At 42.3% G+C, this 144,179-nt stretch overlaps 1 protein-coding gene across 1 annotated transcript; it reads right to left on the bottom strand.

Moving 5' to 3' along the window:
- Positions 1-33,312: 33,312 nt before the first annotated feature.
- On the bottom strand, positions 33,313-131,843 carry LOC124805663 (juvenile hormone esterase-like). The gene is made up of 8 exons (XM_047266231.1): positions 131,699-131,843; positions 126,833-126,999; positions 87,610-87,744; positions 68,964-69,228; positions 57,262-57,447; positions 53,687-53,907; positions 37,104-37,269; positions 33,313-33,527 (listed from the first exon to the last, which is right to left on the bottom strand). The coding sequence occupies exons 1-8, from the start codon at positions 131,841-131,843 to the stop codon at positions 33,313-33,315; spliced, it is 1,500 nt and encodes a 499-aa protein (XP_047122187.1).
- Between the last annotated feature and the right edge of the window lie 12,336 nt (positions 131,844-144,179).

Genomic DNA, 144,179 nt, shown 5'->3' with positions numbered 1-144,179 from the left:
AAAAGGAGTTTGTGATTACTAAGCCCACTTGCTCTTCTTTCTCACCCCTTACCCGAATGTCACTAACAGCTAAAACGCCCACCCCCACTTACTTGCAGCCTCTGCCAGCTCTACCTTCTTCCCAGAGTAGCCCCCATTGATATTAATAGCTCCCCATCTCATTACCATTTGTTTGCCGAGTCGTATCTTAGGAGTCTCTGATTTGTCAGTTAGAGGTGGGACTCCGTCACCTCCAAAGGTCCGAGGCATTTTGCTCTGATTGTTGCCAGCATCATATTTAAAGTACCAGGGAAGCAGGCTGCTAGCCTTACTTGCCCCGAGTCCCATTGGGTTTTACCCCTAACGGCTGAGGGACTAACCGGTGGATTTGGTAGTCTTTGCCGTATGAGCACAAAGGTGACCACGACTCAGAATATGTCCGAGATGCCCAGCCTTATTCCAAAGTAACTGGTATCCCGACTGTCGGGACCACTTACTTGGCCACTCATACGTTGCCCGTGGTTCATGAACTAGGACATGACTACAGGAACCCACACCTTGAACCTTCCTTATAGCTGACTGAACTAAATCGTACCGCGCAAACACTACTGTTAACAGGATCCGTTGCTGATGTACAGAGCGGTAATTTTCTTATTTTGCAATAGGCTTACAGCCTTTAAAGGAATTAATAAACAAAAGGACCACAAAATCATTACATGTGCGAATCCTCCCAACCAGCTAAGCACAATCCAATCTCGGTCGGGCACACAGTTTTAATCTGCCAGGAAGTTCATATCAGCGCACACACCGCTGCAGAATGAAAATCTCATTCTGGAAACATCCCCCAGGCTGTGGCTAAGCCATGTCTACGCAATATCCATTCTTTCAGGAGTGCTAGTTCTGCTAGGTTCGCAGGAGAGCTTCTGTAAATTTTGGAAGGTAGGAGACGAGGTACTGGCAGAAGTAAAGCTGTGATACCGGGCGTCAGTCGTGCTTCGGTAGCTCAGATGGTTAGAGCACTTGCCCGCGAAAGGCAAAGGTCCCGAGTTCGAGTCTCGGTCGGGCACACAGTTTTAATCTGCCAGGAAGTTTCATATCAGCGCACGCTCCGCTGCAGAGTGAAAATCTCATTCTGGAAACATCCCCCAGGCTGTGGCTAAGCCATGTCTCCGCAATATCCATTCTTTCAGGAGTGCTAGTTCTACTAGGTTCGCAGGAGAGCTTCTGTAAAGTTTGGAAGGTAGGAGACGAGGTACTGGCAGAAGTAAAGCTGTGATACCGGGCGTGAGTCGTGCTTCGGTAGCTCAGTTGGTTAGAGCACTTGCCCGCGAAAGGCAAAGGTCTCGAATTCGAGTCTCGGTCGGGCACACAGTTTTAATCTGCCAGGAAGTTTCATATCAGCGCACACTCCACTGCAGAGTGAAAATCTCATTCTGGAAACATCCCCCAGGCTGTGGCTATGCCATGTCTTCGCAATATCCTTTCTTTCAGGAGTGCTAGTTCTGCTAGGTTCGCAGGAGAGCTTCTGTAAAGTTTGGAAGGTAGGAGACGAGGTACTGGTAGAAGTAAAGCTGTGATACCGGGCGTGAGTCGTGCTTCGGTAGCTCAGATGGTAGAACACTTACCCGCGAAAGGCAAAGGTCCCGAGTTCGAGTCTCGGTCGGGCACACAGTTTTAATCTGCCAGGAAGTTTCATATCAGCGCACGCTCCGCTGCAGAGTGAAAATCTCATTCTGTAAGCACAATCCAATTGAAGAATACAAAGAGGCGATGAAAATAATGGGATACCACTCAAACTCACGTCGAACCTCCTTTTAGCCAGCGTACTGCAGCATCTTGGCGTGATACGGACTCAACAACTCGTTGAAAGTCCCTTGCAGAAATACTGAGCCAAGCTGCCTCTGTAGTCACTCATAATTGTGAAAGTGTTGCCGGTGTAGGATTTAATGCACGAAATCACCTCTTAGTTATGTCCCATAATGTCGGGAGATCTGGGAGCCCAAACCATTCTCTCGAATTGCCCACAGTATTCTTCAAACCAATCGCGAACAACCATAGCCTGGTGACATGGCTCAATGTCACCCATAAAAATTTCATCGTTGTTTGGGAACATGAAGTCCATGAATGGCTGCAAAAGGTCTCCAAATATCAGAACATAACCATTTCCCGGCCATCTCGGTTGAGTTGGACCAGAGCACTCAGTCCATTCCATGTAAACACAAACCACACCATTATGTAGTCACCACAATCTTGCACAGTGTCTCTTTGACAACTTGGCTCCATGACTTCGTGGAGTGTGCGCAACACCCGAACACTACTATCAGCTCTTACCAACTGAAATCGGGACTCATCTGACCACGCCACGTTCTCCAGTCGCTTGGTGTCCAACCGATATGGTCACGAGCCCACGAGAGGCACTGCAGGCGATGCCGTGCTGTTAACAAAGGCACTCGCATCAGCCGTCTGCTGACATAGTCCATTAACGACAAATTTCGCCGCTCTGTCCTTACGGATACGTTCGTCGTATGTCTCACACTGATTTCACTCAGTGTAGCTTGTCTGTTAGCTCTGACTGTTTTATGCAAACGCCGCTGCTGTCGGTAGTTAAGTGAAGGCCGTCGGTCACTGAGTTATCCGTGGTGAGAGGTAATGCCTGAAATTTGGTATTCTCGCCTCACTCTTGGCGCTGTGGATCGCGGAAGTTTGAATTCCCTATTTTCGAAGTGAAAGGTCCCAAGGGTTTAGCTACAACTACCATTCCGCGTTTCAAAGTCTATTGCCGTCGTTCGTTCATAATCACCTCGGAAATCTTTCCACACGACTCACCTGAGAACAAATGACAGCTCCGCTAATGCACTGACATTTTATACCTTCAGTACGCGATACTACCGCCATCTGCACGTGTGAAAATCGCTATTCAATAACTTTGTCACCTCATTGTAATACTGACATATTCTAAATTCCATGAGAATAGTCTGAGCTAAAAAGTGAGTAGGAACGTTAGTATACACGATCAACACTACGCTGTCGAGAAATGGGACGCCTTTTACTGTTTATCCATGATTTATGGTTAGTGCAGTTACCCGTGATACTCAATGCTGTCTGCGTTTGAAGTGAAACTTCAAGTTGTGCCCTCAGTGCGAGTTTGATTACAGCCACATTTTCCATGTTGCTGGGTGGTGGGGGTCACGAAGAAAAGACTGCAGGTCTTTGAACGAATGTGTTTTGGAATACTAATGAATAATTCATAGATAGACAAATGAACAACTTTTTAATAAGACTGAAGAATAAACTAATGCTGGGCTGTAAGGTTGTGGACAGGATAAATTTATAGACATTTCTCTTTTATAATAAATAATATAGAAAAGTAATTGATAGAAGAGTGTGAGAGAAACTCTAACACTTCAGTGCACATGTAAAATTGGTAAAATGTTCCGCATTGAAGAGATTTGTGGAAGCTGTGATAAATAGAGGACTAAAACTGTTATCGACCAATCTGCGGTTCGAGAAATGAAGAAAACCCAAAAGAAGAAACCTAGGCAGCCACAGTGTATGGAGATCTTCACCGATTAAAAGCAGTAAGTAATGACAACTGTCAAACCTATACTGCATGACATTTGGGAACTGTATAAACTTCAAACCCACTTTCGCACACATTACGCAATATCCTATAAAAGTAATTAAGAAAGTGCCTTTATAAACTAGTTTCAGCAGTTGCGTTTAATTTAGTTATTTGAAGATTCTGTTAATCATATTTATAATGTATCATAATGAGGTGGAACGTTTTAGTTAGCTGACAAATACACAAAATATTTTCTTTAGGATCTGGCCACACATGATTGGGTTACATATTTCTCTCGGAATTCACTTAAATTGATTAACAGCGTCTATCCAGGAACAGATCTGTAGACTAGAAGGAGAGTAAAAAGAATATTTGACCTGTTTTGGCGAACTTTGCTGCCTTCTCTGTAAAACAGACAGAGAGAAATAGCCTAATAGTGAGCGCACAGGGGACGACGGTTCGAATCCGTGTACAGCGATCAAGATTTAGGATTTCCACAATTTTCCTAAATCGCTCCAGGCAAATGTCAGGATGGTTCCTTTGAAAGGACACGACCGATCATCATCCTTAAAAATCTTCCCCCCTTTCTTCTTTTCTTTAAGAAGATGATAACGGAGGAAATCTTTGTCGCAATTATTATGTTTGTAGCTGGTACTATTACTTTTAAATTATCGTCAATGATTTTCCTCACAACGTATATTTGTTCAAAGTGCTGATACAGAATTACTTGTTTCTGAATTATTGACTGCCCCAAAATATTGTTCAATATGCCATTAATGATTTGTGGCACTTAATTTACAAAAACCTTCTGTTTCTTCTGTAGTAAAATCGACACTCACTCACAGATTAAATGTTGTTGAACTACCGTAATTCTGTGTCACATCTGTAATATGGGACTTCTGATTCCGGTTCTTATCAATTTAATATCACTTTTTTCCTTTCTGTCATACTCTGTTATGATTCATGATGTTACATCATGTTTTTCTTCAAAATTAAGGGACATCTGGTGTCTACAATAAATTCAAACAACCGTTGCCCCAGCTTAAAAAAACTCTCTATTAGAGTCGAAACTTCTCCAGTTAGCTCATAAAAGAAAGAGCTTTACTGTTTGAATCAACAATCTTCTGACTGGTTTGTTGCAGCCCACCACCAGTTCATCTCCTGTGTCAATCTCTTCATCTCTCAGAATAACACTTGCAACCTATGTATCCAAATATTTGCTGGATGTGTTCAAATCTCTGCCTTCGTCTACAGTTTTTACCCTCTGCAGTCTGTTACTGCGGAGATTATTCCCTGATCTCTTCACACATGTCCCATCATCCTCTCCTTTTTCTTCGTCAGTGTTTTCCATAATGAGTTGGAATCCAAAATTTTTCGGACTGGTGCTGCCATCTGGAAAGTAGGAATAGTAGATTTTTGCACTGCTAGGTAGCGAAAGCTGCTTATCTGATAAGTCAGTGTGCGGAGTGGCATTCAGCTGGGAGGACGTGCTGCATGTTCACAGTGATTTCCGTAATACTCTGTGTTTAGTGTGTGGCGATTTTACGATGGATCCGTGAACAGAACAGCGCATCTGTATCAAATTCTGTGCGAATCTCGGGAAAAGTGCTACAGAGACCCTTGAAATGATTCAACAAGTGTTTGGGGGACAGGACATGAGCGGTATGCATGTGTTTGAGTGCGTGCTCGGTTCAGGGCCGGCTGCACACACGTCGAAGGTGAAGCTGACACTGGAAGGCCCGTTAGCCTCACAACGCCAGACATTGTTGCCAGACTTCAACAATTGGTTCGTGTGGATCGACGTCGAACAGCTCAAGACCTTGCGGATGAAGTGGGTGTTGGTTATGGGACACGTCAACGAATGCTGACTGATGAATTGGGCATGCATCACGTCGCCGCAAAATTTGTGCCAAGGATCTTGACTGCCGATCAGAAGGCAAAGCGTGTTGAAGTGTGCACGGACCTTCATCACACCGCATCTGATGATCCAACCTTCTTGTCACGGCTTAGCACTGGCGACGATAGCTGGATTTAAGGTTATGATCCAGAGACAAACTAACAACCATCCCAGTGGAAGAGCTTGGGGCTTCCAAGACTCAAAAAAGCGAGACAGGTGAAGATCAAAGTGAAGAGCATGATCATCGTTTTCTTTGATACCAAGCGGCCGGCCAGTGTAGCCAAGCGGTCCTAGGCGCTTCAGTCTGGATCGCGCCTTGGGCATGGATGTATGTGATGTTCTTAGGTTAGATAGGTTTAAGTAGTTCTAAGTTCTAGGGGACTGATGAACACAGATGTTAACTCCCATAGTGCTCAGAGCCATTTGAACCATTTTGTGGCGTTTTGCGACGGCTCCGCTAAAACGTACGGTGACGATGGCATTAACTTTGGCGTCAAGGAACTGGCTGCCGCATCACGACAACGCGCCCTGTCAAACGTCCTCGCTCACCAGGACCTTTTTGGCAAAAAACAACATGGCGATTGTACCCCACGCACTGTATTCGCCAGATTTGGCACCTTGCGACTTCGCGCTATTCTCAAAACTGAAACTCAAGTTGAAAGGTCATCGATTCGACACTCTAGAGAGGATTCAAGAAGCATCGCTGGCGGTGATAAACACCCTCAAATAATAGGACTTCCAGAAAACGTTTGACCAGTGGCAGAAGCGCTGGGACCGGCGTGTACGTGCGGATGGGAACTACTTAGAGGGTGATGGTGACCATTAGTCCAAAGGTAAGGTTTTCAACAGTTGGCAGCACCAGTCCCGAAAATTTTGGATAGCACCTCGTATGTCTTTCCTCACTGATTTTGTGGAGAACCTCCTCATTCCTTACCTTATTAGTCTAGCGAACATTCAACATTCTTCTATAGCACTGCATCTCAAATGTTTAGTTTCTTTTCTGTGCCAGTTTTACTACAGTCCAATGCTGTGCTCCAAACATACAGCCTCAGAAATTTCTTCCTCAAATTAGATAGATTCTATCACAACAAAAAGACTGCTTGTTAGGCATCAGTATCAGGAAGAACTCACAATGGTAAGTAAAGCTGGATTCCATATATTATAACAATCCTGCATTAAAACATTCACTCAAGTCACTGTACTTGTGCAGAGATACAGAAATCCAACGTATTAAATTATGCTCATACGTAAAGTAAGCTACTATCATAAGGCTTCATTAAAGGGTGGAGGGTCAAGTTTATATATATTAGAAAAGGAACACAGGTTAAAACCAGGCGTGACCTTACAACACTTTTTGACGTGAGACAACTTGAAATATCAGGTATTGAAGTAAGAGATATTAGTATTTACAAATAATAATAATAATAATAATAATAATAATCGTTATTTGTGTGCACAGATAGTCGTACCATAGACAACTTTATCAATAAATTAAATGAAGTTCTGTACAAAGTTTTAATGTACAAGAAATAGATAATTTATCTGGAGACATACACAAATACCGTGGATGAAACTAGTAGCAATCTTATAAACATTCTTCACATTTCTGGCACGCTGTAGTTGGTTAACAGTGCAACAAGAGTAACAAAAACATCCGTATCAGTAATCTATTGTATTATTACAAATGTAGACAGGAAACACTGCATTGTGCATGTAAGAGGTCTTCGGCTCTCTTATCAGATCTGACAATCAAAGTAAAAGCTGTGGTGGATAAGGTCACCAGCTAGCAGGACTACCAAAGACCTATGCGAAACAAAAATTCAAGATTTAGAGGGTGTAGTTAAACCAAAGCCAGGAGTGTATACAGAAAACAGTGTACATACAGAATTCTCTTAGTTGTGTAGAATTTTTTAACTAAAGTTAAGTATTCTTTCCCTAAATTGTTCACGTCAGTAGCAATGCCAAGTGAAAACAAATAAATAACAGCATGTGTAAGAAAGTTCTCCCAGACCACTGATTATCTCAGGTCCATAAGAAAATCGAGTAGTTAGTGACACAGTTCCTAAGCTGTTATTGAAAATATAAAAAATATTTACTGGAAGATGTTTCCCTCAAAAAAGTCAGCAAGTAACAAAACAATAATTAATGGTGAAAGTAAAAGCAAAGGATTCCTGGTAAGTTGTAAAACAAAAAACAGGTGACAGGAAAAGAATCGCAAAAAATTACAGATAAAAGAAGGGGCAAGACGTTAAACGATGCATAGAATGTAGAAAATTTTGTGAATGTTTGTTTTCAGATATAACAGAGAAAGAACAACAAAAATTACCTCTATAAAATATTGTTCCATTAAAAAACTGTGCTGCAAGTATACTGTTGTTTTTCCCACCGCAGAGTACAAAGTGAGGAAAAGTGTACAAGGATGTTAGAAATAAGAAGGCAGCAGGCATATATAAAGTGCCAGTGCACATAAAGAATGTGTGGTCAGAATACAGGCTTCAGTAACTGATGTAACAAATGAAATTTTCAGCCCTGATAACTCTAGTATATGAGTAGTGACTCAATTAAAGAAAGATGATGTAGAATATATGGAAAGAACATTCCAATTACTTTTTGTCACCGCTCTAAAAATAGCGGAATCCGTTATGAATGACACTCTAGAGGATTACTTGAATAAATTTAACATCCTCAATGAAGCACAGGTCGGTTTCTAGAGTAGTAGAAGTACTGAATCAGTCATAGTACAGTTTACAATGAGGTAGACAAAGATGAATGTGTTGCAGATATATTTTTAAATCTTTGAAGAGCCCTTAATAATTTTGACCATAAGATTCTGCTATAAACTAGAATAAACTGGGAATAAGAGGAATTTCCAAGGACTGATTTCGATCACATGTGAAAAACAGTGTGTAAATGGTGGAGGTAAAACTGCTTCAAATGAAACCAACTTTTTAGTGAAACGTTTATCAGCTTCCATCGATACTAATATACGAGTCCCTCAGAACAGCACCGTTAGACCAACATTGTTTTTAATATATGCACTCCTGGAAATGGAAAAAAGAACACATTGACACCGGTGCGTCAGACCCACCACACTTGCTCCGGACACTGCGAGAGGGCTGTACAAGCAATGATCACACGCACGGCACAGCGGACACACCAGGAACCGCGGTGTTGGCCGTCGAATGGCGCTAGCTGCGCAGCATTTGTGCACCGCCGCCGTCAGTGTCAGCCAGTTTGCCGTGGCATACGGAGCTCCATCGCAGTCTTTAACACTGGTAGCATGCCGCGACAGCGTGGACGTGAACCGTATGTGCAGTTAACGGACTTTGAGCGAGGGCATATAGTGGGCATGCGGGAGGCCGGGTGGACGTACCGCCGAATTGCTCAACACGTGGGGCGTGAGGTCTCCACAGTACATCGATGTTGTCGCCAGTGGTCGGCGGAAGGTGCACGTGCCCGTCGACCTGGGACCGGACCGCAGGTACGCACGGATGCACGCCAAGACCGTAGGATCCTACGCAGTGCCATAGGGGACCGCACCGCCACTTCCCAGCAAATTAGGGACACTGTTGCTGCTGGGGTATCGGCGAGGACCCTTCGCAACCGTCTCCATGAAGCTGGGCTACGGTCCCGCACACCGTTAGGCCGTCTTCCGCTCACGCCCCAACATCGTGCAGCCCGCCTCCAGTGGTGTCGCGACAGGCGTGAATGGAGGGACGAATGGAGACGTGTCGTCTTCAGCGATGAGAGTCGCTTCTGCCTTAGTGCCAATGATGGTCGTATGCGTGTTTGGCGCCGTGCAGGTGAGCGCCACAATCAGGACTGCATACGACCGAGGCACACAGGGCCAACACCCGGCATCATGGTGTGGGGAGCGATCTCCTACACTGGCCGTACACCACTGGTGATCGTCGAGGGGACACTGAATAGTGCACGGTACATCCAAACCGTCATCGAACCCATCGTTCTACCATTCCTAGACCGGCAAGGGAACTTGCTGTTCCAACAGGACAATGCACGTCCGCATGTATCCCGTGCCACCCAACGTGCTCTAGAAGGTGTAAGTCAACTACCCTGGCCAGCAAGATCTCCGGATCTGTCCCCCATTGAGCATGTTTGGGACTGGATGAAGCGTCGTCTCACGCGGTCTGCACGTCCAGCACGAACGCTGGTCCAACTGAGGCGCCAGGTGGAAATGGCATGGCAAGCCGTTCCACAGGACTACATCCAGCATCTCTACGATCGTCTCCATGGGAGAATAGCAGCCTGCATTGCTGCGAAAGGTGGATATACACTGTACTAGTGCCGACATTGTGCATGGTCTGTTGCCTGTGTCTATGTGCCTGTGGTTCTGTCAGTGTGATCATGTGATGTATCTGACCCCAGGAATGTGTCAATAAAGTTTCCCCTTCCTGGGACAATGAATTCACGGCGTTCTTATTTCAATTTCCAGGAGTGTATATCAATGACTTTCAAGACAGTGTTAGATAGGGGGAAAAATTCTCTTTGCTGCTGACAGCGACGTTGTAATCACAGAAAAAACACCAGAACTACAAATAGAGAAAGCAATAACTGTATCTTAAGAAGAACAGCATTAATTTCAGCTTAAAAAGCTGGGAATTGTAATTTCGCTAAGTGAGTAGGTGTATCAATTGGTTATGCTCATCAAAAAGCAGATAATTCTATTGTAAATAGCAACATTTACAGTCATGGTGCAAGAAGCAGACTCAACTTATATTTAGCGAAAGCAAATAAACAGAAAATACAAAACAGCATTTTTAATAGGGAATAAAACTGTAGAATGAACTGCCTAAGGACGTTAAGGAGACATGTAAATCTAAATATCTAAAGAATCATTTACATCACAGAACGAAGTCCAAGCTTATTTAGATAAGGCAGAGTAGAGAATGGTAAAAATTAACGTTGTTTAGTAGCAAAGAACTGTCATTCCACAGTTTTCAGTCATAGTTAAATGGATCTCGCTGTGAAATCCTGTGCCCAAGATCTGTGATAGATATTCTAACCTCTTTCCATTTTTTGAGCTCAACATCTCAGTAGTTGTGGTGATGAACCGACTCACCTTTTTCGGATGCATCAAGGAAACAACCCGAAGAAATCGATAAAATGGCAAAGGTATCGTAAAGATCTTATATATTTGTCCTCGTTGCAACATGGAATGTTTATATCTAGAAAGAATATCATCTGACTTGAACAATAGAATTCGATGACTCAAACGTCTTACGATTAATTAAGTCACTATGAAAGTTACTTACATGATGTGAGAGAAATATAGAACATTATTCTTTACTTCTGTCGACATGTAGCAAATTAATCTGGGAACATACATTTCTGAATGGGATAACGGAAGAAGAATTTCCTTACCTTTTTGGTTTACTATTGCTTCGAGCATATAAGTTAACAAAACTCCAAACACACACTATATATTACAGTTTGAAATATATTTGACTTTAGTAGCTTTTTCCCCAATAATATTAAAATGCTTCTGCCTCTTGCAATGACGGTTAATTTTATGTGGCGGAGGAGCTCATTACAAAAACATGTAATTAACCTGGCTAATGAATGCAAACTGAATGCAAACTGATCTTCGTCTCCGTAAGGAGGAAGACAGTTGAATATCTAAACAACAAGAACACACTGTTGCCTCACTGCAAGTTGTAGGAGATCATATCTCTACATTATATGGGAAAAGCTTGAAATTTACTGTGCTGGAGGCTTAAAAATGAAACTGGGATACCACATTGCTCCCAACATAGGTTGAAATTATACAGTTCGGATCATTTCAGCCTACTTTCAAATCATAGAAATAGAGCTATTCTCTTATCCTTTTTTCTCTGGCTCGATCGTAGTGCTCTCAGATATTGCCGTAATTTCATCTCTACATTTGATTGATGTCGACAGTGTCGAGTTTGTAGTTATTTGCATTTCTTTATCTTCAACATCCTTTTTTAATTAGGCCTATTTGCCTTAGGGAGCTGAATCTTTGTTTTAAACGAAATAGCTGTTTCTTTGCGTCCGGATTAATCTGTCACTGCGTGCAAAAAAGAAGACAGTACGGTGCCTGTCTTTAAGAACAATAATTTGAAATGAGGTAGACTCAAAATTAATTAATTTAGACTCACAAATGACCGACTTCTACACATCCATCACCGACTACGTAAACAGGCTAAAGTGTTGTGACACCGGAAGTACCCAGAGACAAGCGGTAATAAAGCAGCTGAAGCAACCGCAGCTTGCACTGTTCGGTATTAGGGAAAAAAAGAAAAACAATATATCTGCTGCCAACGCGACTTCTGAAATTAAGTACGAGGGACTCAAGCAAATTTCGGCGTTAGCATTTAGAAATTTTTAATATATTCACGTGTTACAAATCTGCAGTATCTTAATGTATTGTATTTGGTTGTATAAATTTTATTTTGAAAGAGTCATATCTATTTTGGCAGTTGTAAGAGCTAAGGCAGTAATGTCATCTTGCCTCAGGACTGGGGCAAGATGACTTGAACCACGGGGCATGATGACAGTACTGATAAAAGTAGAATAAACATTTAATCTTATAATGTATAAGGCAGAACACTGATTAACTCTACTCTGATGTGTTCCTTATTGAATAGAATTTAACGAAAAAATTACTGCGTTGAAAATTAGCTCTAGATGAAAGTTTTTATCATAAAAAAACTGGACAACTGGGAGTAGGAATCGCGATATGACTTTACGTACAAACTTAATTATGTTTGTAGATAATAATTATAGTCATAATTTCGTGCGCCTCAATGACCTGGTGCAAGACTTTCTATTGGACGCCACTTCACCGACTTTCGCGTTTCTAATCTAGCATAGTCATCCAACAGGGGAAAGGGGACCTACAGATTCACGTGGAATCCGAAACATGTATTGTTTTTGGCGGCTCATCACATTGTTGAGAGGCGAAGGCTACATTAAAATGAAGACTGAAAAATCCGTGGTCCGACCGAGATTCGAAACAGTGACGTTTCGGTTTCCAGGTACGGGCTTTATTGATATACTTCCCAGCCATCTATAAGTTTTTATAATGGGACTAAGTAGAATAAAATATTTATTGACAGTGAAACACATTGTCTGTTTAGCCGTCTATAATAAAAAACATTGTCTGTTTAGCCATCTATAATAAAAAATGATCAAATGTCTGACCAGTTTTTCCACAAGAGTTTGTTTGAAAGTCTTGAATATTAATAACACATCAAGCAGTGAACACATAAAGTGTATATGGCAGTTGTTTTACGCACACTGACGATAGTGGTTTCACTGTGCAAGTTTTTAGTGTCTCGCCGTTGACACGTTAGGGGCACCCGATTGAGTATGCTACTTGCATGTTAGAAGTATGAACTTTCACTACGTGGTTAGTCATCTTATCCCGCTCGTTACCTTATACCGCTCGTTACCTTCATTTGATCACGAGAAAAGCGAAATCTATTTGTGTCAGACGAATTTTATTTCGTTTAGAAAGAAAAAAAAATGCATCAGGTGTCCTAGTATTTTGTTAGATCGCAGTATTACAGTGTATTTCTTTCCAGTTTAATATGTCAGATGTCCTCAACAAATAACAACTACAATAAAACGAAAAAATTTGCTTTCCTGTGATTATTCTCACTATTTTGTATGAATGTATTTTTCTGTTACCTACACGTTGATGTCTTCAGGTATACGAGGTTTCTTCGACACTTTATTGATATTATATTTGCAATTTTAAATGGGAAACCTCTGTCGGAGATAAAGAGAAACTTATTTGGAATGAACTGCATTTAGACTTTCCGTCTCTTCTTTTGTATACTTCATTTCGGCTGATATTCTGAAGGTCTCTTCTGAAGCTGTTTATTGTGACATAATTGAATGTTTTGTGTTTCTAGTTTAGACTGCACTTTTGAACTATCACATCGCCTATTGTGTGTAGCTGACCTTCAGTATCTGAGACTGCTTTTTAAAGTAAACAAACGTAAACTTAGTACTCACATACAAAAATGTGACTTACAAGATTCATCTACCCTGCACGCTTCTTTCCCAGGTATACTGCCGACGTTACATTGAAAATATTAAGCAGTTTTCCTGTATGTTATTTCTGTCCAGACTCCTTAAACGTTGAAAACGAAAACGCCACTCTCTGTTGAACACTATCACATTAACTTTTAATCTCTTCAAAACTCCTGAAAATATTCCATAGGGAATGTGCGAAGTGTAATAACTGTAGGTGTGTTGCTAGCTAGTGTCCTTTCTCAATCGGATCGTGTGTATAAATTTGAATATGGTTATTTTGTACATAAAAAGTAATGAGTGTTCTTTCCTCAGCCAATATATCTTTATACAAATAGCCGATTTAGATATCTTTATGTTCCATTATGAAATGTTTCGCTGATTATTTCATCGATTGACAAAAATTAATACAAGCTCTTGTGCTTGCATCTCTTTCCTTTCGTGAAGTGTCTGACTGACCCATTGAAACGGTTACATTTTTTTCACAGACATAAAAATGGTTAAAATTGCCTTTAGGTTCTGATCAAAGAGATTTTTATGTATACGGAGACAGCCTGCTAAAGTATTTATTGTGCTGCTACCTGTTTTGACCGTAAGTCATCATCTTGCAGACTTTAGAAATTTAAGTCTCCGGATGAGACGTATGGTCGAAACAGCACCACAATACATATTTTAGCAGGTTGTCGTCTTATAGATGTAAGTGTCTTTGAAAGCTGTTTAATACCCCATTGTGCTTTTGCAGCAGTAAGATGCTAATTTATAGTTTTAAAAAGCTTACTTTCATATTAATTTTTTAATAACCTGCACTAGCCGTAGAATGTTGACAGTATTCAATTTCCTTATTAATCTAAACAAACAATAAAACTGATTTTCTGCACCATATATCTGGTGTACCTGGACTGGTGATCGAACTTCCATTTCTATGTAGGTACGAGAATTTAGAGACGATATGACATCATGAGTGTTTGCTCGAGTACCATAAAGTATGCGCTCTTATAGGCTAGCGATATTAGCATGCGTACCAAATGAAGGAACAAGTGTGGGAGTTTACAAATTAAATCAATCGAGCTCTGATACTTGAGAAGCGTGTTACGGAAAGAGAAGACATGGGCTAGCTGAATAAAGCCAATTTATACAAATTGAATGTGATATGTACAATTCCACTTGTTGTCAAAGTTTCATCAGAGAATATACCTGGTAAACGTGGCACTGAAATCGAAGCTCTTCTTTCATTTCACATATCAAAGACATTCAAGGTGTTTCTTAAAGATTTATCTGATTTCTAAGACTATATCCTATGCAATTTTCACTGACGAATTAGAATATAAAGTTTTGATTTTTCAATGGATTTCAGCTTTCATTTATATTTCACAGAAGTTTAATGTGTCATCCAGGTGACTTAAGGCACATATATAGATGACAGCCAACATCGTTGCATACATTACCAAGTATGTCCGAAATACTGCATTCACATTTGCTGCCACGCAACGTCGCAGTTGACATAAACTGAATTTCACGGCACTTTTTTCCCCCTCCCATCCTGTCTGTCGTGACAGTAATGCTATGGTGCTGTCAATTATCGGATATTTTATTACAGAGATTCGAGTTTAATTAGAAGGGAATGAATACGCCTATTGCAAAATGAGTTATACTTGTTGTAACAAGTGACAGTTGTAATGCACGTGCTGGATTCAGCGTATACGCACACATATCCTGTAAAAGAGAGTGGTGTGGTACCAGCTGTCCATCACAATGGAAGCAGACAGATGGATATTAACAACAAAAGTCACCCATACAATTGCAAACCAGCACCCAGCATTGTACTTTGAAATAGTTATGTAACTTCCTGTACATCGTCTGAAGCTGAGCCTGAAAAACGCTTCATGGAAGAAATAGCTGCTTCAGAAAATGGACTGGTTTGCAGTTTTTCTGTATTTTCTAATCTTGTTGTAATGCCAGGAGCGCTGAAAATACTGTTAGTGTCTCATTACTAACTAAAGAGACAATCATAAGCGCGAAATAATGAGCTGTGAATGTCAACAGGAAAACGGCCTACAATACTGAGGACTGACCGTTCTCGACACAAAATTTAAAATGGTACGTTTCTCAAGAAGCATTTTCTTTCCGAACACACATGTTTACAGGAGGTGTTTTTTAAACGCGTCGCCCTGTGTGTTCCAAAATTTCTCGAAATTTGTCTCAATTACTTGCTCTGGAACTTAAAGGTGCATCCTTCTCTGAAGTCTTCGAGTAGATTTAGGTGACTTCATATTTTTTGCAAGGAAACTATATTAATTACTACAAATAATTTTCATAAAAGTACTTGAATAGTTAGTGTATGATATTTGTATGAGAGAACGCAAATGTAGGACTGGGAATACGAAAAAAAAAAAAAACTGGGCACTTCATTTAGCACGGAAACGTACTTACTATATCTAAAAACTTTAAGTGAGAAACTGTGGGTCAGAACTTGAAATGAAACTCAGACTGACATTGTGGTTAAATGTTGTTTTCAAACTAAACGCATTAAAATTTATTTTGAAGTGTGCGGAACATAACAAAGAATATCACAGCATTCAGCTCTTTAAGAAGCTAGTATATCTCTCCAGAAATCCATCCGTTCCTTGAGGACGTCCTGACGTGTTGTAAACTCCAGTTGCATATCAAGATAGTTGGAAGTATTCGCCGTCAGCCTTTCCCACACCACTGGACTTCCGGATGGCGCCGGATCACTGGAATACGAAAAACAGCTTGGTCAGTTTATTGTACAGACTTTTGCACTTGGTGGCTGCTGGTTTGCGTGCAATACAATAGAAGCACGTATGTGGAACAGACTTTGACACCAAAGAACCTCCCTTAAAGGCGATGTAGGATTAAGCCATGACTTGCGGGTTTCTGCTTACCAGAGATTAGTTATTGGAAATAAGTACTCAGTACAGTAGCGCTTGCTGGTTACACGATGCCCTTCTTTAAACAGACTCAAGCTGTGCAAAACCGTCTTGAGAAAACGTTTGTGTATGTCGACAAAACTTCGACAACACTGCGTTCGTCTAGCAGATGAATATATTCAGCAACAAACACTTCAGCGCTAGAGATTATCAGCGTGATCCCCGACATTAATATCATAGGGCACTTTTGGAATGAACCCATGAGACATGTTGTTCTCACAGTCGTTCTCCAAACGCCCTTGCCGGAGAGCAGTTTTGTATGACGTTGCTCATTCACATCTCAAGGAAGTTGCTGGTACCATCATTGCTGTATTGGTACTCCCGTTAATCACACAACATATTAGAACTATTTGTGCTGTAGTAGACTGGTATGCTCTTTTTATACTTTTTAAAGCTTTTATGTATGAACACGTGGTCTTTGACTGAACTGGGCTCTGATACTGGATTCATAATGTGTCTTGACATAGTACATCTATATCGCATCGATAAATAAATCTTAGATTTGTCATTATTATTCAGAGTTGTTCCTTTTTTCATATAAAGCTGTACCGGTACCACATTGTTTGAAAGAAATCAACAAATACAGTCTCACTATGCATCAACTGGACGTATCTGGGGTTCCTATGAGGAAATCATTCCACTCTTCAGAGTATACTTGTAGGTTTCACTCAATCACAACGCTCTAAAGTTTACACTTTTAATTTATGAAGCAATTGGTAATGACCACTTACTGAAATCAGCTAATAGTGTAGGATAAAATATTGGTAATAGGAGTCATTGATTTTTAACGTTCTGAGTAGTCCAATATGGTGAAAAGGCTATAACCATAAAAAATGCAAAGCTTCATTGCTTGTAGAACTGCCTCTAGTTAAATGTCGACGTCTGATTGCCAAATCTTAATGCTTATAATACATCCAGATTGTAAGCTTTCCATTTTCAGATACAGTAAATCAGAATATTAGTTCCAAAAATGTAGATTATTCTACTGTGTGCATACGGGGCCATATCAACTCTTCCGATAATTTCTTTCTGCATCCATCGACTCGTTGTCTTCAGCTGCCCCAAGTAAAAAACATACAGCAACAATAGTACAGCTTCATCGTTCACCTGAAGTATTTTATTTTCCATGTTTTGGTCATAGATAATTTTAGTATTACTGAACATATTTTTAGGTCAACACTCAAAGATGCCCTTCTAGAGTTTCGCATTGGTTATGGAATTTTATTTGCACGAAAAGCAAACATCAAAATGTTATCACCTAAGCAAAGGTGGTATACATGTGTTTCAGTAGCACAGTTTTCGCAGTTCAAAGACCTGAAAACTTCCACTTGGACTGATAAGAATGATTTGGGTCATAAAATTATGTTATTCCCTATCCTGGTTCCTCATCTATTTCTGAGTTTTTCACTGCCATGACGATGGGAAATGGAAGCATTTTACTGACGCATAAATTCTTCAGTGTACAAATATTTCTCAAGGAGGGTACAAAAGTTTTTGCCTCGAGAAGTACCATAATTACACCATTTTCCCAGTTTTCTAGAACTGTATTCCATCAGTAATTCAACAAATTCTTCACGTATTATTTAACTTTCAGCATTTCTATTGCAACACCAGCATCTAATCATCACATCGTTATTTTCGTTATTGCACTTGTTTCAGATTCATCTCTTAAACAACACAATCTTGCTAGCTACGTCATCTTAAGAAATGGAGTGTGACGTTTAGCCAGCACTAGTTTCTGCTTGTTTTCTCCATACCATTTCACTATTTTCAATTGTTTCTTTTATGCAAATTGACGTGGTTTTCTCACATACTCTCGAATTTATTTACGCGTAATTTAGATTAGCCCAACACATTCTGTAACATTCGCTCTATCATTTCTTGCCTCTTTCACTGGTGCCTTGTTCCACTTGCGATTTTATTTTCTTTAACTTTCTTCATATCTGAAATATCTTTCCTGTTTGCATAAGAATCTTTGTTAAATAATATCCTCATTCAGCCATGTATACTACATTCACTTTGAAGCTTCATGTAATAAAACTCCCTTTTTATATAAATTATCATAGTATACATTTCTGATTTGCTGCTTGATGAGTGTTCGTTAGAAGATTTTTTATTCATTTTTGCTCAAGTTCTTATGTGACTAAGATCACTTAAAATTGTAAAATAGTTTAGGGTCATCACATACTATACAATTTTTTTGTTGTTTGCTACAATATAGTCAGTTTTATTTTAATGCCATTTGATTCTTATCATGGCCATTTACTACTTGTTTCCTTGTGGAAGAATGTATTAACGGGAAATACGCAGACTTTTGTAATACTTATGATCGTCATTTGTAACATATCCAAAGTTCCCCACTGAAGAGTCCTTATTTCGTGTCCTAATTTCTCATTAAAATCTCATTTTTATTCATAATGGAATTCACCGTTCTGTCTTCTACATCCTGATAAGAAATAGGTGAATTGCAGCGGTAATCAACGATACCATCTGAATGTGTCGAACATCCGCTTCGAGCAAATGTTATGCCACTTATACGATGTCATCTTGCAGCAAAACCGGTAAGTATACTTCCAGAATGCGAGAATCTCGGTAATGATTTCCATAAAATGATTTCTATAAAATCTCTATTGTTTACTTTAAAACGTATCTCGTTATTCTTCCCGAAATCCGTTCAATATCTGTAACTTTTTTTGTAGTTTGTGTTGTAAATCTAGCACGCACCGTTATTTCCTCCCTACTGTGTGCCTCTGTAATGAAACATGTTCTAATTTTAATTTTGGTCTGTATTTTTAGTAGGATTTTTGATCACTCCACTACATACCATTGCCATTCGATTTTAATTATTCCTCTTCCAACTCTATTAACACATGTTTAAATCTCGCAGCCATGCAAATTATTGTCCCTAAATAAAATGTGATTGCAAAACTGTTATTTCTAAGGTACACTTTTTAATAGTGTTGGCTGCAGACGTAACGGATTGTGCACATGATGACGACCCAGGAACTTACCATGGCCTCCGATGACCTAACCTAAACTCCACGAGCCTGCCAGGACGCGCAGTGTTTTGTACTGACTCATAATAGGCGTCGACAGAACTGTGCTCATTGCAGTTTCAACCCAGACTGCGTGCTTCTAAATTACAAACCCCTTGATCAAAGTGCCGAATTCGCATCGCAATCAGTTTTTATGTCATTAATGATATGTTTAGATCAGATATGAACATTTATCTGTAGTTTGATAAAGAATAAACTCTTATTCTTTTCCACCCCATTACTCAGCCGTCCTCACAGCTTCAATTCGAACCGTATCTCGTCTCCTATCTTCCAAACTTCACAGAAGCTCTTCTGCAGACCTTGAAGAACTAACACTCTTGGAAGAAAGGGTATTGCGGAGGCATGGCGTAGCCACAGCCTGGGGAATGTTTCCACAATCAAATTTTCGCTCTGCAGCGGAATGCTTTGCCATTCGTGGGCATGTGATGTACCATCTGAGCTACTCAGGGACGGCTCACGACCCTTCTCACAGCGTCAATTCCGCCAGTACTTCGTCTCCTACATTCAAAACTTCACAGAAGCCCTCCTGCAGACCTTGTTGAAATAGCCCTCCTGGAAAGAAGATATTGCGGAGACATGGCTTAGATGGTAGAGCACTAGTCCGCGAAAGACATAGATCCCGAGTTCGAGTCTCGGTCCGGCACATAGTTTTAATCTGCCAGGAAGTTTCACATTAGCGCACACTCCGCTGCAGTGTGAAAATTTCATTTTGGGTAGTAACTGTGGTCTACAAGTTTCGGTCAATTAGATTTGTTCGCAGATCGCACTCTAATAGTCTGCAATCTCTCACTTCCTGAAAAAGGGGAAATTTGGAAAACGTATCATTAGCGGAAGCTTCCTGTCCACATTCACTGATTGTTGTGTTACTACATGCCACTCGATCCAAATGTTTGGGATATGGATCGTGACCTGTCAATAGGTGCACCATACCTCGAGTAAGAGCAGTGTTGCGGAGTTTGGGGCTCTTCCCGATGATTGGAAATATGCCGTACTTCTAGTGTTCCAGTCAGACTGCCATTCATCTAACCTGCAGGCTTGTAAACGTCGTTTATCAGTAATATAAGTGATGTGACCTCGTACGCACGACCACATTGCCCACGCCCCAACCAATGCAGCACTGCCCTGTAACGTACAACGATATCCATCGGACATATCCCGCGAATCACCAGCAAGTCCTCGACCAGTATAGAGCGCAAGACGCCGGTGAGCCTCAGAAGTAAGCTCCACTGAATTGGGCTCAGTATTGTTTCACAGCTTCCTTGTCGAAGACGATGCCTCCAGACTCTGGAAGCCCGCAACGGTGTAGAAGATAGCTTCGTGATATAACCGCACCACAAGCAACGGCAATTTATAATCAGCAGTGTCAGTACGGGCAGTCGTATTCATAATATTAGCCGATTTCTGAGTACCAGCTTTTATATTTCCTAGGAAGTTTCTTTTCTCGTCTAGAAGAACACTTAAATACCTACAAATAGTGCTGCGTTTTGCAGAGTTTTCGTGAAGCCTCAAAAAAGGATTTCTGGCAAGAGAAAGTCTTCCCTTCAGACGTATGTGTGTGGTTTTATGAATACCAATAATCAGTTTGTTGTCCTTGCACCAATGCAGCAGCTGAGCAAGCACATAATTCGTCTTTGCATCAAGTCTCGCCAGGAGTCTGCAGACACAACTACGACAATGTCATCTGCGTGTGCAACAACACGTTCAGTAGCGTCTGCACGTCTAACAGATATAGTAAGGTTCAATACTAAGATCCCAAAACAACGGACCAATTATGGATCCTTGAGGACAACCCTTGGAAATCTTTCAGTTTATAGTGCTCTGCCCGCAAGTCACTGGATGTGACGTCCGCTAAAATAATCTACAAAGCTCTTATATAGACGTTAGTGTCACGGGTGAAGGGATTCCCATCGCCATTTTCTGTCGGATCGGGTGAAAAGTTATGGTGTACGTGTCTTCATCACCAAATTACACGTCGATGTTCTGGGTTAAGTTCCAAAATTCACTGGAGTATCTTATGGAGATAAGAAGGCATGAGGGACTTAATAGTGATCTGCTTTTGATAACCCCTCCAATGAAAGTGTTACTCTCGGCGACCCTTCTGGTGCTGTCCGAGACGATTAAGTTATGTGCCGACATGACTTTTCAATCTCTCCCTTCTTTTTCACGACAATCAACAACGCAAACATCATACCATACAGCCGACCGCTGTGGACGAGCGGTTATAGGCGTTTCAGTCTGGTACCGCCCTGCTGCTACGGTCGCAGGTTCGAATCCTGCCTCCGGCACGGACGTGTGTGATGTCCTTAGGTTAGTTAGGTATAAATAGCCCTTCTAGGGGACTGATGACCTCGGATGTTAAGTCGCCTAGTGCCTAGAGCCAGTAGAACATTACCATACACACACTCATACCAAACGCAAATCGGGACCATTACCTTCAAAATACCTTACACATAAGCCTTCCAAGTAGTCAAATTAGGAAAAAACATAGGCTTGGACTAGGCCCTGAGATACAAGGATAAATAAAATTACCTGTTTGTATGTCAGTTCATCTCTCTAGAATGTGTCATACATATAACTGAGATCAACAGATAGAACCAAAGATTTCAAATCAATAAAAGTTGTTAGTGAAGGCATTTGTTCAAAACATGGCTGCCAGAATGTCTTCTAAACTATCTGATCATTTCACTTGTTACTACAACATACGTTTCGTTTCCAGTGATTGTTGATTATTATGCGGTTACTGGTATACAATTTATGATATATTCGCAATAATATTTTAAATACCACTAGTTAACAAACTTTTCAAGTCATTATCGATTTAGGAAGCTATTGCTCAGCAAAATTAAATAACTAAAATTCTTATTGTCATGCCTTACCCATATTTGGGGTAATTGGTCCACAGAGTTGTCAACAGGTCTGCCACCTGCCCATCGTTGGTATTGGGATCCGTGTCTGGTCCCGATGAGTTGCTCGGAAACAGATACGGAGTTTCCCCTGCATGCTTCATACCTGCAAAACATTTGTACAACAAACATAATTGGGAATATAATACGCAGGTTTTCGCGGCCAGAGCCAGTTGACATGAAAGTTTTCTGGTGCTGCAGTAGGGAGCATGTGCATGACAGTGTGGAGAACGCTTGTGGTTTCACCGTACAAATATCAATTCTTCATTTGTATGTATTGTATTGTATGTTAACCGGAGACCTAGAAACGACGGAGAGGCTCCATCCCCGCCACAGCTGCAGTGGTCCACAACCCTACGACGACTACCGCAGTCCACTTCACCCCTCCGCGCCCCACACCGAACCCAGGGTTATTGTGCGGTTCGGCCCCTGTGGACCCCCCCCCCCCCCCCCAGGGAACGTCTCACACCAGACGAGTGTAACCCCTATGTTTGCGTGGTAGAGTAATGGTGGTGTACGCGTACGTGGAGAACTTGTTTGTGCAGCAATAGCCGACATAGTGTAACTGAGGCGGAATAAGGGGAACCAGCCCACATTCGCTGAGGCAGATGGAAAAGCGCCTAAAAACCATCCATAGACTAGCCGGTTCACCGGACCTCGACACAAATCCGCCGGGCGGATTCGTGCCAGGGCCCAGGAGCTCCTTCCTGCCCAGAAAGCTGTGTGTTAGACCGCACGGCCAACCGGGCGGGCACTCTTCTTTTACTAATGAACATTACACTTCATTGTAAGAGGAATATCACTACAGCTGGCCACAACACAGTTCAACCTCCAGGTATGTTTTGAGAGCAGATGATCTGGACGTGTGTCCATCGAAGACAGTAAATTTGAAAGACTGGGTGTCATGAACTGATATATATATACACTCCTGGAAATGGAAAAAAGAACACATTGACACCCGTGTGTCAGACCCACCATACTTGCTCCGGACACTGCGAGAGGGCTGTACAAGCAATGATCACACGCACGGCACAGCGGACACACCAGGAACCGCGGTGTTGGCCGTCGAATGGCGCTAGCTGCGCAGCATTTGTGCACCGCCGCCGTCAGTGTCAGCCAGTTTGCCGTGGCATACGGAGCTCCATCGCAGTCTTCAACACTGGTAGCATGCCGCGACAGCGTGGACGTGAACCGTATGTGCAGTTGACGGACTTTGAGCGAGGGCGTATAGTGGGCATGCGGGAGGCCGGGTGGACGTACCGCCGAATTGCTCAACACGTGGGGCGTGAGGTCTCCACAGTACATCGATGTTGTCGCCAGTGGTCGGCGGAAGGTGCACGTGCCCGTCGACCTGGGACCGGACCGTAGCGACGCATGGATGCAAGCCAAGACCGTAGGATCCTACGCAGTGCCGTAGGGGACCACACCGCCACTTCCCAGCAAATTAGGGACACCGTTGCTCCTGGGGTATCGGCGAGGACCATTCGCAACCGTCTCCATGAAGCTGGGCTACGGTCCCGCACACCGTTAGGCCGTCTTCCGCTCACGCCCCAACATCGTGCAGCCCTCCTCCAGTGGTGTCGCGACAGGCGTGAATGGAGGGACGAATGGAGACGTGTCGTCTTCAGCGATGAGAGTCGCTTCTGCCTTGGTGCCAATGATGGTCGTATGCGTGTTTGGCGCCGTGCAGGTGAGCGCCACAATCAGGACTGCATACGACTGAGGCACACAGGCCAACACCCGGCATCATGGTGTGGGGAGCGATCTCCTACACTGGCCGTACACCACTGGTGATCGTCGAGGGGACACTGAATAGTGCATGGTACATCCAAACCGTCATCGAACCCATCGTTCTACCATTCCTAGACCGGCAAGGGAACTTGCTGTTCCAACAGGACAATGCACGTCCGCATGTATCCCGTGCCACCCAACGTGCTCTAGAAGGTGTAAGTCAACTACCCTGGCCAGCAAGATCTCCGGATCTGTCCCCCATTGAGCATGTTTGGGACTGGATGAAGCGTCGTCTCACGCGGTCTGCACGTCCAGCACGAACGCTGGTCCAACTGAGGCGCCAGGTGGAAATGGCATGGCAAGCCGTTCCACAGGACTACATCCAGCATCTCTACGATCGTCTCCATGGGAGAATAGCAGCTTGCATTGCTGCGAAAGGTGGATATACACTGTACTAGTGCCGACATTGTGCATGCTTTGTTGCCTGTGTCTGTGTGCCTGTGGTTCTGTCAGTGTGATCATGTGATGTATCTGACCCCAGGAATGTGTCAATAAAGTTTCCCCTTCCTGGGGCAATGAATTCACGGTGTTCTTATTTCAATTTCCAGGAGTGTATATATATATATAAAAGGTAAATACATTGTTCTCTATCAAAATCTTTCATTTGCTAACTATGCCTAGCAGTAGTTAGTGCCTTCAGTAGTTAGAATCTTTTATTTAGCTGGCAGTATTGGCGCTCGCCATATTGCATAGTTTGTGCAACGAAGATTTTTGTGAGGTAAGTGATTCGTGAAAGGTATAGGTTAATGTTAGTCAGGTCCATTCTTTTGTAGGGATTATTGAAAGTCAGATTGCGTTGCGCTAAAAATATTGTGTGTCAGTTTAGTGATGATCAGAATAAGTAAAGAGAGAAATGTCTCAGTACATTCAGTTTTGCTCAGCTGTTTGAAAATCAAATAAAGTAAGGGGTTTATTAGCACAGTAATGCACTGATTTTTCTAAGGGGACGTTTCACAGACTGCACATGGCACAGTCAGTGATTTTCATACAGAGTGCTACATGATGTTACCAACATAAAAACCTAAACAACCTACTACATAGTCCCCATGCTCCCCACAAAAAATTTTTCGAATTGTTTTGGGCAGTGCCCAATACAGATTTGAGGAAATTTTTCATAATTACAATAACAAAGAAATCAAATGCACACACTTATTGACAAAATGTTGGTCAAAAGCTAAAATTTTCTCACAGTCAATAAAGACAGTCCTATCCTGGCAGGGTCGCCATATGTAACGTCCCCTTAGAAAAATTAGTGAATTACTGTGCTGATAAACCCCTTAAGTTGTTTGATTTTCAAACAGCTGAGCAAAACTGAACATATTCAGACATTTCTTTCTTTTCTTATTCTGATCATCACTAAACTGACACGCAATATTTTTAGCGCAACGCAATCTGACTTTCAATAATCCCTACAAAAGAATGGCCCTGACTAACATTAACCTATACCTTTCACGAATCACTTACCCCACAAAAATCTTTGTTACTCGAACTACCGCAATACAGCGAGCGCCAATACTGCCAGCTAAATAAAAGATTCTAACTACTGAAGGCACTAACTACTGATAAGCATAGTTAGCAAATGAAAGATTTTGACAGAGAACAAACAATGTATTTACCTTAATAGTGTTCAAAAGTCATTATATATCTATCAGTTCATGACATCCAGTCTTTCAAATTTACTGTCTTCGATGGACATACGTTCAGATCATCCGCTCTCAAAACTCCGGCATTTCTCTCCCCACATCCACCACTGCTGGAGGCTGACCTCCAACTGCGCAACACTACGCGCTGTTAACAGCCAACTGCCCAGCACTACAATAGCAAATTCCAACAATGCAAACCAGCCACAGACTGCACACAGCAGAGTCAGTTATTTTCATACGCAGCGTACATGACGTTACCAACATAAAAACCTAAACAGCCTACTTACATATTTTCATTGTGTTTTGGAAGGAATCGAAATCTTTATACGCTTACGTGCAGACCCTGATAAAATATTAAACGAACAAACGGACCTAAAACATAAAAATTTTCTAGATAACTTTACTGAAATCTTACAGCTCGATTCGGGTTAGTTGTAATAAACACACTACAAAAATGTAACAAAGGTTATAATACCACGCCATAGATAATTACAAATGAATAAACAAATTGTAATCATACAGCATCGCTGGATTAGTTGCAAATTATAGTATATACAAAAGGTAAAAGACCTAGCTTAGATCTGCGAACATCAGAAATTAACAGACATTAAGACAGATATTTTAAAACTTGGCTGTAGTTGGAAACGACTTACGCAACAGTAAGATTATAAGACAACGACTGCGCCACGTTGCAATATAGAAGCAATTCGGAGAATGCTCAGGAAGCAAAGGCAGTTGCACTCGCGGTACAAGAAAGATCGGGAGAATGAGGACAGGCAAAAGTTAGTAGAGATTCGTGCTGCTGTAAAAAGAGCGATGCGCAGCGCATACAACCACTACCACCGTCATACCTTAGCAAAAGATCTTGCTGAAAACCCAAGGAAATTCTAGTCTTACGTAAAATCGGTAGCGAGTCGAAGGCTTCCATCCAGTCACTCCCTGATCAGTCTGGCCTGGCAACGGAAGACAGCTACACGAAAGCTGAAATTTTAAATTTAGCATTTGAGAACTCTCTCACGCAGGAGGATAGTACAAATATACCGCCGTTCGAGTCTCGTACAGATTCCCGTATGGAGGACATTGTGATAGAGATCCCTGGGGTTTTGAAGCAGCTGAATGGGTTGAAAATAAATAAATCGCCAGGTCCTGATGCGATTCCAATTCGGTTTTACAGAGAGTACTCTACTGCATTGGCTCCTTACTTAGCCTGAATTTATCGCGAATCTCTTGCCCAAGGAAAAAAGCGCAGGTGACGCCCGTATATAAGAAGGGTAGAGGACGGATCCTCAAAATTACAGAGCAATATCCTTAACATCGTTTTGTTGCAGGATTCTCGAACATATTCTCAGTTCGAATATAATGAATTTCCTTGAGACAGACAAGTTGCTGTCCATGCATCAGCACGGCTTTAGAAAGCATCGCTCCTGCGAAACGCAACTCGCCCTTTTTTCACATGATATCTTGCGAACCACGGATGAAGGGTATCAGACGGATGCCATATTCCTTGACTTCCGGAAAGCGTTTGACTCGGTGCCCCGCTGCAGACTCCTAACTAAGGTACGAGCATATGGGATTAGTTCCCAATTATGTGAGTGGCTCGAAGACTTCTTAAGTAATAGAACCCAGTACGTTGTCCTCGATGGTGAGTGTTCATCGGAGGTGAGGGTATCATCTGGAGTGCCCCACGGAAGTGTGGCAGGTCCGCTGTTGGTTTTCTATCTACATAAATGATCTTTTGGATAGGGTGGATAGCAATGTGCGGCTGCTTGCTGGTGGTGTACGGGAAGGTGTCGTCGTTGAGTGACTGTAGGAGGATACAAGATGACTTGATTGGTGTAAAGAATGGCAGCTAACTCTAAATACAGATAAATGTAAAGTAATGCAGATGAATAGGAAAAAGAACCCTGTAATGTTTGAATACTCAATTAGTAGTGCAGCGCTTGACACAGTCACGTCGATTAAATATTTGGGCAAAACATTGCAGAGCGATATGAAGTGGGACAAGCATGCAATGGCAGTTGTGGGGAAGGCGTATAGTCGTCTTCGGTTCATTGATAGAATTTTGGGAAGATGTGGTTCATCTGTAAAGGAGACCGCTTATAAAACAGTAATACGACCTATTCTTGAGTACTGCTCGAGCGTTTGGGATCCCTATCAGGTCGGATTGAGAGAGGACATAGAAGCAATTCAGAGGTGGGCTGCTAGATTTGTTACTGGTAGGTTTGATGGTTTGATCATCACGCGAGTGTTACGGAAATGCTTCAGGAACTCGAGTGGAAGTCTCTAGAGGAAAGGAAGCGTTCTTTTCGTGAATCACTACTGAGGAAATTTAGAGAACCAGCATTTGAGGCTGACTGCAGTACAGTTTTACTGCCGCCAACTTACATTTCGCGGAAAGGCCACAAAGATAAGATAAGAGATATTAGGGCTCGTACAGAGGCATATAGGCAGTCATTTTTCCCTCGTTCTGTTTGGGAGTGGAACAGGGAGAGAAGATGCTAGTTGTGGTACGAGGTACCCTCCGCCACGGACCGTATGGTGGATTGCGGAGTATGTATGTAGATGTAGATACTAGCACACAGCAAAACAAAATTGTTATTAGTTATAATGTTACAATTTTAACAAAGCGTATTTAGTTGCAGATAACCTGAAGATGAAGATTTTGCCAAAATAGATCTATTGCTAATCTAAAACGTCTAGCAACAATTATAGCAATATTCTGGAACATTACCACCTTTTATTTTATTTATATTGAAATGTTTCAGCGTCATATTCGTTGCTTCGGAGGTTTTGAAACGACAGAAAGACTCATCCTTTATATGCTTGTGTGTAGCATAGGCTAAAATAACTGGCTGACAGTAGGTTCAGTCTCTGCTATATTGCTTTCTGAAATTCGAAGAAACAAAACTGACGACTATGTAGTGAGTAATACGCTACACTGAAAAGAAAATGCTATAGATTTAGACAACTAGCAGTATTACCCAATAATTAAAGTTATTCTGGATTAGGATTATTGTCACATGTTGTAAAACTAAGACTGCACACAAGTAAGCACACCTTGCAGTAAATGGTTTATTAGAACTACGAAATTTTCGCTAATACTTTGGACGTCATTAATACCACAAGAAATGTAGTCATTACGCTTCTCAGGAACATAATACATTTACTTGCAACAGTAACGTCTCAAGACAAACACATACCATAATCTGTAGAGCCAGTTCCATTGTACTCGAAGAAATAGAAGTGAACAGGTAGGCTGTTGGAGTTGGCTACGGTCCTAGCGAAGGAGTCCGCTGATTGTATGAAGTACAAGTCTGAAAATAGCTGCAAATAAACAGTTAAATTGTAGAAATACTTGGGAGACAGCAGATAATTGCATCAACACATACAAAGTAGCACTTGAGACGTCTGTCCTGATAGTGTTTCGCAACAAGCGTATAAAATTTTTGCCATTTGAACCGTCTTACAATACCACTATAGGGGAACACAGCTTATTCAGGGTGCTTAAGCCACTTAATTGGCATTAGGGAGAGGGAGCGCCTCGAATTTCCATTCTGTCTTCCATGCTTATGTTTTCCGTGGTATTCCAAAATGGTTGAAGATGAATACCGGTATGATTCCTTTGAAAAGAGCGCGATCGATTTCCTCACAGATCTCTGCAGAATTCTTCCATATGTCCACCTCCTGACGGACCGCAAAAGACTTATCTTCGTCTCTTCCAACGAGACATTTACAGCAACCCCAGATGAACGAAATGCAGAGCTTCCAGAATCACTCACTGGGAAAGCGATAGACAACATACTCTGACGTAAACATGAAAGACAAAAAAATAAGCGCATTTTCGGAATATGAAACACAGTCCACCCTAACAGTCCTTATAGTATGTTTTCTTTACTGGGAATCGGAAACATAAGGCTTTGTCTGTCTTTCGCGGTACCTCTCACTATTTTCATATGGCAAATATAAGTCGAGATTGATTCTGTGGTCGTCCGTCGCCATCTGAGCTCGCTGAGAATGTTGCGGATCTACAGCTGCCTTCACTTCCGGTTCCTAGATTTGTGTGTTAGCGTTGTTAATAAAGCCCTTGATAGTTATAAATTCACGCTCTTCCAGTAAGTGAAATGAAAATTTTATTACTGTAAAAGAAAACACGATTGTAAGGTGGGACGAATCGTGCTTTCGCCATGCCATTTTAACTTACTATTCTGTTTTGACGAAAAGAGTATTCGTAGCAGCCGTATCGAATTTTTTTGTAGCAAGTGTATCATTTCTAACTTTGTTAATAATTTGGCAACTCTGCAGGCATCTATCGCAATATACATTTACCACTACTGTTTACAACATATGTCCCACGACGACAAACTATCCCACTAACATTCTGGCACAAAAACATACACCAAAAATGTTTAATTTTGGTCTTTAATATGAAGGTAATCTTTTGGGTTGGACCCACCGTATTATCTTGACGCTCTCAGCAGTCTTTAAAAGGTATGGCCTACCGAGGACATAGTGACATTTGTAAATAGTATTCAGATGAAACAGCCACTGGTGTTTGACTGTGTTGCCGATCCGTACTTTTGATCTCGTTGTGTCCAAGGTAATCTGACGGTGCTCGCGGCAGAGAATCGAAACCAGTTATGGAAAATGAAACAGTTTGCGACCTGTGGCTGTTTTATCTGTATGTTAGACAGTAGTATGAAAATCCTGACTTCCGCAGTAGATAAAATCAAATCCCTAAAGGAGAAAATGTGAAGAGAGGTGGAACACTGCTGAAGAATCTATTCAGGTAGAGGAGGCAGTAAAGCAGTGAGGACAAAAATGTAGGAAATGTAAACTCGCCGTAATATGTTAGTGATGTCAAAGCCCTGGTTAGGAGGTAACTATACTTAAATGACTTTCCGTAATTTTATGGTTTCATGGGTTTTTAGTGGCACTGTTTTATTGCTCTCACTATCATATCTTCAACACATGCCGATGCTTAGGACAAGTATGCAATGATCCGTTTTGTTTTATTTTCTGTTGAGATGAGCAGCCTCTTCCTTTTCCATTACCAGGTCCCGATTTCTTTATCTGCTTGATGTGGAAGCATGGGTGTGTATTTTCGAATGTACGGAGTACATCAGAGAAGTTTCCTTCCCACAATAGTGTCCACACCAACCTTCCGGTTTATGCTCCTTTCCTCTCAGTTTGAGCTGCAATAAAATAACGTGTAGCGAATCTTGAGCGTTACTCGTCTTTCTGTTTTTCAAGTAAACAAAAAAAACCCACCGTGGATTTTGAGCTCTCCCGTTTTTCTAGTTTACTCGATTGACTAGCCTAGGGGCGCAATACCTTCCCTTTGAGAAAAAAGCGAGGCCGCTTTCTCAATGGACGAGAGGAACCTAGTTTTTTTTTTGTGGTCTCTCTTCCTGCAGACTCCGACGTGTGAGTGTAGTGATTCGTTTGGAAAATGGTCTTGGTACAAGCCGGATTGAGTTGTGTGAGTTAAGGTGTTGTTAGATTTGAAAGTATCAGCGCTTTCGTTTTCAGTTTCTGATCAATAGTATTCCGCTGAATACCAATAGATTCGTGTGCAAATTAAGGCCTTGTCTTCAAATTTTGTTCTTCGTCCTATCTGTCGATATCTTCCATGTCTTCCCTCAGTTAGCCAGCGCTCTTAGTTTAGCGGAGTAATGATTGAACGAAATGCTTAACGGCAACGAAATTCTAGTAGTGGAGTGGACTTTGTATCTTTTATGAATGAGCGCTCCACGTACGTCCATCCTTTGTGTGGTGCTGGAGAACACTTGGGGACAAAGCTGTGTTTTACGGTTAATAATTCCTTTTACCAGAGAGAACTCGATTCTAAGAGCATAGTGAATATCCATATCAATAAAATCAAGCTCTTCTAATGAATTTTACATGAGTTAACGAACTTTGCTGACGTGAGTTGGTCCGTTTCCATTATCCATTCGTAGCCTCTGAACTAACCGTGTGACACTAGTTATCCTGAATAGAACGAACCCACACACACATGGTGATACTTTCTTTGAACAGGTATTACCGGAATAATTAAATTCTTAAAGAGCATGTTCATCTTGGAGCTTTCTTCTCTCCAGTGCAAATGACATCCCACCTATTATCGAGAAGTGTTCTTGCTCATCAATGTAATTAATTTAATCAATGTCTTTTCATGTGTATAGAAGACCACAGTAATCTAATATTTATCCCTGATAAGGTCGTTCTTTATGTTAAACTGAAATTTTATGTAATAAATAACTTATTTCTATGGGAATTAATCTTCAGTTTGAGACACCCCTTGAAAGACTCCCCCACTGCCGAAGCATCTGAGAGATGCACGAAAATCCGAAGTGTGTGATGATTCCCAATAAAATTATTCGTCACCGTATGTAATCACGTGCGTTTCCATTGTGTGCTTTTATCATGAGGATCAAGTATATTAGGGATTAATCTCTTACCATACTACGATTCAGTCCGTCTCTAATGACCTCGTTGTCGACGGGACGTTAAACACTAACCACCACCACCAACTACGATTTAGTACGACCCTTTTACGTACGATACTTAAATGAGAATAGAGAGAAGTCAGACACATTGTTACTATTGTCAGTTCTGTCTCGGCAATCGATCCAAAATCCATTTTCTGTGGTGGAAGAGGGGATTCGTTAGAAGATGATTGACGAACGCTACAGTAAAGCCTAACATTGAATGATTTCGTGGTTAATCATAAAAGGCAATAGCAGATAAGGATAATTTTATTGCTTCACAATTGTTGATTGCAAGAACTTGGAATTTTCAACAAGATTGTACCTTTTTTAACCTAAGTCTATCAACGATTATTCGATATTTTAACAGTATCAGCCGTTAGCAATATGCTTTTCCAAGTCAAAAAGTGATATACGAGATTAAATATTATCCAAGAAAGATCATTCCTGTTTACAATAGTTTGTGTTGGATGTAGCAATGAGTTTGATGGTTATTGTCTACAAATAACACGGGACCAATAAACTTCGATGGATTATTGTCATTGTAATGACAAATGATGGTTGCCCCTTTTTAAAATACTAACTCGGATAATGTTTTACTCATTCTGTAATAAGAACTCTTGAAACGTTTTAAAAGTTGTGAGTTACACAGTAATTTTTGTCGTGGTTTCCCTACGGCGAGTCAGAATGATGAGGGTCCGTCATGTATTACTCGTATTATTGTATTACATACAAGATAGAAGAATTAAGGAAGCACAAGCTTTTTATTTTGTATTTTCTACGACACTATCAATAAACCCCATTTAATGATTATCGATTTAATGAGTACCTCTCATGTTAGAATCCAAACCATTCCAAATAAGTTGGTCCTCACGTAGAGATACGCACGCAACTCTTTTGAAACATTTCTTTTGTTTTTAGAAACATAGAACCTCAACTTGTTGTTGAGGATGTGGTTCTTCCAAGTGGGCAAACCAAGTTTGCCTCTCAAATCGACTCTGAGACTGACGTCATCTCAGCACTATCTTAGAAGATTTCTCTGCTACAGTAGAGTGGTGAATGGCATATACTTACATCAATAACGGCTTGCATGTCGTCCGTGGAGAAGCCCTCGTCCCCAAAGTAGAATTGCTCCAGCTGCTCCGCAGCACGAGTCCGCTGTTCCTCCGTGGGCAGTGGCAGCTGGGAGCCGATCAGCATCGTGAAGTTCTCCTTCAAGTCCGCGATCTTTGCTTCGGTCACTAGAACAAACAAACAGCTCTGCAGTAGCAACCGGATTCTGCGCGCTACAAGTCCATAAAATTTGAGTCCAGCAGCTTCTACAGGACTATGGGTGAACAGTTTCTGATTCCTGTGGCGTGCACTTACATGTTTCTTTAAATTTCCGAACTATCAATGTTAGATTGACACATTAGTCTGGTGGTCTATTGGGAGTTTGTTGAGATCTAGTCTGTACTGGCAGCTAATTATTTTCTTTCATCTTTTTCCTTGCCTTCTCAATACTACACGAAGATTCATCACAGACAACGTAAACAAACATCAACAAGATAATAAATGAAAAGTGTTATGATCTGCCCTACGAAGGTCATTAAAGGCTTTAGAACTTTCCATGCTCCACTCTTGATATTGGCAACTGAAGCAGCTGTGACGACCAATATCCACATGGATCAGAGTTTAGCTTTGTTCAGGAGTGTGCAGTAATCGAACTTTATTGTGAACCGAGTACTTTAACAACTACAGTTAGATACAAATTCCTCAAGCCACTGTGCGGTGGAGGGCGGAGGATACCACGACCATTACTAGTCATTTCCGTTCCTGTTCCACTCGCAAATAGAGCGAGAGAATAACGACAGTCTATGAGCCTCCTTATGACCCCTAATTTCTCTTGTCTTATCTTTGTGAACCTTACGAGAAACGCACGCTAATGGCGGTAGAATCGATATGCAGTCGGCCTCAAATGCTCGTTCCCTTACTTTCGCAGTAGTCCCTCTCGAAAAGAGCGCTGTTTCCGAAGCATCTCCATGATTCTCGAGTGCTGATCGAACCTGCCTGTCGGAGTTCTGACAGCACTCCTCTGAATTGCTTCGATATCTTCCTTTAATCCGACCTTGTGGAGATCTCACAAACTCGCTCAGTAGTGAAGGATGGGTTGCACTAGCATTCTACGCACCGTTTCCTTTATAGATGCGCTACACTTTCTCAAAATTCTCTCAATAAAACGAAGTCGAGCATTCGTCCTCCCTACTACCAACTTCATGTGCTCATTTCATTCCGCATCGCTTTGCAACGTTAGCTGGCCGAAGTGGCCGCGCGGTTCTGGCGTTGCAGTCTGGAACCGCGAGACCGCTACGGTCGCAGGTTCGAATCCTGCCTCGGGCATGGATGTGTGTGATGTCCTTAGGTTAGTTAGGTTTAACTAGTTCTAAGTTCTAGGGGACTAATGACCTCAGCAGTTGAGTCCCATAGTGCTCAGAGCCTTTTTTTTTTTTTTTGCAACGTTACGCCTAGATATTCAGTCAACATGATTGTTAAGCAGCACACTGCTAATGCTGTGTTAGAACATAACAGGATTGTTTTTCGTACTCATCGGTATTAGCTTACATTTTTCTGTATTTAGGGCAAATTGCCGTTCATCACAGCAACTGGAAATTCTGTGTAAGTCAGCTTATGCTCCCACAGTTACTCAACAACAAACCCTTCCCGTAGACTGCCGTGCCATCAGCAAACAACTGTAAATTGCTGTTCACCCTGTCCGTCAGCTCATTATGTATATAGAGGTTAAGAGCAGTCCTGTTACACTTCCGTGGGGCACTGATGAACACACGCCGTCGAGGACAACGCAGTTGGTTGTATGAGGGTAATCCCAAAAGTAAGGTCTCCTATTTTTTTATAAGTACAGAACTCTGTTTGTGTGGCAATTGGTCATGCAGCACTGAGGCGCTCAGTGTTGGCTTGGCAGCCGTTGAGAATGGAGCTCCCGTTGGATGTTACCGTCAAGTGCGAATTGCGCGTAGTTCTTCGGTTTTTGAACACAAAGGGCACTGTGCCAATTGATATCCATCGCCAGTTGACGGAAGTGTGTGGTGAGTCGTGCATGGATGTCAAAAATGTTCGTAAGTGGTGTAGAGAGTTTGCAGCTGGTCGGATCGAAATTCACGACGAACAAAGGAGCGGGAGACCGTCAATTTCTGAGGAGACAGTGTTGAAGGTTGAGCAAAGCATGCTTCAAGATCGGCGGATCACCCCGGATGATCTCTGCACTTTGGTTCCTGAGGTTTCCCGAAGCACCGCTGACAGAATTTCAACGAAAACATTGAACTACCGGAAAGTGTGCGCAAAATGGGTACCACGCATGCTGACTGAGGACCACATGCGGCAACAACATGCTTCCCGCGCATTTCTTCATCGCTTTGCAGCCGAACAGGACAACTTTCTGGACTCAATTGTCACGGGTGACGAAACCTGAGGGTACCACTTTACACATGAGACCAAGCAACAATCACGCCAGTGGCGGCATCCTTCTTCGCCAAAGCCGCGGAAATTCAAACAAACGCAGTATGCCGGTAAAGTCATGACAACCGTTTTTTGGGATCGGAGAGGGGTATTGTTGGTCGAAATTATGCCCACTGGGACCACAATTAACGCTGACAGGTACTGTGAGACACTGAAAAAACTCGAACGGTCAATTCAGAACCGGAGAAGAGGAATGTTGAGCAAGGGCGTACGCATTCTCCATGACAACACTCGGCCACACATCGCTCGGCAAACCGTTGCTCCCCTGCAACAGTTTCAGTGGAACATAATCACTCACCCACCCTACAGTCCTGTCTTGGCGCCCAGTGACTATTACCAGTTCCTTAGGTTCAAGGAACATTTGGCCAGAAAGCGATTCAGCTCCGACGACGAGGTGAAAGAAGAGTCTCATAACTTTCTGAACAGCATGGCGGCGAGCTGGTATGACATGGGGATACAAAAACTGCCACAGCGTCTACAAAAATGCATCGACAGAAATGGTGATTATGTCGAAAAATAGCTACATGTACAAGTTGTAAACTGATGTAAACCATTGTAGAAATTCGCAGGTCTATTTACTTATAAAAAATATGAGACCTTACTCTTTGGGATTACCCACGTATTACTTAAAGAGGCTTCGAGTCACTGACGTATCCAGGAACGTAGTCCAAATGCTCGGACTCTCGTCAGTGTCTACGTTGAGGCACCTTGTCAAACGCTTTCCGGAAATCTGGGAACATGGAATCTGCCTGTTGCTCTCCTTCCTTGGTTTGTAGGAAATCAAGTGAGAAAAGTGGCAAGCTGAGTTTCGCACTAGCGAAGCTTTTTGAATCAGTGCTTATTTCTGGACAGGAACTTTTATGTCTCAAGGAAATTTATTGTATTCTAACTCACAAAGCGTTCAAGAATTCTGCAGCAAACCAAAGGACATTGGTCCGTGATTATGCGAGAGCGTTGTTTTACCTTTGTTATACACAGGAGTCACCTACCTTTTTTCCAGTCGCTTGGGATTATTTTATGGGCGAGAGATTAACGATAAACGCAAGCTAAGTAAGGGGCTAATGCCACAGAATATTTTCTATGAAACCGAATTGGGGTTCCATCTGGACCTGAATCAAAACATGGTGACCTTCGCAGAAATCGTAATCAGAATAACGAAGAAGACAATAGAAACCCCCCCCTCCCCTCCCCTCCTCACTACAGTATAGTGTATAGATGCAACTATTACAAAAGCTGCATGTATATCATATTTGATTCAAGTAGACGAAGCATAGCAGGGAATGCGCACAGATCATGTTACTTACAGGTGGGTACGACGGTGCCTTCTGCGGAAGTGACGCCCACAATTATGGGCACCTGGTTGTAACTGCCGGTCCTGAGAATGTCTGCTGGAGGCTCGACGATGACTGCCGAGTCCGATGGTGGTTCCACGGCGGGTACGAACGCCAGCGATAGTGGACAGCGGTTTTCCTGTAAATTTTAGTGGTACCAAAGATATCAGTTACTCTGTTAATATAAATAAGAAATGATCGTCATAACTGTCACAAGATATCATCTAAAGTACAAACTTACTAAAATCAAGTGTATGGAAACAGTCCACCTAGGGTAATGTGTAACTACAAGACACTAGGTTACAGCTCTAACAATATCTCTTTCAGAATGACTAGTATTCATTGTATTGTATTTCCATGATTCTGCTCTCCGATATCAAAGGATTTTCCTGATTACATCAAGAGATCTGGACCACTTCTGATTCATCTGTTGCTTCTCATGTACATCAATGACCTTCCATTAGTATTGTTAAGAAATGATAATATTATACTTTTCACAGATGATAGAAGTGTATTACTATTTTTACTTTATATTGAAAAACAACGAGAGTTAATCAAGAAAGACAGTAAATACCTTTAAATTCTGAGAAAACATTTGACAATGTTGTAGTAAAAACTGTGAAAAGTTATAAAGTAGTAGTAGATAACAGGTCAGATAACTGCATTTCGGACGAAAAAATTATTTATGTTACATCTAGGTGTGGAACTGGCAGACTCATTCGTAGAAAAAAGTTATGAGAATGTAATTTATTCACTTGAATAATGATAGTTGTAATCCAACGTCGTTTACTCAAAATGCGATATCAGTTTCGACGCCAAAAAGCATAGAAACTGATACCATGTTTTGAAGAAATGATGTTGGATTACAATGTAAGTCTCGGTTTCAGTTATCAGTGTACAAGTACTTCATGTCCGGCAGTTGTCCCACTGTCCTCGATGGATTACCGGTGAATGTGATATACCCCCTGCCCTGTTTGATATTTACATCGATTACGCTGTTTGCAGATGAAGTTTTAAATTAAACACGGGGATACACCTAAACGATGCCATATTAGAAGACCTTCTTTGCACTGACTGCCTTACACTGCTTTCAGGAAAAGAAAATGTCCTCAAGATAAATTTTCATGAATTGAACAAAATGTATTACGAATATGATGGTTAAATTTCAGTACAGAAACCAAAACAATGGCTTTTATTGGAAAGCACTGTGAGGAGCCTGCACCCTCGCATAGGATATTATTTATAAGTGCAGTGTTTGCTTCCTATTTCAATAATGTCATGGCTAGTCGGTAGCAGCCTGAAATCCACAGGAAGAATAGATAACTGTCACTGGCACACGATTATAGATACGTTGTTGCAGCTTTTAAATTGCGAGTAATTGTGCAGTTGGTGTGTAAGAGTCGTCATTGGCAGTCCTTTGTAGAGCGTGGAAGTATTTTGTACACCATAGTCTTCGAGGATAGTGCTAGTTAGCATTTTCCTGAGACTTATGGAGGCAAAAGTGCGTTACAGATTAACTACGTTGATAGAATGGAAAGAAATGCATTTGTTTACCGTAATTAAATATAAGTTTGAGAGCAGGTACACCTCTCTCTCACTTTAACGACACTGTCAGTCAGATTAACATTCATATTTTAGGCCATGATCTCGATGTTCGCCAGTACTACGTTTGGTTTATGAGTTTTATACATGAGTAAATTGTGAGCAGAAAGTACTTATAACAGTACCTGCAACGTGTAGAGAACCTGTACCCGAGGGTCCATCATGGAGGTAACAGAGAACAGGGAGGGAGAGATGGAATGGGGCCTTAAATTCTGAGAGCAGCGACAAGGCTATGTGAGTGATTCTAGGAGGCAGCACTCAGCGGATCGTACCTTCAGAGGGACTTCCGGACACAGCACCCTCGTCCATCTGCTTAGGGCTGGAGAGGAGGGTGTTGGTTTGCAAAGCACTTTACTTGCGCCAGGCGGCAGTCCGTCGCGAAGGCGGCCAGTTGGTGGAAAGTGGATGAAAGAAGCCATTTAAGAGAGACTGCTTCAAACTGAGTCTTTGTGCAAATGGTGGGAAAGTCATTCAACTATAGGGATTTTCATGTTGGAAGCTGGGACGATACAGATAGAGTGCCTGGCGTACGTGTTTAGTGAAGGCAAGACTGCATCTCCCCTGGCGCCAGGAAGCGGAAATAAACATACATTTCATGGGCATGACTGTCTGGGGAGCTTAACAGCCTTCTTTCAGAAATCGGAAATGATCGCCTGGAAAGATTAGATCTCTCCATAAATTAGGGACTGTGATCCCATCTAGACAGTTTTCTTTTGCCCAAACCTGGTCATGCTTAATGTGAGAACGATGCCTTCCTAGCCCAAAATCTCCTTTTTTCAGACAAGAGAGATTTGGGGTGGCTGATTGGCTCCTCCCAGGATACGCAAAGTGAAGGATTGCTCCACTAGCATGGGAATCCTGGTGCTGTGTCTGGATTGCCTACCAGGCCAACACAACAGTCGACAGGGCAGATTCGATGAGTCGAGGATAGTTTGACTGGTTTGGACAATATGGTTCAAAAATGGCTCTGAGCACTATGGGACTTAACTTCTGAGGTCATCAGTCCCCTAGAACTTGTTGTTGTTGTGGTCTTCAGTCCTGAGACTGGTTTGATGCAGCTCTCCATGCTACTCTATCCTGTGCGAGCTTCTTCATCTTCCAGTACTTACTGCAATCTACAACCCCCTGAATCTGCTTAGTGTATTCATCTCTTGGTCTCCCTCCACGATTTTTACCCTCCATGCTGCCCTCCAAAACTAAATTTGTGATCCATTGATATCTCAGAATATGTCCTACCAACCGGTCCCTTCTTCTAGTCAAGTTGTGCCACAAACTCCTCTTCTCCCCAATTCTATTCAATACTTCCTCATTAGTTATGTGATCTACCCATCTAATCTTAAGCATTCTTCTGTAGCACCATATTTCGAAAGCTTCTATTCTCTTCTTGTCCAAACTATTTATCGTCCATGTTTCACTTCCATACATACCTACACTCCATACAAATACTTTCAGAAACGACTACCTGACACTTAAATCTATACTCGATGTTAACAAATTTCTCTTCTTCAGAAACTCTTTCCTTGCCATTGCCAGTCTACACTTTATATCCTCTCTACTTCGACCATCATCGGTTATTTTACCCCCCGAGTAGCAAAACTCCTTTACTACTTTAAGTGTCTCATTTCCTAATCTAATTCCCTCAGCATCACCAGACTTAATTCGACAACATTCCATTATCGTCGTTTTGCTTTTGTTGATATTCATCTTATATCCTTTTTTCAAGACACTGTCCATTCCGTTCAATTGCTCTTACAAGTCCTTTGCCGTCTCTGACAGAACTACAATGTCATCGGCAAACCTCAAAGTTTTTATTTCTTCTCCATGGATTTTAAAACCTACTCCGAATTTTTCTTTTGTTTCCTTTACTGCTTGCTCAATATGCAGATTGAATAACATCGGGGAGAGGCTACAACCCTGTCTCACTCCCTTCCCAACCACTGCTTCCCTTTCATGCCCCTCGACTCTTATAACTGCCATCTGGTTTCTGTACAAATTGTAAATAGCCTTTCTCTCCCTGTATTTTACTCCTGCCACCTTCAGAATTTGAAAGAGAGTACTCCTGATAACGACGTCCTCTTGAGTAGTCCCCGCCCGGAGATCCGAATGGGGGATTTGTTTACCTCCGGAATATTTTACCCAAGTGGACGCCATCATCATTTAACCATACAGTAAAGCTGCATGCCCTCGGGAAAAATTACGGTTGTAGTTTCGCCTTGCTTTCAGCCGTTCGTAGTACCAGCACAGCAAGGCCGTTTTGGTTATTGTTACAAGGCCAGATCAGTCAATCATCCAGACTGTTGCCCCTGCAACTACTGAAAAGGTTGCTGCCCTCTTCAGGAACTACACGTTTGTCTGGCCTCTCAACAGATACCCCTACGTTGTGGTTGCACCTACCATCTGTATCGCTGAGGCACGCATGCCTCCCCACCAACGGCAAGCCGGCCGGAGTGGCCGTGCGGTTCTAGGCGCTACAGTCTGGAACCGAGCGACCGCTACGGTCGCAGGTTCGAATCCTGCCTCGGGCATGGATGTGTGTGATGTCTTTAGGTTAGTTAGGTTTAATTAGTTCTAAGTGACTGATGAACTCAGAAGTTAAGTCGCATAGTGCTCAGAGCCATTTGAACCAACGGCAAGGTCCATGGTTCATGTCCTACCAACCGTTCCCTTCTTCTAGTCAAGTTGAACTTAGAACTACTTAAACCTAACTAACCTAAGGACATCACACACATCCATGCCCGAGGCAGGATTCGAACCTGCGACCGTAGCGGTCGCGCGGTTCCAGACTGTAGGGCCTAGAACCGCTCGGTCACTCAGGCCGGCGGACAATCTAGGGACGGTTTCATTTTTGCTAATTAAGCCCCCGTACTGAGGCTTGGTGGCCAGTGGTTGTGGTTCTTAGCGTTTTTGGTCTTCTGGTCCTCCCCTGGTGGAGGACTCCAGGTCTTTCCCTAGATGGTAAGACTTGCGGTCTGCATCTTGTGGTGCACTAAGAACCAGTGACAGTTTCCAACTGTGCTGACAGTGGAACTGCGTATCATCTTTGACATATCATGAGTCACGAGGGTGAACTTATTCCTCTTGAGTCAGCCATCTGACGTTTGACAATTCCAGCTTGCACCGTTGTGCTTGTGAGTCTAACTTATTTGTAAAATTTGTGGTAAGACCTTATGGGACCAAACTGCTTAGGTCATCGACCGCTAATCTTACACTCTACTTAATCTAACGTAAACTAACTTACGCTATGGACAGCTCACACATGCATTCCCGAGGGAGGACTCTAACCTCCGACGAGGGGGAACCACACGGACCTGCCGCGATTTCAGGGTTCTGATAGGAAAGTTCCCTGCGTTCTGATAACCAGAACGGCAGACGGCGTGGTTTGCAAATTTTCGTGGACGCGTCAGAACGATGCAGCTGCCACAGTGGGCCGTTCCTCGCCCACGGCGCACCGTTTTCTGCTGCCGCCTGAATCAAGGTGAAAGAGTAGGGCTGTTAAATGATATTCACAGCTCTCTGTTCTCCAGTGAACCATAGTTTATGGTGTTCTTGGTCGTACTTGATTCCATCTGAATAGAGTTGGACCCCACAGTGGAGTCATGTAAACAAAGCCAGATTGCGTTGTAAAAGGAATTACTTCAGGAAAGAATTTGTATAGCTTACACCCCAAAGTATGCTTTGTCACTCACACACCATTCCTTTTATGATGTGTGTTTTTCATTTTTGTGTAAGAGATATCAACTAGTTGTAGTTACAAAAGTATTAGTGAAACTTATCATTACTTTGTAAACTTAAACGCACCACTGTAATCACTCACACTCCCTCAACTACTCACGGTTTTTATTTTATTGTGGCGGTACGTGGGTGCACCAGCAGCTAAAGGTCAATGTTATTAAATTAATTAATTTGATTATTAATTAGAGTTCTGAAAGTAACCCCAGGCATAGACAACAAAAGCGGTATGAGTGAATTCACTAATTTCATATATAAAAATTATGGGTGTAGCTCACGATTTGAATGTTCCTGAGAAAATAATACCTTTCTTTACGTTAAGATGATAATATTTGGTATCACTCAGACGCGAATTTATGATTAAAGTAAGTGACAGCTTGCAAGATTCAGTGTGAAAATACAGACAATACCTTTAGCGCTTAATAAAAAGTTGCATATGGTACTTTTAGTGTAACCTATCTTAGAGCAATAAACAATCACTATTTTTACTTTAAGTGTGGTCATCATTATCATTATCAGATAGAACCTTTTGTGAATCACTTTTCTGTTTAACCATCCAGAAGGAAAGAAATGCGAGTAAATCTGAATGCCAACTGTGCCTCATACTGTGTTATATTATTAATGTCATATATGTTACTGTGGAACTTCCAAAGATATAAATATTAACTCTTCTCAGAAAAATAACAAAGTCTCTGTAATCAATTAATATGATCTGCGAATGTAATTGCGATCTCTGTATTTTTGAAAAAAGATTCCTTCTCACCCCTTTTCTTTATTTTTCGGGGTATAAGAAGCCGTTTTGTGACGAGGCACGAAAAAGTGTAAGTTTCATGTAATATTTAGCCTAAATATAATCAAATACAACTTAAAAGTGTTGTCAGTTTTTATATGCATCAGCTCCTACATTCATGAAGAGTTAAAATTAATTTCTTTACCCAAATGTTATAGGGTAACATTTGTGCAGAGGTCAGCGCCATTGCTTTAAGTGATAACGGAGCAGAGTCGTAATAAATATCTTAATATTCCCTAAGTTTGACAAGTAAAAATAAATGTAAATGTAGAAGATTTCTCTTGATTAGCGGTTCTTCCTTTGCAACAATAAAAGTAATCGATATTTTCAATATTGAATCATATTTGAGTAAACTGAGTTCAGTAAATTTTTTCGATTCTCGCTTAACAAAATCGTGAGAACCTCCTTAGCCTTGCATTTTCACAAAAATAAAAATAACAAAAATCAGTTTTAATAACAAATACAGTCACATATCTGGAATTTTGTTTGCATATTGGATCAGAAGTTTAAAGCCATGAGATACAAAAAAAGTCGTGCTCTTAAGCCATCCGCATTATACAGATTTCCCTGCTGATACAGAGTTAGCAGCTCGTACGACTGTTGTTGTTGTGGTCTTCAGTCCTGAGACTGGTTTGATGCAGCTCTCCATGCTACTCTATCCTGTGCAAGCTTCTTCATCTCCCAGTACCTCCTGCAACCTACATCCTTCTGAATCTGTTTAGTATATTCGCCTCTTGGTCTCCCTCTACGATTTTTACCTTCCAATACAAAATTGGTGATCCCTTGATGCCTCAGAACATGTCCTACCAACCGATCCCTTCTTCTAGTCAAGTTGTGCTACAAACTTCTCTTTCTCCCCAATCCTATTCAATACCTCCTCTTTAGTTATGTAATCTACCAATCTAATCTTCAGCATTCTGCTGTAGCACCACATTTCAAAGGCTTATATTCTCTTCTTGTCAAACTATTTATCGTCCATGTTTCACTTCCATACATGGCTGCACTCCATACAAGTACTTTCAGAAACGACTTCCTGAAACTTAAATCTATACTCGATGTTAACAAATTTCTCTTCTGCAGAAGCGCTTTCCTTGCCATTGCCAGTCTACATTTTATATTCTCTCTACTTCGACCATCGTCCGTTATTTTGCTCCCCAAATAGCAAAACTCCTTTACTACTTTAAGTGTCTCATTTCCTAATCTAATTCCCTCTGCATCACCTGACTGAATTCGACTGCATTCCATTACCCTCGCTTTGGTTTTGTTGATGTTCATCTTATATCCTCCTTTCAAGACACTATCCATTCCGTACGACTATACAAAGAGAAAGCCGTGAGCGACCTGATTTCACTATTTCTTTCGATTTGTTATTTAGTATTACAATGTACGCCTTAAGGTGAATAATGCACTAGCTTATATTTGAGATGGCGTCTCTTAAAATAAAAGTACCAAGTCGGGCAAATTAACTGCGAAAAGCACCACAACTGAGTCAGACAGTGTGCCATGAGCGAGAGTGCTTTCTCTGCCTGCGCTCCTACCTAGCGCTTCGAGCGCAGCGGGGAGTGACACTGAGGAACGAGGAGGAAAGAGAAAGTAAAGGCTGCAGCGGAGGCCGCTGGTGCAAAGTATTGGCCTTGTCAGACACCAAGCGGTCGCCTGACAATACAGAGTGCGATAAATTAGATTTTCGTTCTGCATTAGGAATACTGTGGCGTCTACACCGTTGTCAAAAAAAGAAAAAGTGGAGAAGCCACATCGTTCAATGCCGAAACGGAATTGCCTTACTTTTCATATCGTTTGAAGGCCATGCAAAGCACTGAATAAGCCATCGCACTATTATGAGCTGGAAAAACACGCATTGGAACGTCATTATAACACCAGCCAGAAAGACGGTACAATGGACTTATCTTCCAAAGAGCGACAGTGAATGCTGAAGGTGGCCTTTAGGGAAAAACTGAGTTAATGGTAAGTGGAGTGGTGACAAGATCTTATACAGGCAACATTACCGATTATTTCAATTTTATTAAGTGTCTTAATGCGAGGAGAGAATCATCTGATAGGAGATGTGGCAGAAAAAATTGATGTTAACAAACAAAAAGTAATCCTGTGCAAAAATTAGCTTCGAGTTCATAACATGAGGCATTTCCCGTAGCTCAAGGCAGTCAATTGTGGACGAGACATGACGGACTACGTTTTAGCAATTGAAACAGTTCGTCATGAGTTCTTCAAGAGGTTCCAAGACACTGCACGAATGAAGAAAGATTTCGATTTATTTGTCAGATCATTCTCATTTTTGGCAGGTAACGTACCTCATCATCTCCAGTTTGAGCTAACAGATGTACTCATCTCAAAGAACTGTTTGTTCCATGCAAGAATTTACAAGACTTTTATAAAATGTTATTCAAAGAACAATATCCTCGACCGCACTGACAGTCCGCTAAACTTATATCAGAATTGTATTCTCCACATGGGCCGCGAATATTTCTTTTTATGTTATGAAATTGACAAAGTTCCACCAACGTTCAAGTTTAACAGATTTTAGTCTACGCAACTCCATGTTTTTGACTGTATCACGAACCTTAGACCCAGATATATTACATATTCTGAATTTTAAATGTGTGTAAAAGTATAAACATTACAACTTAATGCTAAATGCTTGTGTGGAAAGATTTTTGTAATTCTGCTCACAGTATTCGCACATTCTAAAATACTTCTTTACTAAAGCAATAAAAGCTATTACTTTCTCAAAAATTAAACGTTAAAACATTCTGCTTATACAAGTACGCTGCAATTATCGCCTCTTAGGTGTAGTTTCAGTAAGTTGCAAACACCTGTTCCTACGTTTTCCGTGTGTGTAGCCTTTGACACATAACCGTCTCACTCACACACCCACTCGGAACAGCGCAATTATAGGGCAACTGTGCTCGCCGAGTGCGAGCGCGCACGGGGAGCGCAGATCTTAGATTAGATTAGATTAGTACTTGTTCCATAGATCATGAATACGACACTTCGTAATGATGTGGAACGTGTCAGCTTAATTAAAGGTCTCCTTACAAGATATTACATTATACAAAATATTACATGACACTTAATTTACTTTGGGTGGGGGTGCGGAAATTACCCACTTACTATATCCAAAAATTCATCTAATGAGTAGAAGGAGTTGCCATTCAGAAATTCTTTTAATTTCCTTTTAAATGCTATATGGCTATTAGGTAAGTGACCAAACACTTTTGTGGCAGCATAATTTACCCCCTTCTGAGCCAAAGTTAGATTTAATCTTGAGTAGTGAAGATCATCCTTTCTCCTAGTGTTGTAGCCATGTACACTGCTATTATATTTGAATTCGTTCGGATTGTTAATAACAAATTTCATAAGTGAATATATATATTGTGAGGCTACAGTGAAGATCTCTAGCTCTTTAAATAAGTGTCTGCAGGATGATCTTGGATGAGTTCCAGCAATTATTCTGATTACACCCTTTTGTCCAATGAACACTCTTTTACTCAATGATGAGTTACCCCAGAATATGACGGCATACGAAAGCAGAGAATGAAAACAGGCGTGGTAAGCTAATTTACTGAGATGTATATCGCCTAAATTCGCAATGACCCTAATAGCATAAGTAGCTGAACTCAAACGTTTCAGCAGATCTGCAGTGTGTTTTTTCCAGTTCAACCTCTCATCAGTGCATACACCTAGAAATTTTGAATATTCTACCTTAGCTACCGATTTCTGATCCAAGTTTATATTTATCAATGGTGCCATTCCATTTACTGTGCGAAAGTGTATAACCGTGTTTCGTCAAAGTTTAATGAGAGGGCATTTGCAGAGAACAACTTAATGATTTTCTGAAAAACATCGTTTACAAAATCATCAGGTATTTCTTGTCTGTTGGGTGTGGTAGCTATACTTGTATCATCGGCAAAAAGTACCAGCTTTGCATCTTTGTGAATATAGAATGGCAAGTCATTAATATATATTAAGAACAGCAGAAGACCCAAGACCGAACCTTGCGGCACTCCATTCTAGATTGTTCCCTAGTTTGAGAAATCACCAGTTCTTTTGCATATTATGTGAACTGCTTATTTCAACTTTCTGCACACTTCCAGTTAGGTATGATTTAAACCATTTGTGCGCTGTCCCATTTATACCACAGTAGCAGAGCTTAGCCAGGCCCGACGTATGGTGAGAGAACTTCAAACTTTCAGCGGCACCTTGGTTTATCAAGCAACGTTGAACAGGAAAAACTATAGATAGTGAACTTTCATTTCGGTTATGGAAATTGCATGTGCGGTGTGCGTGTTTCATTTACTATGTTTGGTAAAATTTAGAGGAGTGACGTAATTAATCAGGAGCAGCAAGGAAGGAAGATCTGTGTTTTACATGCCGTTGGTAGAGAGGTAATTAGAGACGGAGCACAAGCTCGGATTGGGAAACAGGGTGTTGGGAATGGGGAACGCCCTTGTAAAGGAATCATTCTGGCATTTGCATGAAGTTTAGGAAAACCACTGTAAACCTAAATCTCGATGGGCAGGCGCAGGTATGATCAGGGTACTATTAACAGGAATGTCATTAATGAATCTGAGCTAGTTACCAGAAGTCAAACTGTGGAAGAAATCGAACGTGTAAATTTGAATTTGAACATAGACACCGAATTACGATATGCGGGAACAGCCAACACTCGTATTCATAACGTAGCTAATGATAATGTGATAGTGCAATTGGTACAAGAAATAAGGATAGATATTCAAAAGTTTAATAATAATAATCAAGAGCTGAGACCTGATGTGAACAGAAATCAGATAATAATAATCAAGAAGTGAACGCAGAAATAACAGTTTTCAAGCACGACATTCATAAAATGTTGGACCAAAAAGTGATAGATATTCGTAATGACATGCAAATCAGTTCAACAAATTTAAAAAAAGAATGTAACAAATTGCACAGTGCACCATGATCTGAGTTCATGTGCAAGATAAAGATGCATTGTTACAGACAGAAGTGGATGTTACCAAAGATTAGGATCTCATAAATTTTGAAACAAACTTTAGTCGAGAACGCAGGAATGAATAACGAAATAGCTCGTGCGCGAGATCTCTGTGAACAAAATTAAAATTCCGTTTTAATCTAACAAGAAGTACAAAACATAATGAAAGAAAACCATATCGCGAGCTGTTGCACGAAAATTATCACTGATAACCTGAACAGTCAAAGACAATTTACGGAATTCGACCCCTATAAACGATCTCACCCACTCGATTTCATGAAAAAATTTAGGGTTACGCTCGCATGAATTCAGGATAAGGCAGAAGAAGTCGATCTCTGTGCTCTGACATGAGTGCAGGTGCTGGAACGTGGGCAGACTCTGTGGGTGATCAGTATACCACATACTCGAAAATGCTTTCCACCATTGATACTGGTTGCAACAAAACAGCGAAAAATCAACGAAAAATTATTATCAATCCATAATTACGATCGCTACGAAGGATTAATGTACAATTTAGTTAAAAAATATTGAGACCGAAATAGCTGTTCGTATGACCGCATCAGAGACGATGAGCTGATTATACTTTTGATAAAACGTTTGTCATGGAAAGTTTGAAGGGAGCAGTCTGATTTCAGTGAGCTCTTATGAGCTGCTGACAGAAGAGACTGACAGGACACGAGATGTGCCGAAACAGTGCACAAATTCTCAATGATGCGAAACACTAAGGCAGGAAAACTTTGAATGCCGAGATACAACACCGTGTGGTGCAGTGCAAGACAGATTTTAGAATCGTTCTCCTCTCCAAGACACGGATATCACCTATGATAAAAAGAAAGTATCTGGATAAACTAAATATAGTTTCGAATGAGACTCGTTCCGACCATGCAATCAATTTAATGGATCATCTCAGAAGATACAATGTTGAAGTGTGATACGAAAGACATCAACGCTGAATTACTAAGAGGAAGAAGAACAAATTACATATGAAGTTCTAAATCCAGTCACTGAGCATAGTGTAAATGGTCGTAAGCTCCAGCCACTACATCCATGAATTTGTATAAAAAACTTCCTGAAACAAAAGAGATACCATTACCCCTGGCAAACATTGTACATACAATCACAGCAACAGGTCAGCGAAGTCGCGCTGTTACTGAGCAAGTGCTCGTTGGGTGCAATGGACTGGATTTGTGGTAATGATTGGCTGACAGCAATAAAATTTAGAGCTGATTTCAGAACAGGATGTTGAAGCACTTGTAATAAGAGTGACGATTTTGGAAATTAATTTCGTCAAATTCACCAAAGCAGAATAAGAATTAGAAGTTTCTGCAGATTTACCAGATTGACAATGGGATGAAACGCCAATTTATAGATAATGTGTCCACCGCAAGAGAAGAAAAGAATCTCGAGGTTATACCGAAAATTCAGGAAATGATCGACGGTTTGAGTAACTTTCCCACATCCAACAGAGAAGAATCACCGAAAAGCATGCGTAAGCATGCAGATATAATTTTCAATAAAAATGGATTGATGAAAGGACATCAATTTCAAGTTAAAGTTGGGCCACAAGAAACATTCAAGATGAAACTGTATTTGGTAGTATTAGTTAGAAAATCTGTAGAATAGAAAGCTAATTGTGTGATAGAGAATGATATAGTCGAGAGATATGGCAGTGAATATTACAATCCAATATAAATGCTGATCAAAAAGAGTGGCGGCTCAGACTAGTTTTAGATGCCCTAGCTATCAGTCATGTCATGCAACCTCAGCAAGATCAGTCAGAAAACTTGGAAGAGCTGTTGAAACAATGTAGTGGCACTTGTTATCTTACTGATTAGATATGCCAAGTAGTTATTGCCAGCTGGAGTTGGAGAACAAAAGCCATAACTTCAGAAACGCTGATTACAGAAACGTAATAGCTTGTGCAGAAACCAGACGGCAGTTATGAGTCGAGGGGCACGAAAAGGAAGCAATGGTTAAGAAGAGAGTGAGACAGAGTTGTAGCCTATTCCCGATGTTTTTCAAAATGGTTCAAATGGTTCTGAGCACTATGGGACTTAACTCCTGAGGTCATCAGTCCCCTAGAACTTAGAACTACTTAAACCTAACTAACCTAAGGACATCACAAACATCCATGCCCGAGGCAGGATTGTAGCGCCTAGAACCGCTCGGCCACTACGGTCGGCGAAGTTTTTCAATCTGTACAATGAGCAAACAGTAAAACAAAACCAGGGGAAATTAGGAAAGGGAGTTGAAGTTTAAGGAGAAAGATAAAAATCTTTGGGGTTTACCAATGACATTTTGTGTGTGTGGCTTACGGGCGCTCAACGTCGAGGTCATCAGCACCCTGACACACGTTAAAAGAAACGAATGTCGACAAATTTAGTAAAACGGAAGCAGACACTCAAAGAAAGGGGGAAAAGATGAAAAATGCTGTATAAAGTAATGAAACGCAAGGAAAACGAGAAAAGAGCGACAAGGACGCCACCGGAAACTGTCACTGGGTGGCCACTTACGTAAAATATGAGCGAGCCAGTCATCTTGTGAACAAATTAAGACTCTCCCCCTAAAATCGTGGTAAAAACATTGTACAAGTCACAGAACTTTAAAACTTTAACCACATGCGTTTGAGTATTTCCTAAAAGAGATGGCATATGCGCCGGCAAGTCAGCCGTGGCCCGCTGGTCAAATGAAACGCAAGCCAATAAAACGGGCGCACAATGACCTGGACGCCATAAGTACCACACATTGGAGGGTCCTCTCGCCGGAGCAGGAGGCCATGCGTCATAGGACTGTAGCCTATCCGAAGACGAGTGAGGAGAACCTCGTCCCGTCTACGGGGCTGGAAAGAAGTGCACCACACTCGCGTTGTGGGCTTGACTAAAAGCCATCGTCGCATGACTCGTGAGCTCAATAGCGAGGTGAGTGCGTGCAGGGGGTTGGCACACTGGAAAACTTGCGGATTGAGACATGCCTCCTTGGCTGCGGGATCTGCCCTTTCGTTCCCAGAAATGCCGACGTGCCCTGGAACCCAGCAGAAAGCCACCTCCTTCCCCAGTCGTTGGAGTTGGAGCAGGGCATCCTGGGTGTTCTGGACTATTTTATCGTCAGAGATGCAAAGGCCTTGCAAGAGCAGTTTTACGGAACGGATAGTCTCTTGAAAAGAGGTTTTAAGATTAATATCTGCAAAAGTAAAAGGAGGGTAAAGGAATTTTTATGTATTGAATAAGAAATGCTGATAGGATAGGAAGAGAAAGTAATATCTGCTATTTGTTATTTGGGCAGCAAAATAACTGATGATAGCCAAAACTGAGAGGATACGAAATGGAGACTGGCAACACCAAGAAAAGCGTTCTGAAGAAGATTATTTGTTAATATAAATTTAAGTGTAAGGAAGTTTTTCTGAAGGTATTCTACTGCCGGAAAAAAATTAGTACACCTTCTTAGAGGTTTCTGATTCACTCAGGATTTATTGTTGCAACAGTGCATATGGAGTACATGAATTGATTACGTTTAAAGGTCAATAGCACAAGCGGTTCTGAGTACCAGGTATCAACCCATGCTGAAACATCTACATTAGTACCTGGTTAGCCTCCACGGGCGGAAATACAGGTATTGACTCTGGCTTCCAATCGATCGTACAGATGACGATTACTCTCCTCGGATACATTATGCCACGCCTGCTCGACCTGTGCACGTAGTCCTGTAAGTGCTGTTGGTTGCCGAGTCGCACGACTCACTTCTCGTCCCATCATGTCAGTTGGAGACAAGTCTGGAGATCGTGCTCGCCACGGAAGTTGCTGCACGTCTTGCAGAGCACGTTGAATTCCACGGCCAGTGTGTGGGTGAACATTTCCTGTTGGGACAACATATTACCTTCTTGTTGCAAGAAAGGCGAGAAAACGGGTCTAACAACATCCCGCACTTACCGAGCGCTGGTTAGCATCCCCACCCCCAACAAACACCAAAGCTGAACGAGAGTTGTGGCTTGTCTGACAAGGCCTGGGATGGGGCTGGTGTATAATGGGCAATGAACTCTACGAGACAGCGCTTACTAGGTCTACGACGCACGCACAGAGGACTATCAACTGCGTGCAGGCAGTATCTTCTTCTATCGCTGAAGACCACGGCACGCCATTCCATCTTCCAAGTTTATCTTCTGACGGCACGTCGATGCTGTGGCGTGAGTGGATGACGGGCTACAAGTATGCGTGTCCGCAGTCTCACTGCTAATAACCGGTTCGCAACAGTTCGTGTTGACACGTCTGGGCTCACAAGCGCTGCGTTGTGGTAGCTGGACAGTCTGCCACTGGTGCCCTTACAATACGACAATCGGCGCTGCTTGGACGTCCAGAATCTCGCCTATGGGTGTGAGAATGTACAAGTGACCACTGATACCAGCGTCGTTGCACGGTTGATGCAGCACGTCCAACTTGTGTGGCAGTTCAACGAAAGGATATTCTGCCACTCAGAAGGCCACGATTTAACCCTTTTCAAACTCGTTCAGTTGGCTATAGGAAGCACGAGTGCACCTCCATGATATGGTTGCCTGCTTGCTTCACACTTTTGCAACACACTGAGCCCTCTACCTGCGAGAATCCCCTTTTAAAGGGTAGACACACATGGCACCCTGTTGTTATCTGTTGGCAGACGACGTTGAAATCATTATCAGTACGTATACCATCCACGTTCGGGGTGCACTCAGCCTCGTGATGCCAATTGAGGAGCTACTCGACCGAACAGTAGCGGCTTCGGTCAAGAATACCATCATAACGACCGGGAGAGTGGTGTGCTGACCCCACGCCCCTCCTATCCGCATCCTCCACTGCGGATGACACGGCGGTCGGATGGTCCCGGTAGGCCACTCGTGGCCTGAAGACGGAGTGCTTTTTCTTCTATACCACCCACCAGCTGGCACATACTGTCATAGGATCAAAATCGACGTCGTTTTTCCGGGTGTACCAATATTTTCCAGCAGTGTGAATGGACTGTATGTAATCTTGATAACAGAAACAAGCTTTTGAAAAGTAGTTCTACAGAAGAATGGTGAAAATTAGTTTGGTAGATTGAATACAGAATGAAGATGTACTGAATCGAATTGGGAAAGCACGAAATTTATGGCGCAACTTGACTCAAAAAGGGGATCGATTGACAGGATGTGTCCTGAGGTATTAAGGAATTGTGAATTTGGTAATCGAAGGGAGCAGGGGGCGGGGAGGGGGGGGGGGGGCTAAAACAGTAGAGGAAGGCCAAGGCTTGAGTACAGTACAATGTTGGAATGGATACAGGTCACAGTAGCTGTATGGAGTTGTAGGGGCTTGCACAGGATGGACTGACGTAGAGAGCTGCATGGAACCAGTCTTTGGACTGAAGACAACAACGACAACAATATGCTTCGAATATACGGTTCGAGCGTAATTTGTTCATTAAAGTTCATGGTTCACTTACGAGATCCGAGAGTGCGATTGAGGTGTCGTTAATGAGGTCTGAGTAGTTGGCAGCGCGAAAGAAGGCAGCCAACCGTACGTCGTCGTCCTCAGTGTGGTTGTCGCTCTGCGCCTGGAAACCGAGCGCCTCTGCCATACGGTATGCCTTCTCGCGAGGATTGTCAGCCAGCGCCCAGGGGGTCGTCGCTACTCCACTCTGCATGATCACTTGGCTGAAGAGCCCTGTCGAGAAGTTCACACGAAAATGGATGACTCACATATAATAATCACATGTAGTAATCACAAATGAAATTTATCCCCTACTGTCCTGCATTGATTGTATGTAATATTCGTAAGAAGATTAAATTTTGTATCATGCTATTATTTCAGGGCAGCTACCTGTGTTTCACGAGCAACAGGTTTTAAGATCGGAGATTCTCGAACAAAAACTTGATAAGAAACAGTAATAACCAATAAGACTGTTAACTAACACACTTAAAACAGAGTCTGATACCTCACGACTAATGCCTCTGTGTGCGCATCCTATTAGTCAGTATCCAATGATCGTTCTACGTTTTTTCAAAGCAATTTTGAATTGGTGTTTCGGTTGTTTTGGTGGGACAGGATTTGACTTACGTTTGTAAATACAATTATTCGTATAAATACAATTACTTATATATTTGGAGACTGAGTGAAACGCAATAATGTGCAAATAACTAGACTCCGTTCAAATTACCTGTTGCTTATTGGCGTCACGCTAAGAATATACAGAAACCAAACTATAATGGCCGACTCATGAAAGGCTGCCAGAAGAAAAGAAGAATTACCTAACCATTATTATTGCAGTAGATTGTGTAACTTAGTGGAGACATACAGTGCAAGCCGCTTTCGTCAGTTCAGTAGGAGGTCATATGCATTGAGGAACTGATGATTTCACTCTCGCTGATTGCGAATTGAAGGCAAGGCGATGCAGACATGTAACACGTATAAGCAAAAAGGCCCAAAGACCGTATATAGAAGCCCTCAAACATCAGAGTTCCAGACGGAGAAGAGTTGCATCCAGCAGCCTCGTATTAACAACGGCCTGCGGCAGATACTGTGTGATTGAGCATTACAGTCAAGTAAGCTTGCACAGTAACAAGGACATGTAAAGCTTGCGTGTACGTACCTTTGGACTATGGTCACTGATCTAATCCGTATATTTGTCTTCATGTACCTGCTTCTGTTTGTCACTTCCATGGTGAAGTGTGCAACTGACCCTAAGGTTTCGATTAAGAAAACCGGATCTGGCTGTTCCATGACCTGTGGTCTGTACTACCATACGTTGCTACTCTGTATGCCCGAATCCTGAGAGAGTTATAGGCCGGTGTGGCTATTGTTCTTATTATTGGTTGGCCGCATTATCTATGTATTACACTTACTGAATTTATAAAACTGTGTCTGTGCTCTTCTCCATGTTCATGGTAAACACGTGAAGAAGCATTAAGGGCAGACCAGTAGGCCAACCCAGATTCTCATATCCTTATCGTTTCCATCTCTACCTACTTAGCCTGACATGGGACTCATTTTGTACTGTCTCAAATCACAGAGACCTGAAAAATCTCAGCCTGACCCAACTGCTATCTCACTCCTGTACGCATCCGCTCGCTTGTCAAAGTTGGATGACCTCAAATGCCTCGTCGTCTCTCATCAGACTGTCAGCTTCTAAGTAAGTACGTTGCGACGTACGTAGTGTTACGACAAAGTGAAAAAATACAGTCACATTTAAAGAAATGGAAACAGGTACTTAAAAAACGCCGCTCTTGACGTATTGTATAAGCAGATGAGGATGCCACTGAATAGAAACAGGAAGCAAGACGGTAAGAAAAAAATAAGTTTTGTAAACTACATTCATTGATTTATACTACTCAGTCATGCAATTGTTATCCACGGATATGTTACAGAGATATGTTGAGATACTGAAGTTGTACAAATACAATCTGGGGTTAATGATAATGCATTTCATCTTTTTAATTAGGTGTTATAGGAGTTCTCAGAAAACAAAAATTGGAACACTGTGGACTGCGACGAGGCTTTACTCCTGGAATATTAACGTAGATAGAAATTTCTTTCTGCAAATTCTGCTTGGAGAGGGGTCTGGATAGATGATTTGTATTGTTAAGAGACGCCGTTGGAGTAATTTTGTAATTTTTGTAAACTTATTGTCCGAGTTTTGGATGAGATTCAGTATTAATGTAACAATCAGTAGTAGGGATAAGTTTTACCGAACTATGAGAATATAACTCACATGTGTAAAAGGGAATTTCGACGTGTTACTGTCCACATTAATGATTCTGGTTACAATCGTACTAGCGGCGGTTTGTGGATCGAATGAATCACTGGACTTGTGGAACGAACTTGTGCTTCTGAATTAGCCCTGCCTGGCGAAGTTTTCAAATTAACTTTAACATACAGTACGACAGCTACGATCCGTTACCCATTGACAGCACCACTCTTGAACAACGTGTGAACTTCCTTCCATCTATAAACTATTAAAGAGATTCCAAGAGAAGCATGACTTAACTAAAGAAGTGACCTTTACTATAACATATTATTGTACCTTGTGAGGAATGCACCTTTCGCATCCAGAGAGAACACATAAGACAGTAATCATAATAGTTAGCTCAATTAGCTACACTCAAATCTTGTTATTAAGATTAAAAACTAATAATAATTAAGTCGTCAGGTGCTTTGCTAGTTAACGAAATTCCAATACTAGAGTCAACACTACACGTTTCTCGCTGATTTGCCTATTCAGTGATTCTGTCTCCTGATACGACATGATTATGTATTGTGTGTACTGTCTTTATTGTATTCGTTGGTAACAATTGTACTACGTTTATGCTGCATGTTTTGAGATTGGTGGAGGATACAGATCCAGACGGTATCGAATCAAGGTCCATCATAAACGAGCTTCATAGTACAGTAGCAGAAAACAAAGTCAGTCGCACACACTAACTTTTGCTACCAGCTCTCACCTGTACCAAACTGTCAAAGAATAGTGATCCTTTTAGTTAATTTATTGGTGTTGGGCTGCTGCTGTGGACCGAAATCAAACTGGGGTCTCTAAATGGAAGATGAAAAACACCAAATACTGTCTCAAGGGGAAAATACTATTTGTCTCTTGCTGAATACTGATGAAGAGCCAAGATACCAGATTTCTGTACGATCCAGGGTTCAATTAACATCTGAAACACAGATTAATTTACAATATTTTTAACAGAAAACTTTAAAAATTTATAAAAAGAATTGAGAAAAATGGATGGAACTCTAAAGAGAATGACAGAGTGCATAACAATGTCTGTAAACAATAATGACAAGGAGACTAAACTTCCCAGTCAAGGATTTCACATAAACGCCGACAGTCTGATGAAGAAGGTTATGACATTAGTTTGGTAACTCAAAGGCAAACACAAGTGGAGTAGGGAAGTGACGAAAAATTTTAATTCCGTCTGATGAGGTGATATATTTACTTTCTGTATCTCGTTTATAAGTCTTATAGTTCTTGAATGAATCCATTTGGTTTATACCCTTTATAACTTAAGGGGTGCTTCTCACCTCTGGTCGCTGGCGAAAGGAAGAGATGTGATGTGGAGGCGCCGCCAGCACTCTCACCAAAAATGGCGACCTTGCTAGGATCCCCACCGAAGGCAGCGATGTTGTTCTGCACCCACTGCAGCGCCAGCACCTGGTCCTTGAGGCCCGCATTGCCTGGGATGTCATCGTTCTGCAGGCTCATGAAACCTACCACATGCCAGCAACACATAAATCTCTCAAATATGAACTACTACACGTCAACTACCTTGTTTATCCAATATACAAGTTCCTTATCATCTAGTTTCTGAATTTTTTGCTCTGAAAAACAAAAATAAAAAATCCAGCATAGAAACAACAGAAAACTAGCCAGAGGAGTCTAGTTAGCTACATCTGCTAGATGACTCTTTATGGTTTCTTTGTATGCTGTATTCAGAGTCGTATTATCAATTTCCTATAGGTGCAGGTTAAAGTTTTTGGATAGGACGACACAGTGTCATACCCTGACATTTTAATCTTTAGAATGTAATGCATATGGTTTTTGTTTCATTCAAAACATGAAACTTTTAAATGTATTTTCTGTTTTACATTAAAGACAGCGAACCTCTTCACATAATGGAATACTTCGTCAGCACATCACCAGCTGTATGTTCCATTTGCCAACAGGTCATGCAAGGACATCACGATGGACAAATATGACTGTGGGATTGAAAATTTATTAGAGATCTAAAACGTGTCAAATACTGGAAAAAACTGCACACTCACTATCATAATAAATGAATCCAGATTGTTTTGGACCATGCCTAGAGCAGTTTATTCAGATGACAGCAGACTCGAACTTACGAAACAGTCTTTTATGTCAACATGGAAACAATTCTATAAACGCCAGTGTCATTTTACTGTGACCTCAGAGTTGCGATTTTCTTCTGTGCAGTTTTTTTTGAAAAATCTCATATTTCGCGTTACGTCCTTACTGTGGAGGGAGGATTTATGTCAGAGTCTTTCACGGCAATATACTTGAATAAGATCTTCTCAGTTTTCAAGACACATCGTTTGCGATAAAATACTCGAGCGTAACAAGACTGTCTCCGCATCGTCGTCAGGAGTAAAAATCACTAACTGCCGGGGCTGGTGTGGTTTCTACTTATATAGGTATGATTGCAGCATCTGGCACTAATCATAGAGGGCCGAAACGTCGCGTCGCGGAAGGTGACTCGGTTAGCTCTTAGCAACTCCTTCCCGCCATGGGGCTGGCACCACGTTTGAAACTCCTAAGAAGATGGATGCAAGACTTGATTCTTGTTTCGTTATTTCATTATGGTATGTAAGGTGTGAAAACAGTGAAAATTGATCTCCACAACATAAATATCAGGTACTGCTAAGATGTGCACTTCACATTGAGATAAATCCCTTTTCTTAGAGAACCTCTGATAATCTGCATATATTCTTCAATGCTAGATAATACCTTCATCAGCCGACTGACGTAATGTGGATCTGACTCGGCTGTGGAGACCATTGTAACATTTTCTTTAGACAAGATGTCTGGACAAAGCGAGCTGCGCATATCGTTTTTTGGTAGAGAGAGATGTTGGCGACTGGACATGATTATTGGATTCTAAACGAATGAAAAAATTGCATTTATTTTTCTTTCGATTAACAAAGCAATCTGGGACAATGATCTTAAGTTTCTGAAGCTCAAATCTTGCTGTTGTTCAGCACATACCATGTTCTGGGCTCTAGTATGGAAACGAGTCCACTCGTCGCAAGTATATCATAATTAGTAGAAATCAAGAACAAAAAATAAAGACAATTAAAAGAAAAAGCAGTAATAGCGTTACTTTCACCCTTATCAAATATTAACATCCCATTATAGTGATCAGTCTCAAGACACTACGGTGCAGCATATCTCGTGCAAGTCTTTCATATTCTTACATTTTTCTTCGTCGATGGACGAAGATGTATCGATGACAGAAACCGTAGCTTTCGTAGTTCAGCGGCCCCGTCAGAAGCGGAAGTAACTGCAGAACATAACCGCCAGAAATGCAATTCACACTCCTGGGGAACTACAAAACTGGCGATGTAACTGCCAACAGGGCAGATGGAAATAAATGCTCTTCCTGCAGCCATTTCAAGAAGGTCCACGTCAGCTATGCTATGCCACCGTCTTCCTTCTACGACCACCACTGGACACTGTCAGTCTCCTCTGCTAGACTTGGCCGCCGGCCGGAGTGGCCGAGCGGTTCTAGGCGCTACAGTCTGGAACCGCGCGACCGCTACGGTCGCAGGTTCGAATCCTGCCTCGGGCATGGATGTTTGTGGCGTCCTTAGGTTAGTTAGGTTTAAGTAGTTCTAAGTTCTAGGGGACTGATGACCTCAGAAGTTAAGTCCCATAGTGCTCAGAGCCATTTGAACCATAGACTTGCCCAATGCCTTGCCTCGTCATGCTCTACTCCCAGAGGAGTTCGCCAGCAGCGTTCGACTGCGGATGATAGGCTCGGAAACATTTTCACCGGATAGATGCTCTACCGATGTCTGGGTCGTGTGGTGCTCTCTGTACTTTCTTACGTTATTATCAAGTGCCACTAACTGGATCCTGTGATAGACACTGATATTCTGAAACTTTGTCAGTTCCTTCCACTTTTTGATGACTAACAAATACCGTAATTGAAAGAATGTTTACTCGTTACTGTAGGTTTCAGCACATATGTATGTGCAGTACCCTACATCCACTTGAACCTCTTTATTGTGTTCAAGCTTTGGTCCGTACATTTTTTTACATGCACAATTCCTTTACCAGTGCCTTGATGCCTCTGTTATCGCCTATTCATTAATATCTCTCAAATCCATAGAACCAACTCAATGTACATATTGAATTTTCAGCATTCGTCTGTACCACCGCATTTAAAATCTTTTATTCTCTCTCGTTGTTCGTCTACGTTCGACGTCAACGTTAAAACAATCACTCACAGGCGGCAGGTGGCAGCACTAGCAGTGGAGGGTAAATGAAGCGTGTCGTGGTTTTGGGGGAGGGGACACGGAGAACAGTGCAGTCGTTGTCGTTACACAGAAACGGAGCGATTTATCTGGCATCCAAAAGGACATGATCACTGGCTTTCGGAAGAATAGTTGGAAGCATTTTGGAAACAGTGAAGTCTGTAAACTGCCGTGGTTAAAGCATACCGTGCATGGCAAAATGGTCTATCCAAAACTGGAGCCAAAGCAACTGTGGCGCACCACGAGCCATAGATGAATGGAGTAAACGACGGCTGCGGAGATGTGTACAGGCGAACAGACGTGCAACTGTTGAGCAACTGACCGCCCAGATGAGCCAAGGGGTTACCTACAGTGTCCCCTCAACGACGATTCAGCGAACGTTGCTGAGTATGGGTTCTCCGCAGCTGGTGCCTGAATTTGTGCACCAAAACTAACTACAGGTGACCGGTGATGAAGGCTGGAACTTGCACGCCAATGGCGCAAATGGACATCCTTTTCAGAAGTTTCACGTTTTGTGTACCATCGGACAGATGGCCGTTGGCGTCTGTGACATGAAACGTCTGAAAACAAACTTCCTTCAACAATCGTCGAATGCGTCCGGGAGGCTGGATGGAGCGTTACGGTCTGGGGACTGTGACTGGACAGTGTATATAAAAAATCTTTCAGGAAGGACTTCGTAATAAGACCGCCTAAATTAGGAACTCCGATTATAAACTTCAATTTTTCGCGGCGATTCCAGAGGAATTATCCGAATTCGGACAGAAAATTACCGTCCAGTTGTACACTTCTTCTCACGAGCCAAAACATTATGACAGCTGGTCACAGTGAAACCGAATGAGTTCTGATGTGCTTGTAGGTGTGCGAGGCGATAAGGAAGTATATAAACAAAGCAGACACGAATGGGGAATCATTCTACAGATGATGCTGGTCGCAAATTGCAAAATCCAGTGATATATCGCGGTCGTTGACGTGCGTATGTTGAAAGTACGAGTAGGCGACGAGATATTGGACATCCACGGCATCAGAGAACTTTGGGGTTGGGCCATCCCCTCCCCTTACAAGTGGGCAGAGCGGTTCTAGGGGCTTCCGTCTGGAACCGCGCGACCGCTAAGGTCACAGGTTCGAATCCTGCCTCGGGCATGGATGTGTGTGATGTCCTTAGGTTAGGTTTAAGTAGTTCTAAGTACTAGGTGACTGATGACCTCAGATGTTAAGTCCCATAGTGCTCAGAGCCATTTGAACTATTTTTGTTGTAGATCAGGCTACAGAGTACAGTGCTGCTGCAGGCAATTAGTTGGAGGGTAATTTTCTTTCCGATTTCGGATAATTCCTCAGGAATCCCCACAAGAAGTTTATGATCAGAGACCCTAATTTAGGCAGTGTTATTACGAAGTCACATTTCCCAGACCGTAACGCTCCGGCCTCCTTCCTGGACCCTTTTAATGATTGTTGCAGGATGTTTGCTCTGAGACGTTTCACGCCATACACGCCTCTTTCGCCAGACACCATTACGTGTTTCCATGATGACCCAACGACATTGTGCAGTGGGCACAGGATCAACGAGACTGGACCGTGGATGAATATAAATGTGTCAACTGGTCGGATAAACCACGTTTCTTGTTGCAGAAGGTCGGTAGTCGTGTCTGGATAGCCATTTTCCAGGCGAACAGCAGCTGGAAACGTACACCGCGCTACGGATGCAGGCTGGTGAGAGTAGTACGAGGGGGAGTCAAATGAAAACTTTAAACATATTTTTAAATTTTATTTATTGTGCAGAAGTAGTACAAAGCTGTATCACTTTTCAACATAATCTCCCCCATGCTCAATGCAAGTCCTCCAGCGCTTACAAAGTGCATAAATTTCTTCTTTAGGAAGAAAACTTTTGTTAGTCCGTGGAACCACTCATGCACCGCGTGTCGTTCCTCTTCATCAGAAAACAACTTTTCTCCTCCCATTGCGTCTTTGAGTGGTCCAAACATACGGAAATCACTTGGGGCAAGGTCCGGTGAGTATGGTGGATGAGGAAGACACTCAAAATGCAGGTCTGTGATGGTTGCAACTGTTGCACGGGCAGTGTGGGGCCTTGCATTGTCATGTTGCAAAAGGACACCTGCTGACAGTAATCCACGTCACTTTGATTTGATTGCAGGCCGCAGATGATTTTTAGGAGATCTGTATATGATGCACTGGTGACAGTGGTCCCTCTAGGCATGTAATGCTCCAAAATGACGCCTTTTTCGTCCCAAAAGAGAATCAGCATAACCTTGCCTGCTGATGGTTCTGTTCGAAACTTCTTTGGTTTTGGTGATGAGGAATGGCGCCATTCCTTGCTCGCTCTCTTCGTTTCCGGTTGGTGGAAGTGAACCCAGGTTTCGTCCCCAGTAACGATTCTTGCAAGGAAGCCATCACCTTCTCGTTCAAAGCGCCTAAGAAGTTCTTCACAAGCATCAACACGTCGTTCTCTCATTTCAGGAGTCAGCTGCCATGGCACCCATCTTGCAGACACTTTGTGAAACTGGAGCACATCATGCACAATGTGGTGTGCTGACCAGTGACTAATCTGTCAACATGCTGCAATGTTATTCAGTGTCACTCGGCGGTTTTCCTTCACTATGGCTTCAACTGCTGCAATGTTCTGTGGAGCCACAACTCCTTGTGGCTGGCCTGGACGATGAGCATCTTCCACTGAAGTCACACCATTTGTGAACTTCCTACTCCATTCATAGATTTTCTGTTGTGACAAACGTGCATCATTGCACTGAACCTTTATTCGTCGATGAATTTCAATAGGTTTCACACATTCACTACCCAAAAACCGAATAACAGAACGCTGTTCTTCCCTGGTGCAAGTCGAAAGTGGGGCGACCATCTTTATACTGATACTCGGGCGGTATGTGTGCATCTGCACTATGCTGCCACCTACAGGCCACTCTGCACGCTGTTTGTAGCACGCTTACCAACTTACAGGATAACGGCGCGAAATTTCGATTTGTTATTACAAATTTAAGGTTTACATTTGACTCACCCTCGTTTTATAGTATGAGGAACATTCATCTAGGCCTCCATGGCAAGTGTGGTAATAATCGAAGACACCATGGCAGCTGTGGACTACGTGAACATTATTGTGTACTACCTGCAGCCCCTCATACTTCATGTCTTCCCTGACAAGGATGGCCCCTTCTAGCAGGATAGCTGTCCGTGTCACCCGGCCAAAATCATGCCACTGTGGTTTGAGGAACTGATAGTTAATTCACGGTCGTGTCTTGCCCACTAAAGTCACCTGATCACAAAACAACAGAAAGCATTTAGGACGCCATAGGTCACCAGCTCCGCCACACAAACAACTGACCCTATTTTACGGGAATTCCCTGCCCTGTGCCCTGCCCTGTGCCAGACACTTCCAAAAACCAGACACGCCCAGAGACCTACCAAGGAGTTTTTAATTCCATGCCATGCAGAATCATTGCGTTCCAAGAGTTGACCAACATGCTATTATGCAGGTGGTAAAAATGTACATCGGTGTATATAATGTGCGACTGGACCATGATGATCACTCACGTCTTGATAATGCGATGTTCTGAGTTTTCATGCAGCTCTAATTTTTTCTGTGAGTTCTATTACTTTCTTAACTCAGTTTTGCACCTGTTTTCTTCTCTGTCTCAGTCTGACTGCACTTCCCATCTGTCAAAATCTTATATGTATTGGCTCTGAGAACTATGGTACTGAACTTCTGAGGTCATCAGTCCCCCATAACTTAGAACTACTTAAACCGAACTAACCTAAGGACATCACACACATCCATGCTCGAGGCAGGATTCGAACCTGCGACCGTAGCGGTCGCGCGGTTCCAGACTGTAGCGCCTAGAACCCGCTCGGCCAGCCCGGCCGGCCTTATATGTACTATTTCTGTATAAAACGTCCGATGAATTTATCTGAACTCTATGTAGATCGTTTTTAACGTGTTGAATACGGAGTTGTTGCTTGTACGAGTATTTTAAAATTTTGTGGGAGTTTGCTGGGAGTTTGTGGATGCTCCCCTAAGACTTCAATGTTCTTTTTCGAATCCATGCGGCGATGTCGAATAATTTTTCTGTTGTTTCATTTGAGTTTGGTTTGTATCCATCTGTTCTCACCCAGCATATCTCACATATCACCTCCTACAAGGGACGATCAACACCTTTCCGTTCGAAGTCAGTACAGTCCACAATCGGTATGCCGATCACGCAAAATTGCCGTGAGGATTCTACGTCTGCATCTACATCTACATGGGTACTCCACAAATCACACTAAGGTGCCTGGCAGAGGGTTCATCGAACCACCTTCACAATTCTCTATTATTCCAATCTCGTACAGCGCGCGGAAGGAATGAACACCTATATCTTCCCGTACGAGCTCTGATTTCCCTTATTTTATCGTGGTGACCGTTCCTCCCTACATTGGTCGGTGTCAACAAAATATTTTCGCATTCAGAGGGGAAAGTTGGTGATTGGAATTTCGTGAGAAGATTCCGTTGCAACGAAAAACCCCTTTCTTTTAATGATTTCCAGTCCAGCTCCTGTATCATTTTTGTGACACTCTCTCCCATATTTCGCGATAATACAAAACATACTGCCTTTCTTTGAAGTTTTTCGATGTACTCCGTCAGTCCTATCTGGTAAGGATCCCACATCGCGCAGCAGTATTCTAAAAGAGGACGGACAAGCGTAGTGTAGGCTGTCTCCTTAGTAGATCTGTTATATTTTCTAAGTGTTCTGCCAATAAAACGCAGCCTTTGGTTAGCCTTCCCCACAACATTTTCTATGTGTTCCTTCCAATTTAAGTTGTTCGTAATTGTAATATCTAGGTATTTAGTTGAATTTTCGGCTTTTAGGTTAGACTGATTTATCGTGTAACCGAAGTTTAACGAGTTCCTTTTAGCACTCATGTGGATCACCTCACACTCTTTGTTATTTAGGGTCAACTGACACTTTTCGCACCATTTAGATATCTTTTCTAAAGCGTTCTGCAGTTTGTTTTGATCTTCTGATGACTTTATTAGTCGATAAACGACAGGGTCAACTGCAAACAACCGAAGGCGGCTGCTCAGATTGTCTCCAAAATCGTTTATATAGATAAGGAACAGCAAAGGGCCTATAACACTACCTTGGGGAACGCCAGAAATCACTTCTGTTTTACTTGATGACTTTCCGTCAATTACTACGAACTGTGACCTCTCTGACAGGAAATCACAAATCCAGTCACATAACTGAGACGATATTCCATAAGCACGCAATTTCACTACGAGCCGCTTGTGTGGTACAGTGTCAAAAGCCTTCCGGAAATCCATAAATACGGAATCGATCCGAAATCCCTTGTCAATAGCACTCAACACTTCGGGTGAATAGAGAGATAGTTGTGTTTCACAGGAACGACGTTTTCTAAACCCATGTTGACAGTGTGTCAATAGACCGTTTCCTTCGAGGTAATTCATAATGTTCGAACACAATAAATGTTCTAAAATCCTGCTGCATATCGACGTTAACGATATGGGACTGTAATTTAGTGGATTACTCCTACTGCCTTTGTTGAATATCGGTGTGACCTGTGCAACTTTGCGGTCTTTGGGTACGGATATTTCGTCTAGCGAAAGGTTGTATATGATTGTTAAGTATGGAGCTAATGCATCACCATACTCCGAAAGGAACCTAATTGGTATACAGTCTTTCGAGGCAATCATCCCACCGGTGCACCAGGTTCAAGATATCAGTTTGGTGAAATACCGTGTCCAGCTGAGTGGAGAGATCCATAAGTGCCTCCTGCACATACCTGTCCGACAGGAGTCGTCGACTCTACATGCCTTCATTTAGGGACCGAATGCGTGTTATTCGCATTGGGAGAGATAGGGACTCTGGGGCGGGTGCTCGAGTGTCTCCCACTTGGCTTGGCGGAACTTCTGATTCCCTCCCAGACCTTGTGTCGAATCGTAACCAGCACGAAACTTGGCACACCATTCCACTACGGTGGTTTTCGGGAGACATCTCCCCTATACAAATTCTCCTTCCTCCCTTGGATGTCCACCGGCGTTTGCCTTTCGGCAGCTAAGAAAAATAACAGCACATTGCTCCCGTTTGAATGCATTTGGTAATAACGTCGTCATAGTTCACATACTTGCATTTACCGCACGCACGTCGAAAAGACACAAATACCTACACGTCGGTTTTTATATACCCGCATCGGAACAACGCTCTAACGGAAACACACTACTGGCCATTAAAATTGCTACACCACGACGATGACGTGCTACAGACGCGAAATATAACCGACAGGAAAAAGATGCTGTGATATGCAAATGATTAGATTTTCAGAGCATTCACGCAAGGCTGGCGCCGGTGGCGACACCTACAACGTGCTGACACGAGGGAAGTTTCCAACCGATTTCTCATACACAAACAGCAATTGACCGGCGTTGCCTGGTGAAACGTTGTTGTGATGCCCCGTGTGAGGAGCAGAAATGCGTACCATCACGTTTCCGACTTTGATAAAGGTCGGATTGTAGCCTATCGCGATTGCCGTCTATCGTATCGCGACATTGCTGCTCGCGTTGGTCGAGATCCAATGACTGTTAGCAGAATATGGAATCGATGGGTTGAGGAGGGTAATACGCAACGCCGTGCTGGATCCCAACGGCCTTGTATCACTAGCAGTCGAGATGACAGGCATCTTATCCGCATGACTGTAATGGCTGGTGCAGCCACATCTTGATCACTGAGCCAACAGATGCGGACCTTTGCAAGACAACAACCATCTGCACGAACAGTTCGACGATGTTTGCAGCAGCACGGACTATCAGCTCGGAGACCATGGCTGCGGTTACCCTTGACGCTGCATCACAGACAGGAGCGCCTGCGATGGTGTACTCAACGACGAACCTGGGTGCACGAATGGCAAAACGTCATTTTTTCGGATGAATCCAGGTTCTGTTTACAGCATCATGATAGTCGCATCTGTGTTTGGTGGCATCACGAAGAACGCACATTAGAACCGCGTATTCGTCATCGCCATACTGGCGTATCACTCGGCGTGATGGTATGGGGTGCCATTGGTTACAGGTCTCAGTCACCTCTTGTTCGCATTGACGGCACTTTGAACAGTGGGTGTTACATTTCAGATGTGTTACGACCCGTGGCTCTACCCTTTATTCGATCCCTGCGAAACCCTACATTTCAACAGGATAATGCACGACCGCATGTTGCATGTCTTGTACGGGCCTTTCTGGATATAGAAAATGTTCGACTGCTGCCCTGGCCAGCACATTTTCCAGGTCTCTCACCAATTGAAAACGTCTGGTCAATGGTGGTCGAGCAACTGGCTGGTCACAATACGCCAGTCATTACTCTTGATGAACTGTGGTATCGTGTTGAAGTTGCAAGGGCAGCTGTACCTGTACACGCCATCCAAGCTCTGTTTGCCTCAATGCCCAGGCGTATCAAGGCCGTTATTACGGCCAGAGGTGGTTGTTCTGGGTACTGATTTCTCAGGATCTATGCATCCAAATTGCGTGAAAATGTAATCACATGTCAGTTCTAGTATAATATATTTGTCCAATGTATACCCGTTTATCATCTGCATTTCTTCTTGGTGTAGCAATTTTAATGGCCAATAGTGTATCTTGCTCGCCCCATATATATGAATATAAGATTTTTGCAGGCATACAGGCCTTATGATTTGATAATTATGTTGTAGAGTTTGTTTTTTGTATTGTGTGCTTGAATTTCTATAGAGAAATTCTCTGTTCCATTTTTATTTCTTCCACAGTAGATTCAAGGAACTCGCATAGGAATATTAAGTACGGAACTCCCTCGAATCAACGATACTTTGTGGACAATTTTTCTATGTCGTGGTTACAGCACATGAACTGAGTTCTTTTTTGGGAGAAAGTATGTAAGCCAAGCTTTTGAGCGTATTAACTATCCGAAAAATGTCACATTACAGCCTTAAGCTACTGGTTAAATTATATATACAACCTTTTCAGTCGTCTGACCGTCATCATGTTCATAAAAGTACTCGCAGCATCATGTGATATTGCTGAAGACTTGGCAGATGATTGGTGGCAGCGGTGGTGATAAATCCATTAACAATAGACTGTCACCATATTTTAATAGAAATTATGTCGAAAATCTATAAAAACTGTGATGCGGAGATCACACGTTCATAACAGGATTGCAGTTTTAACGTGAGTTCTTAAAGATCAACGACGTAATTTATATTGCGATAGGATGACAGTGTATTGTCTATGTTTTTATGAACTGGCAATAACGAGTTTATATTTCTTCTAACATGATGCTGTGAATAATTCTATGAACTTGATGATGGTCAGACGATTGAAACTGGTTGTATAAATAAAGTATTTTACCAGCAGCTCAAGACGATAATACGACATTTTTCAAATGTATAAAAGCTGTTGGGCACTCCCTCCTGAAAATATATTAATTTCTGTTTCATTCCAGTGGTTTCGAAATTTGCTAATATTGCCAAACAGCGAAAGCGCAGGATGATATACCATCATAAACACATTTTTTAAGTATCGATCGTAAGATTTCGATTTGTCTCTTGCTGTGCTCATTTCGGCGTCGCACGATTCTGTGTTGGTTTAATCGCCCTAATCGATTTCCCTTAAGACCAGAACCTTCTGGATTTCTCGAAAATATTCGTAGCTAACGCCTGTCCTGAAGCAAATAAAACGATTTACTTACCAAGGGCGCCGAGACGATAGGCGATTGTGACCAACACAGCGCCCTTCTCCACGAAATAGTGTGGAGTACCATTGAAGGAAAAACCCTTTGAGAAGCCGCCACCGTGAATGTAGACCATGACGGGGAAAGGACCACTCCCCGTAGCCGGCACATACACGTTGAGGTAGAGGCAGTCTTCGGAGCCGTCGTAGTCGGTCTGGGGGCAGCCTCGCGCGAGGGTAAGCGCGTCTCGAACCCCGGACCACGAGGGAGCCGGCTGCGGGTCCTGCGCACGTCAGCACATGGTCAAGACCAATCGCTACTGCCACCAATACATGCACGCGTCACAGTACGACATATTGATCCACACATTTAAACATTAATACACTTAGGGAGGTTCCTACCCCATTCCGTGGCATCTAATAGTCAGGCCCACTAGAGGAGTGGGTTGCCAAGCGAGTGCATCAGAAATATTTTCATGATTATCGTACCCACTGAAACTATGCTCGAAATATGAGCCGTAGTGCCTATCAGTTAAGCTATAATTTATTCTCGTCCTTACTTTTTAATGCAACGGAATGGATAACACATCTGGCTAATAGCTAGTGCACATTTCTGATGGACTCACTCCACTCTGGCAAGGCCACGTTTCCTTCCTGTGGTACATATTTTATCCAAAACTTGGACATCCCCGCAAGAAAATGGAGGTTATGGTGAAATAATTCAACAAAATGGCTACCCACAACTCAATAAACAAGACCACTATTTGTCTGATATATCTCCACTTTTATTGCAATAAATTCTTTCATGCTAATGTTGCAAAATATCTTGCATTACACTTAAACACAATAGTAAAACAAGTGATTCTCCACCCAATGGGCATTATACTATGGTCTCGTAATGTTTCTGTCTATTTCTACTGTGCACTTTCTGGATTGGTAAGGAATCTTTTGCTACTTCATTCTCTCCCACACTCTCATACTCTCATTCATTAGCAACATAACGAATTTACTAACTTTCGTGCTGTACTAGGGAAAATCATGCTTGACCCACTAAATTCGCTACTGTCTCATGCAAATCACACAGATTAAATACACATAATAAATCACACTAACAGTATAAAACACATCTCTACAAACAAAATGTTTGGTTTTATACTCGTTCTGCTTTCCCACACCAAACAATAGTCATCCCAGATTCACACGTCACTGACCCACTTAATAATTTTCCTACCAAAAACTCTGGAGGATTTTTGCACATCTCCCTGTGCAATTCAACCCTCATGGTGTTGCCGGGTAGATGGCTGACTCACCTTACTTCACTCTCGGAGTATCTGAATATCAAACTGGCATCACACGAATGTATCTCATAATGGAAGTTTTGGTATCTTATTTGTTTCACACATGGATCCTCAACTGAATGCTAGCACAAGCACTTCTAATTCTTTTTATTGTCTCATAGTCAGGTTGATACTCACACTGTACTCACCATGTGGAAGTGCTTGTCTCTAATTCAAGTTCTGCACACGGAAATCTTAATTATTTTCAACTTAGATTTAGACACGCAAGTATTTCATCTTAATACTACCACACGCTAGTATTTCGTCTTATCATTACAACACGTCGTTTCTTTGTCACTTCCGAAGAATCCTATGTTCTCCATGAATTTTTATCTGCCTATCTTTCTCAGAACAATTTACATCAGCCTCCCACCAAAAGTTTCTGAAAAGAGAAATTATTAGTTCACCTACACCTAAATATTCTACTTGCATACCATTTTCATTTAACTTCGTTTTTCTGGAGCACACATAGAACACGTCTTCACACCTCAGGAACCAGCGACAGAGTGCTGAAACGTGGCCGTTCATGCGGTCATCCCGCGCTTCCGCAGAAGTGAGGGAGGGCCTTGCCACCGTATTGGTCAGCCACATTCCAGGCCCTCTGGTGCTCTGGTCTACTTCCTCTCTTTGGTTCGGCCAAAGGTGACCAGAGAACCGTCTCAAAGATGATTACAGTATCTACCTTCACTATCTGTGCAGCAGACGACCAGCCATTCATTCAATTCACAAACATTACCAAACTGGATTCAGGGATCTATTTCAAGGAAGTGCACATCTGAATAATTAAACATACAAATTGCCCTTCTTTCCTACGTTGGTAACTGGCTTCGGTGTATTAAATAAAATTGTGTTATTCTACAAAAAACGCTGTTCTGACAAGAACAACAAAGTATGTTGTTGCACGTCTTTTCTATGTTGGGCAGTACTGTACCCTTTCAACTTAAACAACGTTACTCTGCACTGAAGGGGAAAAATCGCAGCAGCAAAAAGTAATTAATGTAGACTAATTAAATTACGGGAACACATTTGTCTAGGTAACATTTTTAAGTGATTAACATTGCAAATCGCAGCTTAATGCAAGTGTGAAATAAGCCATAGCAAATGTGAAATGCTGGTACATTAATAACCGGTGTAAATGCTAAAATGTTGAATGCGAGCATGCAAGGACGCTTGCGTTGTGTTGTATAGGTGCCGAAGGTCAGTTTGTGGGTTGGGTTTCCAAGCTTGTTGCACTTGGTCGGTCAATACAGGAACGGTTGGTTAATGCTGTTTGTGATGGACAACGCTAGAGTTGTCGTCCGATGATGTCTCATATGTGCTCGATTGGAGGCAGATCCGGTGGTCGGGCAGGCCAAGATAACGTGTCGGCACTCTGTAGAGCTTGTTGGGCTATAAAAGCGGTAGGTGGGCGAGCGTTGTCCTGTTGGAAAACACGCCGCAGAGTGCTGTTCATGAATGGTGTCACAACAGGTCGAAGCACCAGAATGACTACAAATTTGCACTCAGGTCGCTTGGAACAACCACGAGAATGTTCCTGTTGTCAAACAATATCGCAATCCAGACCATAACTCCAAAGCAGCCATGGACGCGGATACGGCAGCCTTTAAGGCCACCCTGACTGCAGAGACGGAGGAGGCATGCAGCCAACTGCGGCAATTGCGCTCGCAGATGGCGCACGACACCTGTGCGGACGCCACAGGCGAAGAGAAGACGCCAGCCGCCGCTCCCCTGACGGAGCAGCCGGCGGAAGGACACACCGCGGCGGACACACTGGACACCGAAGAAGACGGAACGCGCCGCAACAACGCCGAAGCCTGTCGGCTCCGAGCAGCTCTGCTCTGACGAGTGGGCTACCGGGGCGATCAGGACGCTCAAGGGCATGGGCTACGTCGTCCGCCACACGGGAAAGACTCAGCCGCCGCGCTTGGCTTCGACGCACGCCCACCAGACACCGATGGACGACCTGGACCCTCCCCCGCGCGAAGTCACCACTGACAGCACGGCGTTGGGCTGTCACAGCTCAAACTCTAGCACACAGTGCTGCAATATCGTCACGGACTGATCTCTTATGACGAACACTTGGCATGAGATGGTATCCGATTGCATGGCACCCGCTTCTAACTTAACTCATCTTTGCATGACCTATCGCAGTCCGCAAGACATCCGCTACTGCTCTTATTACCCGACCTAACTATCGTAGAGGTTTTTTCCCTTGGCGCTTGCCCTGACACTTTTTTCCCTCTGACCGCTTCCCTTCGTTCGACTTTCGACCCAATCTGTCTCCAGATGAGCACGTATTAATGGTTAACCTTAACCAGACGTACGCAAACATCGCAGTACCCACATCCTGCGACACCTCACTTTAGTGAACACTAACCCTTATGCACAGATGGCAGTAGACCTTTTGAGTTGGCCATGATGCCGGTGTGGGCGTGGAGGGGCTCCACTTCTTAAAAACAAAATCCAGCTGTAGGTCGTGCGTGTAGCACGCAGAGAGGTTGGTTTCAGGCCATCAGCTGGCCTCCTTCTAACCAAACACGACTGTCACTGGCACTGAAGCAGGACCAGCTTTCATCTGAAAACCAAAAAGACCTCCGCCCTGCCCTCCAATGAGCTCTAGCTTGACAGCACTGAAATCGCAAGTGGTAGTGGTTTCCGGTCAGTGGGATGCATGCTAGATGGCATCTGCCTCGGAGTTGTCCTTGAAGTAACCGATTAGTCACCGTTCGTTGTGTCACTGTGATGCCAAATTCTGCTCAAATTGTTGTTGCAGATGCTGAACGATGCTCCAGAGCCATACGCTGAACACGATGATCTTCCCTCCCGGCAGTGCCACGTGAGCGTCCGGAGCCCAGTCTTCCTGTACCCTTACATTCTCGTGACTACCGCTCCCAGCAGTCTTGTACAGTAGCTACATTTCTGCCACGTCTTTCAGCAATATCTCAGAAGAAACATCCTTCTCGTAGCCCTATTATACGACCTAATTCAAACTGAATGAGATGTTTGTCACCTTAATGGTGTTCTTGATTAACATCTACTCATCACGTCCAGGCTCAAAGGTAACTTACGAGGTGCATTCAAGTTCTAAAGCCTCCGATTTTTTTTTTTTCTAATTAACTACTCACCCGAAATTGATGAAACTGGCGTTACTTCTCGACATAATCGCCCTGCAGATGTACACATTTTTCACAACGCTGACGCCATGATTCCATGGCAGCGGCGAAGGCTTCATTAGGAGTCTGTTTTGACCACTGGAAAATCGCTGAGGCAATAGCAGCACGGCTGATGAATGTGCGGCCACGGAGAGTGTCTTTCATTGTTGGAAAAAGCCAAAAGTCACTAGGAGCCAGGTCAGGTGAGTAGGGCGCATGAGGAATCACTTCAAAGTTGTTATCACGAAGAAACTGTTGTGTAACGTTAGCTCGATGTGCGGGTGCGTTGTCTTGGTGAAACAGCACACGCGCAGCCCTTCCCGGACGTTTTTGTTGCAGCGCAGGAAGGAATTTGTTCTTCAAAACATTTTCGTAGGATGCACCTGTTACCGTAGTGCCCTTTGGAACGCAATGGGTAAGGATTACGCCCTCGCTGTCCCAGAACATGGACACCATCATTTTTTCAGCACTGGCGGTTACCCGAAATTTTTTTGGTGGCGATGAATCTGTGTGCTGCCATTGAGCTGACTGGCGCTTTGTTTCTGGATTGAAAAATGGCATCCACGTCTCATCCATTCTCACAACCGACGAAAAGAAAGTCCCATTCATGCTGTCGTTGCGCGTCAACATTGCTTGGCAACATGCCACACGGGCAGCCATGTTGTCGTCAGTCAGCATTCGTGGCACCCACCTGGATGACACTTTTCGCATTTTCAGGTCGTCATGCAGGATTGTGTGCACAGAACCCACAGAAATGCCAACTCTGGGGGCGATCTGTTCAACAGTCATTCGGCGATCCCCCAAAACAATTCTCTCTACTTTCTCGATCATGTCGTCAGACCGGCTTGTGTGAGCCCGAGGTTGTTTCGGTTTGTTGTCACACGATGTTCTGCCTTCATTAAACTGTCGCACCCACGAACGCACTTTCGACACATCCATAACTCCATCACCACATGTCTCCTTCAACTGTCGATGAATTTCAGTAGGTTTCACACCACGCAAATTCAGAAAACGAATGATTGCACGCTGTTCAAGTAAGGAAAACGTCGCTATTTTAAGTATTTAAAACAGTTCTCATTCTCGCCACTGGCGGTAAAATTCCATCTGCGGTACGGTGCTGCCATCTCTGGGACGTATTGACAATGAACGCGGGCTCATTTTAAAACAATGCGCATGTTTCTATCTCTTTCCAGTCCGGAGAAAAAAAATCAGAGGCCTTAGAACTTGAATGCACCTCGTATACCCACGACCGTTGGTGCGTGTATTTGAAGCAAACTTAATCCGCATCGTCATAGTGGCGCTACTAGCGCAACTCTTACGAGACTGGCAAGAGATCTGAATAAACATCATCTTTCAGATGTAGAAATATGCCCTCCAGCATTCTTTTATGTCGCACAACTCCTTCTTCAGGCATCGATAGGTACAAACTTTATTTATTTATTTACTCAGTGCTTTATTCTGGAGATATTGAGATCTCCAGGTCCTCAGATCAAATCAAACACCTCACCTTAATTTGCAAAATTTTACACACCTCTATAAAGGACACTTGTCGCTTTTGAGCGCTATATACAGGGTTTTAGGAATACGAGAGCAGATTTTTTTGTTGATGACTGAGGACAGTGTACTGAACAACGTTATATCGGTATGTACTTCATCTGCAGACTAACAATTATAACTACTAGGAGTAGTATGTTTCTACACTCATGCTCATAAATTGAGGATAATGCTGATACAGGCTGAAACAACACTCTGGTGGGCGGACTGCGGGTTTAAATCACCTCGGAGTATGACCATGCGGTGCATTTGACCTGTAGTCGTCGCACAGTGGTGCTGGCTGCAGCCCACATACGCAAAGGTGTGTTGGTACGTGTCAGAGTACGGTGCAGCGAGTAAGTGTGCAGACCTTTTCAGACGTGCTAGTGGTGACAGTGTGTTGAAATGGCTCAAAGAACACATACTGATGACGTTATGAGGGGTAGAATATTAGGGCGACTGGAGGCTGGTCAAAAACAGCTGATCGGAGCACGGGCCCTCTGTGTGATCTCAAGATTATGACAACGATTACAGCAGACAGGAAACGCTTCCAGGCGCTACAGTACGGGACGTCCACAGTATACAACACCACAAGAAGACCGATATCCCACCATCAGTGCCCGCAGACGGCCATGGAGTACTGCAAGTAGCCTTGCTCGGGACCTTACGGTTGCCTCCAGACACACAGTCTACAGACGACTGAACAGACTTGGTTTATTCGCCCAGAGACCTGCAAGGGCATTCAACTGACCCCTGGTAACAGGAGAGCCCTTAAAGCCTGGTGTCAAGAACACAGTACATGGTCATTGGAACAGTGGTCCCAGGATATGTTCACGAACGAGTCCAGGTATAGTCTCAACATTGATTCTCGCTGGGTTTTCATCTGGCGTGAACTAGGAACCCGATACCAACCCCTTAATGTCCTTGAAAGATAGACGTGTGGAGGTCGTGGTTTGATGGTGTGGGGTTGGATTATGATTTGTGCACGTATACCCCTGCATGTCTTTGACAGAGGAACTGTAACAAATCATGTGAATCGGGACGTCATTGTGCACCAGTATGTCTGTCTTTTCTGGGGTGCAGTGGGTCCCACCTAACTCCTGAAGGATGATAACGCACGGCCCCACCGAGCTGCCATCGTGGAGGAATACCTTGAATGGCGAATGGAGTGGCCAGATTTTTTTCCAGACCTAAACCCCATCGGGCACGTCTGGGATACTCTCGGTCGACATATCGCTGCACGTCTTCAAACCCCTATGACACTTCATGAGCTCCGACAGGCACTGGTGCAAGAATGGGAGGCTATATCCCAGCAGCTGCTCGACCACCTGATCCAGAGTATGCCAACCCGTTGTGTGGCCTGTGTACGTGTGCATGGTGATCGTATCCTATATTGAAGTCGGGGCACATGAGCAAGAAACAGTGGCGTTTTGTAGCACATGTGTTTCGGGACTGTTTTATCAACTTATCACCAATACCATGGACTTACAGATCTGTGTCGTGCGTGTTCCCTATGTGCCTATGCATTAGCGCCGGTTTTGTGTAGTGCCACCTTGTGTGACACCACATTCTGCAGTTACCCTTAATTTATGAGTATGAGTGTAGATAGGTTAGTATCTTCAAGTAGTTGTGCCAAGAGAATTCATCAATGCTTACGAGGGCTGTTCGGGAAGTAAGCTCCAATCGGTCTCGAAATGGAAATGACAGTGAAAATCCGATGATGCTTTGCACAGATGTGTTGAGCAGTGTCTCTAGCAAGCCTGTCAATCGTTTCACGAATCTCTTTTTAGTTCTGAGCACACAGTGAACACGTAAAGATGCCTAGACCAACAGAGTCTCGCACTAAGTATGGGTCCTGCCGAGAGATTTCTCCTGATTTCATGCAACCCCACATAACGTAACTCTCAAGCATTTCTTTCTTCATGAAAATTCTTGGCCGCACACTACAGCGGCAATGAGGACACCCCTGCAGAGTTTTAGGTGGAACGTGTTTGATCAACCACCATGCATTCCGGACTTGGCTCTCTGCTCACGTGAACCGCTGGCTATGAAGACGTTTAGGTGCATACCACGAACTGCAGACCAGCGTAGAGAAACCACAGGCAGCTGTTTTTTATGATAGGGCGTTGGAAAGTTGGTACAATACTACGATAAATGTCTAAGTCGGAGGGGCGCCTATGTAAAGAAGTAGATGGAAGGTATAGCAAACTGTTGCAAATAAAACATTTTTGATTATCACTACGGTTTCCATTTCGCGACCGATCGGTCCTTACTTTCCGAGCAGCTCTCAGTTTCGGCTAACGTTTCGTCAAACTACTGCAGCAATTCGTTTCAATACATCAAATATCTTGATTATTGGCCACCTGGCTGACAAAACAACACACACATCAAACAAAGTTTTGCATCATCCCGGTTCCCAGAACTCCTGAAGACAGACGTTGACTGTGGGTATTGTACACAGACACAGTCCCTTTGACTGTTCAGAGATGTCACTAAACCCGCACAAAGACGTAAACCACCATACATGAGCAGTGCCTGGCCCGACAGCCGATCAGTTCCAGTCATTCCACCAGGAAGGACGTATACGGCTCGTGTTGTCTGTAGTTCAACCATGCCTAAACGGTCAATACCGCGGTTCGATCGCGTCCGCATTGTTACTTTGAGCGAGGAAGGTCTCTCAACAAGACAAGTGTCCCGGCGTCTCGTAGTGAACCAAAGCGATGTTGTTCGGACATGGAGGAGATACAGAGAGACAGGAACTGTCGATGGCATGCCTCGCTCAGGCCACTCAAGAACTACTGCTGCAGTGGATGACCGCTACCAAAGGATTATGGCTCGGAGGAACCCTGACAGTGACGCCACCGTGTTGAATAATGCTTTTCGTGCAGGCACAGGACGTCGTGTTACGACTCAAAATGTGCACAATAGGCTGCATGATGCGCAACTTCATTCCCGACGTCCATGACGAGGTCCATCTTAGCAACCACGACACCACACGGCGCGTTACAGATGGGCCCAACAACATGCCGAATGATGTGCTCAAGACTGGCATCACTCTCTCTTCACTGATGAGTGTAGCATATGCCTTCAATCAGACAATCGTCGGAGACGTGTTTGGAGGCAACCCCGTCAGGCTGAATGCCTTAGACACACTGTCCAGCGAGTGCAGCAAGGTGGATGATCCCTGCTGTTTTGCGGTGGCATTATGTGGGGCCAATGTACACCGCTGTTAGTCATGGAAGACGCTGTAACGGGCTGTACGATACATGAATGCCAACCTCCGACCGAAATAGCAACCATACCAGCAGCATAATGGCGAGGCATTCGTCTGCATGGACTACAATTCGCTCCCCCATCGTGGGCATCTTGTGAATGACTTGCTTCAGGATAACGACATCGCTCGACTTGAGTAGCCAGCATGTCATACAGACATGAGCCCTAGCGAACATGCCTGGGATAGATTGAAAAGGGCTGTTCATGGACGACGTGACCCATCAACCACTCTGAGGGATCTGAGGGATTGCCGCTGAGGAGTGGGACAATCCGGACCAATAGTGCCTTGATGAGCTTGTTGATAGTATGCCACAACTAATACAGGCATGCATCAATGCATGAGGACGTGCTACTCGGTATTAGAGGTACCGGTTTGTACAGCAATCTGGACCATCACCCCTGAAGGCCTCGCTGTATGGCTGTACAACACGCAATGTGTGGTTTTCATGAGCAATAAAAACGGCGGAAATGATGTTTATGTTCATCTCTATTCCAATTTGCTCTCTGTTCCAATTTTCTATACAGGTTACGGAATTCTCGGAACCAAGGTGATGCAAAATTGTTTTTTGTGTGTGTATTTACGATATCTAATAGGCAAGGTTGTCCCCTAGCAATGGCGTTCTACGCATCAACCAGTGATCACTTGCAATCAACATCGGAACGGAGAAAGTGCCTTCCTTTGCTTATGCTGACTACGTTTGCTTTGCAGTTAAATCCATAGCAAATCTGACGGTAGTGGGGAACTTAAACGCCTTTAACACCTTCGTCGGTGCGCAGCTAAACAAGAGAAAGCCGACGATGCTCCATATAGGAGGAGGCATTGGTGATGCTACCCATCTCGATTGACGTGCAACGAGAACACAGCACGGAGTTTACTGGGGCGCGGTACCAGATGTGGTGGCGACAAAAAACAGGACAGACATGTTACACTAGATCACAGCCACAACATGAATTTATCCTGACAGGGACTTGGATCTCCTGTAAAGAGTGCACACAATTAGACTATCTACAGCTATGGAACGCTGATGTTACCAACATCACGAGGAGTACGTGGTCTCAGCAGTACCAGACATAAATGTCGGACATTACTGAACATCCGCATGCGTAAAACTATCACCAATGACACACCGAGCTTAATTAATAACTTAACGTCATAATGGAGGCCATGCAGTATAATGCTACCAATAAACGAAATTATGTTATCAATAACCTTTCGCGTATTAGACTCTACTACAATGAGTTTAGTTATCTATACACGAAAAGTTGACAACATCCGTCCACCTTAGACCAACACGAGAATTTATACCTTTCTCACAGCAGATGACAGAGAAAACAGTCACATTCAAAAATAGCAGCAAGCTAAATGGAACACCATCTGGAGAAGTAACCATAATTGTGTATTACCACCACGCGTCCGATCTACATGGTATCTAATCAGTAACGACAAAGTTATCACCAATGAGATGTTCCACGTCATCCACCTGAACCAACACCAGTCTGCGCCACATGCTGTCACGTGGACACCTTAATTCACATGCTGATCACGGCACAGGATCCGCACAACGTCCACATCAGTTAACAAGGCCAGAAAAAAAGATAACCCTGCAGGAACCATAATGCCGCCGGTTGGATTACACCGCTGCTTATATCACCAATACTTGAAGAGTACTGTGCTTGTATGGAATATGAACATGCAAAGATAAGTGGAAAAAGCGATTATGTTGACACATATGGTGACATGTTGAAAATTATGATGCAGAAGCGAATCAATTTCTTTTGAGTCAGTACCTAGTACTAAATAACATATCACAAGCACATGAAAAAATCGCAGCTTGTCTTTCTCAGAACAAGGAGACACCACACTCAGAACACCAACATCTGGAAACTGACATACTACTCAAATTAAGATAGGATGTGGAAAAAACTGCAAACTCAAACATTCAAGAAGAAGAAATTTGATACAGGCAGTACGCTGAGATAGGAAAAAAAAGTTTCAGTACAAGGTACAAAAGAATCCTTAAGTTACTATCAATATTATTCGTATCTTTTCCCTTATTTGGGAAGGAGCCAATTTTAGTTGCACAAGAAGACATTTTAAAATAGACGATTTCTATTTACATTCATTTACGTGAAGAACAGATTTTGCTCGCCGTACTAAGATGGCAGTTTTCTTTTTACTTATAAAGAAAAAAGTAAAGCATAGTTGGTTGAGGCATTACGAGTTGGAATGGAAGAGGTTTCGCGTCATGATGCATCCAATTTTTTTTTCTACCTTCGCATTTTCTAAAATCTTATGGAGTTTCCCACGAAATCTGTAGAGATAATTTCTGTAGTATTTGATGTTATAAGTGCGCTCTCTATCATGAGGGAGTTCGTCCCATTAGGTGAACATTTGTAAGCTGATGTCCCTCCTGGAGTAGACATGTATCTTTCCTTTTGTCTTATTACACGTCCGCGTTTATCGAAGTTTTTATTTCTGTACGCCACAGACATAACAACATGATTAGCATATCGTCAAAAAAGGAAATGTGCATTTTATCAGGTTACCTTCCATTCAGGAGGCTGTTGCACGCAGCAACTGTTATATTGACTTGTAAATAATAGATTTCAGCTATCAGTCGTCCTTTTGAAATCTTATTGGCAGATCTAGATTTCAGCTAGAAACTAGCCATTCTCAGTGCACTATCATTTTTGATCAATGCATGTAATGCCTGTTGGTCGGGCTTCATCCACAGTTCATTGAATACTAGTATTTGCATTGATCAAAAACGATAGTGCATTGAGAATGGCTAGTTTCTAGCTGAAATCTAGATCTGCCAATAAAATTTCAAAAGGACGACTGATAGATGAAATCTATTATTTACAAATGTGCCTTTTAGTAGGACATGAATTCCATGCGCATCCATTTGCGTGAACAAATTATATCGTTTGCGAGCCACATAAATCCGACATGACCGGCTTGATGGCGCTAAAAGTGCAAAAACACGTTAATCAGCTCCTGGCCTTTGCCGACGGCGCTCTGTGTCCCGTGACGGGTATCCGTCTGCGTGCACGTCAGCGTTAGCTGCCTCGTCCCGTGTGGCGACGGCATTAATCCCACAGAAATGTAGAGAGCTACTTGGAACAGGGGGTAGAACGTAGTAACCGACCTTCTCGTTATTTGTTCGCTCAAGAGGGTCTGATCAACAATGAATGTGAGATAGTTGAAGCAACTTGTGAACTCTCTTCCTCGCCGAATTAGGGCCATAACAAAGACAAAGAGCTATGTTGACACGTATGGTAATATGTTGAAAATTATGTTCTTTTTGCAGGGTGTTTATATAAATTCTTTCCATTGTAATGCTGTTTTACTTATTTTGTGATAACTGTAATATAATCAGGGCTTAAAGCATAATTTTAATACTTTTTTTCCTTCTCCCTTCTGCCAACCTCTTCATCTCAGAATAGCACTTGCAACCTAGGTCCTCAATTATTTGCTGGATGTGTTCCAATCTCTGTCTTTCTCTACAGTTTTTGCCCGCTACAGCTTCCTCTAGTTCCACGGATGTCATTCCCCGATGTCTTAATACATGTCCTATCATTCTGTCCCTTCTCCTTATCAGTGTTTTCCGAATTTGTGCAGAACCTCCTCATTCCTCACCTTATCAGTCCACCTAATTTTCAACACTCATCTGTAGCACCACATCTTAGACGGTTCGATTCACTTCTGTTCCGGTTTTCCCCACAGTCCATGTTTCACTCCATACAGTGCTGTGCTCCAAACGTAGATTCTCAGAAATTTCTTCCTCAAATTAAGGCCTATGTTTGATACTAGTAGACTTCTCTTGGCCAGGAATACCATTTTTGCACGTCCTTGTCTGCTTTTGACGTCCTTCTTGCTTTGTGTGTCATTGGTTATTTTGGTGCCGAGGTAGCAGAATTCCTTATAATCTTATAATCATCTGCTTCGTGACCATCATCCTGATGTTAAGTTTCTCGCTGTTCTCATTTCTGCTACTTCCCATTACTTTCGTCTTTCTTCGATTTACTCTCATTCCATATTCTGTACTCATCAGACTGTTCATTCCATTCAGGAGATCCTCAATTCCTCTTCACTTTCACTCAGGATAGCAATGTCATCAGCGAATCGTATCATTAATATCCTTTCATCCTTAATTTCAATTCCACTACTCAACCTTTCTTTTATTTCCATAATTGCCTCTTCGATGTACAGATTGAACAGTAGGGGCGAGAGACTACATCCTTGTCGTGCACCCTCTTTAATCAGAGCGCTTCGTTCTTGGTCGTTCAGTCTTATTATTCCCTCTCAGCTCTTGTTCATATTGCGTATTACCCGTCTCTCCTGGTAGCTTACTCCGATTTTTCTCTGAATTTCGAACATCTTGCACCATTTTACACTGCCGAACTCTTTTTCTAGGTCGACAAATACTTTCAATGAATCTTGACTTCACTTTAGTTTTGCTTCCATAATGAACCGCAACGTCAGAATTGCCTTTCTGGTGCCTTTATCTTTCCAAAAGCCAAACTGATCGTCATCTAACACATCCTCAATTTTCTTTTCCATTCTTCTGTATATTATTCTTGTAAGCAACTAGGATGCATGAGATGTTAAGGTGATTGTGTGATAATTCTCGCACTTGTCAGCCCTTACAGTCTTCATGATTATGTGGATGATATTTTTCCGAAAGTCAGATGGTATGTCGCCAAACTCATACATTCTACATACCAACGTGGATGGTAGTTTTGTTGTCACTTCCCCCAATGATTTTAGAAATTCTGATGGAATGTTATCCATCCCTTCTGCCTGATTTGATCTTAAGTCCTCCAAAAGTCTTTTAAATTCTGATTCTAATACTGGATCCCCTATCTCTTCTAAATCGACTCCTGTTTCTTCTTCTAACACATCAGACAAAACTTCCCCCTCATAGTGGCCTTCAATGTACTCTTTCTATCTATCCGCTCTCTCCTCTGCATTTAACAGTGGAAAACCCCTTGCACTCTTAATGTTACCATCGTTGCTTTTAATTTCAGCGAAGGTTGCTTTGACTTTCCTATATGCTGAGTCAATCCTTCCGACTTTCTTTTTCGATTTGTTCATGTTTTTCATGCAGCCATTTCGTCTTAACTTCCCTGCTCTTCCTATTTATTTCATTCCTCAGCGTTTGTACTTCTGTATTCCAAAATTTCCCTGAACATTTTTGTACTTCCTTCTTTCATCGATCAACTGAAGTATTTCTTCTGTTACCCATGGTCTCTTCGCAGTTACCTCCGTTGTACCTACGTTTTTCGTTGCAACTTCTGTGATTGCCTTTTTAGAGATATTCATTCCTTCTCAACTATTGTGCCTACTGAACTGTTAGTTATTGCTGCAACAATAACATTAGGGAACTTAAACGTATCTCGTTATTCCTTAGTGCTTCCGATTCCTACGTCTTTGTGTACTGATTCTTCTTGACTAATCTCTTAATCTTCAGTCCAGTCTTCATCACTACTATATTGTAATCTGAGTCTGTATCTGTTCCTGGGTACGCTTTACAAACCAATATCTGATTTCGGAACCTCTGCCTGACCATAATGTTATTTATCTAACAAAACCTTCGCGTATTACACGGCCTTACCCAGTATACCTCCTCCTTGTGCTATTCTTGAATAGTGTATTCGCTATGAATAGTTGAAATTTATTACAGAACCTAATTAGTATTTCTCCTCTATCGTTCCTTGTTCCAAGCCCATATTCTCTTGTATCCGTTCCTTCTACTCCTTCCCCTACAACTGCATTCCAATTCCCCATGACTATTAGATTTTCATCTCCCTTTACATATTGTATTATCCTTTCAGTATCCTCGTATAATTTATGTATCTCTTCATCTTTAGCTTTAGGCGTAGGCATTTATGCCCTGAAATATTGTTGTCGTTGATGGTTTGCTATCGGTTCTGACAAGAACAACCCTATCGCTGAGCAGTTCACAGTAATACACTCTGTCCCACCTTCCTATTCACAACGGATCCTAATCCCGTTATACCATTTTCTGCTGCCGTTGATACTACCCTGTACTCATCAGACCGGAAATCCCTGTCTTCTTTCCATTTCACTTCACGGACCCCTACTATATTTAGATTGAGCCTCTGCATTTCCGTTTTCAGATTTTCTAGCTTCCCTACCATGTTCAAGCCTCTGGCATTCCACGCGCGACTCGTAGGACGTTATCCTTTCGTTGTTTATTCCATATTTTTCTCATGATTACCTTCCCCTTGGCAGTCCCCTCCCGGAAATCCTAATGGGGGACTATTCCGGAGTCTTTTGCCAATGGAGGTATCATCTTGACACTTTTTCAATTACAGGCCACATGTTCTGTGGGTACACGTTATGTGTCTTTATTGAAATTTTTTCCATGGCCTCCTGGACCCTAACACCTTTGATCATTGCTGATTATTTCACCTTTAGGGACAGTTTCCCACCCCAAGGACAAGAGAGTGTCTTGAACCTATGTCAGCTCCTCCACCCTCTTTGGCAAGGCCGTTGGCAGAATGAAGTTGCCAATGCTGATTATTAATCAAAATTAGAGCGTTGGCGGGTTTTGAACGCGATTATTAATCAAAGACGCTATCCCTGTTTCTTTTTTTTCATTTTGTTCGGTATTGTTTGTTGAGTTTGGTCTGAGAGGACGTCATATGACATACGTTCAAGTTGATCGTTGAATCCTTTACTCAGTTTTTATTACAAAGGGCTGCACGCTGAGCTACCCACAGATATAACTACTCAGAACCCCTAAAACATAGGTGAAGTGTATATACTCTTTATATTATGTATTCTATACATTTCTGAAATGCTTTCTCAATATACAGGATGAACTACACTGGTGACAAGTTACATTTCTGAGGTACTCCTGTCTGTACATAAGCCACTTGTACTTTACCAATTCTGTGTATACAGTTAGAACCTCAGTTTACTGAAATGGCTGGTAGTAAGGAGATAGGTACTTATTTTGCACTAATGGTATTGGATTATAAGCCACTTCACCAATTCTGTGTATACAGTTAGAATGTCAGTTTACTGAAATGGTTGGTAGTAAGGAGAAAGGTACTGATATTGCACTAATGGTGTTAGATTATAAGGTTATTTAAAATAATACTAACACATAGCTCTGTTCTTCTCTGTAGTCCCTACATAAGGGTCATCGTAAAACGGTACGATCCTTCATGTAGCTCACATGAACTGTAGCAGGTTGTATAATCAGTTAAATAAAATGATCAACGTGCTGACACTGTGTCTAAGATCCATGAGTGGTCTGCTCCGAAAACGAGAAAACAAGTAAGATTACATGGGGCGTTCAATAAGCGATGAAACATATTTTTTTCTCGACCAGTTTCGGTTGTAAAAATTCAGAATTTGTTGTGGAATGTCGTGGAATATTCCCGCTTCAGTTCCTATAGTTTAATGTAGTTCCGACAGGTGGCGGTGCTATAGCTAGCCTTCGAAATGGCGTCTGTAACGGAAATGTGTTGCAAACAGAATGCTGTTACTGAGTTCCTTTCGGCGGAAAATCACAGCACTGCAGATATTCATAGGCGCTCGCTGCATGTTTACGATGACCTGGGAGTGAACAGTGGGCGAGGAGTCTCTCATCACTGCAAGAAGGTCGCGAAAACCAGTCAGATATGTCCCGCGTGCCGGCCAGTGCCAACACTGCCTCAAAGGAAGGCCTCGGCGCTTGTTGGTGACGTCACGTCAGCTAGACACGGCGATCGCTAGGTCTGTTGCAGGCAGAAACGCCTGGGCGTGCTTATCACTAAAAAATCTCTTATTTTTGGACAAAATGTTTGGTATTGTTTTGGATTCTGCAATTTTATTTAGATGAAAGATTTTTCTTACTATCGTAAAGCTACAAATGAAGATCATAGTTTTATATTACTGAATCCTGTCGAAACAAACGTAGATCAATATGAGAAGACGCTTTGCCCCATTACAAGCTTCGGAAATTTTACATTCAAGTAATTATATTTACTTGATCCATTTTGCTATCGAAACTTACTCCAACCCCCTTACAATGAACTCGTTTCTTTTATTTATTTTCGATTGACATCGTCACTGGAAACGTGAACTAATTTACATGTGTAAATGTCCAACTGTTGCCAGTCATTAGATTACAGCCGTTTTCAACGACAGCAATTCTAAACAGGAAACAAAATAGCTTCATACATCGAAAATACTGCTGAGCTTAAACTTTTTTATACATGCACATTAGAAAAGATAAATATTAGCCTCTTGCAACTGAAAGGAGAAACTTTATAAGATTAAAAAATTTTATTTGATAAAACAAGTATCTCTCTTTTGCCTCTTCTTCTGTCCCCCACCCCCTCCCCCAACGTGTACAATCGCAAGATATTTCATTAACATTCAGTGCTCCTCACCCCATAATCAACCAAGATACCTAAAGAAGGGCACCAATATGTTCACAGTTTCTTGTAAGAGCAACCCAGTACAAACGTAACTTCCTCAGATTTACAAATAAGGTAAAGAAGCACGAATTCTGTTGCTGATAGGCCATGAAGTTGTTTTTGTATGTCAATCCTTAAAACAGGTGGAAATTTAAGTTCAGGAGTACACTATTTGTTAAGAAGTGTAATGAATTGCACAGTTAATTGATTGAAGAAATCTCTCAGACCAATGTGAGTTGGTCAACTACCGTCAATAGTTTCACATTTTCCTTTGTCAGGAAGGGAGACACCACCATCATGAGTATGCCTGGAACAGACCTGGCGTTCGCCGTGCCTAGCTGACGTGACGTCACGAACAAACGCCGAGGCCTTCCTTTGAGTCGGTGTGGCCTGTGCACACAGTTGTGACTCTTGCAGCGAAGAAACGGCTTTCAGCGTGTCCGTCGCCACAAAAATGCAAACGAACTTCTTCTTTTCATGACAACGCAATATCTCATACAATTCTGCGCACCCGAGAGGAGCTCACGAAACTTCGTTGAACTGATGTTCTTCTTCTACCCTACAGTCCGGATCTCGCACCTTTCGACTTCCATCTGTTTGGACCAATGAAGGACGTACTCCGCAGAGAGGAGTACTTGGATTATGGGGAAGTTAATGATGCTGGGAGGACTTTGACTTCTACCAGTGGAGTGGTACCATGCAGGCATACAGGTTCTCTCCCCCTGTAAGGTGGGGTAAGGCAGTCGCAACGAACGAAAATTGTGATGGATAATAGGGATTTGTATCCAGAAGAGGAGGGAATAATATGTTGATTGGGATCCTGAATAAAACCAATCTGCTTTCAGATGAAAATGTGTTGCGTTGCTGATTGAACGCCCGTCGTTTATACAGAGTTGCCTATGTATTTAGAACTTCCACATCTAGTACTCACGCGGAATCGGAGATCTCCCACAGGCGGCGTGGCGAACGGTATGCCCAGGAACTGGTTGTAGAGAGCGCCGTTCAGTGACGTGGCCACCACGCCCCTCAGGTCGCCGTTCTCTACAGTCACGATCACGTCGTCTCCCTGTAACAAGTTCTCTGCTCAACATTACGATGACTGGTGACGCGTCGAACGCGCGTGCAAAACCTATCAAACAAACTTTAGGAATAAATGCAATGAAACATCACTCCCCCGAGGTCAGACTGACAACCATCAAGCCATCAGAAGTCTCTTCTTCCCTCGCCTTTACCCCGTATCTCCACGGGGTCGGCGTGTTACTCTATATTTGGCAATGTTAGTGATAGTGTGGCTGAGTGTCCTTGCTGTTGTCACCCTTTACCCCCTCGGGCCGGAATTTGTGTACCCCAACTGTCTGTGCCAAGTGTTAGCAGCGTTAAAGCATGAGAACGTTTACCGTAGTGTTTGCGAACAGTGTAACTGAAGCAGTCGAATCAGCGCGGTATTCACCTAGCCGGATGCAGGAAACCGCCTAAAAACTACATCCAGGGTGGCCAGAACACCGAACCTCGTCGTGAAGGGTGTAGGCCGGGGTAGAAATTTTTATTGGCTTAAAATGTTCGTTAGGGAGTCTATATTTAAGATTAATTCATAGCAAATGCGTCGTAAATGCTAAAAATATGTTAAAACCGCGGTTTACTGCATGGGTGTCTGGTGCACGCTAGAGCTCGAACGTAACCGATGTAATACTATAATAGTTAACGACGGAAGAGGGATCCTGTTAGTTTCGGCTAGTATCACAGACGACATTAGTATCAAGTAAAATAGTATTATCAACGAGATTTCTCTTCGTAACACGATTCATTTATTGATAATTTTTATTTATGGACCGTCTGACAGCAACTGAATAAAACACAATTTTAGTGCCATACGCGTTTGCCTTTATTTTCTGCAAGGCATCACCAGTGGCTTGGAATATGTACATACGTTAGCTATTTAATTTACATTTTTGTCACTGTGCCTATAATTTATAAACAGTTCCGGTGGTTGGTGTTTCCTATTAAGCAGTAATGTTTTTAAGTGTACTTACGGGTTGCGTGGACAATTTCTTACATATTACGCTCCTGTTGCATTTTTGGTGTTGTTCTTCTTCTTATGAATGCCAATTTGCGTTTTTTCCCACATTCCACAGCACTATGAACTGAATGCTTGTTTCAATGGAATGTTTTGGTTTCTGTTGCCGACTGTCAAATGTTTTTGCCAAGGATCGAATGTTATTGCCAAAACTTTCGAGTGTAATTATTGAAGTATCTGTGATCTGTTCGTGTTGTAAGTAGGCTGTTTAGGTAACGCCACGTAGTGCTCTGTATGAAAATCGCTGACTGTGCTGTGTGCAGTCTGAGGCTGGTCGGCGTTGTTGCAATAGTCGCTATTGTAGTGTTGGGCAGTTGGCTGTTAACAGCACGTAGCGTTGCGCAGTTGGAGGTGAGCCGCCAGCAGTGGTGGATGTGGGGAGAGAAATGGCGGAGTTTTGAGAGCGGATGATCTGGACGTGTGTCCATCAGAGACAGTACATTTGTAAGAATGGATGTCATGAACTGCTGTATATATATTCTCATTTTTGAACACTATTGAGGTAAATACATTGTTTGTTCTCTGTCAAAATCTTTCATTTGCTAACTACGTCTATCAGTAGTTAGTGCCTTCAGTAGTTTGAATCTTTTTTTTAGCTGACAGTAGTGGCGCTCGCTGTATTGCAGTAGTTCGAGTAACGAAGATTTTTGAGAGGTAAGTGATTTGTGAAACGTGTAGGTTAATGTTAGTCAGGGCCATTCTTTTGTAAGGATTACTGAAAGATTGCGTTGCGCCAAAAATATTGTGTGTCAGTTTAAGCACAGTCATGTATAATTTTTTTAAGGGGACGTTTCAGTGTATGCATTTGTGTGTGCGTTTGTGTACGTGTGTGTGTGTGTGTGTGTGTGTGTGTGTGTGTGTGTGTGTGCGTGTGTGTGTGTGTGTGTGTGTGTTTTGGTGTAATATAATTTTTTTGTGCTGTGTGTGTGTGTGTGTGTTGTTATGGTGGTTTTTTATTTTTGGCTCTGCTTGTGTGAACAATCTGAAAACACGTGCCTGTCTCACGTCTGTCATTTCGCTTGTTCTTTTGTACGAAGTAAAACGTGAGTGCTAGAAAATGACAAAGAAACGTATTTACACGAATAGAACAGGTTATAAAAGCAATCCCAGTCGTGCAAAAAACACTTCCATAGGTAAGCGGAAGCCATTTAATCGACATAATTTAGTCAAAATGAGTCTTCCGACATCGGCGAGAAAGAGGCTAAGTGAACGGTGCTGCCACTGCTGATTAAACGGTTGTTTAGTTTCAACATTAAAAAAATACACGTTGAAATTTAAACGTTTGTTTTTCGAAACAACCTTTTCAAGTTAGAGTTGTACCTCATTAAATATACATTCACTTGCATTATAACTTTTTGTAACTTGTGAGTCGGTGTTTTCTATACTGTAGTACGTATGATTTTTGCCATATATTTTAATTTCGATTTTTTGTGCACGTTCTTATAACGACTTTAATGTCGAAAACATTGACTTTCATCAAATTATGCAATAAATTGCGGAGAATGATCCAAGTTGCAATATTAATTTTCCTTACTACTTGACGACTAATTTCGAGAATAAGCTCATCGACTAAGCTATCCAGTAACATCCATTACGACAGCCAATGCCTATTAATTGCACGTAAACACATTTTGTTAACTAGTGCATGGCATAGTTAGGTGAATGAACTTCAGTCCTGCATTAATTGACAAGACGTGGTTAACTGGAATGAGTAGACATGTGGTTGTTATAATACATGTTACTGCATGGATTAGTGGATGATTTGACAATGAGCTTGGGCTTGAAGATAGTCATCAAGTAATAAATAAAATTAATATTGCAACTTGGATGGTTCCCCTAAACCACAGTTGCTGACGTAATGCCTTCCAGAATCTTGGAAATTAGTAAACTGACTTTTATTTCAGAGTGCTGCCACTTGGTTAAAAACCATTTTTTTAAAGAAACACCTAAGTACCTGGTTATAAGGTATCAACAGTTTCAAAGCAGTTTTTAAAAATTCTGTGCTAGGTTGAAAATTGTGGCGTTCAGAGCTACCACCAACCGCCTTCTCACTCGTGTAGTGTCCTTTGTGCGCAAACTTATTACTTAATAAAATACTTACTTCAATTTAAGAGTATACAACAAAGGTCATAAGTCAGCTTTGTGATGTGTTTGTTGTTTTAGCAAAAAAAAATCGTTAATGGCAGTTCCAAAATAGAGCTGTCACCTGGTCTACACCCTCAATCCACGGGCCGTGCACTCCCATGAACCCCGGAAGCGGCTTAAAGAGAAGAGCAGACGTCGCATCCCAGTTGTGCTAATATGATTTAAGAAGTTTATTTAGTTGGTGTAAACCACTACGGGAGACTCAGAGGACCGTTCATTAAAGCCTTCTTGACATCTGCGCTACTACTTAGGAGCCAGTCCACATCTTATACCAACAGTGCCAGTGAATGCGCACCAGCAGTCTGTGGCAAGCACGCTCATAGTTCTTCAGTGACACACTGAATGAAACTGTTAGAACTATGACAGTCTGTTTCAGACATACCATACCTCAGCAAGCGGTCAACCTTCCTACTGGTATCGCTCCTCCAGAATTGACAGAGGAGAATATGACAGGAAGAAGCAAACGTCTCACCAAAGGCATTACGATACCCAAACATCCCACCACCGCTCCACGTCTCACATCGAGGAACAGCTTCATCAACAGAATCACACCCCTGGAGGCCACACATATACAACTTTGGAAGTAATCTACCCCAGGACATAAAAAATTTGATACAAAAGGAAAAAAAGTGCTAAGTGAAGACCATTTACAATACGGAAATTAGGGAACAATCAGTAGGCTGACAACTATAGGACACTACAGTGAAATGGGAATACAATGACGAAGGCGATTCTGGAAAAATCTAGACTCCAGAAAATTTTCCCTCCTGCTGAAATCTAGACGAGGCTGAGCTACAGCTTAGACTTATGTTGTGGAACATCGCAAAATTAAGAATTATTGCTCTATGGACTCGAAAAGTGAAGAAAGTATCTGAGGTACTGCTTTGTCTTTTATAAATTTGATATCTAATAGGACTGGATAAGAGCTCAATAAAAATAAACAGTGCGGCCGAACACTTCCGGAGTAAGAAGTCATCCTCTTTTTGCCGACAGTCTTTCCAAGAGGGACGAGGACGGGGCAGAGGTTCAGAGCACTTTTTTACCCTTGGGATGGAAAATTGCCTCTGAAAGGCGGATGAATCAGCAATCACCGACGGGATGAAGATGCGGAAGGCTGTGGGATGAATGCCTTAAATACAAATAAGGTGTATCCATCAATTGACCTGTAATTGAAAGTGTCATGAAGATATATCTAAGGCTAAAGGTTTCGTATTGGTCCTCCATTCGGATCTCTGGATGAGGACTACCAAAATGGATGTGACCATGACAAAAAGATGAACTAACAACGGAAAGGCAAATTTTCTACATATCGAAGCGTCTGAAGGTGAAGTTGGAATACCTAAGGCTCATTCTAGATGTAGCTGGAGTCAGTGAAGTGAAATGAAAAGAAGACATATGTACCTATTTCGACGAGCATGGGGTAATAGAGCATGGGGTAATATCAACAGCAACTGAAAATCTTAAAACTTGAGAACGATTCGCTATGAAGGGAAAGGTAGAGTACTGAGTGAGTTACTTTGAACAGTTCAGTGATAGGATTGTTCTCATCAGAATCGACAGCCAACTGACGCTGATAAGAATAGTCCATGTATACATGCCGACGTTACAAGCAGAAGAGATAGAGAATTTATTTCAGGCTATTGAGAAGGTAATTCAGTACGTAAAGGGCAATAATCACGGGGGATTGGAAAGCAGTTGTAAGAGAAGTAGCAAAGAAAGCTTTACAGGAGAATTTGTCCTCGGGAGTAGGAACAAGGGAGGAGAAAGACTAATTGAGTTCATCAATAAATTTAAGCTAACAAGAGCAAATACATTCTTCAGGAATCACTACATGAGGGGCTATACTTGGAAAACGCCTGTAGACAGGGAAGATTTCATCTTAATTACATCATGGTCAAACAGTTTCCGAAATCCGATATTGGATTGTAAGACCTATGCAGTAGCAGGTATAGACTCATAAGTTGGTAGTGATGAAGAGTAGACTGCTGTGCATGAGAGTCTTATGGAACTATCATTGTGAAAGGACATGGGATATCGAAATAATGAGGAATAAGATGCTGTTCAAATACATTAGAGATCAGGATACTGCAATAAGGAATACCACGGCAGGCACTACTGTTGAAAAGGAGTGAGCGTTTGTAAAAAGAGCAATCACAGATGTTGGAGAGGAAAACATAGTCATTGGGAAGGTAACAATGAAGAAACCACAGAGATCAAAAGAAATACTTTGATTGGTCGACTAAAGGAGAAAGTACAAAAATATTTAGGGAAAGAGAAATACAACAATATAAATCACTTGAGAATGATATAAACAGAAAGTGCAGAGAAGCCAGGACGTAATGGCTGAAGGCGAAATGTGAAGAAATCGAAAACAAATTACTGCCACAAGGACTGATTTTGCACAAAGACAATATCAGTTCAATTTTCTGTGAGATTAAAAGGAAGAGCGACAACATTCAGAGTGCAATCGTAACTGACGAGCAGGGAGTGCAGAGTTGGAAATTGTATTGAAGGGCCGGCCGAAGTGGCCATGCGGTTCTAGACGCTGCAGTCTGGAACCGCGAGACCGCTACGGTCGCAGGTTCGAATCCTGCCACGGGCATGGATGTGTGTGATGTCCTTAGGTTCGTTAGGTTTAACTAGTTCTCAGTTCTAGGGGACTAATGACCCCAGAAGTTGAGTCCCTTAGTGCTCAGAGCCATTTGAACCATTTTTTTTTTTTGTATTGAAGGCGTCTATGAGGACGAGGAATTCTCTGCTCATGTGATAGAAGAAATTGAGGTCGATAGAAATGATTGGATTGGATTGGATTGGATTGTTTGGGGGAGGAGACCAGACAGCGAGGTTATCGGTCTCAACGGATTAGGGAAGGAAGCTGGCCGTGCCCTTTCAAAGGAACCATCCCGGCATTTGCCTGGAGCGATTTAGGGAAATCACAGAAAACCTAAATCAGGATGGCCGGACGCGGGATTGAACCGTCGTCCTCCCGAATGCGAGTCCAGTGTGCTAGCCACTGCGCCACCTCGCTCGGTGATAGAAATGAGATAGGGGATAGAGTATTAGAGTAGAATTTAAAAGAGCACTCGGAGACTTGAGATTAAATAAGGCAGAAGGGATGTACGAGGTGCGACAATAAAGTAATGAGACTGATGTGAAAAAAAATGTTGCTTACCGTTTTAGTCAAGTTTAGTGTTGTCTCCTTCAAAGTAGTTCCCTTCTGATTGCACACACTTTTTACAGCGATACTGCCATTGATGGTAACATTTCTGAAACTCATCTTCTTTAATATCCTCCAAGGCCCTCGTCACAACTTTTTGGACATCTTGTGTTGTTTGAAAATGGTGTCCCTTGGCCACCGTTTTGACTCTTGGAAATAGAGAAACGTCGCACGGAGCGATATCTGGTGAATAATGTGGCTGTGGTAGTACTGAAATTTATTTTGAGGTTAAAATTGCTGTAATGACAGAGCAGTATGGGAAGGCGCATTATCGTAATGTAGAATCCAATTTCAGCAATGTTGGCACAGACATGAAGAACTCTTTTACGAAGTCTTTGCAAAATGTCTTTGTAGTAACATTGGAACTGTTGGTCCAGGAGGCACCCACTCTTTATGAACAAGTTGTCCAAGTTGACATCCGTCCGAGAGGTTGATGGTCGTCCACTGCGGTCTTCATCTTCAACATTTGTTCTGCCTTCACTAAACATTTTATGCCAACGAAAAACTTGAGCTCTTGACATAACCTCCTCTCCAAAGGCTTACCGTAAGTTGTCGTCGCGTTTTCATCCAATTTAATGCAAAAAGAAATGGCATACCATTGCACAATATTATGCGTTTCCATTTCTGTCATGAGAGACACAACACATGTTACCCTATTACAGCACAACTCACGACTGAGCAGTTGCATGGATGTGCTGTTTGGACTAGAAGCAGCTTGTAGACCAAGGTCAAAGATATTGTGCCTACGCAAGCCTGCAGGGTTGCCACATCTTGCAAAGAAAATAAGTCTCATTACTTTATTGTTGCACCTCGTATAAGATCCAATCGAAATCTCTGAGTTTATTGAGGAAAGCGCAAACTATTTAAGTTGGTTTGAAGAATCTATGATACTGCCAACATACCGCCAGACTTATGGAGAAACTTACGTGCACAATTCCAAAGATATCAAGAGCTGATAAGTGCGACAACCATATCACAATCAGAGTATGAGCTCGTGTATCGAAATTGCTGACAAAAATAATATTCAGAAGGATGGAGGAAAAAGTTGAGGATGTGCTAGATGACTATCGTTTTGGATTTAGGAAAGATAAAGGCACCAGAGTAGCAGTCCTGACGTTGCACTTGGTAATGCAAGCAAGACTGAAGAAAAACCAGGACACATTCATAGGATTTGTCGACCGGGAAAAAGCATTCAGCAATGTAAAATGGTGCAAGATGTTTGAAATCCTAAGAAAAGTAGGAGTAAGCATTGGGAAAGTCAGATAATATACATTATGAGTATGTACAAGGGTCAAGAGGTAACACTAAGACTCAGAAAACAAGAGTAAAGTGCTCGGATTAAGAAGCGTGTAAGACGCGGACGCAATATTTCGGCCCTACTGCTCAATCTATACAGCGAAGAAGCAATGAAAGAAATAATAGGAAAGTTCGAGAGTGGGATAAAAACTCAGCATGAAAGGATATCAGTGATAAAATTCAGTGATGACATTCCTATCCTCAGTAAAGGTGAAGAAGAATTATAGGACTTGTTGAATGGAAAAAAAAAATCCAGTGAGAACATAGTGTGAGAGTAAACCGAAGAAAGGCGAAAATAATGAGAAGTAACAGAAATGAGAGTAGCGAGAAACTTAACGTAAAAATTGGTGATTGCAATGTCGAGGAAGTTAAGGAATTCTGCTACCTTGGAAGCAAAATAGCGTATGACGGAAAAGCAGGGAGGTTATAAAAAGCAGACTAGCACTGGCAGAAAGGGCATTCCTTGCCGAGATAAGTCTGTCAGTTTCAAACACAGGCATTAATCTGAGGAAGAAATATTTGAGAACGTACATCTGAAGAACAGCGTTGTATGCTAGTGAATCAGGGCTGCATCAAAACAATTAAGACTGATGATTTAAAAAACGTGTAACAGGACATTATATTTTAATCCTGCACTCATGATAACACATTGATGTATTGTTAAATGCGATTTCGTAAGCAAAACTGTGTTGCTCTGCCATCTATTGGTGACAGGCAGTATTACTGCGTCAGCTAATTTTAAGTGTAGGGACGTGTGTTGGTGTGATTTTTGTCACGAAATGTATGAGGAAATCAGGAACTACGAATGTGCACGTAGAAAGAAAAAAAGTGTAATTTAGCAAGTGAAACAATTTAGAAGGCTACTAAATCTTTCAGAGCGTATTCGTAACTTAATTGTTGAAAAGTTATGGGAAGAGACTACGGCTTAGGAGTTCGTTTCGGAGATTGCTTCCAAGTACACCACACTGAAACTTTATGTTAAAGCGTTACGTACGTTTTAAACGTAATACATGTCTGCTCTGTGTCAGCCCTAGAGCAACTTAAATAAAAATCTGAATTCATCTGTCAACCTACTAGCAGATTAAGCGTGAAAACGGGAACTGCTGACTTCAAGGGTTAACTTTACTTGATTCGTTGTCGATTAACGTACCTCCTGAACCATGGAACGGCGCGGAACAGCCGTTACCCTCGCGGAGAAAGCGGCAGCAATCAGCAGCAGCGTGATGGAAAACATGTTTACGTTTGGAAGAAGACATTCGTGCTGTCGATATATACTTACACGTCTCAGAGGAATTATCTTTCATCTGATTTAGGATAAGATAAACCGGGAAGTACCTTAGTTTCAAGTATCTTATATCTAGTTCGAGGACAAATATCATCTCTTTCCTTGTAGAGTCAATATTTATTTATTTAATCTGATCTGATCAGGGCCATTAGGACGTCTCTTACATCGACCCAGGGTTTCAAACATACAGTATGCCTTCATTTTAATGAAGTCCATTCCACATGAAAAGTCGTTAGCAGTGGATTTATAGATTACATTAGCCTGGCAATGTGTGTTTATTTGTTGTTTCATTGTTACTTTTTTTCGGTCAGGCCCCGTTCACCGTATGTCGTACTGGTTGACTCAGAGAACTAGTTTATACCTCATCCTCACGGAATCTCGCATACCACTTGATAAACTCGCTAGATTTTTTTCATGACTGGTACAACTTTCTCGTATGCAGCCAAGGTGTAGCCCGATTTTCACATCTGTATGATGTGAATTTCCTGAAGATTCGCTCTTAATTTTCCCTGTTCTTCGTAGCGCCTGAAGATGGGGTTGTGTTTACGATTTTACCCACATACAGGATTTGCCAAGTACAACTGTAGCAGATTTAGTCATCACGAAAAACTTTGGCAACGGTTGTGGAGGTCCTGCAGACAGTAGATTATACAATACCTTTCTGCATCATAGTTATCCAACAAACAACAATTTTTATACGACAATTAGTATTAAAAATGCCGGCCCCTGTGGTCGAGCGGTTCTAGGCGCTTCAGTCTGCAACCGCGCGACTTCTACGGTCGCAGGTTCGAATCCTGCCTCGGGCATGGATGTGTGTGATGTCCTTAGGTTAGTTAGGTTTAAGTAGTTCTAAGTTCTAGGGGACTGATGACTTCAGATGTTAAGTCTCATAGTGCTTAGACCCGTTTGAACCATTAGTATTGCCGGCCGGAGTGGCCGAGCGCTTCTAGGCGCTACAGTCTGGAGCCAAGCGACCACTACGGTCGCAGGTTCGAATCCTGCCTCGGGCATGGATGTGTGTGATGTCCTTAGGTTAGTTAGGTTTAATTAGTTCTAAGTTATAGGCGACTGATGACCTCAGAAGTTAAGTCGCATAGTGCTCAGAGCCATTTGAACCATTAGTATTAAAGTGATTTTAGTGTTTGAAGTAGCACTCTGAGTGCTATGCAATAGCACTGACCGTCTTGTTTTCAGAAATAGTTTATTAATAATGTATCTACAAGCTCTGAACGTAATCAGACATATTCAATCAGCATATTAAATAAGTAATTAACATTTCTTTCTTTTAGAGGCTGCAGCTACAGCGTCATCACCACCAGCAGTTCGATCATCAATTCATCATCATCATCATCACATACTTCTTCATCTTTTCTATGTCAGCACCTTCACTGCCATCACCTAGGCAGTTTCACTGCCCTGTTATGTTTGTGTCAATCCTTCTGGTTTTTCTCTTTTCATCACCCGGTTTTTAAGATCATGCTTCCATTGCCCTTTTCCCCGTTTCAGTGAATGATTGCTAAAAACTATCAATGCCACAGGAGATTTTTGTTTTTATCATCAGTCTTCTAACTGCGTTAATGGGCCGCCACCAACTCTTGTCCTGTTTCAATTTCTTCACCTCAAAGTAGCACTTGCACTCTACGTCCTCAAATATTTGTGGATGTATTCCAATCTCTGTCTTCCTCTATATTTTTTATCCGCAACAGCTCCCACTGGTAGCCTGAAAGTTATTCCGTGTGTCTTAAATTTCCTGACCATTCTTCTTGTCAGTGCTTTCCATACGTTCCTCTTTGCGCCGATTCTGCTGAGAACCTCCTCATTCCTTACCTTATCTGTCCATCTAATTGTCAGCCTTCTTCTTTACCACCACATCTAAAACACTTCGATGATCTTCTGTTAGGGCTTTCCCTCAGCCCTTGATTCACCATATAATGCTGTGCTCCACATGAAGATTCTCAGAATTTTTTCCTCTAAAAAAGGTAAATGGCTGATACCCATAGACTTCTCTTGGCCAGGAATGCCCTTTTGGTGTGTGCCTGTGTGCTCTTTGTGTGCTCCTTGCTTTGTCCATGTTAATCTTGTTTCTTCTACTTCTCATTGCTTTCATGTCCGCCCCTGGTAACTGAGTGGTCAGCGCGAATAGGAAGAATGTGTACTGGACTGTGAAATAAGAAGCAAAACAGAAACAGTGAACGGTCCAAACACAAGATGTGCAGCATCGAGCGAATTCGCAGAGCCACGGCGTCGTGGTTTTGCTTTCACAGTATTAGTTTGTGAAGAGGCAGTTCCGTGATCAAATCTTCCTCGTACCCCATATTTTTTTTATCAGAAAATTATGAATTGTCTTCCCGGTCATTGGCGTGTCTGTTCGCTATACTGCGCTATACTGAAATCAGTGTCTGTGTCGTGGTGTAATGTCAGTTTGCAACTGCGATGTATGACGAAGGGACCTCCAGACGTATGCACCTTCTATTTACTCTACACAAGCACCACACGTTTTGACTCCTGCATTCAGTTTGTTGTAACATAGTTGGTTCAAATGGTTCAAATGGCTCTGAGCACTATGGGACTCAACTGCTGAGGTCATTAGTCCCCTAGAACTTAGAACTAGTTAAACCTAACTAACCTAAGGACATCACAAACATCCATGCCCGAGGCAGGATTCGAACCTGCGACCGTAGCGGTCTTGCGGTCCCAGACTGCAGCGCCTTTAACCGCACGGCCACTTCGGCCGGCTGTAACATAGTTGACACGCGCTTGTTTGTTGTGTTCATTTCCGTGAGAGGTCTACGCGGCATCTCGCCTGCTCTCACTATTCATCACATTTACTTGCGACGGTAATATATGCTTACCACATTACTCATATTCTATAACCAATGTAAACCAAGATTACAGAAACAGAACAGATACGTCAGTAACGAAAACTTCATAATTTTGCGAAACAAAATTGGGGCACGAGGAAAATTTGAACATCGATTTTCTGCTTTGTAGGCCAACACCGTGACCACACAACCACGGCGCCGTCAATCAAAAAGTCAGTATAAATTTGAAAACTGAATAAATCACGGAATAATGTAGATAGAGCCGTACAAATTGACACACATGCTTGGAATGACATGGGGTTTTATTAGAACAAAAAAAAAAAAAAAAAAAAAAAAAATACAGAAGTTCAAAAAATGTCCGATAGATGGCGCTTCATCTGATCAGAATAGTAATAATAAGCATAACAAAGTAAGACAAAGCAAAGATGATAATCTCTACAGGAAATGCTCAATATGTCCACCATCATTCCTCAACAATAGCTGTAGTCGAGGAATAATGTTGTGAACAGCACTGTAAAGCATGTCCGGAGTTATGGTGAGGCACTGGCGTCAGATGTTGTCTTTCAGCATCTCTAGAGATGTCGGTCGATCACGATACACTTGCGACTTCAGGTAACCCCAAAGCCAATAATCGCACGGACTGAGGTCTGGGGACCTGGGAGGCCAAGCATGACGAAAGTGGCGGCTGAGCACACGATCATCACCAAACGACGCGCGCAAGAGATCTTTCACGCGTCTAGCAATATGGGTTGGAGCGCCATCCTGCATAAACATCGTTCTTTCCAGCAGGTGTTTATCAGCCGGGCTGGGGATGCTGCGATTCTGTAACATACCGACGTACCTATCGCCCGTCACGGTGGCAGTTACAAAACCAGAATCACCCATTTCCTCGAAGAAAAAAGGCCCGATAACGGTAGATGTGGTAATCCAACCCATACCGTGACTTTCTCGTCGTGCAATGGAGTTTCCACGACAGTTCTAGGATTTTCGGTAGCCCAAATTCTGCAGTTGTGGGCGTTGACAGACCCTCGGAGCGTGAAATGAGCTTCGTCGGTCCACAACACGTTACTGAACCTATCGTCATCTTTGGAAACGGCCACACCGCAAATGCCCTCCGCTTCACTAAATCGCCAGGTAACAGTTCATGATGCCGATGGATTTTGTACGGATAGCATCGGAGGATACGCCTAAGTGCCAACCAAACAGTAGTATATGGAATGCCGATGCGACGTGCGACTGCACGAGCGCTGACTTTCCCGTGCGTAGACGAACCCGCTACAGTCTCCATTTCTTCCTGAACTGTCTCAGCAGCATTACCCCTTGTGCTCGGTCGGCCACTACGGGGTCTATCGTCTAGACAACCTGTGGCTTCGAACTTGGAAATCATTCTCGCCACAGCTGCATTTGTCAATGGACCTTTACCCGTTCGAATCCCCTTCCTATGGCGATAGGATCGTAACGCTGAACTAGCACATTCCCCATTCTGATAATACAGCTTCACTAAAAGCGCCTTTTCAGGTAACGTCAACATGCTGCGACTGCTGGCGCATCTGATTCTGTCTCTCATTACAGCTCCTTTTATACACGATTGTCATGTGCAGTCACTGACGTTTTGCTGTCCAGCGCCATCTGTCGGACATTTCGCGAACTTTGTTTTTTTTTTAGGTTCTAATAAAAGCCCATGTCATTCCAAGCATGTGTGTCAATTTTTACCCCTATATATACATTATTCCGTGGTTTATTAAGTTTTCAAATTTATACGGACTTTTTGATCACTCGGTAGATTCTCGATGTTGCACATTTTAAGCTTGGACCGTTAACTCTTTGTATCTTGTATTTTGCTTTTTTTTCATAGTTCAGTACACCTCCTTCTGTTTTCATACTTCATACGTATTCAGCTTTTGACAGGCTACCTCTGGGCCATTTTACCACTAAATCTGGAGGGGCGGTGGCTGCGATGGGGAATTTCCCTCGTCAGTATTTCGGTATCCCATGTCCTATCACATTAATAGTTCCATATGACTGTCTTGAATTACAGTCTACACTTCATAACTTGCAATGAGAGTATGTATCTGCTGCTGGATACGCCTTACAATTAATTATCTGATTTTGGAAACTCTGTTTAACCGTGATGTAATTAAACTGGAATCTTCTCGTGTCTCCAGAGCTTTTCCACGTATACCATTTCGTTTTATACTTCTGGAACAGAGTATTTGTTATTACTAGCTGAAATTTATTGCAGAAGTCGATTGTCCCGCTGCCGTAACCCTTTCTGTACTATTTCCCTTACAACTGCATTTCAATCCCCGTTGATTATATTTTCATCACTCTTTACGTATTATATTACCCATTTAATATCCTGATATAAATTCTTTATCTTTTCTGGTCTTGAAGTTGGTATGTACTCTGGACTATTGTTGTCGGCGGCGGTTTACTATTAATTCTGATGAGAACAACCCTACCATTGAACAGTTTACAGTAACTCAGTGCTCTACCGTTCCACTTACAACGAAACGTCCTCTCGTTATAACATATTCTGCTGCTATTGATATTACCTTATATTCGTCGGAACAGAAATCCTTGCTTTGTTTCCATTCGAAGTTCAGCATTTCCCTTTATAGACTTTGTAACTTCCCTGCCACGTTCAAACTTCTGACATCCCACGCTCAGTGTCGTGGAATGTTACCCTTTCTTTCGTTATTGCATCTTTTTCTGATGCTCATGTCTCCTCAGCAGCCCTAGCAGGACTAATCCGGAATCTTTTGTCAATGGAGAGGTCATCATGACATTTTTTCAGTGTGATAAAAGTACACATTGACTTAGGAAAATGGCTATGTCGTCCATCTAGGATGCTTCATTTGTGAACCACGGAATGTGTTTGTAATTATTGTGGATGTCAGCAAGTGTAAGACAACCCATTTTTTGGAAGAAGCCTTCAGCTGCAGCCAGCCAGACAAAAACAGCAATAGCCATATTCATATTTCACTCTGTTCTTTTTTCTCCTCATATTTTCATTGATTGCAGTGCTGAGATGTACAAGGGGGTATAATTTTTTAAGAGCTGTATATTTTCAGATTGCCTACAAGACTGCCTGTTCACACTGGACTCGCATTCGGGAGGACGACGGTTCAATCCCGCGTCCGGCCATCCTGATTTAGGCTTTCCGTGACTTCCCTAAGTCGCTCCAGGCAAATGCCGGGATGGTTCCTTTGAAAGGGCACGGCCGACTTCCTTCCCAGTCCTTCCCTTATCCGAGAACGATGACCTAGCTGTTTGGGCTCTTTCCCCAAACAACCCAACCCAACTACCTATTCCCTTCAAAATACTCTCCATTACAACTAATATATTTGTCCCACCGGTGCTTCCACCGCCCGAAACATTTTTTGTAGTCACCTTTAGAAATGGCTGACAAATCCTCGTCGTTATTTTCTTGACCTTCAATGTTGTCAAATCGGTGTCCTCTCACGCCCCATTTCATGCGTGGAAATAAGAAAAAGTCGCTCGGAGCCAGGTCAGGCGAGTAAGGTGCGTGGAGCAGCCGAACCATGCCATTTTTAGCCAAAAACTAACGGAGATGGCTGTGTGTGCAGGTGCTTTGTCGTGGTGGAAGAACTAGTCTTCTGTCTGCCACAGATCCGGTCTTTTTGACGTACACTATTGCGCAATCTTCTTAAAACTTCCAAATAAAAGGTCTGATTGATGGTCTGACCTTGGGGAAAAAACTCTGAATGATCTACGCCCTTGGCCTCAAAAAGCAAATCAACATTGTTTTGATGTTTGATGTGACTTAACGACATTTTTTTGGATGGGGAGACGTCACCATCTTCCATTGGCTTGACTGCTGTATTATTTCTGGATCGTAACCATAGCACCATGAGTCATGATCAGTAATGACCTTTGACAGAAAATCTGGATCAGTTTCAAGCTGTTGTTTCAAAGTACGAAATGTTTCAACTCGACGTTGCTTTTGATTGTCAGTCAAAACTTGGCACCAAGCCTTTTCATTCCCAAATCTCCCGTTTAAATTTTCTGAACAAAGCTCGAAGATAACCCACTAATCTCTGAAAGCTGATCAATTGTCTGTCGTCGATCTGTGAGAACAAGCTCTCGAATTTTTTCAGTAGTTTCGTTGATTCGGGCAGTTGACGAACGGCCAAAACGAGGTTTATCATCAATCGACAGATCGCCATTTTTAAATAGTCAATCCACTCTTACACTTGAATCTTTCCCGTAGCATTATTTTGGTAAGATGTTTTCAACATAAAACGGTTTCAGCAGCATTTTTACCGAGTAGAAAACAAAATTTCGCAGCTGCACGTTGTTCACTTAAACTTGCCATCATAAAAAAACGAAACGTGAACAAACAGCGCTAGCAAAAACAATCACTCTAGATGAACAGTACATGCTAGGTCGACAACACAGCATGCACTGAACTGGTAATGAGTTTCGCTATGCACGCCTAGCGGCAGAAATGTGCACTACACTAGCTCCGTCCACGGCAATGTTATTCCGGTTATTTTCGGGTACCCCCTCGTAATACACACACTTTTGCTTATGTTTAGCGTCTTTCGTTAATGATAATTTATCCACTTTCCTTGTTGTTGAGCTCTGTAGCTGTAGATCATATTAATTTAAGAAATACAAGAACCAGCCTGTTTCATATATTTTTAATTATGGTAATACGCCTTTCGGGGTGTCATCCACTTTCAATTTTTGTAATAAATATTTGACATCGACAGAAAATTGGATGTTGCAGCTGCCTTTCTACTCTGCCTGTTGTTGTTTCGGTTTTTGCGTTTATAGATATGGCACTAACAATTTTCCACATGTACCTTGCACAAAAACAGCTCAGTATCCACCATGTGCCGGCCGACGGCAGAAATACTGCATGTACCAGACACCAGACTGCCTTGATCCATGGCTTTCAGGATGTCATGCAAGAGCGTTGCCAGGATGTTGTCAAAAAGATGGGGGGGGGGGGGTCCGTTTCTTTAAAGAGGACCTAAAAAGGGCACCTATTTTTCATTTGTTCTGGAAATATATTTGTTTATTATTTTAATTTTATGTATATAAGTTGCTTTTGGGAGTCCTTCACTCAAATACGAGGCGTTGTCGCAAAGTAAGTTCCGATTAGGCGCGAAATGGGAACCACTGTGAAAATCCGATGGAACGTTGCACAGATGTGTTGGGCAGTGTCTTTAGTGTGCCTGTCGGTCGCTTCACGTCGCTCTTTTCAGTTCAGAGCGCAAAGTGATCACGTAGAAACGCCTAAAACAACAGTGCCTCCCGCCAAGTAAGTGAATCTGGTGAGAGATTTCGCCTGAAGCTATGCAGCTCACATAACATAAATGTCATGCATTTCTTTCTTCAAGACAATTTTCAGCCCCATTCTGCAGGGGCAATGAAGACGCTCCTGCAGCGATTTCAATGGGAGTGTTTGGTCACCCACAATACAGCCCTTAATTGGCTCCCTCCGCTGATCATATCTGCTCACACGAACCGCTGGCTACGAAGATGACATTTTGGGGCTAACAACGAAAGGCAGACCAGCGTAGAGAATTGGCAGAAAGCGCAGGCGGCTGCTTTCTCTGACGAGTGTACTGGAAAGTTTGTACAACGCCACGACAAATGTCTAAGTCGAAGCAGCGACTATTTAGAGAGGCAGCTGGAAGGTGTGGCTAACTGTTGCAAATTAAAAAAAAATTGATTTTCACTGTAGTTTTCATTTCGCGACCGATTGGACCTTCATATGCGAGCAGCCCTCGTAGTATCTGGTCTCCAAAATTAAACCAGAAAAGCTTTGCTTAAAAAAAAGTATAACATATAGTTTTAGTAGTATGTAAGAAATACCCAAATTTTGCTCCATAAAATATGGAATTTCCATAATGAACGATAAACCATTATCTTCAACAATGATGTCGGAGCTTTTAACAAGAGGGGATATTATCTCCTTACTTCGTAGTGCTGTATTTTGACAGTCAACTAAGTAAGAGTCACGCTCTAATCTCGCTTCAACTTCCAAGGTTTTTCACCCTCTTCTTCTTTCGATTTGAGCTTAGGAAGTGATCAGGAATCAACGAACGTGAATTTTTTGGGGCACCGAGATTAGTAACGACTGGGTTGTTGGAATAAGCAGATCTGATACTGTTGTTTTCGAAGAGAAGCCAGAGCAGTTATTAGTAACGACAGTGCAAAGGATCTGGAGTTATTCAATCTTACACTTTCCAATATTTCCTCATTTAAATATCTGTCACTTCTTGCAATAGAGAAAGATCATTTTCTGCAGATAAATGCATCAGCCTAAATCAGGAGAATTTGGATTATAATTTACCAGCGGAAAAATGCTCCTATCGAAGCATGAAAAAGGCGAATATACTCTTATTTAAAACACTGACTCACTCTACTTTCCTCAGCACCTCTAAAAATTTCCCAAACATTTTGGCATGCGAACTTGTTCGTCAATTTTCTTAATCTGCAACTGCTCCTCTAACTGTAACTCGCTCACACCCATTTTTTCGCTGTAAATCACTGATACCGAACAACTTCCACTGTTTTCTTCGCCCTCAGCATAAAAAAGCGCAAGTATGCAGACTTTCGGAAATTTTTTTAAAGATGCTAAGGAAGGCAGATTGAGGCCGCTGGTACCCCAAATTTTCAGTCAATCTTTTAAACATGAGCATATTCCCCATATTTGCGCTCCAACAGAAGCATTTTTTCCTCTGGTTTCCTTCTTTTCCCTGCTACAGCAGGGCATGTCACTCATATGAAAAGAATTATATAGATCAGTAAAATTTTGCTAGTTTACTTACGTGAATTTGAAATTTAGGTGCACAAAAATTTTACATGTGCTTCAGTACTACAACATGCTGTTCCCAGAGCCATTCTAATGATAACAGAGAGACTTTACAGCATATTTCTCCGTGCTCCGTCACTTCAAATCTACGTTCTCGCCTCACACCGGAATTTACGTTGCACTTTACGTCTACAGGTACGGTAACTTCGAACCTCAGTGTCTCGGGACCGGATAAAGATATCAAGAAAATTTTCAAGGGCGTTTGACATTGGGAGCTTAGGAATATGTAGCAAAAACTACACTGTGCGTAGCTGTCTTGGAATCTGCGGCTCGGTTTTGGTACTCGAGAACCATATTTTTTGTGTGTTTCTCGTAAACGGATAAGCGATTTGCTGTTGATATTTATTATTTGGATTTCGCCTCACACCGTATTTTGCTTGTACATGCATAGTAACTTTGCGCCTCTGTGTCTCGGGAACGGATGCAGATATCAATAAAATTTTCATGGTTGTTACATATCGAAATATTGGGAATATAACGTCAAAATGCCATCCATTTGCTGTGCATAGCCATCTTCGAATCAAAGCCACTGTTTTGGTACGAAAAAATGATAAAAACCCTTATTTAGGGGTTTTAGGAGGAACCACTCATGAACTAATGGTGTCCACATAAGCTGCTTAAGGCTCACTATGGCCCATATCAAATGCAAAAAGAAGCACCGATATGTTCCATTTGGCTAGCAGGAGTAAATGTGTAATATTCGTAATTTGACTCTGCACTTTCGTTTAGTGACACGAAGACGATCCGTCTGCTGGGTATACATATGGTCGCTAGTCCAAAGGCTACCCAAAGCACTTGTCCCTGCCATTTGATCACCAGGGAAACGAAATCTTTTTGTGTCAAACGATTTTTATTTCCTGTAGAAATAATAAAGCTGTTGGATCGCAGTGTTGCAATGTATTTCTTTCCAACTTAATATGTCATATCTCCTGAACAAATAACAACTTCTGTAGTACGAAAGAATTTGCATTCATGTGTTTATCCTCACAATTTTACGTGGCTGTATTTTGTGTTACGTGACACGTTGATATTTTCACGTATCCAGGGTTTCTTCAATGCTTTATTGACACCATATTTGCAATTTTAAATGGGAAATGTCTGTCGGAGATAAAGAGAAACTTATTCTGAACGAACTGTATTTAGATTTTACGTCTTCTCGTTTGTATACTTCATTTCGGCTGATGTTCAGAGGGTCTCTTCTGAAGCTGTTTATTGTGACGACATTGAGTGTTCTGTGTTTCTAGTTTACCCCTGGACTTTTGAACTATCACATCGTCTATTGTGTGTAGCTGACCATCAGTATCTGAGGACGCTTTTTTTAACTGAACAGACATAAACTTGATACTCACACACAAAAATGTGAGTCATAATGTACATCCATCCTACACGTTTCTTTCCCATGTATATGGCTGACGTTACATTAAAAATGTTAAGAAGTTTTTCTGTATATTGTTTCTGGCCAGATTCCTTAATAGATGATATCGAAAACGCCACTCTATACTGAAGGCTATCACAATAATTTCCAATCTCCCTAAAACTCCTGAAAATCTTCCGTGGGGAAACTGCGAAGTGTAATAACTATAGGTGTCTTACCTTAGTCGGAGCTTGTGTATGAATTTGAACATGGTTTTTTGTATATAAAAAATAATGAATGTTCTTTCCTCATCCACTGCCTAGATACCCGTATTTCAATTGAAAAGGCCGATCTAGAGATTTTTATGTCCCATTCTGAAATGTATCGCTGATCGTTTCATCGCATTGCCAAAAATTAATTTAATTTCATGAACTTGCATCTCTTTTCTTTCGTGAAGTGTCCGACTGAACCATTAAAACGGTTGCATTTTTTTTCACAGACATAAAAATGGTTAAACTCTTTTTTGGGTTCTGATCAAAGACATTTTTATATACACACAAAAAAAGGTTTGCATCACCACGGTTCCAAGAGTGTCGGAGCTTGTAAAGAAAATTAGAATAGAGATCAACATAAACATTAATTCCACCCTTTTTATTGCTCATGAAAACCACACACTGCATGTTGTACCACCATACAGCGGGAGCTTCAGAGGTGGTGGTGCAGATTGCTGTACACACCAGTACCTCTAATATCCAGTAGCACGTCCTCTTGCATTGATGCATGTCTATATTCTTCGTGGCTTACTATCCGCAGGTTCATCAATGGTTGGTGGATCACGTCGTCCATAAACAGCCCTTTTCATTCTGTTCCAGGCATGGTCGATAGGGTTCATGTCTGCAAACATGCTGGCCACTCTAGTCAAGCGATATCGTTATCCTGACGGAAGTCATTCACAAGATGTGAACGATGGGGGCGCGAATTGTCGTCCATGAAGACGAACGCCTCGCCAATGGGCAGCCGATGTGGTTGCACTATCGGTCGTAGGACGGCATTATCGTATTGTACAGCCGTTACAGCGCATTCGATGACCAGCAGCGGCGTACGTCGGCCTCACATAACGCCACCCCAAAACAGCAGGGAACCTCGAACTTTCTGCACTCGCTGGACAGTGTCTAAGGCGTTCAGCCTGACCGGGTTGCCTCCAAACACGTCTCCGACGATTGTCTGGTTGAAGGCGTGTGCGACACTCATCGGTGAAGAGAACGTGATGCCAATCCTGAGCGGTCCATTCGACGTGTTGATGGGCTCATCTGTACCGCGCTGTATGGTGTCGTGGTTGTTAAGATGGCCCTCGCTATGGACGTCGGGAGTGAAGTTGCTTATCATGCAGTCTATTGTGCACAGTTTGAGTCGTAACACGACGTCCTGTGGCTGCACGAAAAGCATTGTTCAACATGGTGGCGTTGCTGTCAGGGTTCCTCCGAGCCATAATCCGTAGGTAACGGTCTTCCACTGCAATAGTAACCCTTGGGCGGCCTGAGCGAGGCATGTCATCGACAGTTCCTGTCTCTCTGTATCTCCTCCATGTCCGAACAACATCGCTTTACTTCACTCCGAGAAGCCTGGACACAATTTGAAAGGAGGCAAGAAATCAAAACGAGAATTGGTACCTGGAATGTCAGAACTCTGCTACAAGCAGGAAAACTAGAAAACCTTAAAAGAGAGATGGAAAAGAATCACATGGAATGGACATGGAGAGTTGCAGTCAGATGAATATGTATTCTACTACTCAGGAGGAGAAGTCAAAGGAATTAATGGAGTAGGAATGATTATGGCAAAGGAATTGGCTAAATGTGTGGAATATGTAGACTATGCAAATGACCGGGTTATTGGTGTAAGGCTGAAAGGAGCACAAAAAGATTTACTGATTGTCCAGGTGTACATGCCAACTTCAGAACATGACCAAATTGTAGAGGAAACGTACAATGTAATAGAGAGAATAATGGACGAAAATAAAAAATGCTGCAAAATAGTAATGGGAGACTGGAACGCCATTGTGGGAGAAGGGAAAGAGGGAAACATAGTAGGCAGTCATGGTCTTGGAAAGAGAAATGACAGAGGTGAATGGTTGATTGACTTCTGCAGGGAAAGGCAGCTGATAGCGGCAAACACATGGTTCAAGAACCATAAGAGGAGGCTTTACACTTGGAAATCACCAGGGGATAAATACAGAAACCAAATCGATTTTATACTGGTAGAAGGAAGATACAGGAATGGAATCAAGAAGGTGCACACATTACCAGATGCAGATATTAATAGTGACCACAACTTACTTATGGCAGAAATAGAAATAAGAATGAAAAAACTGAAAAAGGCGACAATGGTGAAGAAGTGGGATTTAGAGAAGATAAGGTCCAACAAACAACAAATTACAGAAATGCTGTCTCAGGACTTTCTAAACACATTACAAGACAAAGAAGCACCAGATAATGCCAACGAGTACTGAAATATCCTGAAAGAAGGAATCATTAAAGCAGGACAGCATAATATAGGATATGTAAAAGGGAAAAGGTAAAAAAAAACCCATGGGTCACACAAGAAATGATTTCCAAGATGGAGGAGAGAAGAAAATTGAAAAACAAGAACACTGAAGATGCAAGAAAGATATACCGAAGGTTAAATAACGAACTGCGAAGAGAAACAGAGCAGGCTAGGAAAAAATGTCTAAAAGAGGAATGTGATGAAATTGAAGAACTGGACAGGAAGGGAAGATACGACTTACTATACAACAGAGTAAAGACTATGACATGGGAACAAAACAGAGCAGGAAGTGCTACTATGGAAATTTTGAGTAAAGACGAAGAGGTAGTGTACAAAGATTGTGATGACGTCCTCCAGAGATGGGAAGAATATATAAAAGAGCTATATGATACAAATAGCAAACCAGAAACTCTGGAACTTGAATCACACAACAGTGTAAGTGATGAAGAGAAAGGACCGACCATCATAATGGAAGAAGTAAAGTCTGCCATTGCTGCAATGAAAAATGGCAAAGCTGTAGGTACAGATACAATACCGGGAGATATACTAAAATGCTTGAACCACAATGGAATAAGAGAAATATTGAGGTTATGTAATAAAATATGACAGTGGTGAATGGCCTGAGGACTTTTTGACAACAGTAATGATTCCATTACCAAAAAAACGAGGAACCAAGAAATGCAGCGAGCACAGGACAATCAGCCTCATTTCACATGCAGCCAAAGTGATGTTAAAAATAATTAATAAAAGACTTGAAAAAGTAATAGAGGAGAATCTCGGCGAGGAGCAGTTTGGCTTTAGACGGAATACGGGCACCAGAGATGCAATAGGGCTCCTACGAATCTTGGGAGAAAGGTTTATTGAAAAAGGAAGAGACCTATATATGTGCTTCATCGATTTAGAAAAGGCATTTGACAATGTGGTTTGGGACAAGCTGGTGACTGTTATGAGGGAAAAGAGAGTGGACTGGAAAACCAGAAGACTTATAAACTCATTATACCGTAATCAAAAAGTTTCAGTTAAAGTGAGAGGAGAAAGTAGAAATTGGGTCAGACTAGGGAAAGGAGTAAGACAAGGATGCTGTTTATCACCTACTCTTTTCAACCTGTACTTGGAAAATATGATTGACCAATGCTCATTAGATGACAAAGGAGTAGAAATTGGAGGAAGAAGAGTAGGGTGCTTGAGATTTGCTGATGACATGGTCCTTCTAGCCACAGGGGAAAAAGAATTACAGGATTTGGTGGACACCATTGCAACTAACGGAAAAAATATGGAATGAAAATTAACACAAATAAAACAAAAGTATTGGCAATAGGAGGAAATAAGGAAATAAAAATTGCGCTGAATGGAGAAACACTAGAACAGGTGCAAAATTTTAAGTATCTTGGAAGCAGGATAGACACCGACTGGAAGTGCACCACAGAAATTAAAACAAGGATAGCAATGGCAAAAGAGGCGTTTTATAGGAAAAGGAGAATCTTCTGCAGCGGTCTGGACGGAGAACTCAGAAACAGACTCATAAAATGTCTTGTATGGAGTGTTCTTCTATATGGCACTGAAACATGGACTATGAGGAAAAAAGACAGAGAAAGGCTGGAGGCTTTTGAGATCTGGACATGGCGGAAGATGGAAAGAATAAGTTGGACGGACAGAGTAAAAAATGAAGAGGTACTGAGAAGAGTGGGAGAGAAAAGACAGTTACTAGATGTAATAAAGAGAAGAAAAATAAATTGGATTGGGCATATAGTAAGAAAGAATGACGGACTGATAAAAACAGTTTTAGAAGGTTATGTAGAAGGGAAAAGGAAGCGAGGAAGGAAGAGATTCCAGATACTGGATGACATGATGGACGGTACAACATACAGCAGCCTTAAGAAGGAAGCAATGGATCGCAGAAAATGGAGAGGCAAAGGACTTGCTAATATAGCAGATAACTGTTGATGATGACATTATCCCATCTTTCGGATAGCATACGAATCCCGTAGCGGAAGAACTGGGCGTCTTTTGTGGGGATCCATGAATCGATTCAATTTTGCACTTGTTCATATGATCGGAAGCGCTGGTCAGCCAGACTGTATGCCACTGGTCGTAAAAGGTGGTAGTCAGAAAGAGCAACGTATGGAGAACACGGCGGGAGGGATAGGACTTCTCATTTCAATGTTTCCAAGTATATTTTGACGGGTTTTGCGACATGGGGTCGAGCACTACGTGCTGCAAAATTACCTTTACATGTCTATGGCTGTACCGTGGCCGTTTGTGTTTCAGTGCTGGGCTCGAACGCATCAATTGCTTCAGATAGTGATGTCCTGTGACTGTCTTAGTCTATTTCAGTAGCTATGAAATCGTTCTGTCTTCCATCACGATGCCGGTCTTCGACATCAAAATGACCGTTCTTAAGGCGTTGAAACCATTCTCTGCACGTTCTTCTACTAATAGTTCCCTCATCATTGATCTTACCCAGCATTTTAAGAGCCATAGCCGCAGATTTCTTCATGTTAAAGCAGAAAATTAAAACTTCCCGCAAATGGCGAGAGATGGGTAAGTAGGTTGACGTACTTAATCGAGAATAACCTTATGATGCAATCAGAAATCGACTAATATTTTTATGGCATTATGTTTACAGATGCCTAAGCTTATTGTATTACACCTATGACCAACCACCTGAACCCCACTTGCCGCTACTGCCGTCTATTGCAACACGGCGGAAGCAAAGTTGTAGACCTAATAAAAGAGATGTTATGAATGATAAATTAAATAATGGCAAAACATATCTTCTGCACACTGTCATTGCCCTATCTAGTACTGGGTTACTGAAACAAATTTATCAAAGATCTGTGAAAATCTTATGGCGTATACTCAGTCATTTTCTTCATACTTCACGATTTTTTTAATTCACTGCGATAGCTCCAGAAGGGTAACATAAGAGAGTTGGGAAATCTGATGTTCCGAGATTGCATCTCTAAGTAATACAATTACGATAGCCCGTTGTAAAAGGCACGTAAATGATTTATACGCTGATAAGGAACGGTTTACATTACAAAAAGAAAAATTACTTTTGACAGTTTGAGTGTGTTGTTCTGTTTGAGTATTACAAAATTTCTCGAAACTTGTCTCCTTCACTTACTCTGTAACTAGAAGGTGCATCCTTTTCAAAAGTCTTAGAGAAGATCCAGGTGACAAGTAACTGTGTAACTTCCTATTTTTGTAAGGAAACTATATTACTTACGAAAAATAATTTTCATAAAAAATTCTTGAATTGTTAGTGTGTTATCTTTGTATGAGGGAACACAGATGTTGGACTGGGAATATGAAAAAAACTGGGCACTTCATTTATCGTGGAAACATATTTACTATGTCATGCTGGACTACTAACGACAAATCACTGCTGGAACCGCCCACATCTAAAAACTTTGAATGAGAAACTGTAGCCGGCCGAAGTGGCCGAGCGGTTCTAGACGCTACTGTCTGGAACCACGCGACCGCTCCGGTCGCAGGTTCGAATCCTGCCTCGGGCATGGATGTGTGTGATGTCCTTAGGTTAGTTAGGTTTAAGTAGCTCTAAGTTCTAGGGGACTGATGACCTCAGAAGTTAAGTCCCATAGTGCTCAGAGCCATTTGAACCTTTTTTTTTTTTGGGGGGGGGGGTAACTGTTGGTCAGAAATGAAACTGAGACTGACATTGTGATTAAATGTTTTTCAAACGAAACGCATTAAAATTTATTTTGCAGTATACAGAACATAACAAAGAATATCACAGCATTCAACTCTTTAAGATGCTAATATATTTCTCCAGAAATCCATCCGTTCCTTGAGGACGTCCTGACGTGTTGTAAACTTCAGTTCCATATCCAGATAGTTGGAAGTATTCGTCGTCAACGTTTCCCACACCACTGGACTTCCAGATGGCGCCGGATCACTGGAATACGAAAAACAGCCATGTGATAAATCATACATACCTGTAGGAGGCAAAACGTACAATGACGATGCTGTCCTTGAAGTTCGACATATGCACTTAACTTTTACGTGTGCCGAAACGGAAACGAAATTTTTTAAGTTACGGCATAATGCAATTATTAACAATATCAGCCTTATCGCGAATGAGACAGAAACTGATTATCTGAGAGTACACTGCATGCTGTGAAATTATGGGAAGACAAGTCGCATCGTGGAGTCATGTTCTTGCCACAAACAGCAATTGAAGGCCAATATCAGTTGCAGAGATTAAGAATCGCAAGATGTTTAACAGCTTGCGCTTCTGGTGTTCGTGGCAACAATTATTGACTTTAGGTTCAACGTCCAGTAGATTCAGGCGAGAATAACCAAGATTCTTTGAACGTTAGTTTTTGTTACGATCTATGGTGACAAGAATGCGATACCATCAAACTAGATGAACTCTTACGAATACGCTGAAATATTGGCGTCATTGAGAACTATACGCTGAAGACTTCTGGAAGGTGGCATGCAATTGAGCCGATGTAACGCATTCTTCCCGTCACAGGAGAAAGATTTTTCAAATGGCTCTTATCATGTGCACTGCACTAAGGTCGATGACAGACGTTCTCCTATTGGGTGAGTCTGTTTCATTATCAAAGCTATCGTGTTTTTATGTAGCGAGAAGTTTGTCAAACACCTGTGAAAAGAATGTGTCAAGGAGGCAGTGAACGTATGTTGCTGATTTGGTTCATGCCGAAGAAAATGGCATCCTTGTACAAAAGACAAGCATCACGGAAACACCTGAGGTCGCTGTAGAAAACATTTTATTTCCAGGAAACTAGTCATTGTTTAACACTGTAGCAAGTGTAAGGAAGGTTTCTAGAGGATAAATACATGATTCTATCTAGTTTCAGAATCTGTGATACACACATGCATCTATTATACATTTTCCAGCGATCATCTAGTGAAAAATCGAGAGCCTATTACAGTGTTAATCGCACTGTCCAAACGAAATCGTACCACAAACGTGGTCAGTTTATTGTACAGACTTCTGCACTTGGGGGATGCTAGATTATGTGTAACACAATAGAAGAACGCATATGGAACAGATCTTGACGCCAAAGAACCTTCCTTAAAGGCGATGTAGTATTAAGCCATGACTTGCAGATTTCTGCTTACCTGACGTTATTTATCTGGAAATAAGTACTCAGTACAGTAGCACTTGCTGGTTCTACGATGCCGTTATTTAAAAAGACTCAAGCTGTGCTAAACTGTCTACAGAAAAAGTTTCTGTAAGTCGACAAAATATCGACAACACAGCGTTCGTCTGGCAGGTGAATATATTCAACAACAAACATTTCAGCGCCAGAAACGATCAGCATGATTCCCAACATTAATACCGTAGGGCACGTTTGGAATGATCCCATGAGACATGCTGCCCTCACAGTCGGCAGCTCTGTATGCCGTTGATCATTCATTCATACTACGGAAGTTGTTGGTATCTTATTGCTGTATTGGTACTCCAGTTAATCAAACACGGCTGTCAGAGTTATTTCTGCTGTAGTAGACTGGCACGCTATTTTTATACCTTTCAAAGTTTTTATGTGTGAACATGTGGTCTTTAATTCAACTGGCCTCTAATATTGTATTCATAATGCGTCTTGGCGTTGTTCATCTTCATCACAATTGATAAATAAAACTTAGAATTTCATTTTTATTCGGAGTTTCTCTTGGTTTCATATAAATTTGTATCAGTACCACATTGTTTGAAAGAAATCAACGAATGCAGTCTCACTACGCGTCCACTGGCCGTATCTGGAGTTCCTATGATGAAATCATTTATCAGAGTATACATGTAGGTTTCACTGAATCACAACACTCTTAAACGTACAAATTTTATTTATGAAGCAACTGATAATGACCACCTGCTGAAATAAGCTAATACTGTGAGATAAATCATTGGCAAAAGAAGTTATTGATTTTTAACGTTCTGAGTAGTCTAATATGGTAAAACGGGTATAACCATCAAAAAATGCAAAGCTTCATTCCTTGTAGAGCAACCTTCAGCTAAATGTTGGTGTCTGGTTGCCAGATATCAATGGTTGTAATACATCCAGATTGTAAGCTTTCCATTTTTCAGATACAGTAAATCAGAGTATTAGGTCTTAAAATATAGATTAATCTACCTTGTGCACCCCAGACCATATTAACTCTTTCGATAATTTCTTTCTGCATCCGTCGAGTCGTCTTCTGTTGCCCCAAGTAAAAAACATACTGCAACAACTGTACAAATTCATTGTTCATCTGAAGTATTTTCTTTCTCATGTGTTTGTTTGCACGAACTCATACTAGACGTCGGCAGAACTGTGTTCACTGCAGTTTCAACCCACACCTGCGTGCTTCTAAATTACAGAGGCCGTGATCACAATGCCGAGTTTGCATAGCAATCAGTTTTTATGTCATTAATGATACATGACCTGGATAAACTAAAAGAACCAGAGGTTGTACAGAGATTCAGGGAGAGCATAAGGGAGCAATTGACAGGAATGGGGGAAATAAATACAGGAGAAGGAGAATGGGTAGCTTTGAGGGATGAAGTAGTGAAGGCAGCAGAGGATCAAGTAGGTAAAAAGACGAGGGCTAGTAGAAATCCTTGGGTAACAGAAGAAATATTGAATTTAATTGATGAAAGGAGAAAATATAAAAATGCAGTAAGTGAAACAGGCAAAAAGGAATACAAACATCTCAAAAATGAGATCGACAGGAAGTGCAAAATGGCTAAGCAGGGATGGCTAGAGGACAAATGTAAGGATGTAGAGGTCTATCTCACTAGGGGTAAGATAGATACCGCCTACAGGAAAATTAGAGGCCTTTGGAGATAAGAGAACGACTTGTATGAATATCAAGAGCTCAGATGGAAACCCAGTTCTAAGCAAAGAAGGGAAAGCAGAAAGGTGGAAGGAGTATATAGAGGGTCTATACAAGGGCGATGTACTTGAGGACAATATTATGGAAATGGAAGAGGATGTAAATGAAGATGAAATGGGAGATACGATACTGCGTGAAGAGTTTGACAGAGCACTGAAAGACCTAAGTCGAAACAAGGCCCCCGGAGTAGACAATATTCCATTGGGACTACTGACGGCGGTGGGAGAGCCAGTCCTGACAAAACTCTACCATCTGGTGAGCAAGATGTATGAAACAGGCGAAATAGCCTCAGACTTCAAGAAGAATATAATAATTCCAATCCCAAAGAAAGCAGGTGTTGACAGATGTGAAAATTACCGAACTATCAGTTTAATAAGTCACAGCTGCAAAATACTAACACGAATTCTTTACAGACGAATGGAAAAACTAGTAGCAGCCAACCTCGGGGAAGATCAGTTCGGATTCCGTAGAAACACTGGAACACGTGAGGCAATACTGACCTTACGACTTATCTTAGAAGAAAGTTTAAGGAAAGGCAAACCTACGTTTCTAGCATTTGTAGACTTAGAGAAAGCTTTTGACAATGTTGACTGGAATACTCTCTTTCAAATTCTAAAGATGGCAGGGGTAAAATACAGGGAGCGAAAGGCTATTTACAATTTGTACAGAAACCAGATGGCAGTTATAAGAGTCGAGGGACATGAAAGGGAAGCAGTGGTTGGGAAGGGAGTAAGACAGGGTTGTAGCCTCTCCTCGATGTTGTTCAATCTGTATATTGAGCAAGCAGTAAAGGAAACAAAAGAAAAATTCGGAGTAGGTATTAAAATTCATGGAGAAGAAATAAAAACTTTGAGGTTCGCGGATGACATTGTAATTCTGTCAGAGACAGCAAAGGACTTGGAAGAGCAGTTGAATGGAATGGACAGTGTCTTGAAAGGAGGATATAAGATGAACATCAACAAAAGCAAAACAAGGATAATGGAATGTAGTCTAATTAAGTCGGGTGATGCTGAGGGAATTAGATTAGGAAATGAGGCACTTAAAGTAGTAAAGGAGTTTTGCTATTTGGGGAGCAAAATAACTGATGATGGTTGAAGTAGAGAGGATATAAAATGTAGGCTGGCAATGGCAAGGAAAGCGTTTCTGAAGAAGTATTGATTTAAGTGTCAGGAAGTCATTTCTGAAAGTATTCGTATGGAGTGTAGCCATGTATGGAAGTGAAACATGGACGATAAATAGTTTGGACAAGAAGAGAATAGAAGCTTTCGAAATGTGGTGCTACAGAAGAATGCTGAAGATTAGATGGGTAGATCACATAACTAATGAGGAAGTATTGAATAGGATTGGGGAGAAGAGAAGTTTGTGGCACAACTTGACCAGAAGAAGGGATCGTTTGGTAAGATATGTTTTGAGGCATCAAGGGATCACCAATTTAGTATTGGAGGGCAGCGTGGAGGGTAAAAATCGTAGGGGGAGACCAAGAGATGAATACACTAAGCAGATTCATAAGGATGTAGGTTGCAGTAGGTACTGAGAGATGTAAAAGCTTCCACAGGATAGAGTAGCATGGAGAGCTGCATCAAATCAGTCTCAGGACTGAAGACCACAACAACAACAACAACAATGATACATTTAGATCAGATATGAACATTTATCTATAGCTTGATAAAGAATGAGCCCTTCTTCCTTTTCTTGTGCCTTTGTCCTGCATCTGCGTTGGATCGGCTTGGTTACTAACGCATTTCTTTGGTATTGCTCATTTAAGGGGTGGCCGGATGCCCTTTCTTTCGCAGCCCCATCACCCTCCCCCCCCCCCTTCCACACACACACACACACACACACACACACACACACACACACACATGACGGAATGTATATTTCCAACTGTCTGCGCGTAGTGTTTTTCACGTGAAAGTGTGAAAGTTTCGGTACCAGCCTGGTATTCACCTGGTTGGGTGTGGGAAACCATCTAAAAAGCAGTTCCAGGCTGGCCGACACACCGACCCTCGTCCTTAATCTGATGGCCACATACTTGATTCGGACTGGTGCAAGTCACCGTCCCCGAAGTGGCACTTTAATACTCATGGCTCTGTTGTGAATGAGAACTGCTCGAATTTAGAATTTGTTTCCTAAGGTAACACAGAACAGCTTGTTACCAGGCACGTTTTGTATGTGGTGCCTCAGAAGCCGTGGTCGCTAATGCATCTTATTCCTGCTACTTACTGTTCAGAGGAGGCCGATTCGAATCAATTCAATTTATTTCCAGAAATTTTAGACCTGATATCTCGAAACTCTAAATAGGTCGCACATATTTAATAATCAACGTAATATACAATGTTTTACATTATGCATATAGTAACAGGTTGTTTTAATAGCAACCATTGCTAATATCAGTGTAGAAATAAAACAGAATATTGAAACAAAGAATCAATTGAAAAATAACAAACAGTAAAAAGAAGTAATTCGCGTTCCCAGTGAATAATTTGCTGGCAGCCTCTGAATAACTGGAGGTTTACGGTCTAACAACAACTATACGTACTTCTAAAGCTGTTGTTGCTACACTATTCTACATCGCCCAGACGGGTATGTGTGTGCTCGGCAATGCTTGAGCTGCCATATACTCATGTGCTATAGCATTCTTCGTATATATATACTTAGGTCCCTCTTAATTAAATGTATATGTGCCTGTCATTTATAATGGAGCGAACTCTTCTTTAAATTTGCCGACGTTTTTTGATTTTCAGAGTGTCCACTTGATTTTATAGACTGAAAGTTAAGCAGTTATCTTTTAGATATTCGATGTGCAATCATATTAACTGTAGTCCACAAGTTTCTGTCACTTACATTTGTTTTCAGGTCGCATTCTAATAGTCTGCAGTCGCTCTCTTCCTAAAAAAGGAAAAATTTGAAGACGATATAATCAGCGGAACCATCCCGTCAACATTCACAGATTTGTGTGTTACTACATCTCACTCTACGCGACTGTTGGGATATGAACCGTGACCTGTTAAAAGTTGCAACATACCTCGAGTAGGAGCAAGGTCGTACAGTTTTGACCTGTTCCTGAGGCGTGAGAATATGCTGTAAACCCGCCTTGCAGTGCTCCTAGTGTTCCAGTCAGACTGCAGTTCATCTAACTTCCGAGCTCGTAAATATCCTTTATTAGTAAGGTGAGTCATGTGACCCGTATACACGATCACATTGTCCAAACTCCAACCAATACAGCGGTGCCCTGTAATGTACCGCGATATCTATCAGACGTATCCCAAGAATCAACAGCAATCCCTCAGCCGGTGTAGAGCGAAAGACACCTGTGAGCCAGAGAAACTTGCTCCACTGAATTCGTCGGAGTATTATTTCGTGGCTACCTTGTGGAAGGCGATACGCCAGAAAGCTGGCAGCGAAGCCCACAACGCAACGACGTGGAGGATAGCTTCTCAATATGACCACACCACATGAGACGGTAATTTTATAGTCAGCAGTGCGAGTACGGGCAGTCGTATGCATAATTTTAGCTGCTTTCTGAGTAACAGATTTTACATTTCCTAGAAAGTCTCTATTATCGTCTAGAAGAATGCTTAAATATCTACAAAGAGTGTTGCGTTTTACAGGGATTCCTTCAAGCCTCTCTTTGGCAAGAGAAAGTTTGCTCTTCAGAAGGATGTGTGCGGTCTTATGAACATCAATAGTCAGTTTGTTGCCCTTGCAGCAATGTTGCATCTGAGAGAGGACATCCTTCGTCTTTGCCTCAAGTCTCGCCCTGCAGTCTGCAGACACAGCTACTAGAATGTCATCTGAGCTTGCAACAATACGTTCAGTAGCGTCTACTCATCTAACAGATTTGGGGAAATTGGTCCGAAGTTTTGTCAATGGGTCTGCCACCTCCCTATCGTTAGAATTGGGGTTCGTGTCTGGTCCCGATGAGTTGCTTGCAAACAGATACTGAGTTTCCCCTGCATGAATCATACCTGCAAAACATTTTGACAACAAATACTAAGATCCCAATACAACGGACCACTTACGGAGCCGGCCTCTGTGGTAAAGCGGTTCTAGGCACTTTAGTCCGGAACCACACCTCGGACGTGGATGTGTGTGATGTACTTAGGTTAGTTAGGTTTACGTAGTTCTAAGTTGAGAGGACTGATGACCTCAGATGTTAAGTTCCATAGTGCTGAGAGCCATTTGAACCATTTATGGAGCCATGAGGACAGCACTTGGAAATCTTTTTGATTATATTGCTCTGCCCCGCAAGCCACTGGATGTGGGGAAGGGATTCCCATCGCCATTTTCTGCCGTTTGGGGTGAAAAGGTTATGGCGTACGTTTCTTCATCACCAAATTCCACATCGATGTCCTGGGTTAAGTTCCAAAATTCACTGGAGTGTCTAATGGAGAGAAGGCATGAGGGACTTGATGGTGATGCGCCCCCTGAAATTGTTACTTTGGATAATCGCTCCACTGAAAGTGTTACTTTCGGGGACCCTCTTGGTACTATTCGAGAGGATTAAGTTATTTGCCAACACGACGTTTCAATCTCTCCCTTCTTTTTCATGACACTCATCAACACAAACTCCGCACCATACAAACACCCGTGCCAAACGCAAATCCGGCCAATTACCTTCAAAATACCTTAAATGTAAGCCTTCCAAGTAATCAAATTAGAAAAAAAACAGGCTTCGACTAGGCCCTGAGACACAAGGACAAATAAAATTATCTGTCTGTAGGTCAGCTCATCTCTCTAGAATGTCTGATACACGTAACTGATATCAACAGAGACAACCAAAGATTTCAGTTCAATAAAAGTTGTTAGTGAAGGCATTTCTTCAAAACTTGGCTGGTGGACTGTCTTCTTAACTATCTTATCATTTCACATCATACTACAATAAACGTTTCGTTTCCAGTGACTAAGCATTCTTAGTCATGATTATTATACTGTTATTGGTACACAATTTATGGTATGTTCTTGATAATATTTTAAATACCACTAGTTAACAAACTTTTCAAGTGATTATTGATTTAGGAATCTATTGCTTGACAAAATTAAATAAGTATTGTCATGCCTTACCTGTATTTGGGGAAGTTGGTCCAAAGTGTTGTCAACAGGTGTGCCACCTTCCCATCGTTGGAATTGGGGTCCGTGTCTGGTCCCGAAGAGTTGCTCGCAAACAGATACTGAGTTTCCCCTGCATGCATCATACCTGCAAAACATTTGAACAACACACACAGGTGGGAATATAATAGCGCAATCTTCCGCGGCCAGAGTCAGTTGACATGAAAGTTTACTGGTGTGCCGGTAGGGAGTGTGGGCGTGAGGGTTTGGAGCCTGCTGGTGGTTTTACTGTACAAATATAAATTCTTCATTTACTAATAAAAACGCAATCTCAATATTACACTTCATTGTAAGAGGAGTTTCACCACTGCTGGCCACAATACAATTTAATCTCCAGGTATATTTCATCACATCTGGCAATAAGAAACAAATCTTTTGTCTTACAACTCGTAGTAAAAATTTTTGCTGTAATCTTTCATGCACATAAAAAAACAACACTGCCCATATATATACTACAAGCTGACAAACCTGGTGTTGCCCAAGTATTCATTCTGCCAATTTTCTATTAGAAACGAAAGCAAAAAAGAACTGTTTTTGTAGTGTTCATTTTAAATCCCTTTTGTGTTATATATAAGATTTTCATGGTGTTTATAATGAACGTTTTGGAAGAAATCGAAATGTATATACACTCACAGAAAAACCCGGATAAAATATTAAACGAACAAACGTAACTAAAACACAAAAATTTTCTAGGTAACTTAACTGAAATCGTACAGCTCGATTCGGATTGGTCGTAATAAAAGGATAACACAGATATATACACACTACAAAAACATAACAAAGATTATAATACCACGCCATAGATAATGATAAATGAATAAATAAATTGTAACCATACAGCATCGCTGGATTAACTATAAACCACACTAGAATATACAAAAGGTAAAAGACGTATCTACAGCAATAAACAGAGATTAAGATAGATATTTAAAAACTTACCTGGAGTTGGAAACGACCTACGCAACAGTAAGATTATAAGACAGCGACAGCACAACAGTGCAATATGGAAGTAAGTACTAGCACACAGTAAATTGTTGTTAGTAGTAACGTTACAAATTTTAAGGAAGTGTATTTGGTTGCAGATAACCTGAATATGGCTATAAAGCCGAAATAGGCCTATTGCTATTTAACACGTCTAGCAACAATTGTAGCAGCATTGTGGTACTTTACTGTCTTTTATATTATTTATATTGAATTGTTTCGGCGTCATATAGGCCCCTACGTTGCTTCGGGGGTTTTAAACTGTTCTCTGCTATATTGCTTTATGAAATTCGAAGAAACAAAACTGACAACTATGTACTGAATACTACGTCACACTGAAAAGAAGATGCTGTAGATTTAGTCAGCTAGCAGTATTAACCAATAATTAAAATTATGCAGGATTACGATTATTGTCACGTGTGGAAAAATTAAGACTGCACACAAGAAAGTACACCTTGCAATAAAGGTTTTATTAGAACTACGAAATTTTCGGTAATACTTTGGACATCATTAATACCACACTAAATGTAATCATTATGCTTCTCAGGAACAAAAGATATTTACATGCAACAGTAACGTCTCAAGACAAACACATACCATAATCCGTAGGGCAGTTCCATAGTACTCGAAGAAATAGGAGTGAACAGGTAGGCTGTTGGAGTTGGCTACGGTCCTAGCGAAGGAGTCTGCTGATTGTATGAAGTACAAGTCTGAAAAGAACTGCAGATAAACAATTACTCTTTAGAAACACTTGGGAGACAGCAGAAAATTGCCTCAACACATACAATGTAGCACTTGAGACGTCTGTCCTGATCATGTTTCGCAACAAGCGTACAAAAGGAAACACCGCTTATTCGGAGTGCTACTGAATTAGCATGAAGGAGAACGAGCGCCTCGAATCTCCATCCGGTCATCCATGCTTAGGTTTACTATGATTTTCCAAAATGGTTAAAAATGAACGCCGGGATGATTCCTTTGAAAAGGATGCGGTCGATTTCCTCAAAGGTCTATTCAGAATTCTTCCTTACACCTCTGATGACTTTGTAATTGACGGACTACTGAAGACTTCTTCTCGTCTTTTCCGAGCAAACGTTTACAGCAACCCCAGATGAATGTAATGCAGAGCTTCCAGAATAACACTCGCTAGGAAAGCGGTGGACAGCTTGCACTGACGTAAACATGAAAGACAAAAAATAAACGCATTTTCGGCTTATATAACACAGTGTAGCCCTATTCAGTGCTAGAAATTTGGTCCTAATCTTTATAGCAGGTTTTCTTCACTAATAACACGAAGTATAATGCTTTGTCTGACTTCTGTGGTACCTCTCTCTATTTTTATGCGGCAAATATGAGTAGAGATTGGTTTTGTCGTCATCCGTTGACACCTGAGCTCGCTGAGAATATTGTCGTTCTTCAGCTGCCTTTATTTTCCGGTTCCTAGATTTATGTGTCAGCGTTAGTAATAAAACCTTTTATAATTGTTAATTCAAGCTCTTCCACTGAGTTAACTGAAAATTTTATTACAGTAAAAGAAGTGAAGATTATTGCGTGTCACGAACGGTGCTTCCGGCATGCCATTGTATCTTACTACTCTGTTCTGACGAAAAGAGTTTTCGTACTAGCCATATCGCATTTTTTTTGCAGCAAGTGTATGTTTCTCAGTTTGTTAAAGATCTGAAAACCATGCAGGCATCTATTGCAGTATACTTTACCACTATCGTTTGCTACATATATCTCACGACCACACGCTATCTCACTAACATACAAGCATAAAAACACCTATCATAGTTTTTGTGTTATTTTATGTGAAGATATTTTTTTAGATTGATTGAGTAACTCACAGCATTATCTCGACACCCTCATCAAGCGTTATGTTTTATAGTAGCAAACGCAGCCATGGCCTACCGAGGACATAGCGATCATTGTAAACAGTATTCAGATAAAACAGCCACTGGTGTTTGCTTGTGGTACCGAGCGGTACTTCTAATCCCGCTGCGTCCGGGGTACTCTGACGTTGCTCACGTCTGAGAAGCGAAACCAGTTATAGTAAAGCAAATAGTTTGCGATCTGTAGTTATATTATCTGAGTATTAGTTACAGAGTAGTTTGTAAATCCTGACTTCGGTAGTAGATAAAATTAAATCCTTAAAGTAGAAAAGGCTATGAGAGTTGGAAAACTTCTGTAGAAACTGTTCAGGTGGAAGAAGTAGCAGAAGAAGTAGTAAAGCAGTGGTGACAAAAATATAGGAAACATAAAGTCTTCGTAATATCTTATTATGGCAAAGGAGATAACTATACTTAAAAGGCCTTTCCGTAATTTTATGATTTCATGACTTGTTAGCAACAATGTTTTATTGCTCTCACTATCATACTGTCAACACTTGCCGATGTTTAGGAGAAGAATGCAATGATTCGTTTTGTTTTATTTTCTGTTGAGTTCAGCGGCTTCGGCCTTTTCAATTACCAAGTCTTGATTTCTTTATCTGCATGATGTGAAAGCATGGGTGTGTATTTTCGAATGCTCGGAGTACATTACTCAGAGAAGTTTCTTCCCTCTCCCCCCTCCCCCCCCCCCTCTACAACGAGAAGTAGCCAGACCGACCTTCCGATTTAAACGCCTTTCTTCTCAGTTTAAGCTCCAGAGATGTCCAGTAAAATAGTGTGTAGTGAATCATGAGCCTTCCCCGTCTTGGTGTTTTTCCAGTAAAAAAACATGCCGGGTATAGCTTTCCTGGTTTTCTGTTTTACTCGATTGGTTAGCCTAGGGGCGCTATACCTTTGCCTTAAGAAAAAAGCGAGGCCGCTTCCACAACGGACGAGCGGAAGCTGGTCTCTTGGATGGGGACTCTCTTCCTGCAGACTCCATCGTGCGAGTGTCGTTTTTCGCCAGGAAAATGGTCTTAGTATTAGTCTGACTGTGTTGTGTGAGTTAGGTTGTTGCTAGATTTGAAAGTGTCGGCACTTCAATTTCAGTTACTGATCAATAATATTCCCGCTGAATACCAACAGATTCGTATGCAAAATAAGATATCGTGTTCATGGTTTGTTGTTCGTCCTATCTGTCAATAACTTTCGCGTTTCGCGTCTTGACTAGTTAGACAGTGCTGTTAGTTTAGCGGAGTGATAATTGAACGAAATTCTTAACGGCAGCGAAATTATGGTAGTGGGGTGGACTTTGAATCTGTTATGAACGGCCGGCAGGTGTAGCCGAGCGGTTCTAGGCGCTTCAGTCTGGAACCGCGCGACCGCTACGGTCGCAGGTTCGAATCCTGCCTCGGGCATGGATGTGTGTGACGTCCTTAGGTTGGTTAGGTTTAAGTAGTTCTAAGTTCTAGGGGACTGATGATCTGAGATGTTAGGTCCAATAGTGCTCAGAGCCATATTTGTTATGAACGACCGCCGCAAATGTGTTTCATAGTCCTAGGGTTGCACTTGTTTCTTGAGTTCTAATTATTACTTATTCCTTAGAAGATTTAAACGTCAACTTTCATTGAGGACGTGGTTCTCCCAAGTGGGCACACGAAATTGACTCTAATGCTTCAGACTGACACCAACTCAGCACGACCTTGCAAGATTTTTCTGATATTCTAGAGTGGCGAATGCTTTAAACTTACATCAATAACAGCTTGCATGTCGTCCAGGGAGAAGCCTTCGTCCCGAAAGTAGAACTGCTCCAGCTGTTCAGCCGCACGAGTCCGCTGTTCCTCCGTGGGCAGTGGGAGCTGGGAGCCGATCAGCATTGTCAAGTTCTCCTTCATGTCCGCGATCTTTGCTTCGGTCACTAGAACAAACCAACAGCTCTGGAATAGCAAACGTATTCTGCGCACTACAAGTCCATAAAAGGTGCATCCAGCAGCTTCTACAGGACTAAGCAGCGAAGAGTTTCTGATTCCTGTGGCGTGCACTTACATGTTTCTTTAAATTCCCGAACTATCAATGTCGGTTTCACACGTTAGCCTGGTGTTTCTGTTGCAAGTCTGTAGACATCTGGTCTGTACTGGCATCTGATTATTACCGTTCTTCTTTTTCCTTGCCTTGTCAATACTACACGTAGATCATCACAGAAAACTAAAACAACCACCAACAAGATAATAAATGAAAAGTGTTATGATCTGCCCTACGAAGGTCATTAATGACTTTAGAACTTTCCATGCCCCACTTTCGATATTGGCAACTGAAGAAGCTGCGACGACCAGTAGCCAAATGGATCAGAGTGAAGCTTTGTTCAGAAGTGTGCAGTAATCGAGCTTTATTGTGAACTGAATACTACAGTTACATACAATCTCTTGAATCCACTGTACGCTGCAGGGTGGAGGGTACCACACACCGTTACTAGTCGTTTCCTTTCCTGTTCCACTCGCAATTAGAGTGAGGGAAGAACGACTGTCTATAAGCCTCCTTATCACCTATAATTTTTCTCATCTTATCTTCGTGGTCCTTAAACAAGAATCGATCTGCAGCCGTCCTCAAATGGCGGTACTTTATATTTCCGCAGTAGTGACTCGAGAAAGAGTATCATCTTCCCTCCAGGGTTTTCTATTTGCGTGTCTGAAGCATCTCCATGATTGTCGAGTGATGATCGTGCCTACTGGTCAGAAATCTTGCTTCGATAATTTTCTTTATTCCGATCTGCTGGAGATCGAAAACACTCGCTCAGTACTCAAAGCTGAGTCGCACTGCGCTCTACACGCCATCTCCATTATAAATGCTGTTGTGGGGTCGGGGTCGAACCCGATACAGCGGTATTCAGTAGCATTTCTTTATTCAGCTAATTTACAGTATTCGATGGGTGCAGCGTAGTGTTGGTGTGCCACCCGCAACGCTGTCCGGCGAGTCCAGCTGGCTCAGCAACTCCTGGTATGCTGACGCTGCTGCTGCCGTCATCAAGGCTGTTCAGCTGGAAGTCGGCTGCGCTCTCCCCCGTCACCCCCCGCCGATGTGTTGCGTCTTGCGCCGCATAGCTGCCCGCGATTCCATAGAACGCTACAGTCCCTGGTCCTCACCACCTTCCACTCTGTTTGGCCTGTTCTGTCCGACCATGGGACAAAGGCGGATGTACTGGTCACCTGTGGTCCTTGGGCCGTCGCTGCTCCCAGGACAGGACCATCCCTGAGCCCGCGCATTCCTGCACGCTGTGCCACAACTTGCTACTAGTAGTGCTTGCTGGATGGCAACACCCACCGTCGTCTCTGGCGCTGTCTCAGTGCTGCTGCGCCTCCTGCGGAGCGTACGCCTCGCCCAGACCCCGTTACACCAGGTGGGAAGCGAACGTGGCCCATAGACTGGAGTGGAACCGAGCCCCTCCTGGATCCACTGCAGACCTCTGTCACTGCCCTCTTTCAGGCAGACTGTGCAATCTCCAAGTTGCAGGCTGCGGTTCCGTCCCACCCCGGTGTTGTGTCCCCAGACGCAGGATATAGACCGAACAAGTACATAGAAAGAAAGTACAAGTTTATAACAAACACTTATAACATTGCTGACAGACTGGCCCCTATAATCGTAGACCAGCACATGTCCGTGCCGACGCGTGAATGACCTGGCACACTCCGTCCCAAGCTAAAACTGCCCGTCTATTTATACTGGTTTTTCCCTCACTTCTGATATAGTGTCAGGGAGAGACAGAAACTATGGCAGGTATAAATTCCCACAAGCCACCCACTTACAAATCGTCCTCCTGGCTCTGGCCTAGTGCCCCGCCTCATACATCGCAATAACTTAAGGCAACAATGCTGTTTCCTGCCTCATTGTTGCTCCACTCAGAACAAATCTTGTGTGCAATGCCACTGTCGCAGCTCCGCGCTTGCGAGTGTCATGTTTACCTTTGCTGGCCTGCTGGCTGTCGTCTGTTACCACGCTCTGCCCCAGATTTCATTGCCCAACCGCGCCTTCATTGAATGATAAAATTTCCCTTTCCATCGACTAGGACTGACACTAGCGCAGCAATGCACCGCCCTCTCCCAAAATGCTCCCCATAAAACGAAGCCGAGGATTCTTCCTTACTACTAATATCATGTGCTCATTCCATTTCACGTCGCTTTGCAACGTTACGCCTAGATATTTAGTCGATATGATTGTTAAGCAGCACACTGTTAATGCTGTGTTAGAACGTTATAGGACTGTTTATCCTACTCATCGGCATTAGCTTGCATTCTTCTATATTTAGAGCAAACTGCCATTCAGCACATCAACTAGAAATTCTGTCTAAGTCACATTATCCTCCTACAGTCACTTAACAGCGACACCTTCCTGTAGACTGCAATGTCATCGGTAAACAGCCGTAATTTGCTGTTCACCCTGTCTGTCAGAGTGCCCTGGGACACTCTTGACGATAACCTTGTATCTGATGAACACACGCTGTCGATGACAACGTACTGGGTTGTATTACTTAAAAAGGCTTCGAGTCACTCACAAATCCCGGAACCTGTTCCGTATGCTCTGGCCTCCGTCAACAGTCTGCAGTGGGGCACCGTGTCAAACGCTTTCCAGAAATCTCGGAACATGGAATCTGCCTGTTGCTCTCCATCCTTGATTTGTAGGCTGTGAGAAAAGGGCAAGCTGAGTTTCGCACGAGCTATGCTTTCTCAGTCAGTGCTGAAATTTGGACAGGAGCTTTTTACGTCTCAAGGAACTTTATTGTATCCAAACTCACAATGTGTTCACCAATTTTGCAGCAAACCGAAGGATACTGATCTGTGATTATGCGAGTCCTTTGTTTTACCTTTGTTATACACAGGAGTCACCTGCGTTTTTTTCCAGTCGCTCGGGACATTCTTCTGGGGGAGAGATTAACGATAAATGCAAGATAAGTAAGGAGCCAATGCCGCAGAACATTTTCTGTGAAACAGAACTGGGATTCCGTCTGGACCTGAATCAAAACATGGTGACCTTAGCAGAACTCGTAATCTGAATACTGAGAGGACAATTGAACTCTTTTCCCCCCACAGTATATTATATAGATATACACTCCTGGAAATTGAAATAAGAACACCGTGAATTCATTGTCCCAGGAAGGGGAAACTTTATTGACACATTCCTGGGGTCAGATACATCACATGATCACACTGACAGAACCACAGGCACATAGACACAGGCAACAGAGCATGCACAATGTCGGCACTAGTACAGTGTATATCCACCTTTCGCAGCAATGCAGGCTGCTATTCTCCCATGGAGACGATCGTAGAGATGCTGGATGTAGTCCTGTGGAACGGCTTGCCATGCCATTTCCACCTGGCGCCTCAGTTGGACCAGCGTTCGTGCTGGACGTGCAGACCGTGTGAGACGACGCTTCATCCAGTCCCCAACATGCCCAATGGGGGACAGATCCGGAGATCTTGCTGGCCAGGGTAGTTGACGTACACCTTCTAGAGCACGTTGGGTGGCGCGGGATACATGCGGACGTGCATTGTCCTGTTGGAACAGCAAGTTCCCTTGCCGGTCTAGGAATGGTAGAACGATGGGTTCGATGACGGTTTGGATGTACCGTGCACTATTCAGTGTCCCCTCGACGATCACCAGTGGTGTACGGCCAGCGTAGGAGATCGCTCCCCACACCATGATGCCGGGTGTTGGCCCTGTGTGCCTCGCTCGTATGCAATCCTGATTGTGGCGCTCACCTGCACGGCGCCAAACACGCATACGACCATCATTGGCACCAAGGCAGAAGCGACTCTCATCGCTGAAGACGACACGTCTCCATTCGTCCCTCCATTCACGCCTCGCGACACCACTGGAGGCGGGCTGCACGATGTTGGGGCGTGAGCGGAAGACGGCCTAACGGTGTGCGGGACCGTAGCCCAGCTTCATGGAGACGGTTGCGAATGGTCCTCGCCGATACCCCAGGAGCAACAGTGTCCCTAATTTGCTGGGAAGTGGCGGTGCGGTCCCCTACGGCACTGCGTAGGATCCTACGGTCTTGGCGTGCATCCGTGCGTCGCTGCGGTCCGGTCCCAGGTCGACGGGCACGTGCACCTTCCGCCGACCACTGGCGACAACATCGATGTACTGTGGAGACCTCACGCCCCACGTGTTGAGCAATTCGGCGGTACGTCCACCCGGCCTCCCGCATGCCCACTATACGCCCTCGCTCAAAGTCCGTCAATTGCACATACGGTTCACGTCCACGCTGTCGCGGCATGCTACCAGTGTTAAAGACTGCGATGGAGCTCCGTATGCCACGGCAAACTGGCTGACACTGACGGCGGCGGTGCACAAATGCTGCGCAGCTAGCGCCATTCGACGGCCAACACCGCGGTTCCTGGTGTGTCCGCTGTGCCGTGCGTGTGATCATTGCTTGTACAGCCCTCTCGCAGTGTCCGGAGCAAGTATGGTGGGTCTGACACACCGGTGTCAATGTGTTCTTTTTTCCATTTCCAGGAGTGTAGATTCGTATTGTAAGTATTAAAAAAGTGGCATGTGAATCACATATGATCCAAGTAGACGAGTTAAAGCAGGGAATGAACACAGATTGTGTTACTTACAGGTGGGTACGACGGTGCCTTCAGCGGAAGTGACGCCTACAATTATGGGGACCTGGTTGTAACTGCCGTTCCTCAGAATGTCTGCTGGAGGCTCGACGATCACCGCAGAGTCAGATGGCGCTTCCACGACGGGTACGAACGCCATCGATAGTGGACGGCGCTTCTCCTGTGAATTTTAGTAGTAACAAAGATATCAGCTACTCGTTGGTATAAGCGAGAAATGTTCGTCATAACTGACACAAGATATCATCTGAACTGCAAACGTCCTAAAATAATGTGAGTGGAAACAGTTTACATGGGGTAGTGTGTAACTACAAGACACTAAGTTACAACGGTAACAATATCACTTTTCAGAATGAGCGGTATTCTTTGGCTAGTATTTACGTGATTCTGTTCTCGGATTTCACAGGAATTTCCTGATTACATGTGTACCACATGCTTCTATTTTGGTTCGTCTGTTGCTTGTGATATACATCAATGACTTTCCATTAGTATTGTTAAAAGATGACAATTTTATACTTTTCACAGATGATACAAGTGTACTACTATTTTTACTTTATATTGAAAAACAACGGGAGCTAACCAAGATAAACTGTAAATGTCTTAAATTTCGAGAAAATCTTTGACAACGTGGTAAGAAGGACTATGAAAAATAATGAAGTCATAGTAGGTAATAGATGAGATAACTGAAATCAGAGCATGGACGAAAACATATTATTTGTGTTAGATCTAGGTGTAAAACTGACAAACTCACTCCCGACGAGCAAAGGAATGAGAATTAATGTGATTTACTAGAACAATGCTAGTTGAAACCAACAGCTGTGTTGTAATCCAACGTTGTTTACTCAAAATATGCTGTAGTTTCAAACCCAAAAATGTGTCGAGACTGGTAGCATGTTTTGAATTCACGACGGTGGATTAGAATACAGCTGCTGATTTCAACTATCATTATTCAAGTACTTCATAGCCAGCTTCTGTCCCATCGTCCGCGATGAATTACCAGTGAATATGATTTATCTCCTATTCTGTTTAATATTTACATCGATTACGCTAATTGCAGATGAAGTTTTAAATTAAACACTGGGATACACCTGAGCGATGTTCCATTAGATCTTCTTTGTGCTGACTGATTTACAGTGCTTTCAAGAAAAGATGTCCTGCAGGTAAATTTTCTTGACTTGAATAAAATGTTTTTACGAAAATGAGGCATAAATTTCAGTTCAGAAAACGAAAACAATGGCTTTTATAGGAAAGCACTGTGAGGAGCCTGCATACTCACATAGCATAATAGTATAGTGTTTATTTTGTATTTATTTCACGTCACGACTAGACCGTACCGGACTCAATGCCAGTGGAACAATAAATAATCGTCTCTGGCACACAAGTGTAGATACGTTGCTGCAGCTTTTAAGCTGCGAGTAGTTTGCAGTCGGTATACAAAGGTCATCGTTGTCAGTCGTTCGTAGAGCATGGAAGTATTTTGTACACCATAGTATTCGAGGATAGTGCTAGTTAGCAGTTTCCTGATGCTCATGGAGACAAAATTGTCTAAAAGATTAACGACGTTGGCAAAACGGAAAGAAACGCATTTATTTATCGTAATTAAATATAAAGTTTCAGTATAAAAGTTCGGGCAATATCTGTGGCGTTTAATAGAAAGTTGTGTGTGATAATTTTAGTGTAATCTATCTTGAAACAATAAATAATCACTATTTTTACTTCAAATATATTTCACAGTTATCAAACAGAATCTTTTGTGAATGATTTCCCTGTTTAACCAACCAGAAGGAAACAAATACAAGTAAATCTGAGTGACGATATCTCATACCTATAGGTAACGGTCAGTATAACGATATCCAAGCTGGAATCAATCCACAGACAATCCTGCCGATGGAACATCCGCAACTGAGCATTATAGCAGAGGTTGCAAATATCGCTTCAGTTGTAAAATTGTTTTTATTTTTCAGTAGTTAAAACACGACCGGCTTCGGGCTCTTACATGCCCATCATCAGGTCTTATAACTTTGCGCTGTGACCCAGAGCGAGCACAGGACGCGGTGGATTACCAGCGAACGGACGCCACGTCGTGTACTCGTCCACCGCTGCGCTCTGAGTCACAGAGCAAAGTTATAAGACCTGATGATGGGCATATAAGAGCCCGAAGCCGGTCGTGTTTTAACTACTGAAAAATAATAAGAATCTTACAACTGAGCCGGCTGCTGTGGCCGAGCGCTTCTAGACGCTTCAGTCCGGAACCGCGCTGCTGCTATGGTCGCAGATTCGAATCCTGCCTCGGGCATGGATGTGTATAATGTCCTTAGGTTAATTAGGCTTAAGTAGTGCTAAGTTCCATAGTGCTTATAGCCATTTGAACGATTTGAACCTTACAACTGCAGCGGTATTTGCAACCTCTGCCGATGAGTCCAGTTTAAACTCTATCATTAGTTGAAGGATAGCCTATAACGCTACAGATGATAAGGGAATAACAGACCAGACCGGGTAGTAGTATGGTACGTGTAAAGGAAAGGAGCAGAAAATTGGAAATTTGTGGTAAGGTCTTATGGCACCAAACTGCTGAGGTCATCGTTCCCTAAGCCTACAAGCTATTTAATCTAACTTACGCTATGGACAACACACACACCCATGCCTGAGGGAGGCCTCGAACGTCCGAAGGCGGGAGCAGCACGGACCGTGACATGGCGCCCTAGAAAGCGCAGCTACCGCGCGCTGCGAAAGGATGCGGAATTCGAGCGCCTGTATCAATGTTGGCAGCCCTGGCCAAACAGCGTTCCACGAGCTTGAGTGCTTTGCCTGCGCCCCTGCCTAGCGTTCTGAGCACAGCGCAGGTGGGGCTGAGGGGTGATAAAAATAAAAAAGGAGAAACCATTTTGTTCTATGCCGAAAGGGAATTATCTTACTTTTCATATGGCTTCATAAGCCATCACACGATTGTGAGCTGGGGAAACGCTTATTGGAACATTATTATGACACCAGCCAGAAAGACAGTATGACGGACTTGTGTTCTGATGAAAAACAGTGAATGCTGGCTGAACTAAAGGCTGCCATTAGGGAAAAACATGAGTTTATGGTAAGCAGAGTGTTGACAAAATCTTTTATAGTCGACATTACCAATTATCTGACTTCATTAAGTGTCTTAATTCGAGAGGAGTATCATTTGGTAAGAGATATGACAGACGAAATGGATGCTATCAAATAAAAAGTAATCCTGTGGAAAAACATGATACGGAACATTTCCCATAACTCAAAGCATTCGTTTCTGGACTAGTCATGACTGACTACGTTTTAATAATTGAAACACTTCATCTTGAATCCTCCAAGAGATTCCAAGATATCGCATGATTGAAGATGGACTTCGATGCATTCGTCAGATAATTCTAGATTTAGGCTGATAATGCAGATCATCACTTCCAACATGAGGCAATAGACGTACCCAGCTCAACGACCTGTTTGTTCAATACAAGGTCTTGCAAGACTTTTATATAATGTTATCTCAAGAGCAATGTCCTCGACTGCACAGATAATCTGCTAAAGAAATTTCAGCACTTGATTCACCGTGTATACGTGAATATTTCTTTATGAAATTGACAAAATCTCACCAACGTTCAAGTTTAACAGATTTTGATCTTCATGTTTTCGCGGCGTAAAGACTTTTCCATAAATCTTCGGCCGCGCAGCCGCATAAATTCAGCTTCTTCTTCTAATATATCGGCTGAATACCGTCCAGGCATCTTCAGAGTGAGCCGAGGTGACTAACGTCCCAGCTCCTGCTCCGTCCTTTTAAACCAGAGGACCGAACCACTGCGTATGAGGCCAAAGATACATCAGGCACCAGAAATGTTGATAGGCGGCAAAGAGGTGAAACATGTGCATGGGAATTAAATCTATGGTTGCACAGTCGATCCACACAGTGATATCGATGTGTCATGGAGAGCTGTACCCTACCGACATCTTTGTGATTTAATTACAGAATTTGCCGGATTACATGATTTTTCCAAGTTGAAACCGCTATCTCCATTAATTAAATTCGTCGCCAATCGAATTTCAATTGCTTCTTTTACTACTGAATCGCAGAAAGATAAAGTAGAGGCTAAAATTTCGACATTATCGTACATCAGTGTCGGTACAGTGCTCGGCCACCGCAGATTTGTTAGGTTTTAAGAGACGGGTGTACCTGCAGTGTTCTGTGCATCTCAGCTGACTGTACGTACCTAAAAATCTGCGGTGACGGAGCACTGTATTGCCACTGGGCACTCTATGTATGTTGATTTTTCAAGCAACGTTGAACAGGAAAAGCTATAGGCTGTTAATTTCTTTTCGTCTGTGTAAAATGCATGTGCAGTGTGCGTGTTTCATTTACTATGGTTAGACAAACCGAGAACAGTGACGTAATTAATGAGGAGAGGCAAGGAAGGTAGATCAGCGTTTTATGTCCTGTTGGCAAAGAGGCCATCAGAGACGGAGCACAAGCTAGGACTGGGAAAGAAGAGAAAGGAAATTGGCACGCCCTTTTAAAGGATTCATTCTGTCGTTTGCACGAAGTTTAGGGAAATTACTGAAAACCTAAATCTCGAGGGGCAGACACGCATTTGATCAGGATACTAATAACAGGAATGCCATTAACGAATGATAACTAGTTGCCAGAAGTCAAACTATGGAAGAAATTGAATGTGCAAATTCGTATTTGAACGTAGACACTGAATCAAGAGACGCGGGAACAGGCAACATTTGTATTCATAAAGTATCAAAGGAAAATATGATAATCGAGTTGGTACAAGAAATAAGGATAGGTACTCAAAAGCTATACAGTAGCAATCAGGAGTTGAGATCAGATGTGAACAGAAGTCAAATGATAATCATCAAGAACTGCAGGCAGAGATAAAACTTTTCAAGCATGAAATTCATAAAATGTTGGACCAAAAAGTGATAGCTATCCGTAATGACATACATATCAGTTCAATAAATTTAAAAAAGAATGTAACAAATTGCGCAATGCATCACCATCTGAGTTCAAGTGTAACATAAATATGCATTTTTGCGAGATAGATGTGGATGTTACCAAAATTCAGGATCACATAAATTATAAAACAAACTATAGTGACACTACAGAAAGGAATAACGAAATAGCTCATACATAAGATATCTGTGAACAAAAGAAACATTCCGTTATTAAACTGAGGAGAAGTAGAAAAGCAAATGCAAGAAAATCATAACGTGAGCCGTTGCACGAACATGATCACCGATAACATGATCAGTCTAAGACAGTTCAGGAAATTCGACCCACATATACAGTAACTCCCAGTAGATTTCATGAAACAATTTAGAGCTACGCTTACATGAATTCATAAAAAAGATATTTTTATTTTCGACACATGACTGCAGGTGCTGGAACGTGGGCAGACCGTGTGGTTGATCAATATACGAACTTCGCAGACTTCGAAAATGTGTTCTATCATAGGTACTGGTTACGAGAAAAACAGCGAAATATCAACGAAAAATTATCATCAGTTTATAACTACGAATGCCGCGAATGACTAATGTGCAACTTGCTTCAAAACTTTTGGGACCGAAATAGCTATCCGTATGACCCCATCAGCGACGGTGATTTGATTACTTTTTGATAAAACATTTGTCATGGGAAGTATGAAGACAGCAAGGTTCGCAAACGTTAAATGATTTCAGTGAGCTCTTATGCTTTCCTGACCATTAGAAAAGATTTACAATACACGAGATGTGCTGAAAGAGTGTACAATATTCTTAATGACGCGAAACACTAAGGCAAGACAAAATAAAGCGCAGTGAAGTGGCCACCAACAGGTAGTGCAAGACATATTTCAGGATCTTTCGCCTCGAAAATAAACACAAGAAACAGGCATCAGTTAGCGGCAAAACAAGTGTAAATTAAATGAAACAAAAGTTTATGTTACTAGTCACTGTTTATTTACCTCCGCGACGCATTTCAAAGGTTTCAACCTCCATCATCTGATGCATCTACCTGGTGATGGAGTGTTAAAACTTTGAAACGCGTCGTGGAGATAAATAAACATTGACTGGTAACAGTAAACTTGTTGTTTCATTTAATGTCAATAACGTCGCGGTGAAACCTAAACTAAAATGTTCGCATTTATTACGAGTTATCTTGATAAACTAAATACAGATTCGAGTGAGACCCGTTTCGATCATGCAATCAACATAGTGGGTTATCTGAAAAGATACAAATGTTGAAGTATGATACGGGAAACATCAAGGCTGAATATCTAATGGAAGAAGTACAAACAACAAATGAAACTCTAATTGCAGTGACTGAAACTGGTGTACATGGCCAGAAAATTGCAGCCATTATACGAGGTGCATTCAAGTTCTAAGGCCTCCAATTTTTTTTCTCCGGACCGGAAAGAGAGAAAAACATGCACATTGTTTTAAAATGAGGCCACGTTCATTGTCAATACGTCCCAGAGATGGCAGCACCGTACGGCAGATGGAATTTTACCGTCAGCGGCGAGAATGAGAACTGTTTTAAATACTTAAAATGGTGACGTTTTCCTTACTTGAACAGAGTGCAATCATTCGTTTTCTGAATTTGCGTGGTGTGAAACCAATTGAAATTCATCGACAGCTGAAGGATACATGTGGTGATGGAGTTATGGATGTGTCGAAAGTGCATTCGTGGGTGCGACAGTTTAATGAAGGCCGAACATCTTGTGACAACAAACCGAAACAACCTCGGGCTCACACAAGCCGGTCTGACGACATGATCGAGAAAGTAGAGAGAATTGTTTTGGGGGATCGCCGAATGACTGTTGAACAGATCGCCCCCAGAGTTGGCATTTCTGTGGGTTCTGTGCACACAATCCTGCATGACGACCTGAAAATGCGAAAAGTGTCATCCAGGTGGGTGCCACGATTGATGACAGACGACCACATGGCTGCCCGTGTGACATGTTGCCAAGCAATGTTGATGCACAATGACAGCATGAATGGGACTTTCTTTTCGTCGGTTGTGACAATGGATGAGACGTGGATGCCATTTTTCAATCCAGAAACAAAGCGCCAGTCAGCTCAATGGAAGCACACAGATTCACCGCCACCTAAAAAATTTCGGGTAACCGCCAGTGCTGAAAAAATGGTGGTGTCCATGTTCTGGGACAGCGAGGGCGTAATCCTTACCCATTGCGTGCCAAAGGGCACTACGGTAACAGGTGTATCCTACGAAAATGTTTTGAAGAACAAATTCCTTCCTGCATTGCAACAAAAACGTCCGGGAAGGGCTGTGCTTGTGCTGTTTCTCCAAGACAACGCACCCGAACATCGAGCTAACGTTACACAACAGTTTCTTCCTGATAACAACTTTGAAGTGATTCCTCATGCTCCCTACTCCCCTGACCTGGCTCCTAGTGACTTTTGGCTTTTTCCAACAATGAAAGACACTCTCCGTGGCCGCACTTTCACCAGCCATGCTGCTATTGCCTCAGCGATTTTCCAGTGGTCAAAACATACTCCTAAAGAAGCCTTCGCCGCTGCCATGGAATCATGGCGTCAGCATTGTGAAAAATGTGTACGTCTGCAGGGCGATTACGTCGAGAAGTAACGCCAGTTTCATCGATTTCGGGTGAGTAGTTAATTAGAAAAAAAATCGGAAGCCTTAGAACTTGAATGCACCTCGTATCCATGAATTTGTGTGAAAAACTTTGTGAAACACAAGTGATACCTTTACCTCTGGTAAACATTATGCATATGATCACAGCAGCTGCTCAGGGGAACTCGTGCTGTTAGTTTGCAAGCACTCATGAGATAGAACGGATTGAATTTTGGGGTAATGATTGGCTGACGCCAATAAAATGTACAATTAATTTCAGAAGAGGATGTTTAAGCATTGCAATGAAGATGTTGGAAATAAATTTCATCAGCTTTATCAAAGTAGAATAAGAACAAAAAGTTTCTGCAGATTTAGGAGATTGATGATGGGATATAAGCGCCAGTTTATAGGAAAGATAATGTGTCCACAACGAGAAAAGAAAACAATCTGAGGGTCATACCTAAAATTCAGGAAAATATCGACCTTTTGAGTAACTTTCCCACAAACAATAGAGAAGAATTATCGGAAACCATGGACTGATGGAAGGACGTCAATTTTAAATTAAGGTACGTCCATAAGAAACATTCAAGATGAAATTGTATTCAGTACTACTAGCCAGAGAAGCTGTAGAAAAGAAAATTAAGTGTATGATAGAGAATGATATAAGTGAGACATCGGGCAGTGAATATTACAATCCAATAAAAATGCTGATTAAAAAGAATGGCGGCTCAGTTAGACTAGTTTTACATTCCCTAGTTATGAGCCATGTCATGCTACCTCAGCAAGATCAGCCAGAAAACTTAGAAGAGCTTTTGAAACAATTTAGTGGCCCTTATTATCTTAATAGATAAGATATTACAAATAGTTACTTCCAGATGGAGTTGGAGGAAAGAAGCCAAAAATTCACTTTGTTCTTGTATAACGGATACTGCTGTCACTTCAGGCGGATGTCATTTGGTTAAAAAATTTCATCTGCTGCATTCGTCCGACCTTTGATTCTTGGAGAGCAGCCTTTGCAGAACGTGATATTTTTCGTAGATCACAGTTTGATTGCTTCCACTTGGTAACTTGGTGGGAAGAGTGCGTAGCCACGTTCGATAAAATTATAACTACAATTAAATCAGGTGGAGTCACCCTCAATTTGAAAAACATTGGAATTAACAAGGAAGAAGATACAATGGAGTACAATGGAGGTTTCGTCTAGCAACAATTTATTTTTTGCATCTGGCCACAACGATATTCGGTAGCAGCATCAAACACTTGATGGGTGCGTAGAAGACTCTGAATCGTCATCCGCCGGCCGAAGTGGCCGAGCGGTTCTAGGCACTACAGTCTGGAACCGAGCGACTGCTACGGTCGCAGGTTCGAATCCTGCCTCGGGCATGGATGTGTGTGATGTCCTTAGGTTAGTTAGGTTTAAGTAGTTCTAAGTTCTAGGGGACTGATGACCTCAGATGTTAAGTCCCATAGTGCTCAGAGCCATTTTGAATCGTCATCCACGAGTAGGTAACTTGATGGCGCATGTGCGACTTTCGATGGAGGTCATCGTACGGAACTTCTTTGTGCAGACCAGTGTGGACTCTGGTAAGTGGTAAGTGGCCAGCAGTAACAAGTAACGATGTTGTACCCTTGCACAAGTAAGGATTGTGGAAAACATACAGTGTGGTCTGGCGTCAGACTAAGAGCCCCATATTAAAGAAAAAAATAATTATGTAATTTTATTTTTTAATGGTGATCATTAAGTTCCCCCTCAGTATCTGAGAAGACACTGTGGGACGGCGGGTTAATGTGATAATGGTGGTGGTTAATTTGTTGTCTTCGTTCGCCGTCTTTCTCACACGAGCCTGGTATCTATTTTTGTGGTCAGCCAGAAGGAGGTGGAGAACATACTGGCCTTAGTTTCCAGTCTGCACAACCACATTCTGGTCCAGCCCATTGAAAGAAATGTTTCTATTCTCTTTCTACTTAGCGAGATCAGAATTATGCTTATAAACGAAGGTATAAAGTTCTGGTTCAAACATATATTGAACGAAGTGTATTACGCACAACAATTTGAAAGTCACTATGTTCAGTTGTTAGTAAATCTTTTTATCTTAAACAGCGCTGTTATCAGTTGAGAGGCGGCCTCTACAGTACATTCCTACCAATTGTCTTTCGCCCTGACTACTTATACTCAAAAAAATGTTCAAAATAAATGCTCGCCACAAAAGTGAGAATAATAATCACCACTTGCCACGCGGATTTGTAATTGTCACGGACGGCACAGTAACAGTTACTTTAGGGAATATCTAAGCGATCCCGGACGGTGTACAGTCCTCGCGAGTTCACTATCCGTTATTACAGAGAAGATACGTTTTGTCATAGTTCGTCTCTGACGTCATCCGAGGCAGAGCGCGATCCGACGTTTAACAGACGTGGATCTTACAGTGGCTGAGTTTTCTTGCCTCTTGGGCTGTATTTACGCATGTTCCGCAGCGGACGGCCGAGAGAACATCTTTTGTTTCTGCCAATGTACACAGCAGCAGCCTCAGAACGACCGCTTTCTCCGACACATAATCTTTTATAACATAGTTATGAATTGATTCAGAATCTTTTTCATTTTTACATGTATTTAGGTAAGTTGTTTGAAAGCACAGAAAAAGTTTCAGCTCGCTTGAATAAAAACTTTACCTTCTAAAATTTTTATAGTGGAACTAACGGTAGATCATTACCTCTGAACGAAGGCTTTACTAGAACTTGTATTACATGTTATTACTATTATGGTTCTAAAAGTTAGTATAGCTATATTATTCAGAAGGTTTTATCATGTGCTGTAACCAAAATTTTCTATCATTAAAATTACAGGTACTTGATCTACTACAAATGGGTATATTTTAGTCACAAATCTGGTTGTCATTAAATTACTCTCTTAGTTATCATTTTTAGAGTGAACTGAAACATAAAACAAATTTTTGCGTTTCTAGCGCCACTTATTTTTCTTAAAAACGTGGATCCCGGTAGTAATTTTCATTCTTTTACTTTGAAACTTGCTCCACTTATTTCTGACCTCCATAGGCACATTCTGACCGAACTCTGGCTTTCTAGCTTTATTATTTAGCGACGCTTATTTTTTTCTTATAACTGCATTTTTACCGAAACTATTAGTTTAATTACATTAAGACTTGATAACGTTGTTACAATAAAATAAATATTAACAAAGTTTTAAACGGAAATTTAGACTTTTGATTTTATACTTAATCATGGTGAAATACTTGTGCTCTAAACACACAAGCGTTAAGGTGACGTGGCGCTACTAGCAGTGAACTGGGGTAAGTTCCTGCACACTCGCTCGCCTCTGTATCTCACAAACGATACAGCGCTTGTTTCGCTTCAACACTGTACACAAGAAAACCTCATGGGGAAACTACACTGTTGGCCATTAAAATTGCTACACCACGACGATGACGTGCTACAGACGCCAAATTTAACCGACAGGAAGAAGAAGCTGTAATATGCAAATGATTAGCTTTTCAGAGCATTCATACAAGGTTGGCGCCGGTGGCGACCCCTACAACGTGCTGACATGAGGAAAGTATCCAACCGATTTGTCATACACAAACATCAGTTGACCGGCGTTGCCAGGTGAAACGTTGTTGTGATGCCCCGTGTGAGGAGGAGAAATGCGTACCATCACTTTTCCGACTTTCATAAAGGTCGAATTGTAGCCTATCGCGATTGCTGTTTGTCGTATCACGACATTGCTGCTCGCGTTGGTCGAGATCCAATGACTGCTACCAGAATATGGAATTGGTGGGTTCAGGAGGGTAATACGGAACGCCGTGCTGGATCCCAATGGCCTCGTATCACTAGTAGTCGAGATGACAGGCATCTTATCCGCATGGCTGTAACGGATCGTGCAGTCACGTCTGGATCCCTGAGTCAACAGATGGGGACGTTCGCAAGACAACAACCATCTGCACGAATAGTTCGACGACGTTTGCAGCAGCATGGAGACCATGGTTGTTGTTACCCTTGACGCTGCATCACATACAGGAGCGCCTGCGATGGTGTACGTGTACTCAACGACGAACCTGGGTGCACGAATGGCAGAAGTCATTTTTTCGGATGAATCCAGGTTCTGTTTACAGCATCATCATGGTAGCATCTGTGTTTGGCGACATCGCGGTGAACGCACATTGGATGCGTTTATTCGTCATCGCCATACTGGAGTATTACTCGGCGTAATGGTATGGGGTGCCATTGGTTACACGTCTCGGTCACCTCTTGTTCGCATTGACGGCACTTTGAACAGTGGACGTTACATTTCAGATGTGTTATGACCCATGGCTCTACCCTTCATTCGATCCCTGCGAAACCCTTCATTTCAGCAGGATAATGCACGACTGCATGTTGCAGGTCCTGTACGAGCGTTTCTGGATACAGAAAATGTTCGACTGCAGACCTGGCCAGCACATTCTCCAGGTCTCTCACCAACTGAAACTGTCTGGTCAATGGTGCCCGAGCAACTGGTTCGTCACAATACACCAGTCGTTACTCTTGATGAACTGTGGTATCGTGTTGAAGCTGCATGGGCAGCTGTACCTGTACACGCCATCCAAGCTCTGTTTGACTCAATGCCCAGGCCGTTATTACGGCCAGAGGTGGTTGTTCCGGGTACTGATTTCTCAGGATCTATGCACCCAAATTGTGTGAAAATGTAATCACATGTCAGTTCTAGTATAATATATTTGTCCAATGAATACCAGTTTATCATCTGCATTTCTTCTTGGTGTAGCAATTTTAATGGCCAGTAGAGTATCTTAAAAATCTTCTAATTAAAAAAGGACTGGAACTGCTTATCTTAATAAAAATTTAGCTCTATATTACTATGATGAATATACACATGAC

This window comes from Schistocerca piceifrons, chromosome 7, assembly GCF_021461385.2.
Source record: "Schistocerca piceifrons isolate TAMUIC-IGC-003096 chromosome 7, iqSchPice1.1, whole genome shotgun sequence".
Taxonomy (NCBI): domain Eukaryota; kingdom Metazoa; phylum Arthropoda; class Insecta; order Orthoptera; family Acrididae; genus Schistocerca; species Schistocerca piceifrons.
This window is presented reverse-complemented; position numbering and strand designations above follow the sequence as displayed.

What these genes read in the sequence shown, in the direction of transcription:
- LOC124805663 (XM_047266231.1), bottom strand. Translation starts at nt 131,843, where the DNA reads ATGGCGTTCGTACCCGTCGTGGAAGCGCCATCTGACTCTGCGGTGATC. An exon ending in ACATGCAAGCTGTTATTGAT is followed by an intron (nt 87,745 to 126,832) that starts GTAAGTTTAAAG and finishes AACTTGTTACAG; the next exon opens with GGAGACGACGTGATCGTGAC. An exon ending in CCTTTCGCCAGCGACCAGAG is followed by an intron (nt 53,908 to 57,261) that starts GTGAGAAGCACC and finishes ACTTCTCGACAG; the next exon opens with GGCTCTTCAGCCAAGTGATC.